This window comes from Phoenix dactylifera, chromosome 4 (assembly GCF_051530095.1).
Source record: "Phoenix dactylifera cultivar Ajwa chromosome 4, Ajwa_hap1_PhDact_Kaust_v1.1, whole genome shotgun sequence".
Taxonomy (NCBI): domain Eukaryota; kingdom Viridiplantae; phylum Streptophyta; class Magnoliopsida; order Arecales; family Arecaceae; genus Phoenix; species Phoenix dactylifera.
Window position 1 is genome coordinate 52,008,565 of NC_143193.1, and position 130,452 is coordinate 52,139,016.

The window sequence follows — 130,452 nt, forward strand, 5'->3', positions numbered from 1 at the left end:
CATGTGAAATTTTTAATAATGAGGTTAAAGAGTGCAGAGATAGGGTTCGAACTCAGAGCCTATGCTCTGATACCATATTGAAATTACCACTTTTCCTAAAAGCTCAAGCTTTTGGAAGAAGTTAAGCTTTTAGGAAAAGTAATGATTTCGATAGATCAAGACTTTAAACTTAAATATGACCTATTAAAATTTCAGGTTTTATTTGGATCAACAAGTTTATCATCGTAACTTTTCATGTCAATTTCTAACCTATTTGATCCTAAATTGTCATCATTATCTAGACAAAATGGCCTTGTAATGGCATGTTCCATGCCAAAATCTATATAAATCATCTCAAACACCTAAAATTTCTACCGAAAAGATGGTTTAGTCTGCAGTCATGTTGGCTTCTGCATCAAATCACTGCAAATGAAATAATCTCCTAAACCTTCTAAACAAAAGAAAAACACCTCCTTCTACAGCTGAATCAATCGAATGGTTATTTTATAACCTCAATGAAACGGTGGTGATGGTCTCCATCGATGTTTCTCATAATTAAAAGAAGGTTGAGGGAGCAGGGAAGAGTTTGATATTCGCTATTGGCTTGGTACGGCCTATAAAACATTGGGCCATGATGATTTTGGCAAGGTCTTGAATGGATGGTACCTATAATCAGACTGTTATTCCCCCTTTTTTTGAAATGCATAGCTTGACTTACTTTTGTAAGTACTCAGATATTTACACTATATTTTAATTCTAATGGGTTAATGCTTGCATTTATGTTATACCCAATTCTACTTTTATTTCTTTGAATGATAAGATTTCTTCATAATTTTTACTTCTTCGAAGATTTGTTTTCCATTCTTTAGCAATATGTTTCATGGAGCATAGAAGTACATTCCTCTGTATCATACTATTATGCCTTTGAAATTGTAGACCAACAGCAAACAAAACGCATCCACATTCTTGGTGCAATGAATTTTACACTCCCAAAAAATTTATGGATACATACTCTAAGCACTTGGTTGGTTCGCGAAAAAAGAAGAGGAAAAATTGTGGTCAACGGAAAAGTAAAGAGATGCCTGGTTGGAGTTTTCAAAGGAAAGAAACGAAAAAGTTGTATTCACAGAAGAATCATATTTCCACGTTTCATGAAAAAGTCTTTTCTATGAAAAACATGAAAATGTTACTTTTTTATGAGCCGAAAATCGAAACATGTTTTATTTTTTCCAAAAAAGCTTTCCAGCTATCATTATTTGATCCAAAACATTGAACACCTAATTTTTATTAAGGATATAATAGGAATTACAAATAACTTTTCAAGAAAAATAGATGGTCAACCAAATATGAGCACTCTCGAAATTCGTCACTTTCCTATGGTCAATCAAACATACCAAAAGTACTTTTCTAAATATCCTCTTTCTAGAAATATGCTTTTCAGAAATTATATTCTTATAAGAAAAAATGTTTCTCGCAAGCCAAATGACCTTAAAGAATTAATCTCTCAATGACAAGGTTGGTGACTCTCCACAAAACCAGTAGTCCCAAGCTCTTCTTCATATCAGTTTATATCCTCTCCATTAGTGGAGAGATCCATCACAATCACTTTTCCTTTCCATATTACTTATATATATATATATATATATATATATATATATATATATATATATATGCATTTTTCTTCCACTTAAAACATGTTCTAACTAGTTATATATAATGAAAAGAATCTCTTCTATCATAAAGCTAATAGGGTAGCTATCTCGATTGCTTTATATGTAACCCAGCACTCTGGAAGCTTCTTGTGGATAGCTACGTGACTTCTCTTCCTCCTCCTCTTTCGTTATTTTTTTTCTGTTTTTTTAAATATATTCACACTAGAATGATATTGTTGTAGGAATAAAAGATCTGAACTCAGCCCCACATCGACTAGATAGCGGAGAGATCTGTTCCTTAAATGAAGGAGGACTATCTCTTTCTCTTCAGAGATACCTTTTGTGGAGCAAAACCGTACGTGGGAAAGAGACTATGAAACCTCCCTAAAGCAGACAATTAATATCTCTGAGGAGAAGCAATCGCTTCTGCTGTCTGACCTCGGTGGAGACTGAGCTCTGGGGTTCGGAGGATACCCTCGGCCTCATCAGATATGATTTATCTAGTTTGTCAAAAATATATATATATATATCTTTAGAATATCTTCTAGGTATTCAAAGCAACCCTATCATTGCAGAATCCTAGCTTTTACATGTATGGTTCCTATCAAACTGGTACCACAAGCCAACATCCCACTAAAAAGAGTAGCTTTTTTCCACCATTGCTTGTGCAAAGCATCTAATTCGACATGACGAACATACTTCTGCGCAAGGCTCGGGATGGAAAGGAATATCTTTTCGACGTCAAACAAAGCACACCACCTTTTACTCTCCTCCAGTATGCGCATTTAAAGAAGAGCAGCCATAGATTGCGGGTCGCCTCATATATGCTTCCCATTACATCAAAAACAGAAACAAAGAATACCCATGCGTGCATGTTTTCACACGAGCCCAACAGCTTGCAAGCTGCCTGAGTCTTATAACCTTAGTTGAATATATATATATATATATATATATTATTGTATTTTATTTATAATATATAGATTATTAATTTAATATTATATTATATTATATTATAATTATATTTTTTAATTACGATCGAGATTTGAATTGGCCCGGTTGATATTCGTGCCGAGTCAAATCAATTCCGAATATTATTATTTTTTTTATCAAGTTGAGTTCAAGTTTATATATTAAGGCTCGATCGAACTCGAGTTAAATTTTAAGCTTGAGTATTTCTCTAATCGACTCAACTAGACTGCCCCTCCAATTTCTCTATTTAATTCTTTCAAAAAAAAATATTACAGCTTTTTCGATGGGTATCAGGTTATCAGGTTAATTAACATTTGTCTAAATGCAGCACAATGCTCATGCTGCCTTTATTGCATGGATCTGATGTTCAGGGACCTTCTCTCTCTCTCTCTCTCTCTCTCTCTCTCTCTCCCCGTCTCCTTAATGTTCTTCTGCTGCAATATGTCCGTTATTTGGAGTGCCTTGACGGCATAATTTCTTACAACGTTAATAGCTCGAGCATTTCAAAACAGGATGCTATTAGACATGGTTAAGGATCTAAGTTTCTTATCCCATCAAAGTAACAGTTACAGGGAAAGTTTTCCACGATACTGATATACTTGATTTACGGCTTTGGTGATATCAAGGGTTGATGTTGTCTGGGATACCTATAGTTGAGCAGATAGAAGAAATTTTTTATCCTTTTCACAGTCTTAGAATCACCTTCTCATTCTTTCTAAACATATGAAATAAACCATAGCGGAGATATTGTATCTTCAAAGAACAAAAAGAAAAAAAAGAGAAAAACGAGCCAAGTATTCCTTTTAACCTCGCACAGAGCAAGATCCGGTGCCATTTTTTTTCATCCTCTTCTCGCATCTATGGTTTCCTTAAGGGACAGTAAGCAGGACATAGCCTTCAAAAAGGTCAGGCTCCATTTAGGACTCGTTTGATTCGTTTGTTTTCCACATTTCATCGAAAAGTCTTTCCCATTAAAAACATGGAAAAGTTACTTTTCCATAAGCCGAAAATCACTTCATTTTTATTTTCTCTTAAAAAATGTCCTTCAACATTAAAAAAGGTATTAAATGCTTAATTTTTATTAAGGATATAATAGGAATTACACATCAGAAAAGTGAATGGTCAACCAAACATAAACACTCTGAAAATCTGTCACTTTTCCATGATCAACCAAATATACCAAAATTACTTTGTCAGACATGCTCTTTTTAGAAATTTGCTTTTCAGAAATCATATTTTTAGGAAGAAAATGCTTCCCACGAACCAAACGAGCCCTTAGAGTAGAGTGATGAAGGGGTGTGTGTGGGATGAGGTTGTTGGGTTGGATTGTGATTCTAATCTTATGTCGCTGGTTTGACCATCATAAAGTATCTAAGAATGTCATATTCCAATAGAAAGGTTGGGTTTGTCTTGATGAACGAATATTTCTTTTTTACTTTTTTTGATATAACATGAAACAATATTTCTAATCAGAAAAACATTTTGACCTAATAGGATCCGATATCTAATTTAAACTTCTTGTGATACGTCACAGAATCTAAGATAATTATGCAAGAGGACCGCCAATTGCGTCCGAGCCAACCATTGCAGCCTCTCACAGCTGCGACACGTGGCTGTTCCATGAGTGCGGACGCAGCGGAACGGCTGTCGCTTTTTTAATTTTTTTGCCCTTTCGGCCGAGTTAGAGGATAAGCCGCTCAAATTGCGGGCGCTTTTCAAAAGTCGTTGCGTGGCCATCTTGGTATCTATTTTTTTTTAAAAAAATAAAATAAAATAAATTATAATTTTTTTTGGCATTAAGAATAAATTATGTTTATTATCTGAGATTTATTTTTATCCAATACTTCAATTCATAACTTAACAATGTTAGTCGAACTGTTAATTTTTAATGGTATCCAAATGACATGTGAGAAAAAGTTAAAAAAATGACCAAAATAAATTTACAAAAATTTTTCTGAGATTTATGTTTATTATATATTGAGACAATATTTCGAAAAAACGTACATTTACACCCATTTAAATTGGCATCATTAGTAAAATTATTTATTTATTATAAAAGGTCAAAATTACCTCTATAAAAAAATAAGTCTCTTCTTTCACTTTTTCGAAGCATTACATTTTCAAGAATCTTCTTCTTTTCGAGATTAAGCGGAGGTACTTTCTTACTTTGCCACCCCACCACGAATGTTCCTCTTCGACGAGTGACCAACAATAAGCTTCCTTCCCAACCAACATCCGACGACCATTCTTCCCAACCAACATCTGTCCTTTCTGATCAGATTTTGTTCTCGCTTTCTTGCCCACCACATAATTAAAATTAGGGATGCCGATGTATTATTAGCTGATTTTTAGTTTTACTTGTCTATTACTGTAAACATGATTTTTTAACATTATTGTTATGAATTAAGATTCCTATATCTATATATGAAGCTGTAATAACTCTGGCAGCCTATCATCTAAAGGATCCAAATTCGTCTGTGCATGAGAACTCTGTGAGAAAACTTTTGATGTTAATTCCTGCAGCAAAAAATTTTAGAGGCATCCTCTTGCTTGAGAGATATAGATTATTTTTCTCTTGACATATTGCACTTTTCTGATAATTCATCAAGATCAAGCTCAGACTCATGGCACCTCACGGCTGTTCTCCTCCTTGAATGGATGTTAGTTATATCACCTAAAGCTAGTTTGATTATTTTTTAAATATTTTCTGATATGGTATTTAGGTCCATTAAAATTAATGGTTTGACTAACATTCTGTTAAGTTTTGGGATAAAGTATTAGATAAAAACAAACCTCAAGAAAATAAGTGTAGAATTTTCAAACTATTGGAAGTAAGTATAATTTATCCCTAATCTTAGGAGATCTTTTATAATTTACTAATCATTTAGAGGCAATTTTGACCTTAATATGAGAAAATAGATTCAGCAATGCTATTAATTTAACTGAATTTAAATGTAGGTTTTATAAATCAATGAATATAAATGTGTAAACCTCAAGAAGATTTTTATAATTTACTCTAAATTATATATAACGGTAAGTAAAAAAATTCACTGCATCATGCAAATCTCCTATGGTTAATCTCCTTTCTCTTGATGGAAACGCCCAGATACTGACCCAATCCATCAACATGTCTTAACTCCCAAACAATTAGGATACTCTGCCACCAATTGAACCATGGATTTGTCAAGGTTAATTGGCTGGCCAGATTGAGCATAATAGGACGCAATCGCTCTCTTGAAAGTTCTACATTAATCCCTGAGTCTTGCCTTGAAAATCATTTAATAGTAAACCCTGTCTTAGGGCCGAATCTGATCCATAGGCTGGAGTAAATTATCTCCTACTTGGATAGTCTCTTTTTTTTCTCCTAAAAAAATACATTTAATATGTTATGTTTTTTAATTAATAATTAAATTTTAAATTTTTAGAAGCAAGATTCGATGAGATCGCATATAGTACCGTATAGAACTTTTTTCCCGCCATCCACGTATCGTACCAGTTTGGTACGGCAATTGATGTGATGCGATGCCATAACGGTCGTTATTTTTGACCGTTAGATTACAGGTGGGCCCACGACGTTGGCAGCCTTAGAACTTGGAAGGCCGGACCGCATCAGATAGCCGCGGGCCAGATAAACCCGCAAGCAGCGTGCATTTGACCTTTGACTTCAAATAAAGGAAAAGCGCGAAGTCCCGCCCGCGGTCCGAACCCACGCGGCATCACGGCAAGGCTCGAGGGGGCGGCTGGCTTGGTGGGCACGTAGGCCACTGCTTCGTACCCGAATCCGATTCCCTTCCGCAGAATTTCGGGATCAGGATTACGGATGCTCGTATAGGCTAAATATTTAAATTTATTCAAATTTAATCACAAATACCGCGATAGACTCATAATTAGCCTCTATGAACCTGGTTGCAGTGTCTCTTAGTCCACATAGATTATAGGCCAAGTTTACTCTGATACTGATAGGAAAAAAAATGGACCGTCCAGCCCACAACTAAAAGACCGTCCAGTTTCGGCCTAGTAAACATCAATGATAATCGGCTGAATCTTCACTTCGGCCCAGGGCCAGCTCGTCCTCGGGACTCCGTCGAAGACTCCACCAACTCCAGATATTCGCCGACTCCCCCGACCAAGCTCGGAGTACCTCCAGACAATCGCCGACCCGCCTCACCAAGCTCGGGGCACCAACCCCAGCAATATGCTCCGACCATCTCGGAATCCGAGAAACCGAGCTACTCTCAGCGCCTGCCAAGCCGACCTCGTCAAACGCGTGACGCAACTACTTAACGAGCTCAACCTTGCCAACGATCGCACCCATGTGCGGGCCTACACCCACTTACGTGGCTGTACTTCACCACACTACTATATCGTGTCTCCATAATCGGCCAATAGCAGTCAGACGGTACCTTGACCACTCCGGCCATACCCTGCCGTGACTGTCAACACCTTAACGTTCTCAAAAACTGGCTGTATCGCACGTCACCAACCAGCCTGAGCTGCGTGCCATCCGGCTCAGAGCCATGCCCCCTCATGATGAGGGCCGACAGTACCTCTGCCACCTACGCCACTCCACCGAGGCTTTAAATAGCTCGGTCATGTAATTTCTAAGGGTCTTTTGGTTGGACCAACCTTACCCCACTCTAACTTGATCATCGGAGGATCCTTACCGGAAACACCGATGAGGCTTTGTGCAAGTTCGCGGCCGCCACGCAGGAGGTGGCTTCCGTCTTCTCCTTCCAACCATCGACGACTCCTTCGACTCCACCAGCGTGGTCACCCTCGGGCCAAATTTGAATCACAACGGATACCATTTGTAACAATCCAGGACTTCATCCAAAATGACTAGTCGGAAGATATTATTTGAATTTTTGATCCTGTATAAATATCCAATATTTCTTCGGTAAATAACCGATGTGGGGCTAAATACATGTCTGCATGGATCCTCGCATCCCATGTATAAAGTTGCATGTAATCAAATTGTCAATGAATAGTGATTTCAGAAACAAAAACTGGGGTCGAGACCTTGGCCTTCCACACCTCACACGGCTCTAGCGCACCTAAGGAAGCTTTGTCTTCTCTCTGCTTGCTACTTTTTATTTATTCACCTTCATGGGATGTGATGACGTGGTGGTGGCATGAAGAGAGATGAAGCTATTGTAAGTGTATGATTTTCTTTTATTTTGTTCTTCATCATCGTCGTATTTTTTTCTTCTTTTGGTGGTAGGGTATTGCGAAAATCTGAAATTTTGGTTAGAGTTGATACTATATTTTACATTATTGTGGAAAAATGGATAAAAAAAAGAAGAATGAAAGGAAACGAGGAGATGGGGAGAATTTTATTGTTATATTACTAGAAAATAATTTTTATAAAATTTTTGCTCAGCTTAGCTTGATATATTACAATTATTTCTAAAAGATTTTAAATTTTCTATTAAAAAATAGGTTTTCACGCATTCTACCTGTGTTACTTAATCAAGTGTGCACTGAAGTGAAAAAAAAAACACACGTGTTTATTGTTCCAAATTTTGAACAATTTGAGTAATTTGGTTTTGTATTCTCGTCCCAATAGTGATTTATTTTCAACTTAGATTGTCATTTGATGAAAACTCAAATTAAGAATCAGGATCCCAATCTATCATTTTTTTATTGTTAATTTATGCAATTATAAATATTAAATATTGCTGAATTTGTTAGAAAAGTTCTAAAACACAAGATTTTTAATTAATTATTATATTTAAAATAATAATTATTATATCTAATTAAGCTCCACAGTTGAGTCAGTGTGACTTACTATCCCATCACTTATATAGTTTGATGAACCATTATATATGAATAAATATATAATTATAAACTATAATTATAAAAAATATAATTATTTTTTATTATAAAAAATTTTATTTTTTTAAAGTAAAACAGTTACATCAATAATTATAGCGTATAGCGAGCTGGTCGGTTCTAAGAAAAGATAAGATAAGGATAAAGATACAATCGAATGAGACATTCTTCCGGTTTCATTGGGGAAAGAAAGGGATAGGACGGAAAAAAAAAAGAAAAAGAAAGAGTAAATACCAATTGTTCCAGTATTCCAATTCGCACAGTAGTTTTTCTAAAATATTGAACAGTTATATTTTTGAATGGAAGAGTAGATTTGTTTCAATTTTTTATTTTGTAAGAAACAAATAACGGCCGTTATATTCGCCTAACGGTGCGGCGTTATTGTTATAAAACCTTGGTCATTACGTTCTGGAAGCCAGCGAAAGAGCGTTGCATGTGAGAGACCAGGAATTGAGGAGGAGAGAAACCAAACCCCCTCTCCATATCTCTGGCGCCGACGACTCTCTTGCCGATCCTTCTCCCTTGTCTTCGTCCGACCATTCCCGCCGGACGGGGGTTCCGGTCGCCGGTGGTTCCCCGGGGGGCGGCGGTGACGGCGAAGACCATCCCTACGGAAACCCGGTCCACCGTCTCTTTTCCTTCTTCCTCCCGGTGCGTCTCGCCGCTGTTTTTTTCCCCTATTTATATTTATTATAGAAAGCTGTGAACGGAGACATGATCTTTCCCCTGTTTTCCTTTTTTTTTTTTGCTTTCTTAAAAAAAGACTCTGCTTTCATTTGCTTTTGTCTATCTTTTGAATCTCTTGCATCTCCTCGTTGCTGCCGTGTATTTTTCTTTTTGTCAAGAAGATGAATATTTAGAATCTTTAGATACATCTCGATTCTTGAATTGCTCATCGTCGTTTCTTGTTCCCGTCTGACCCTTCGAATTTTAAATTTTGGAATTTGATTCGATCAGAAAATAAATCTCTTGCAGTCCAATGCGAAAATTTGCTGTCTGTCTCTCTTTTTTTTCAAGAAAATGAATATTTATAATCTTTCGATACATCTCGATTCTTGATTTGCTCATGGTCGTTTCTTGTTTGCATCCGACCCTTCAAATTTTAAATTTTTGGAATTTGGTTCAATCAGAGCTCTACCTTGAGAAGCTAGTATCGTCTCTTGCTTGTCGATCTCAAATATAGACGAACTACTTGTGTTGGATTGCAATATGGACGAACTACTTGTGTTAGATTGCGTTAACTTAGATGTTTCTTTGAAACAAGATACTACAGAACTAATTTTACTCACAAGATTATGAATTTCTCTGTATTTTTATGAGATATGAGATTTATCTGCATGTCTAGAGGAACCCCGACCCCCTACCAATCTCTCCCTTTATCAAATGGTGATATTCGACGAACAATCCTTAAGTTCTTATAAAAATATTCTGATCGATCTTATTTTGATAGTTTTCTTTCTCTCTCCTGGAGTTTAAAATTAAAGTCTCCGGTAGCTCCTCGCAAAACACAACCTGCAACTGGTTTATCATATAATAGTTTCTTGAGCTGCAGCTCTACAATTGTTAAATAGGTTACGCGAATAGAGAATGCTGCGGATGCTTATGGCGATATGGTCTTTTCTTTGTTCTTCTTTATTTTTATTTTAATTTTTCGTGAGGATTGTTAAACCCATGCCTTCTTTCCTATCTCTTTATTTCTACTAGTTTAGAAACTATTTCTGTATCTTTATTTTTTTAATCTTTCCGTCCATGTTTCTTGTCTCATTCTTTGGAGGTATTTGGTGTCTAAAATTTTCTAGGAGAATCAATGCACAATATTTGCGTACCCCCGACCTTTAGAATCTTTATATGTCTCATAAGTCCTCCCCCTCTACTTTTGAATATGTATATCTGGCACTTATAAATTGTCATAGTGTGATTTCTTGCTTCTTGGCCTTGAATTAGCTGTGTGACAGCTCCTTATTAGATTTTAACAAGATTCTTCTGGTAGTTTCTTCTATTATTTTTTAACAATAACCTCTTATGTTAAATTAAATATTCTTCTGAGTGAAAATTAAGTGTTACAGAATTAATGTTGTTTAAAGAATGTGGGAATTTTTCAGGCACTCTGTTTGAATTGTAAACTTTGTCAGAGGGTGATATTCAATGAAAGCTCTTTTTTTTTTTAAATAAAGAAATTCTGACTGATCTTATTTGATACCTTTCCTTGTCTTTCCTGTAATTTAGAATTAAAATCCGCAGGGGGTCCTGAAAAAGAACAAGTTACAGCTGGTTTCTTTACAATTAGTATTATAATCTCTTAGTCCGTCACTCCCCCATTATTATATAAGCTATGCTGATGGAAGAATCCAACCTCTGCTGCAAGATTAGTATAATGATCTTTTAGCTATCACTCTGGCATTATTATATAAGTCACACAATTAAGAATGCTGGCTCCGATTTAAAATTTGCTATTATTTCTCTCCACATGCACCAATCTGTTCCGTAAAACACAGGGCAAATGGTTTTGGACCTCAATATTTGTATACCTCCATTTTACTTGACTCCTTTAAATAAAATCCAAAAAAAAGAGAATTCCTTTCCTTGAATTCTTTCCACTAAAAATCCATTTTGGTTGCACTTGTTTCAGGATTTGTCTCTATACTGAAAATATGGTTTGGTCTGTAACTACTGGACACTCCTTATCAAATTGCTAGAATCACCTTCTACACCTAACCTTCTTGACTCATACACCATGCAGCCTCCTCAGTATCTCTTTTCGATTCTATTGAATAGTTGAATTATTTGACCTAGTTCATTTGTTATTCACACAAGTCACTGTTGGCTTGAATCACTGGATTAGCTCATCCTCTTCACTGAACAACTATTCTACCTTGCAATCTTGTCTCTTTTTATTGCTGAATACGTAGAATAGTTGATCTGGTTCATTCGTTAGGCGTCCATGCTACTGTCAGATTGCATCACCATATTAGATTGTTGTCTTCACAGAATAGCTTTCACACCATGCAATCTTGTCTCTTTCTATAGCTAAATCTATTGAAAAACAAATCTGCCAGGTTTAGTCCATTTGTCAGTCATACATGTCACTATGGGATTACATTACCATGTGAGCTTGCAAAATGGCTCAGCTCATTCTCTTCCACTTTTTCAACATACTTGTACAGATAAAATCTCTGATTGGTTATCTGAATTCCACCTTGCTTTCTTCTTGCAGCTGAATTTACTTAAAGAATCATGGAACGAAACCCTAGCAGATTACATGAGTCCTCCAGAAGAAATCAGGACAGTGATATTGATGCCCCATCTAACTCAGTATCACGTAGTATTCACCTGAGCTTGGATTCATCTAGTCAAAGGAATTTCATGAGGAGCGCTTCATTTGGTACAACTAGTAATGCAAGTTCTTGGAGACGGAGTTCTATTAGCATTAGCCCGAAAGTTGAGGACGTTCCAAATGAGACTGCTGCACGGGTGGGAGTTAGTGGGGATCGAGCAGTAAGTGATGAGACGGTCATTAGGGGAGCAAGACAGGACTCATTAAGTGGAACGAGTAGCAGGGGTTCTCGGCAGAGGGGTTCAATTAGTCTTTCTCGGGATGTGGGTGACCGGATACTTGATTCAATCAGACTATCACATGAATTAGCAGATCATATACTTGGGGATGTTGATAGCGCGATGGCCCAAGTGGGTGATAAAGGGGATACTGCAGTATTTGATGACAGGGTAGATGATGCCAGAAATGATGATAATGGACCTACAACTTTCTCTGATGATGCATTAATAATATCAATTGGCATTCAGTCCCATGATACAAGCTTGTCTTCACCTGTGTCACCATTGATGGAGGAGATCATTTCTCCTCTTGCAACTGATGCCATTCTTAATTCAACCGTGAAGAATCAAATACAAAAGAGTACATCACTCAAAGTAAGTCCCCTTCATGTTTTTCTATTATCAACATTTGTTCGAAGTTTCAAATTAGTCATCATATGAAACATCTAGACTTAAGTATCGTGCTAGTCATATATAAACGAACAGCAATAGTGATGCTACTAGAAATGATCATAAAACTTAAGCCTCATTTCTTGAGCAAATATATTGCATCTTAGCATCAGACTTATACCATGTTTATTAAACTTGAGTAAGTTCACCATTTTACACACATGAAAGAGAGGGAGACACACATGACTTGCACTGAATTTGCATTTCCTTACTACTATTAAGGTAAAATAAAGTGAAAAATTAGCTGATGGCATGCTCACTTGCAGGACGAGCTGTACAGGCTCCCTCGAAGACTGGACTACATTTTCTATTTGATTTTCTTAGCTGTTTTTGGAATTTTGGGGGTAAGACATGATGCTTTTGTTTAGATCTTTTGCATGCAGCACATATGATATCTATTAGCTTGATGATATCTTTGAAATTTAATCAAATGTTGTTACATAATAAATATGCTTGTGTAACAGCAGCACCTCAAATGCTCCTCCCCTTGTTCTTGAAAACTCGCCTGGATTCTCTATTCATTTGTATCGCTGTTCATATATGATTCCACTGGATCTGTTTACGAAGTTGCTCTGACTGACAACTTGATTCCTTGTTTAAAGAACTAAGCTGCCAAGAGAGCATTAATATGATCATTAAAGAGATGCTGCAGTATGCAAATTAATTCTCTTAGGTGATGGTCATAAAAATACACAAATGGGATCATGTAACTTTCTTTCCCTCCTTTTTATGTAACTTCTCATAGTGATTTTTTCAGTAAGTACATAAGATCAATTAGAAGGGAAATTTGTGACAAAGCTATTGGAAAATGAACAACGAGATGTAAAATGCATTTGGATGAGAGTATTGATTCATATGACATACCCTTCACTTACACTGAGGTATTGCTTCTATGATTAGTAAACATATACATTTTCAAGACTTTTTTGTGTTCTGAGCATAAAGACACAATTATCTTTCTTAGACCCCATTTTTTAAAGTGGCATGAATATTTACAATTGTAGTGTAACTAATTTGTGAACGAAGTGATTGTTTGCTGTTATATTTTTATTGGACATGTTCAGAAAGCTGTCAAATCATTTTGGCTCATTTATGTTTGAAATTTTTCTGGATATACCAAGCCTGATTTTCCCCAAGAACTGTATTAGATTCACCTCGTATCATACTATCAGGTGAGAGTAGGATATTTCATTTCTAGTTTGTGCCTTCTGTGTTTTAGTTTGGATACTCAAACTTTGTGAGTTGGAAAGATGAAGTTCAAAGACACCTAGAGGGTAGAAGTTCTAACTTGTAACACAAATTTTGCAGCGGTGCATGTTTTCTTAATTAATAACTGACTGCATAGCCAATTTACGTCACATTGAGGTTAAGCTGTCCGGATACATGGAAAGGGAATATTGGAGTTATGAGCTTGTGGGAAGAAGTTGATAGCAGTCCTAATTGGAATTTATGACCAAGCTAATCTCACCATAGCCATTAATGTTATACTGTGGTGTAATATTCACTTAGGATGACTTGGATTTCAAGGTCTCATTTAGGATGAGAGACCCTAACAATACAGAAACTTAAACAGGGATTATCCAAAGATGCAACTTCAGATACGAGTTTGACTCCCAATGTATACTAAATTGGGTTTTGTAGAAAGTAGAAGGCATCTACCACCTTTTGCATGCGATTGATATTTTTGAGGTACTAAATGATTTCACATACTTTTTAGCATCTGAAGAATTTCTTGCCTAACGCTTTGGATTCAAACAGTTGCCAGAAATAACATAAAATCTTTATGTGTGCCGTATTAATGTTTTTATTTCTGTATGTTAACTCCGTGTATTGCTGGTGTGCTGAACCACAAAGTTAGGTGAGAATTGAAAAAAGAATGCTGCCTCCATAATTTCTCAGCATTGCGAACATTATTGAGCATCTGAGTTGGCCATTTTATTTCATTTAATCTTATTTTTATACCTGGAAGGGTGTATCTTAAACATATTTGTGATACTTTCAGCATACAACTCTATCATATCCATTTGTGTGCGACATTTGTTGATGGTATTCTTCCAGTTGCTGAGGCAAGGAAACAACTTTGTTTCTTTTATTATAGGTTTGATCTTAAAAGAAACCACAGAAGAAGCATTTTGTGGACAGGGAGGATTTCTGCTGCTTAAATATCCTCACTGGTCTACGTATTAGAAATTTGGAAAATAGCATGTTCCTGAAATAGCACATTCCATTTTTTAACTAGTCAATGTCATCCAGTATGACGAAGATGGAGAGAACAGGTTTCACAATTTCTGGTGATTGTAGACCACTCTTTGTGCCTGATCTTTTAGAATCTCTATGCTAGACATCTTTTCTTTGACATATCTATGTGCCAATAAATTTTTCCTCTTAAAAATGTGTCAAGAAATATATGAATTTTCAAGTTCCATGTTTCTGCACTATTAGAGCTGGAAAAACTCCTATTGAAGTATATTTCTATCACAGTCATGATATCTCCATTATTTCACATCAACCTGGTTGGTTTGATTGAGTTAAGGTTCTTTTCGAGAAATGTCTTAAATGAATGAACATTTATGATTTAAGGGCCGATCTTATGGAATTATGAATCAAACAATGCCAAATTAGTCAAGCACAACTTCGTACCTGTCTCATCAGAGCTGTATTGGACTCATGGATCGTATGGTCCCTCTGCCATGTGAATCACTTCTGGTCAGGAGCAGTCGATAACAAATTCTGCTTCTCCTTTTATGATATATATTACCTATTTAACTTTATAGAATATTCATAAAAAATTATTTTCCATGCTTTTTTCCCTTCTCTAGCTTAAATATCCTTGATATATATGCTATCTGGTTATATTTAGATTCCTGCAGCTCCTGCGGTTGATGTTTCTTGCATATGGAATTCTTGAACCCATTCAGCTCTAGTTATCTACCATGAGATGGAGTTGTCGACTTTCAATAATATATTTATTATAAGCATCTATTGGAAACTCACAATGTAAAACTAGACCTAGCAAGTCTGATGAAATTTTGAAAATTATCATTAACTTATCTTTACTCAAATAATAATTTGAACTTCAACAACTTGAATGTTGTCCGTGCAATAGCGAGCATACAGTTTGGCAAATTATCTCTGCCCGCCCATCTCTGCACCTAATGTAACAGCCATAATAATGAAACAGGTGATGCTTAGTAGCTTACCTTTTCATTTTTCTCATTCTTGGATATCTGAAGTATATGTTAACATGTTTATATTTATAAAGCATGCTTCCCTATGTAAGCAAACCATTTTACTGGCAATGACACTCTGTGCAGCTTATGTAAATATCGTGAGATATGAATAAACCATAAACTTATTGTCAGGAATTTACGAGGTACTTACTACAAAAGCTCTTTGGCCCTGGTGGTCCTCTAGCCTTCGCAGGGGATGGTGCACTTTACCTTGATCTTCCCTCTAATATGGTATCTCTCACATCTGCTCTCTGCGTTCATAATATTCTCATAATATTATCAACATTGCAATTGAACAATGTGTATTCTTCCTACCAGTTAGGTTCCTTTCTCATGGGGTGGTTTGGCTTTGTGTTCAAAGCACAGCTACGTGACGTGTCTGAGCATTTGGTTGTTGGACTGACTACAGGGTACCTGGGAAGTCTCACCACCTTCAGTGGCTGGAATCAGAAAATGCTTGAATTGTCTTCCAAGGGTCATTGGGTGCAAGCTGTGGTTGGCTTCATAATAGGCAAGCTAACATATAAATCACATCTAGATTGCAGTGAAGTTCAATGCATGCAAAATTTTGCTTTTCTTGATCATGCTTGTATGATTTTGGAGGGTCTGACTGCTGTTTTTCTAAAATAAATCTATAGGGATGTCCATGGTTGGTATAAGCATCCTTGTCGGGGTTTCATCTGCTGAGGGACTACAAAGAAGCTTTTCAGGCTGGTTTGACAGGAGGTCAAGGAGAGCTGGATGCAGCCTGAAAAACTTGAGAGTGCATAGCTTCATTCAGCATGTAATGGTCATCACAGTTATGTTATTGCTATGGGGCTTGTTGTGGGCTTTGAGTGGGGTGTTTGCTAGGACCAAGTTGGATAGTCTCACCAATGGTGCTGTTCTTTGGTTGGGGTGCTTCGTGGGACCTCCAGGTGTGTGGCTCCGCTGGTACTTGGCTAGGTACAATGGCCGAGGGCTGGGATGGAAAGAAAGGCTCAGATGGCTCCCCATTGGGACCTTGTCGGCAAACATTCTTGCGGCATGTCTTATGGCTGCACTTGCAACAATAAGCAAAGCGGTATGAGAAGCATTCTTCTATCAAATTAATTTTGTGAATAGGCAGTTATCTTGATAATGCCTGAATTATATTTATAAATCACTAGATAATTGGATTGAATTAAATTATAACTCAAAATTTATTGAAGTCACTAAAAACTTAGATATAAGCAGGTTGTTTTTTTCGGTTTAGCCTTCTAAGTGAACTTCTGGTGTAGCTGTAACATATTGTATTTCGTTTACCTGTTAAAGAGCATGTGTTTAGTACTAGATGATGTCAAAGAAGTAAATCTTCATAATGATACACCATCCATTCTGCCTCATTACAAACTTGTATGAAGACATAATGATAAATTATGTCTGTATTGCTTCATTACTTGAAACAGTTTGGTTTGGTGTGTTCAGGTAAACACAAAGAGATGTTCGATCGTTGTGAGTGGAATCCAATTTGGCTTCCTTGGCTGCTTGAGCACTGTTTCGACCTTTATCGCCGAGGTGTTTGCCATGTGGCAGAGTGGGCACAGAGGGAGGGCATATGCTTACACTGCCATCACCATCCTTCCGTCGTTTGTATTGGGAACTCTTATTTACTCCGTTCCTGTATGGACAAAGCATTACAATTAGTAAGAGTCACCTGAAATATTCTGCAGACGCAGTGAGGTTTGGTTATAGGTATGATTTCTTAGGAATCATCTTGGTGTAAATGGAGGGTGAGCCTCAGCGCAACGATGAGGATGCTCCAATCCTACTAAGATCCTACAATCGCAGGAGCCTCATGCACCGAGCCTTCCTAATTTTTGTTTCTTTTTGCTAGAGTGTAAATGGTTATGAATTGCGTATAAGCCCCAGCCCAACTTGTAGAATACTTGGGGATTTGCTTCTGCATCTGATGTTCCAATTTTAGTATTGTTCTCCCACAAGATGCAGGAGTATTATTAGCCTGTAGATTATCATATGAGAGGTGTGCTTTAGTAGCTCCTTACTGTTTTGATGCAGAGACATGCAAGTATGATTCTCTTTTCTTCATTTTATGTATTGCCTCGCTCTAAGGAGTGAATTGAGTTAAAAATCTCCCATTAGATCGATGCAGAAAGGCTTCATTATCATTTACTGTTTACAATTCAGCAAAGATGAGAGGCATGGTATAGCAATTTTTATGCAGGCTTAATTTAGCTGAAACTGAACACTTGTCCATCAAATTTGGGTTGTCCTGCAACTGGTTTCTATAAAGAACCCATCATCATGATGGGGTGGTGCCGTGTTCAAAATGCATTTCCTTGACAATTAGATCATGGAAAAGTCTCTAATTCTTTTATTTTTGCCATCGATGTTTTCTTTCCATTATTTCCTTCGAATTTAAAAGTAAATCCTCTCCAGTGTGCTGAAGCCTAAAGCTAAAGCGATCAAGTCCAACTTTCCTTCCAAATCCACTGGCTCCGTGACCATTCTTCTAAGAAAAATATTCCGCGAAATCTCATCCTTTAGATGGAGATAATCAAAAGTTTTGTCCCCTCCCATCGTCCCGACCAACCCCCAACCTTGCAGCCCGCCCTCCAATTTTCCACGCGCATCCGCACCCGAATAATCCCAAAATCTTCTTTAACTAACCAGCCCAGGATACAAGAACCCAATAGGAATGCACATCAAATTATTAATTCAATCGACCCTTTTTGGTCATATGGATAGGAATACTTTAGTAAACTTAACACTGCAGGAACATATACATTAAGCCGGCGAGTAGGTGCCGCGACGCCCGCCATCCCGTCATTCCCCTCCCTCCCTCCCTCCCTCTACCAAAATGGGTGCCGTTTATCTTGCGCCGCTCTGCTTATCGTGCGCGTCTCCCATGGCGAAGGACTCCATAGCTCCCGTCTCGCCCTATAGGAAAGAGGGCCTTCTCCTGAACCCTTTTCTTTCGTGCTTCGGTGGGTCGGAGGGATGGAGGGTTCGAACCCCTTGGGCGCTCTCCGCGACCTCCGTGACCAGACGGAGACGGAGACGGAGGCCGAGCGCGAGCAGCGGGGAGGTCTTCTGCCTCTTCTACGACGCTCGTATGTTCTCTCAAAATCGTTTTTTTTTTTCCTGCTTTTGCTACCAAAGTCGTCATAAAAATAGCTTTTTGATGATACGAAATCGAGATGCTTCGATGCTATTTTTATCTTATCCTTCTTGATGTTGTAATGAGGACCGTCGTGTATAGGTTTTGATTCATCTTTCATGTTCTTTTTTCTTTAGTGGTTGATCAATTTCTTTCCTATATTTGGGCTCGATTTGGGTATTGTTGCTTTTATCCTGCATTTGGAGTGATGCTGTGAGATTAGTTTACCAATTTTTTTCAAAAAAAAAAATCTTTATAACTTTCAGATAAATTTTAAATTGACTGATGTTTACATCCATTAGAAGTTTCTGAAGTGAATGGTCGGAAATTCAAAAAATTCATTGGTTTTGTAAATTCACTCATCTAGTTTGTGATATCAAAGTTGCTTTCGTTGTCCGCATTCTTGAGTGACCGCTTTGCCACTTAATGAGAGCTAACTAACTAACTCATGCTTCGAATCTCCAATTTTCTTGGTTTAAGAGGCCATGTTGGTTATTTTGCAATATTAGATTTGAGGGCATAGTTGTGCCTGTAATGGGTTTTGAGATGTTCGGGTTATGCGCTGAAATTTCAAGGAAATTGATACTTGTAACTTAGTTTCTCTTGCTTTGTTCTGTCTTAGCTGGTTATATAGGCTTGTATATATGATGATTTGATTTATAATCCAGATTTAGGCTTCATAGTATGCTGCTGACAGCAACATGATGTACAAACCTCCAATAAGGCAAAGTTAACTGATAAAACAGAAGCATTTAAACAAGTTTTCGTCATATTGAATATGAATCAGATATTAAAGATTTTAAAAGTAGCAGGATATTGAATTCAAATTCTTAGCTCTTATGTGAGTTCCACTATAAGGGCTGATTAGTTGGCTGAAATGCTAGATCGAGGCCATGTTTTCTGATTATATGGGTTATATGTGATCAAGAAGTACTAGTATCAACGGCTGCAGACCGACCATGCAACTATGATCGTCCTTTTTCCCTGCAAAATAACAGCAGCATTCCTTTCACTGATATTTTTGGCTGGTTATTTTTTCAGTCTTATGTGGTGGGTCATCACACATATCATGTCACAGATATAGCTGAACTAGGTTGAGTACTTATGAAATGATAATTCTGTGATTTTTGGTTTTCTATTTACTCTGAAGTTGGAAGCCCCAATTTTGAACTCGTGCCCCTATAATGTGTATTTACATATTAAAATTTTGTTGTTCCAGGCTCTTATTCGGTAAAGTAATTATCTGAACACTTGAGCCATAATTTTGTGATTTTGAATTAATGGAGGTGAATTCTCTACAACTATTAAATATGAATGCTTCCTGATGATATGTGAAAACTTCATTGTTTGGAATTTGATGTTGGAGCGGTGTTTGGTGGAACTAAATACCAGACAGAGATGTGGAGCAGCATAAAATCTTCTTCCAGAAGCATGAGTTAAAGGAAAATAGAAAAGTGGAGCAGTGTAAATATTTCTGGTTCAAGGTCCCATGAGTTAGGTTCTATAACTTGGTCCAACTATCATCTTTTTGTACGTTAATCGATTTCTTCTCTTCCTTGCTGAAGTGTATGTTAATTGATTTCTTTTTTCCTTTCTGAAATGTCATTCTTCGTAGTTATGTTGTTTGACATTCATTTCAACCTTGAAGTATTGGACTCAAATGGGGACTGCCTAGGACTGTAATGTTATTCCTTAACGTGTCTACAAATAACTTCAGCTTTATAAACTAAGTTTACTAAAATATCATAATAAACATCGCCTTTCATCCGATATTCACTGTAAGTAATGTCCTATTCATTTTTTCACAGCTGAGGCCATCACTGCATATGCTTGGAATGATTCTGTTCTGGCCAGTGATATACCTGTTCTTGTGGAGTTTTGGGCATCATGGTGTGGGCCTTGCAGGATGGTTCACCGTGTGATTGACGAAATAGCACGAGAATATGCTGGAAAAATCAAATTTTATAAGCTAAATACAGATGACTACCCGCAAGTTGCAACTTCTCACAACATTGATCGAATTCCAACGGTTTTGCTGTTCAAGGATGGGAAGATGATCGACAGCATGACCGGTACCCTTCCTAAGTCTGTTTATGTGACAGCCATTGAAAAATCTTTGTCTCACTAAGGAAGCAACTGTTCTGGTAGTGGAGCTCTGCGTTTGCACGGAGCTCCATCATTGGGTTCGATATGGATTGGAAAATTTTACTAGATGGTTGCTTGGTATATACTTCTCCTGTATTACTTTAATTGACATCATTGTAAAGTTTTCTATTGGACTAAAAGTTTGTTGATGTATTCACTTGTGCTTTACAAATTAATGCAACTCAGGGCTATTTTTTGAATCCTCTGAGAAACATTGTATACGGTCATTTTGCAATTCATATCCAAGTTGATCTTTTCTCATGCTTGCATTCAGGAATCTGTAATCTAAGAACCCAATTGGCCAACAGTGGTGTTGCTTAAACTCTTTCATTCACCAACAGTTATTATCCAAGTCTAAATTTATTGGTCCAAAGACATCATGAGATGCTTTGTTGAAAAAGAAAAGATGGATATTATTTGTCTGGGGTAACAGATTGAATGAAAACTGTATAAACAGAGAAGATTTGCTTATAGATTTAATTTTTGAATTTTTTGTAAAATTTCAGAGATAATGTAGGACTGAGGCAATTAGGATTGTATATAGAGTCCTTGAAAACTTTTTTAGGCTTGTGGTTAGCTGTTATTATTTTGTTGTCTTTGGGGTCTTAACCTTGTATACATGTTGTATAATTGAATATTGTAAGACAGAAAAACACCTTGAAGCATGAAAAAAAAAAGGATTTCCAGTTAGGAATGGAAAGGTTAGTGATGATTGAGGAGAGAACATAGAAGGAAAAGAATCTTAGATGTGCGCGTATGTCTGTGCATATGCTGTAGAACATATAGTTCGGAGCATATTAAAATTCCTATGTATAAATGAGGAAATACATAACCACAAAAAAAAAGAAGTTTACAATCCATGCCTACATATCTTTATGCATGTATAGATGCGTTACACCTTACACTGGAGTGGAGGAGCTGTGCTTTATCTCACAAAAATGGGCTTCTGGCTATTTTATTAGCCTCTTCCAATTCAAGGTGATTAAAGGCTGCCTTTCCAAACTATGAGGAAACGTGCCTACCCTTTCTCTGTCACTTGGAAAGGCCAGAGACGTGCATCATTATGAGCATAATTTTAGCTGTCCATGCAAGTACACAATCTTAGCCACCAGTAAGGATGCCCTGAATTCTATGGATATCATCGAGATTGATTGGATGGAGCCAAACGTCTATCTTAAACGTGTTGATTGGCCCACCATTTTGCTGATGAATCACTCCAACTGTGCATGCCAGAGTCACAGAAAGATAAAAATAAAACAAAGGAGCTGAGGTGCTTTTTTTTATGTTCATTTGTGGTTGAATTCATTCTTCAACTCAGCGGTAGACCTGATTTAACTAAATAGATTTGTCAGAAGGCGGCGAGATACCGACAGATGGAGAGAGAGTGTCGCCATAAAAAATTTAAGGGTAATAATTATCATTTAAAATTTTAATTTTATTTTATAAAAAATATTATTTTATAAATGAAATAATTTTTTTTTGATACAACGATAGCTCACAGCTCACGTCAGTCTGCATGAGCGCTGCTCTCAGCATCAAGAAGAATAAGATGACATGAAAATAAGAGACAGAATCAATCTCAGTCCATAAAATTTTTTTCTATTGTTGAGTAATAAAAAAGATAATTTAGTCTACAATCCTGCCCGTCTTTTGAAGCATGTGGCAAGCTGAAACGGGTAGAAACTTGACACCAACCTCTGGATGCTCTAAATATTGGGTGGCCATCGTTCTGGCGGCCGACCAAAAAAAGTATTTTAATATTATTTTAGGGAGAATGACCAATACGGTATTAATAGAAGATATCTTTAATATTTATATCACTTTGTGTGGCGGCGCTGACGGCTAAGACCATCCCCGCGGAGACCCGGGTCCCCCCTTCTCTTTTCCTTCTTCCTCCCGGTGCGTCTCGCCGCTGTTTGATCGATTTCTATTTATTATAAAAGGGTGCGAACGGAGACATGGGAAAGACCCCTGCTTTCATTGGTTTACGCCTATCGTTTGAATCTTTTGCATTTCCTCGTTGTTGCCGAGTAATTTCTTTTCTCTCAAGATAACGAATATTTATAATCTTTGGATACATCTCGATTCTTGAATTGCTCATCGTTGTTTCTTGTTTGGATCTGACCCTTCAAATTTTGAATTTATGGAATTTGGTTCGATCCGAAAATAATTTTAACTTCGATATTTCTTTTAAATAGATACGACAGAATTAATTTTATTCACAAGACTGTGAGTTTATCTGTATTTTTATGGGATATGAGATTTATCTGCATTTCTAGAGGAACGATCCCCTTCAGAATCTTTATATGGATCATGAGTCTTCTCCCACTACTTTTCAATATGTATATCTGGCACTTATAAATGGTCATATTGTGATTTCTTTCTTCTTGGCCTTGAGTTAGCTGTGTGATAGCTCCTTATTAGATTTTAACAAGATCCTTCTTGTGGTTTCTTCAATTATTTTTTAACAAAAACTTCTTATGTTAAATTAAATATTCTTTTGAGTGAAAATCAAGTGTTACAGAATTAATGTAACACTTAATTTAGAATGCTACGTCTGCTGCAAGATTAGTATAATGATCTTTTGGCTATCACTCTGGCATCATTATATAAGTCACACAATTAAGAATGCTGGCTCCAATTTAAAATTTGCTTTTATTTCTCTCCACATGCGCCAATCTGTTCCGTAAAACACAGGGCAAATGGTCTTGGAACTCAATATTTATATATCTCCATTTTACTTGATTCTTTTAAAGAAAAGCCAAAAAAACAAAAAATGCCTTTCCTTGAATTCTTTCCACTAAAAATCCATTTTGGTTGCACTTATTTCAGGATTTGTCTCTCTACTGAAAAGATGGTTTTGTCTGTAACTACTGGACACTCCTTATCAAATTCTAGATTCACCTTCTACACCAAACCTTCCTCACTCATACACCATGCAGCCTACTCAGTATCTCTTATCAATTCTATTGAATAGTTAAGCTATTTGACATAGTTCCTTTGTTAAGAATACAAGTTACTGTTGGATTGAATCACTGTATTAGCTCATTCTCTTCACTGAACAACTTTTTTACCTTGCAATCCTATCTCTTTTTATTGCTGAATATGTAGAATAGTTGATCTGGTTCATTCATTAGGCGTCCATGCTACTGTTGGATTGCATCACCATTGTCACGCCCCCGCCTCTGCGAGGCACGTGAGGCACCTAGTGCCCATGTGGGGGCTACATGAGGGGGGACACGGGGCTCCCCTGCCAGATATTGTCCGGTTCTGGGGCTTCACGCTAGCGTCCTTCACCCCTCCCCGGTTTTGTTTTCCTCCCAAAACGCGTCTGCAGGATTAGGAGACACCCGCCTCATATGCCCAGGCTCTGGAACGAGTCTTTCCGATGTGGGACTATTGGGCCTCACACCCTTCCCACCATCGGACAAGAGCCGTCCTCGGCTCTGATACCAAATGTCACGCCCCCGCCTCTGCGAGGCACGTGAGGCACCTAGTGCCCACGTGAGGGCCACATGAGGGGGAAACACGGGGCTCCCCTGCCAGATATTGTCCGGTTCTGGGGCTTCACGCAAGCGTCCTTCACCTCTCCCCGGTTTTGTTTTCCACCCAAAACGCGTCTGCAGGATTAGGAGACACCCGCCTCATATGCCCAGGCTCTAGAACGAGTCTTTCCGATGTGGGACTATTGGGCCTCATACCCTTCCCACCATCGGATAAGAGCCGTCCTCGGCTCTGATACCAAATGTCACGCCCCCGCCTCTGCGAGGCACGTGAGACACCTAGTGCCCACGTGGGGACCACATGAGGGGGGAACACGGGGCTCCCCTGCCAGATATTGTCCGGTTCTGGGGCTTCACGCAAGCGTCCTTCACCCCTCCCCGGTTTTGTTTTCCTCCCAAAACGCGTCTGCAGGATTAGGAGACACCCGCCTCATATGCCCAGGCTCTGGAACGAGTCTTTCCGATGTGGGACTATTGGGCCTCACACCCTTCCCACCATCGGACAAGAGCCGTCCTCGGCTCTGATACCAAATGTCACGCCCCCGCCTCTGCGAGGCACGTGAGGCACCTAGTGCCCACGTGAGGGCCACATGAGGGGGAAACACGGGGCTCTCCTGCCAGATATTGTCCGGTTCTGGGGCTTCACGCAAGCGTCCTTCACCTCTCCCCGGTTTTGTTTTCCACCCAAAACGCGTCTGCAGGATTAGGAGACACCCGCCTCATATGCCCAGGCTCTAGAACGAGTCTTTCCGATGTGGGACTATTAGGCCTCATACCCTTCCCACCATCGGATAAGAGCCGTCCTCGGCTCTGATACCAAATGTCACGCCCCCGCCTCTACGAGGCACGTGAGGCACCTAGTGCCCACGTGGGGGCCACATGAGGGGGGAACACGGGGCTCCCCTGCCAGATATTGTCCGGTTCTGGGGCTTCACGCAAGCGTCCTTCACCCCTCCCCGGTTTTCTCCGAGCGCCGTCGGCCGTTGTCGTTTCTCCCGAGCTCGCCCTTCTCCCTCCATGGGAGAAGAAATGAGAAGAAAGGGGGAAGGAGAAATCGGGAGAAGAGAAGAGGAGGAGAAGAAAAAGAAAGAAAAAAAAAAATGGGAGAAGAAGGTTCGGGAAGGAAGAAGGAAGAAGGAAGAAGGAAGAAAAGGAAAAAAAAAAAAAAAGAAGAAAAGAAGAAAAAGAAAAGAAAAAGAAAAGAAAAGGAAAGGAAAAAAAAAAAGTGAGAGACCCTTAACGGGTCCGACCTAACGGGTCTGATCCGGGTACGGATCCGAACCTGTTAGGCCCAAATAGAATAAAAAAAAAAAAATGGGTTTAGCCAAATTTGATTAAAACCGAGCCCAGTCAGATTAGGCTAAGTCCGGACGAACCCAAACTATAAATTGGGTTAAATCCGAACCAAATTAAGCCCAATTGAGTTGGATCTGAACCTAATTAAGCTGAGTTAGTCTCAGCAGACCCAAATTGAATATGAATCAAGCCCACTTCAAAACCAGTTTAACTAAAATTGAGACCGAATTGACTTTGGGCTGACCCTGACTCAAGCCTAGATGAGCCACATTGATCCTGGACCAAAATTAAACTTAATTGGACTTGAAATTGAGCCCAATAACATAATCAGAAAACCAAATTGACCCGATAGGGCTAGACCCAATCAGGAACCGAGCCCAATTCTTTAATTAAAGACCCAATTGACCTACGTGAACCCAATCTGGTTCTAAATCGAGGCCATAGGGCTCTAAATTAGGTAAATTGGACTTGAGATCCAAGCAAGTAAATTCATGTTATGATAAATTAGAAAATTATGAAATAAATAGAGAATAATGTGACCCCTATGTGATTTATTTAGGTGATCAAGGATTTGTCACCCGGACGTAAGAAATTGGAAAGCATATTGCAGTAAGTAACCTTGGCACTGATCTTAAAGTTTTTAAATTACTATTTATTCATCATTATGAAAATGTATTGCTTTACGATATATTTTTCTCAAAATTAGGATCAAGTATATGATTGCATGTGATACATGAATTTGATTAAAGAGCATCCTTCATGAATATTTGATGATGTATGAGTTATGAAATTATGATTATGTTAGACTGCATGAAAAATGATATTTGAAGCATGTTTATGCATTTTAAATTATATAATGCCATTTATCATTTTCAAACCTATTTATGATGATTATGAATTATGAAAGAAAAAGAATATGATTTATGAACTCTCAGATAGCTATGACCACCTCTAGAAATAGAGGCCAGTCGACACCCTGGAGCTAGCATCCAAAGAATAACAGGCCCTCTGCCAACGGGTTAAAGTTGGTAATGAATAACAGAATTAGTCGACTAAGATTAACAGGCCCTGTCACGGGATTATAGTGACCATAGCAGCACATCCATCTGAGAGTATGTTTTCTAAAGTATGGATAAATGGCAATATTTTTATATGACTTGCATTATCATGATTATGAACTTTTATGGATAGAACATGCATTGCTTTATGACCTGATTTGTGTATATCATCTATAAAATGTTTTATTTTACATCAACTGTTGGCTTTTTAATCACTGCATTGGCATAATTGTACTTGATCCAATAAGATAGTACCTGGTTACTTACTGAGCTATGTAGCTCATACCTTTTTATCTATTTTTTTTCCTACAGATGATTAAGACCACTAGGAGCAGGGAGCTTGATGTTATTCAGGGTTGGGGTAATTGAAAATGTTATGTAATAATCAGATTTTAGAAGCTCTATACTGTTTCAACTTCATGAACAATGTTATGATATTAGTAAATGAAACTATTTATTTTTATTATGAAATTTTATGTGGCTTCGTGTTATTGTGTGCATAAGATAGCAATAGCACGGCCGTGTCATGATCCGGATTTGGGGCGTGACATTTATTTGGTATCAGAGCCGAGGACGGCTCTTGTCCGATGGTGGGAAGGGTGTGAGGCCCAATAGTCCCACATCGGAAAGACTCGTTTCAGAGCCTGGGCATATGAGGCGGGTGTCTCCTAATCCTGCAGACGCGTTTTGGGAGAAAAACAAAACCGGGGAGGGGTGAAGGACGCTTGCGTGAAGCCCCAGAACCGGACAATATCTGGCAGGGGAGCCCCGTGTTCCCCCCTCATATGGCCCCCACGTGGGCACTAGGTGCCTCACGTGCCTCGTAGAGGCGGGGGCGTGACAACCATAATAGATTCTCTTCATAGAATAGCTTTCACACCATGCAATCTTGTCTCTTTCTATAGCTAAATCTATTGAGAAATAAATCTGCCAGGTTTAGCCCATTTGTCAGTCGTACATGTCACTATGGGATACCATGTGAGCTTGCAAAATGGCTCGGCTCATTCTCTTCCACTTTTTTAACATACTTGTACAGCTAAAATCTCTGATTTGTTATCTGAATTCCACCTTGCGTTCTTCTTGCAGCTGAATTTCTTAAAGACCCATGGAAAGAAACCCCAGCAGAATACATGAGTCCTCCAGAAGAAATTGGGACAGTGATAGTGATGCTCCATCTTCCCCTGCATCACCTAGTATTTGCCTGAGCTTGGATTCATCTAGTCAAAGGAATTTCATGAGGAGCACTTCATTTGGTACGACTGGTAATTCAAGTTCTTGGCGAAGGAGTTCTATTAGCATTTCTCATGATGAGTCTAGCCTGTTGCTTCAGGGTGTTCCAAATGAGACTGCTGGATGGGTGGGAGTTAGTGGGGATCAAACAGTTAGTGATGAGATGGTCATTAGGGGAGCAAGACAGGACTCATTAAGCAGAATGAGTAGCAGGGGTTCTTGGAAGGGGGGTTTAATTAGTCCTTCTCGGGACGTGGGTGACAGGATACTTGATTCAATCAGACTCACACATGAATTAGTAGATCATTTACTTGGGGATGTTGATAGCACGATGGCGCAAGTGGGTGATAGAGGGAATAAAGAAGTGGTTGATGACAAGGTTGATGATGCCAGAAATGTTGAGAATGGACCTACATCTCTCCCTGATGATGAATTAATAATATCAATTGGCTTTCCATCCCATGATTCAAGCTTGTCTTCACTTCTGTCACCATTGATGGAGGAGACCATTTCTCCACTTCCAACTGATGCCATGCTTAGTTCAACCGAGAAGAATCAAATGCAAAAGAGTACATCACTCAATGTGAGTCCCCTACATGTTTTTCTCATCATCAACAACAGCTGGAAGTTTCAAATTCGTCATCATATGAAACATCTAGACTTAAGTATTGTGCTGGTGATATTTAAATGAACAGCAATAGTGATGCTGCTAGAAATGATCATAAAACTTATGCCTCATTTCTTAAACAGATATATTGCATCTTAGTATCAAACTGATACTATGTTTATTAAACTTAAGTGAGCTCACCATTTTACACAAATGAAAGAGAAGGAGAGACACGTGACTTGCACTGAATTTGCAATTCCTTCCTACTATTAAGGTAAAATAAACAGAAAAATTAGCTGATGGCATGCCCACTTGCAGGACAAGCAGTACAGGCTCCCTCAAAGACTGGACTACATTTTCTATTTGATTGTCTTTGCTGTTTTTGGAATTTTTGGGGTAAGACATGATGCTTTTGTATAGATCTTTTACCTTTAGCAGCTGTGATATCTCTTAGCTTGGTGATACCTTTGTAATTTAATGAAATGTTTTTACATAATAAATTTGCTTGTGTAACAGCAGCACCTCAAATGCTCCTTCATGAAATGTTGCCTGGATTCTCTGATCATTTGTATCCCTGTTCATATATGATTCCACTGGATCTGTTTCACTAAGTTGCTCTGACTGACAACTTGATTACTTGTTTAAAGAACTAAACTGCCAAGAGAACACTAATATGATCATTAAAGAGATGCTGCAGTATGAAAATTTATTCTCTTAGGTGATGATCATAAAAATACACAAATGGGAGCATGTGATTTTCTTTACCTCCTTTTTATGTCACTTCTCATACTGATTTTTTTAGTAACTACATAAGATCAATTAGAAGGGACATCTATGACAAAGCCATTGGAAAATGAACAATGAAATGTAAAATGCATTTGGATGAGAGTACTGATTCATATGGCATACCCTTCACTGACACCTAGGTATTTCTTCTATGATGGTAAAAATATGATTTGTCAAGAATTTTTTGTGTTCCGAGCATAGAGGACACAATTATCTTTCTTAGACCCCAGTTTTCAAAGAGGCATGAATACTTACAATTGTACTTCAACTACTTTGTGAACCAAGTGATTGTTTACTGTTATATTTTTACTGAACATGGTCAGAGAGCTGTCAAATCAATTTGGTTCATTTCCATGGAGAAAATCCTTAAGACACCCATTTTTTATGTATAGAATTTTTCTGGATACATCAAACCTGATTCGCTGCAAGAACTGTATTATTTTCACCTCATATCATACTATCAGGTGAGAGTAGGATATTTCATTTCTAATTTGTACCTTTTGTGTTTTAGTTTGGAAACTCAAACTTTGTAAGTTGGAAAGAGGAAATTTGAAGACATCTAGAGGGTAGATGTTCTCCCTTGTAACATAAATTTTGCAGCAGTGTCTATGCTTTCTTATTTAATAACTGTCTACAGAGCCAATTTATGTCGCATTCAGGTTAAGCTGTATGAATGCATGGAAAGGGAGTATTGGAGTCATGGGCTTGTGGGAAGAAATTGATAGCAGTCCTAATTGGAATTTATGACCAAGCTAATCTCACCACAGCCATTAATGTTATTACTGTGGAGTAATATTTCCTTAGATTGATTTGGATTTCAAAGTCTCATTTAGGATAAGAGAGCCATTACATTACAGAAACTTAAACAGGGATTAATTAAAGATGCATCTTCAGATACTAGTTTGACTCCCAATGGCATACTAAATTGGGTTTTGCAAAAAGTGTAAGGCACTGCATGATGTGATCTACTGCCTTTTGCATGTGATAGATGTTTTTGAGGTACTGAATGATTTCACATACTTTTTACCATCTGAAGAATTTCTTGCCTAGCGCTTTAGATTCAGACAGCTGCCAGAAACAGCATAAATCCTTATGTGACTGTATGAATGTTTTTATTTCTGGATGTTAATTCCCTGTATTGCTGGTCTGCTGAACCACAAAGTTCGTGAGAATGCAAAAATGAATGCTGCCTCCATCATTTCTAAGCACTGTCAACATTATAAGCATCTGAGTTGGCCTTTTTTTATTTCATTTAATCTTATTTGTATACCTGGAATATTGCATCTTGAACATATTTGTGATACTTTCAGCATACCACTCTATCATATCCATTTGTCTGCGACGTTTGTTGATGGTATTCTTCCAGTTGCTGAGGCACCTAAAAGGAGGCAATTTTGTTTCTTTTATTATAGGTTTAATCTTAAAAGAATTCACAGAAGAAGAAGAATTTTGTGGCCAGGGAGGATTTCTGTTGCTTAAGTATCCTCACTGGGCTAGGTATTAGAAATTTGGACAATAGCATGTCCCTGAACTAGCACATTCCATTTTTTAACTAGTCAACATCATCCACTATGATGAAGATGAAGAGAACAAGGTTCTTGACGTCTGGTGATTGTAAACCACTCTTTGTGACTGATCTTTCAGAATCTCTATGCTAGACATCTTTACTTTGACATATCTATGTGCCAAGAAATATTTCCTCTAAAAAATGTGTGTCAAGAAATATATGAATTTTCAAGTTCCATGTTTCTGCACTATTAGAGCTGGAAAAACTCCTATTGCAGTATATTTCTATCACAGTCATGCCATTTTAAATACTTGCTGCATGATATCTCCATTATTTCCTTGATCACATCAACCTGGTTGGTTAATTGAGTTAAGGTTATTTTCAAGAAATGTCTTAAATGAATGAACTTTTATGATTTAAGGGCCGATCTTATGGAATTATGAATCAAACAGTGCCAAATTAGTCAAGCACAACTTCGTACCTGTCTAATCAGAGCTGTATTGGACTCATGGATCACATGGTCCCTCTGCCATGTGAATCACTTTTGATCTGAAGCAGTTGATAAAGAATTCTGCTTCCCCTTTTAAGATCTATATTACCTATTTAACTTTATAAAATATTCATCAAAGTTTATTTGACATGCTTTTTTCCCCTCTCTAGCTTAAATATCCTTGAAATATATGCTATCTGGTTATATTTAGATTCCTGCAGCTCCTGCAGCTGACGTTACTTGCATATGGAATTCTTAAACCCATTCATCTCTAGTTATCTGCCATGAGATGGAGCCGCCGACTTTCAAGAAGATATTAATTATAAGAATCTATTGGAAACTCAACATGCAAAGCTAGACCTAGCAACTCTCATGAAATTTTGTTTCACTAACTTATCTTTACTAAAATAATAATACAAACTTTAACAACTTGGATGTTTTCCATGCAAGAGTGAGCATACAATTTGGAAGATTATCTCTGTCCACCATCTCTGCACCTAATTTAACAGCCATAATAATGAAACAGGTGACATTTGGTTGCTTACCATTTTACTTTTCTCATTCTTTGATATCTGCAGTATATGTTAACATGTAAGCATCTTCCCAATGTAAGCAAACCATTTTTCTGGCAATGACACTCCGTGCAGCTTATGTAAATATCATGAGGAATGAATAAACCCCAAACTTATTGTTGGGAATTTACAAGGTATTTACTACAAAAGCTCTTTGGCCCTGGCGGTCCTCTAGACTTCACAGGGGATAGTGCACTTTACCTTGATCTTCCCTCTAATATGGTATCTCTCACATCTGCTCTTTGCATTCATAATATTCTTATAATATTATCAACATTACAATTGAACCATGTATATTCTTTCTACCAGTTAGGTTCCTTTCTTATGGGGTGGTTTGGCTTTGTGTTCAAAGCACGGATACGTGATGTATCTGAGCATTTAGTTGTTGGACTGACAACAGGGTACCTGGGAAGTCTCACCACCTTCAGTGGCTGGAATCAGAAAATGCTTGAATTGTCTTCCAAGGGTCATTGGGTGCAAGCTGTGGTTGGTTTCATAATAGGCAAGCTAACATATATATCACATCTAAAATAGAGTGCAGTGAAGTTCAATGCATGCAAAATTTTGCTTTTCTCGATCATGCTTGTATGATTTTGGAGGGTCTGACCGTTGTTTTTTTAAAATAAATCTATAGGGATGTCCATGGTTGGTATAAGCATCCTTGTCGGGGTTTCAGCTGCTGAAGGACTCCAAAGAAGCTGTTCAGGCTGGTTTGACAAGTCAGGAAGAGCTGGATGCCGGCTGAAAAAGTTGAGTGTGCAAAGCTTCGGTGGGCAAATAATGGTCATGACATTTATGTTACTGCTATGGGGCTTGTTGTGGGCTTTGAGTGGGGTGCTGGCTAGGACCGAGTTGGATAGTCTCACCGATGGTGCTGTCCTTTGGTTAGGGTTTTTAATGGGACCTCCAGGTGTGTGGATCCGCTGGTACTTGGCTAGGCTCAATGGCCAAGGGCTGGGAAGGAAAGGAAGGCTCAAATGGCTCCCCATTGGGACATTGTCGGCAAACATTCTTGCAGCATGTCTTATGGATGCACTTGCAACAATAAGCAAAGTGGTATGAGAAGCATTCTGCTATAAAATTAATTTTATGATAGGCAATTGTCTTGCTAATGCCTTACAAATTAAATTTTTTATAAATCACTAGATGATTGGATTGAATTAAATTATCACTCAAAATTTGTTGAAGTCTCTATAAACTTAGATAAGTAAGTTATTTTTTTCGGTTTAGCCTTCCAAGTGAACTTCTGGTATAGCTGTAACTTATTATATTTCGTTTACCTTTTAAAGAGCATATGTTTAGTATGCGACAATGTCAAAGAAGGAAATCTTCATGATGATACACAATCCATTCTGCCTATAAATTAAGTTTGCATTGCTTCAGATCCATAGCTTCAAACATGCATACGTAAATAAATAATATATTGAACTTAAGTCTGTATTGCTTGATCGCCTGAGACCCATATCTACTAACTTACATACATAAATAAAAAATAGTTTAGCTAAGATTCAGTTTAAAATGTGAATTGTTCAATCAATATTGACTTTTTTTTAATTTGAAATATAAACCATCATATTAGTAACAATACAGTTTGCTCAGCGTATGAATATCTACATGCATAAGTCCAAATGATTGATATAGCCCAGCTAAGAGTTAACAATCTAGCCAAATCATAAAATTTGAAATGTTGATGCATAACACTCCAATAGCATTGCATCTTTCTCTGGGAAGTTCATTTCACACTAGGTTTTGACCAGGGGAAGTTTAGTTTCTTCAGTTCCATTTACTGAAACAGATTGGTTTGGTGTGTGTTCAGGTAGGCACAAAGAGATGTTCAATCATTGTGAATGGAGTCCAGTTCGGTTTCCTTGGTTGCTTGAGCACTGTTTCGACCTTTATTGCCGAAGTGTTCGCCATATGGCAGAGTGGGCACAGAAGGAGGGCATATGCTTACACTGCCATCACCATCATTCCATCATTTGCACTGGGAACTCTTATTTACTCTGTTCCTGTGTGGACAAAGCATTACGATCAGTAAGAGTTACCTGAAATATTCAGCAAACACAATGCAGTTCGGTTAACAGTAACAGCTATTATCAAATTCTAAATTTATTGTTACCAAAGCCATCATTAGATGCTTCATGGAAAAAGAAAAGATGGATATTATTTGTCTGGGGTAACAGATTGGATGAAAATTATATAAACAGCCAAGATTCTCTTCTAGACTTAATTCTTGTAAAATGTTTTGTTTAATGGATAAAATTTCAGAGATAATGTAGGACTGAGGCAATGAGGAGTCTATGCAGAATCCTTGAAATCTTTAAGATTTGTGGTTAACTGTTTTTATTTTGTTGTCCTTGGTGTCCTACCCTTGTATGCATGTTGTATAATTGAATATTGTAGGACAGAAAAAGCACCTTCAAGCATGCAAAAAAAAAAATTAAAAAAAAAATCAGGAATTCCAGTTAGATATGGAAAGGTTAGTGATGACTCGGGAGAAAACATTGAAGGAAAAGAATCTTAGACGTGGGCATATGCTGTAGAACACATACACAGCCACAGAAAAAAGTAATCATGCATGCTTACTGTTGGGGGAATAAGATTTTTCCCCCCAAGTGACACGAATGCCCCCAAGAAGCCGCACAATCGCCGACCTTGAACAGCCAAAGTCGGCGTCCGACCTCGGAACGCCCGACCTCAAGACATCCGACCTCGAGACCTCCGACTTAGGAAAATCCTGACGCTCAAGGTCTACCCTTGTCAGCCACCTACTACGGCCGTACTCCTCCGAGGTCCAACCGAGGACCATATCCTGCCGCTGCTTCAGCATTTATTGCGCATGGCTACTGTAAACCTCCAGTTCACTCAACAATCAATGCGGATCTCCGGCTTACTCCACAATTAATGCGGATCTCCGGCCTACTCTGCAATTAATGCGGATCTCCGGCTTACTCCACATTTAATGCGTATGGCTCCTGTCATCTACGGACTCTCAGCTCTCCATGGCAAGTTAGCCCAGCAGAGTCTGGTCAACCATGATAAGTCTCTGATCTCGGCCATACCTCCGACATCAATGCAATGATTCGCCTGGTAGCGTACTGGTTCGGGTCGTACGACGCCCTCACCGCCGACATCAGCACAATGATTCGCCTGACCGTGCGCCGACCTGAGCCGCATGCCGAGCCGTACTATGGCCCTGCCCTGTTACATCACAGGTAAACCGACCCCCACCTATAAAAGGGAGCCTTGGCTTCTCAGGAGGGGTTGGGAAATTCCGCGCCCTACAAACACTGTTTATCTCCTCTCTACACACTTTGCCCCCTCCCTGACTTGAGCGTCGGAGGGCCGGCGCCGGAAAACCCGGCCACCGGCTTGCCTGCAGGCACCCCAGACGGTGGACGCCACACGCTGACGGATCGCCGCCCCGCCGTGAGGACCCCCTGCTCCCTCTCTCCGGCCACCCCAAACGGAGGACGCCGCCCGCCGACTGGTCGCCGCCCCACCGTGGTGACCCGCAGCTCCCTCTCCCTCGACCGAAGATTGCCCCCGGGTCCAATTTCCAGCAACACTTACATTATCTATATGCTTACGAATTAAAGTGGATATTGTCGAGATTGGTTCTGAAACTGAAAGTTTAGTTTGGATTGATGACAGTATAAAGGTTGAGATCACACAAAAAGAGAGACACGGCTATTGTAATTGTGGTGCACCCTTCACTCATTTATTTCGTAGGTTGGGCGGCAGCTGGGCCCGTCCATATAGTACATACACTCCACTGCTACATCACGAGCAGCCTGTACCACTCGATTCCATCATGATCATGTGAGAACGGGCGGTCAGAAATCTCCCAGGTGTCCGACCATCAAACGAGATCTAACTTCAGATCCACGGTTCTTGGCGCACCGAGGTAACGTAAAACCGAGTCCGTCAGAACCTCCGCGTCCCGATCTAGGGCGCACCTCGCCCCGTGAGGCCGTAACCTTACCTCCTTCGTTTCCCGCGTTTCCACTTCCCTTGCATCGAAAAATGATAAAAACGACAAAAAAAGGCGGTGCCTAGATCCATGTAAGCAAGCTCGTACTGTCCGGAATCAGGGGGGCACGTTGTCCGATGCCGCGTTCCCATCCAGTTCCAACTGCTGCATCGTCTCAAACAGCAAACTTTGTTCATCTCATTCTTACACCTCCACGTACACCATGTTCACAAGATTCATCACGGACCTCCGACAGGGCCGCTTCTTATCTACATTTGGATTCACTGCTGACCAATAGAAAATAAGCCACGTCACCCAACAGCATCAGAAGTTTCAGCACGACAGACAGCTGATTCAGACCTCGCTGTTCTCCCAGCTGTAATCTGGCTCTCCCTCTAAAACTCCACAAACCCACACCCATCCACCTCTGTCTCTCTCTATCTCTCCCCCCCTTCCTTTTTCCTTCATCTACACTGACCAGCTCCCACGCTCTCCTCCAATGGCTCTCCCAAACCTCTTCTCCCCTTCTCTCCTCCTCCTTCTCGTCCTCGTCTTCTCTCCTGTCCACATGGTGGCTGTTGTGGAAGCCCAGATGGATGACACTAGCTTGCAGCTGATGACGGATGCCATGGAGTGGCCGACCACCCCCTCCCTCTACTCTTCTTCCTCCTACCCTTTCGGCTATGAGGGAGACGAAGAAGAGCTAGGGGAGGCGGCCAAGGATAACAGGAGGGCTCTGTTCTGGCGTCGGATCCGGTACTACATCTCCTACGGGGCGCTGTCGGCCAACCGGGTGCCGTGTCCTCCTCGCTCCGGCCGCTCCTACTACACTCACAACTGCTACCGCGCCCGTGGCCCCGTCCGCCCCTACCATCGTGGCTGCTCTGCCATCACCCGCTGCCGGAGATGAGCTCCAAAAACAAGGAAAAAAGGTCTTTTATATATATATATATATATATATCCCATTCTATGCCTATGACTACTACTCCTGTTTCTACTGCCTTGTTATTGTTGTTGTTGTTGTTGTTGTTGTTAGTGGCGATACTAATGGATGCATTCAAGTGTTATGCGGCTCTGGTTAATTCGGGCCTCGGCAGGGCAGGATTTTGTTGGACTACGGATCTCATATAGTTGGTTTGTTGTAATATGTATTTGCTTCCTAAGTATTTGGAACGAGACTGGTTTTTTGTTGTGTGGTCCTTTTTGATTTAATGTTGTTGTTTGATTGCTATGTGTTGTATAATTGTATTGGGACAAGATCTTTTTAGAATGCTGATTTCAATTTTTTTTTTTTAAAGAGAAGAGGTGAAAGCTCAAAGGCTGTGTTTTTAATGGATGCAGAATATTTGGTTGTAGTTGGATTTAGAATGTGGTTCCCCGTCAAGGTCATATCTTGTGCCTTGTTACTGAGTTGCTTATATTATTCGTAGAGATTGAAGTGTGGAAGTGCAATTAGTGGTACTTTGCTGCATCATCAAGGATATGTTAAGGTGATGGTAGTGGTGGCTCAGAGGAGGCATGAGTTTGGAAGCATAAGTGGTGGGGGGATTGAACGGCTCTATATTTGAAAGCTAGTAGCTAGCAAGTGATTTGGATGGATTATAAGAGGAGTCAAAAAGAAAAAGTTGATGGCGGAAGATATCTAATGAGAGCTTATGGTGCTTTGTGGCCAAAACACCTGGCTTGTGATCTATCTGTCCCTTTTACCTTTAATTGGCTGGCAAGTTCGTGATCGAACTCTTTGGTTTTAATTAATTGTACAAAGTCAACTGGCTGTTGGTTGGTTTACTTGGCAGATCTTAGGAGTTCGATTTTCTGAATTTTGTTAATGGGGCAGAGGATACAATTCATTCCAATCTTAAGTCATGAGTAGTTGAGAGCATAATGGAAATCGATATAGTCTTGCAAGCCTGTAACATACATCAGCCCTGGGTCCATGACCATGACGTTGTTGGGGTTTATATGGAATCCTTGCCAGAGTCAAGTGAAAGAAAGCTGCAGGATTCCTTACCAGAGTCACCATGGCCATGCTGAAGGACCGAGCTCCACGGAGCTTTTTGTTACACATTGGGGAACTGAACTTGGTAGCTATCTCGCATTTCTCAAACCCTGAATAGGAGAATAGGTGGGGATGCTTCAATGCTGGTGCACCAACGGAGGACCAAAGAGTTTTTACTTGATTGATTGATACATTGATATATGGAAAAAATAAGAATTGATTGCTGTTTATTCATAAAAGAAGTCCTGTAACAAATTTATGAACCATTAAAAGTTTATTATAGAGAAAACTTCCAGCAACTAATAAAGTTGCTTGTGCACAAAGCTCTTCAAAGGAAATTAATTATATAAATAATTGCTTAAGAAATATATTTTATAAAATGTACGAGTTCCTCTGTTATAAGAAGACCAAGAAGACTTCTTTTGGAACTGTTTGCACTTCATCAACACAGATGTAATTAGATTCTCTTAGCTTTTTATCTTACAAGTAAAACGTAAGTTGGTTTTTCTTTCAAATTGGAGGTTCCACGTGATCTAAGTTAAACCATGCCAAAGAAGTACAAATTCATATTCAAAAAACAATTATTCCATCTACTTTCTTGGATCTAACCTTTCTGTTATATATATAATTATTTCCCTTTTATTTTAAACATTTGATATACCGTTGAGGTCCTTATTGAGGCATAAGAGAAAGAAGCAGCATGACTACCATCATGATCCATTTAAGAATTCTTTATATGAAAATTATGTTGTAACATCTCTCAGTTAATATCTCGAGTTAGTGGCTGTAAGCAGAAAATTCGTTGTTGTTCAAGCAACTCTAGAAATTCATCACCTTGAGTTGCTAGCAACCAAAAAGTTATATCAACTCTTTTCCCCAACATTAATACAATAAAAGAACATCTTGAATTAGTAGCAATCAAGTAACTGTAGGAACCTTTTACCAACATTATTAATAGAATAAGAGGAGCCCAAGCCAAATTTTAGCCATAATGGTCTCCAACCTGTTACTATGGAATCTGTCTTCCTCTCATTCTTTGGGTTCTTGTTCAAGATCAACCACTTCAAATGTAATGGATGCACCAAAATTAATCAATAACTTAATAAAGCCACTCAATTCTTCCTGAAAATGGGTGATCAGAGAGTTGTGGCTGCAATTTCTAAGAATTTGTACAGCATTTGAGGGAAAAAAATAATCCCAAGGCGGCAAAAACTATGGTAAACAAAGCTCTTCCACAAATGGTAGGCCAACCTTAAGTTGACCAGCTCTACTACATTACAACCCTCTGAAACTTGCAATTTCTTTGCAGAGTTTGAGATGGGAGGGACAAAAACAAAAAATTTCAGATAGCCAGAACAATCTCAAACAGAAAAACTACCAGGTGGGGACTGTGGTGAACCGCCCTCCAACAAAAAACTTCGGCTGCAGTAGGATCTTGAAGTGCTTGACGAAGATTGAAGACATCTGGCATCGCCACTATAAGCGACCATCTCAGTCTGATGAGCCTTCAATTTTCTAGTCCTTCCCCCATTATGATAGTATTTTTCGTCTTCCACGGCTTGTGCAAAGCCAATGTGCACTGGATCCAATCTCTCATAGAACATCCTGAGTACTTGTTTGATTGATGGCCTCGCTCTCCCCTCCCTCTGGGTACACCACTGTATGACAGCTACCACCACCTGAAGTTGTTCCAAGTCAAATTGATCTGCAATTGCTGGGTCAACCAACTCAGGTAGCCTACAGTCAGCTGCCATGAATTCCTGAGACCATTCGACCAGATTTCTGTTATCATGTATCGCTAGCTTCCCAGTCACAAGCTCTAAGAGTAATACACCATAGCTGTACACATCACTCTTCTCAGTCAGCTCTTGAGTCACCAAGTATTCAGGATCCATGTAACCTGCATCCATTGACATTAAAATCCTATAGCTTTCCATTCCAGATTCAACTTACTCTATTGAGGAATCAATTCCAAGTCATAGATTTGCAGGGATCACTCTATGAAGTAATTCATCATTCTTGGACATCAAGTAGAAGTACATAAACATGAAGCTCTATTCCATCTATTTGGTTTGAATTGGCAAGTCCTACTTTATGCCAGAAGTCTGAAACCCCACAAAATGAAGCACTTGGAGGTCTCTACCATAGTGCTTCTATTCGAGGATTCTTTGGTCTCTCGTCCTATATTTTTGACATTTCAACTAAATCCCATCTGCATTGGGCAATTCTTTGTTACAACAATACCGTAGCATATTTCTATCCTTCTATTATTTCCTGACACTAGGATGCCTGTAATATTCTCCCCTAACCTTCTTATATTTGTGTTATTCCATAGTCTTTCGTTAAGTATACTTCTCGCTTCATATCTGTCTCTCTGCTATGCACATGTTATGATTACCAGACATAAAGATTGATGTATGCATAGCCAATCTTACTATTCTAAACCTTTGCTCTAAATCTCAAAGCACTATCAACAATTGAAGTCATGTTCAATTCTTCATTTATCTAACCATTCAAAATAGAACCAATAACTGCACCAGGAAAGTCCACCTCCACTTCATTCACCTTATGTGTCCTGTATAAGTCATCCACATTCATTTAAACATGCTTTTATGAAAGGCAACGGAGGTAAATGATCCAATGAGCTACCCAAATGCTCATGTCACATTATTCAAATTGGATCCTCAATGCAACATATCCCACAAAAGGCACCCTACAGGTGCTAAGGTAAACAACTAATTTCCTATGCCTTCCATGCTCTAGAACTTCCTTCAAACTCACCAAGACACACACCTTTAGTTAAGCAGTTCTATATATCATTTACTAGTAATGTCATGACACCGAATGCATTAATAACTGAAAAATGGAAGAAAGGGAGGATGTTATAGAACACAAGCAACACATGCAACTAAAGGTTACATCAAGCATAAAAAACAAGGGGATATTAATGCAGGTTGTACAGGTTCATGTCATATAAGAATAGATGGCTAAAATTCCTGAACATTTTACATCAATAAAAAAAGCAAGAGTTTTAGCATTCATGAATATAAATGTGGGCATATGTATTTCAGAGTTCAATGCTTAAAGCCTAAAACATTTTTTCTAGTCCCTAAACATTTTTTAAAAAATGCTTGAGGTATAAAATAAGAACCTTCCATCTTAGGACTCTTAGTTAAAGTTTACCAATATTGTAAGAGTATCGGCAAATTCTTCTTTTGGGTTAGGATTACCAATCTGGCAAGTGATATGTCCAAATTTATTTCATATTTATAATTTCTGTATCCTCAAATCACGTGACTTGCATGCAGGGAAAATAGTCAGAACTAGCCGATCTCCTTGGCTGTAACTCCTTGTAGATCCTTACACGCAAGCTATGTTAACTCATTGTCATTAAATTCGCTATATCTGCCGCGCTGTTAAGTATAAGGTATACATGAGCAGCATCTGTCTCAACTTATAATCAATGATGTTGCCTAATATAATTTACTAACACACTGGAATGACCTAAATGTTGATTACAATGATGTCAGAAGAATTATGCAGCAGATATTTACGAAATAATTTAGCAAGTATTCTTCATGCTCAAATCAGATGTTACTTATAAGTTTTAATGATTTAGCTAAACTATTTAGGCAGAAGATATAGAAAATTCAGTAAAATGCTAGCTTTGGCTTAACAACAAAGGCAGCGCAGTGTAACAATTCTTTTCTAGAATTATCCTACCAGTAAAATACTATATGAAATATCCTACCAGGAGATCCCCGGGTATTTGTGTTTACTGGTACAACGCCAATTGCACCACTTCTAGAAGAATGCATAAGACCAAAATCAGCAACCTATATGCAGATAATGACTGTCATCGTTTGTAACCGACCGAAAAATCTAAGTATTATGTTCTCAACCGTTCACATCAAGTACCTTTGCTAGGAAATTCTTGTCTAAAAGAACATTGCTAGACTTTATGTCTCCATGGCAAAGAGGGGGATCACAATAAAAATGGAGGTACTCCTGCATGTGCAAATGATTAAAAGAGGATTAAAAATATAACAATTAACAAATCCTTTGCCAAAAAGGGAATCCAATAAAAAGATTAGCAGTTGACCCTAGCATTCAGTCATCGTCAGTTTTAACCCAACAACCAGTACTCAAATTGAAGCATTTAAGTAAATAACAAGCCTTTCTTCATGGCATGATTACTAGATTTGTGGGAAGTCGATACCAGGTTAAAAATCAGCAAGAACAAATAATGAGACGATATCAATTAACATACATCCTTCAGATCTTGAAGACTAAGAGCAGGCCTAACGTGTGGAGGATAAGCATACTAATGTCAGCATATACATATGCATACTGAGTTGCACTGAACATCATGGAATCAAACTTGCAAAGAACGCTGTCAAGTTATCAGACAGTAATTGGACAGTGATTTCCAACATTTACCCAAAAAAAGAGAGAGAGAATTCCAACCAATAAATATGATATCAGACAACAGTAGCATTTAGGCTAGAAGGACAGACAAGTTATGTTTTTATTGATTGGGTAAAGAAAAGGAGGATCAACTATTAACCCATTTATTTGCAGAAAGGAGTGAAGGAGCAAATGGCATGGCCATGGTTCAAGAATATGTAAGAGGGAGTGACAGTTATCAAATAAACCTCTCAAATTGTGCATGGATAGTTCTAGACAGAAAAAGAACTTCAAAAGCCCCCCTAACTCTTCATAATTTCAGTAGTTGCATTAAATATTTAGTCAAAAGTGTACAGAGAGTGCACAATAGATTATAATATTAGAAATTAAAGTTCAATTTTTGGTCAAGAAAGTACATAGGATAAGAATTTTCCATTTTGTTATGGTCCATATTAAGCGTTACCATAGAGCTTACCAAAGCATTGGCCACATCCACAGCAACCTGGATTCTAGTTTGCCACGCCAACGTTCTCTCTGATGCTGCAAAGGTAGAAGACAGATTTTCTCCTAATGTCTCAACATGTAACATGAAACATAGACAAGAAGAAAGAGAAGAAGGGAAGGATTACAATGAAGATGATCCCTTAGGCTACCATTTTCCATGAATTCATACATCAAAAACCTGAAAATAATGAGATATATGAAGAAAATCATTATATTGCAAAAATATTAGAAATTTTGTATTGGCAAAATATGTAAGACAACGAGTACCTCTCACATCTCGCAAAACAGAAGCCTTTCAGAGCAACAAGGTGGCGATGATGCAACCTGCCAAGAAGCTCCATTTCTCGGCAAAACTCAACCTCACCTTGTTCAGAAATATTATTTATCCGTTTCACAGCAAAAATAGAACCATCATCATACTGAGCTTTGTAAATGATTCCAAATACACCTCTTCCTATAATGGTGCTAAAATTGCCTGTTGCCTTTCTTGTTTCCTTGTAACTGAACCTATGGAACATAGTAGATGCACCTGCAGAAGATCTTGGTAAGACATACTTCGAATGGAATTTCAAATTGTGTACAGAGAGCTCTGACAACCATTTGATTTAAATCTTCACAAGCCTAAGACTCTGAGTCAAATAAAGAACATAACCTTCCCAGACCAATTATTAAGGAGCCATTCACCTGCGTGACTGGCAAAAAAAGTTAGCATCTAGTGTAGTCTGCCACCTTTGCATGTGGACAACCTGATATACCAATACTGGTCCCCATAAAGTACCCTTAGCTATCATCTATCCAGATAACAATAGCAGTCAGTAGGTCAAGCTAAAATCCTGAGACAATCTTTATAGCGGACCAATATTTCAAAACAAATCAAACTGAAACTCATGATCTTCAACTACTTGCCCAATGATAATCCATGTTCTCTTTATTGTTTGCTTTACCCTTAGGAATTTTTTGCATTTCAATTCTTATAAGGGGATGTACCTTTTTTAAAAATATATATAATTCTATTGTTTTATATGAATGCGATCTTTACTTTGATCAAACATTCTAGGCTTCTAATGATGGACCATACAATAAATTAATATGTGATGATAAAAGTTTTAAAAATCAACATGTGAGAACAGAATGTGGTAAAATAAATTTACCTTCCTGAAACTTCCAGAAATGTGATGATGATGATGCATTCCATAAATTCTCAGTGTGAGTTTCCATTCTCTTCAATTGTCTACTTTTCTTACAAATAAGCAGTATCAAGATTATTAGTAGTAAACTTGCCAATCCAGTAATCATAATGCCAATTCCTGGAATCAATCCAAGCTGGTATGTATGGTGATGTTTCTTAAGAGGCATGCCAATTAATTGCGGAGCAGGAGCTTGAGCAGAAGATGGACTTGGAGAAGTTGCAGGGGCAGGTGATTGGAGAGATGACTCTGAAGAATTCTCTGAAATGTTAATTTAATTAGCAGTGACAGTAAAAATAAGTGAATGTGTGCGAGAAAAAATAAAGATATACGAGCTCTAGTTAGTCTGGTATTCATCTATTAGACTCACAAAAACACTTCAAGGGATATATAAATATATAATATATCATATTATATCATGCTCAAAAGATGGATAATTGAAATCCATATTGTGCTACACCTTTGCACAGGAATCCGACATTTGATAAAGAGAGATCCATGCAGCATGAAAACACTTGGTTGTCTAGGTTATTAGTTTCCATGGGTTGAGATGATTCATCTATGAACTGAAGTCAACAGAACTCAACAAACAATTTATGAGAACCAAAAGACACCAGCAGTATATTCATCTGTTTCACACAAAGACAGCTGATCATGACTTACATGATAACAAGTAGACATCTAACTATTGCTTGATCACATATACCTACTGGCACACCCTCAAGTCCTTCTCAAATAATTAGCTTCAAACTCTAACCATGTTGTTCAACTACCATTTCAACAGAACAATATCACCTAATTCATCAAGAACTCAACAATCTCTTCACAGGGATAAAAAATCTCTCATCATGTTTATCAAGCAAACAGAATATGTATGTGGAGGCATATTAGATTGGCATGCATTTTCTTAGATCAAAATTGTGCTGCCACCACGTGCTTTCCTCCTGTAAGTCTTTTTTGCTAAACAAAGCAAATGGAACTATGTAACACCTTTAGCATGAGCTATTGAAAAGGTGAAAGACATCACCAGCAAAAACATCTGTTTATTTTGTCATATCATAGAGATGATAAAAGAGGGTAAGTCTTGGCACAATGGTAAGGTTGCTTTATTGTGACCTGGAGCCTCGTGCACTGGCCCACCCTCTTTGTTTCACAGAGATGATAAAAGCAATCAATTGAGAAATTGGTCAAACCTCGAAGAATGCTAAGCCCTTGGACACTAAAGAAGCAACTTGCAACATCAGCAGCCAAAAAGTTGTCCCCCTGGTTAGCAAGTGCAACAAAAGTTGCATCACGACATATATTTAATGTGACATTATCTTGTGCTCCTATAAGATGGCGAAGGTATGATATACCAGAGTTTAAACACTTTTTGCAACGACTTTCCAGTGAAAGAGGCATCTTGCAGTTTCTGACAACATCATCAAAATTAGGAGACTGGAGCATTTCCAGCACTGTTCCTCTCTCCTCACACCGAAAAGAAACTGGAATTTTAGGCCCCAGTCCACAAAACATAGTCGCATTACGAGGTATCCCATTTGAATTTAATGTCTCAAAGGCTGAGTTAATGCAAATATCAGAGAGTGCTGATGGAACACCCAGATCTCCTGTTGTATTTGCATACTGAGCAACGGAAACTGCAACAAGGGCATTAATATAGCGGCAACACTTTGATCGCTCATTCTGACTTGAACATGTAGAAGCTATTGAGGTGAAATTTGACCAACTCAAATCCAGGGGACAATCTGCATGAGTGAAAGAATAATCATTAAAATAGCAGTTTCGATATAAGAAATAATCATAACAATTTCTTTCTTTTGAAATAGTCATATAATTGTTATGGGCACATGACAAGAAGACAGATCAGATCATAACAACACATAAATTACTCATCAAAAACAGAAACATTACGTTTTCTGATATCAAACTAAAAGTTTCTAGGACCACCAACAACAATAAAGATCTTATCAGCCCCTCTCGTGGAATTGCTAAAGAAAAAGGTGGAGTACAAATGGGAAGAGGTCCATCGACAAGCCTTTGTGAAAATCAAGGAGACCTTAGCGAAGACCCCAGTGATGATGGCTCCAATAGCAGGTAAGGAACTTAAGCTATATCTTAAGAAAAGCTAATCTACTATGCTAGTAGAATTCTCAAAGAAGTTGAAGCTAGATACACTACAGCAAGAGGATCTGATAGAAGCACGGAATTCCTCTTGTTCTGAGAATCAGATCAGTTACATTAAGGATAAGTCGCCGTATTGAAAGATGACCAAGAAAACCCTAGAGAAGAAGCAAAAAAGGAAGAGGACCAATTAACTGAAAAATAGGAAAAATTTTACAATGCAGCACTTCCAAGAAACAAGAGCGAGAAATGTTGGGAAAGTCGAAACAATCTATAAATGCATTGCTACATCATAATTGGCATGCAACATTTAGTTAGAAAATTCTGGTTTCAAGTATCGGGTGTTCCCAATACTTTTTGGTGAAGTTAAAAAAGACAACCGCCAGAAAGTTCCGACAATTAATGACTTGGCTATCTCAAGGTCAAAAGGGATACAAAAAACCACTTGGTGATGATGGTGAAATAGCATTTTGAGCTCAGAAAAGGGTCCAGGTGCTGGGTAGAGAAAGCAGTCGTGGTGGTAGATCATGTATTAACTAAGGCTGGGTTTCTATGCTTCATGATTAGTAGATTCCTATATTATATGCCGCAGGTGCAGGATGGCTTTGGTCTTTTTCTAGTTGAAAAGTTTTAGGCAATCTGATTGTGGTGGTGAGATAATTCAAAAGGAAAGGTGCTACTTTGCCTACTTGTTCTTCATCATACCTTTGGATACTGAAGATAAGTAGTCGTTTTGCATTATTTCAACCCCAAGAGGAAAATAACAGAATGTCATATTAAGATCTGGCGGCCAAGCTCAACATGAAGATACAAGTGCATTCTTCAGCGAGATAGATCTTATGCTTCAGAAAGAAATGAATTTTAGATATTTCACCAATGCTTTGTTCATTTTTTATGGGGATAGAAAAACTTTGTTATGATACTTTGTGACATCTCCTCCATGACACGGAAACTGAGGGCAAAATGTCAAAAATTCAGCTAGAACCAATCCAAAACCTATGATGTTTTCGAATTTCCAGTTAAAACAAACTAATGGGACTGACTTTATTGTTTGTGGGTTATTTCATTTGTCATTTTTTTTCTCATTTCTTCATTCATCCAAAATAAAGGTAACATTTTTCTAGATTAAACTTGTCTTCTGCAAATTTTGAAAAGATTGGTAAGCATTTTGATATTTAATTACAACAAGAGTTTCTTTTCTTTTTTGGGGGGGCGGGGGAAGGGGGGGGGGGGGGGGGGGGGGGCTTGTCAAATTGCCATCAAATGATAAAATGGTTAGAATCTGAACATGATTTTTCAAACATTCTGTTTTCAAAAATTATAAAGTTTAATTCTTTAAGCATGATGCCATCAAATACATCAAAATAGTTGAAACTGGATCTGAAACCATCAAATCCTAGAGAACTTGAAACTTATTTGAATACAGGAGGAAATTGAGAAGCTATCTCCAAAGGAAAGATATACAGGAAAATATTGGGTGAATTCAAACAGTCTTATGTTTAGTGGATGAGAGTAATTTTTGCCCCATGAGAGACAATAAATCTCTAAACTCCAATAAAAGAAAACAGAAAAAGCGTGTTCAACTTCTGCTTGTTGAGAAAGCCAGAGAAAGGAACTTGCGAATTGAGCTCTGCCTCTAATGCTAAGAGCACCAACACAAGGACAATGCAAGATATAAAAAATAAACTGAAAGAATCATCCTATCCAACATTCACTCAGAAAAGATAAGGAAGGCTGCTTGTAGATCAAATCAATAAGTACATTAGAAGCAAGGAAGCACCAATTTCAAGCAAGGCTGGACAAATGTTTCAGTGAGTTCCTATGACGGAGGAGGAAGCAATATGATTTCAAGATCGACAGGAACTTCCAAAAGGTTATGAACAAAGGGCAAAGAAGACCTATAAGCTAGACCCTTCGCAATAGCTAGGCTACAAGAACAAGCAGAAAGAGATTAAGGGGAGGAGTTTCTACAATACCAATTAATTTAAGGAAACATGACATGTTCGCAATGTGTAAGTTCTCTCAAATAAAACAAACTACAAGCCGGGTTCAATTCAGTGTAAAAACTCCAACACTCTTCTTTACAATTCAGATCTTCAAGTAGAACTTGCTAAGAAGACATGAGTGCTAGCAGAATTAATGCCACCCAAATGAATGCAGAATATTAGTGCGCTTATCAACTTCACGGTGCATGACCAAACTACTGCTGTAAATTGACCAGATTGACCTCAACCAATAGACATCTGATGCCAGGACAAACAAACTACGGAATTAAAGAAACCTAGCATAATATAACTGAATGGTGGGGGAAAACACTGAAAAACCGAAACTTTATATCCTTTCGTGACATATCGATATCATCCATTAAAGTATACCTTAATCGATAGCTGTCCTAAGAACACCCCAACCCATAAATCGTTGCAAGCATTGACTATAGAATTTGATGACAGAAATAAGAAATAATCATTTAATAAAATATAGAACACCTGTATTGGGAAAAAAGCCCAAAAAAACCGTTTTTAATCAATAATTTCCAAAAAGAAAACAAAGATATACAGATTTCTATAATCTCGCGTCTTTAAACAATTACAGCTGCAGCAAAAAAAGGATCAAGTAACAAAAACGATTGCCAGATTCGCCCTTTTTCTGCGAAGACCTCAGAACCACCAAAATTCAAAAGGCAGCCAAAGAAAAATGTCTCCTTTGTGAGGCGAGAGAAGAGAACCGACCTCCGGCGGTCACAAGAAGAAAGCGAGAATGGAGAAGCGCCACCGCCGCCACCAAGAAGCCGAGAACGAAAGCCGGCATGAGAGAGGAAGGAGAATCCAAGAAGCCAACAAGGGAACTAGGGAGAGGACAAGCGAGAGCTCGAGAGTGAGACGAGGCGGTGATCTCACCGACTTATGAGTCGCCGCTTCTTCGCCAGGACTCGGACGGTTCTGGTCACGCGCGGCGTTGACAGCCCACGAGCGAGATTCTCCGCGCCAGCCTTACAGCCTGCGAGGAGAAGGGGTCTCGCGGCTCTTAAGCTGATCCGGCGGTGAGCAGAACTTGTTCCCCACCGTGGGGATATGTCCGCGTGGGCCCCGAGATATCGTGGGTCGGAGGGAGAGGAATCGAACGAAATTCGAGGTTACTATAAGGTCACCCAGATAGGCAACAAAAAATGCACGTGGAGAGCGGTGGAAAAGCATTGGATCCATGGCTCTATTAGAGGGTGTAGATGTGGGTGCAAATTGGTTGGGTCTCTTCAGTATTCATCATGGGTACATTGTGATATTTAAAAGAGGGACCACAACCCAACTACCCAAATCCCAAGTAAATCTCATACGTTGCGATGAGCTTTTAACTGGAAAGGTCTCACGGGCGAGCGTTGGTTAATGTTGTTTTATTAGCTGAAAAGATGCCTTCCCCCAACTTCAAACCAAACCTCTCCCCCAAGAATGGAGGGCATAATACAAGGTTGGCGAGAGACTTTAATTGCATCTGTTCCTAGCTCGAAGATAGCACATATGAACGTGATGCCACAAAATTCTCCATTTTATAGAGGAGATATATAAGGAATTTCTTCTAATTTATTTAGACACTGCTACACTAGTAATAATTATATAACAATCAAACCGAGCCAAGTTGAGTAACCAGAAGCTCATAATGGTTTCAATTCAAAGTACTTGTGCTCGAAACTTAACTCGAGACCGATCGAACCTTAATATACAAGTTTGAACTTGACTCTATAAAGAAATTGGGTCGACACAACTCAGATATCAATAGAGCCAAACTCAAGCTCGAGTTTGAGCTTGAATTCAAATCTTAGTCATAATTAAAAAAACATGATTAAAAAAGAATATAACATAATATTATATTTTAAAATATTAAATTAATAATATATATTATACAATAAAAATATAATATTATTAAAAATATATATACTCGATTAGGCTTGCGAGCTTTCAAACTGAGCATTTTACTACTCAAATTTAGTAATAGTCGAGTTGAGTCGAACTTGAGCAACACATGAACTGCGAAGCTCATTTGCACCCCTATGTATACATATGCTGGGAACGGGCACAAATTGATTCTAAGCAGTATTTTTTCCCCGAGAACCGAGCACTTAAAGTGATCCGGTTACCAAATTGCTTCACTTTCCCAATATGAGCTTCATGTGTTTGGATTGGATCTCTTATTAAATATTAACAGCATCAGTCCCACAAAGCTTAAACAAGTAATGCCCAAGGATGGTCCAAGAAGAAACGGAACCTAAATGACTTGGGGTCCATCAGGTACAAAGATGGAGGCTTACCTGGGTCAGTCTCGCGTAAACGCTTGGATGCGAGACTCTTCTCACCTTGGCATCACATAAAGATACCCCAATCTGTCTCCCTATCGGACTTCACCACGACAAAGACATCATTCTCATCAGCTGCATACTATTAAACCCAAATGACCAGCAACCAAACCAACCTACAGTTACTCGCTTCATAAATCTCTCCCTCCTGTTGTCTGCCGCAAACTCTAACCTCCTGCCCCACATCTATATAGAGGCATAGCTCCTCGAGCTCTTCATTTCTTTCTTCTTTCTTTTTAAGGTGGCAACAGTAGCAGTAAATTATGAACAAAGAGGAGGGTTCTGAGGCATAGAAATTTACAAGAACATAAATTTCTTACTTGGCTCTAAAACTGCAATCTACATTGATCGAGCTTGTCATCGGAGAAAATTGATGATCGAGAACAACAGCTATACATGGCTTGAAGGGCAATTCAGATGGTTAATCTACCACCAAACATAAATTTATATGCAAGCATCTGAAAAATAGCTGTATCTAATAGAAAAGCCTGGGACCCTTAAGTTTGCCCTACTTTGAGCTGACTAATAGTTACATGTACATGTGCAGGCAAATACTCAGGGTTACGTGGTAAAGTAGCTCCAATATCACCCACAAGTTCAAAAATACATGAGAATCTCTAGATGCCACACTAAGCATAGAGAACAATAATGGCGCTGTCGCTGACCCAAAATGCCACCAGAAAAATGTCTGCAGATTAAGCAGCAGAACTGCATGTATCCTCTAAATTGATCTCCCGTAGTAAAAAGACTTTGATAATACGGCATTGTAAGTGAAAAAAAATTGGTATATGAATACACATAAGACCTGGTGTTCATGCACATTTGAACCAACAACTTCACGAACAGCTTTACATAACAATAGTTATACCCAGCATTTGACTGCAAAATTAGCAGAGGGTAATTTCAAGCATTCCTGTTTACAGTGCACTCAATTGACCCCAGCAATCAAGTACAAAAAATGAATAGAATCATTTAGACTGACCTGGACACAATTGTAGATAACCAGCACCTAGAAGGCTGCCATTTTTCCACCATCTACAGCACAAAAATCCATGTCGAAGGTAAAATGGATAATAGTTAACCTCAGCAGCATCCACGTTCATGAGAAGCACAAGACTGAAACCTTCCCTCTCCTATTCCGTAAAGCATTATCCGCATAATATTTCAAAAGAAGTTTCCAAAAAGGTGGCCAACGCACCTGCTGCTTCATGAAGGATTTTTTTTTTTTTTGCACGTATTTGATCTAGTAAATAAAATCTTTTTTAAAAGTACCAAAATGCTTCCATTAGCTTACTTGATATTTGAATATCAATCAAGCTCCCTCCAAAGAGTGGTCATAGAAATCAGTTCCTCTGAACCACCACATTTTGTAGTGCATTGAACATTTATAATCTGTTTCTCCTTCTGGACTATAACCGCAACTTGAGGCTCGTCAGAATGTAAAATTCTCTATATCATACAATCATTTTTTGAAACTCTGGAACAGGCATCCTGTACTGCAAGGTGCTTAGTGCAAATTTGCATATGACACTTGAATTGATAATCCACTAATTGTCTCCTGCAAAAATGCACATGAAATTCATTTGAAGTGATGATGGGCTCAGTCATCACCTGAAACATATTCACATGAGATACGTATGATCTCACACAACAGCAGATAGATTGCACTTCTAATTCTCTTTTCCAACGATGTGCAGCAGAATCAAATGTAGCTAGAAGAGCCCAACAGCAAGTCAAACATGTCATCTGGGGTTAGAAGGGTTGTGCCACCAAGAATCAACTCTATCTCTGGTCTACTATTTTCTGAAACTGCCTCCATAGCTTCCCGAACCTAGCAGTACAATGATATAAGTATCAGTACGGTAATTCAAAATCTATTATATTTAACATACAAGGAAATGATTAAAACCTATTTACAGAATTTAGCACTCTCATTTTATTGCTCCAATCCACTACTGCATGCTCAGTTATAAAAAATCACATTTTAATTAAAGTGGATATGCTTGACATTTTATTTCAAAGATTCAAATGGAGCAGTTTTTTAGAAGAACAAAAAGCATGAGAGTATAATGCGTAGGTTTTCAGTGATGTCCCACAAAATTAAGCAATCTATTTTCTGGCAAGCACCTAATCATGGCTATACAGCCTGCAACTCTGGTCAAGGTATATGAACAGATCTACAAAATCCAATGAGAGCTTTCCTTCTTCATGAAAGTCTTTACCAGATTAGGAAAAAGGTATACCCCTCAACAATAAAATATCATATATGAGAGGTTAGTAGTAGAGAAATCCAAACCTCAAGACTGTTGATGCCCCCCACAACAAAAATGAGAAGAACATTTTGGTCTCCAAAACTTGGTTTTGCCTGAAAGAGAGTTTTGATGTCGCATTACTGCAAGTACGTTAATTATCAAATAATACAAGAGGCCCAGATGCACAAAACATACCTGGCCAAGGCCAAATCTACCGAACCCACTCTTGAAGAACCGTCCAACTGCCGAGGAGTGATATTCCAGTCCAGGTACATCATACTTTGCCAATATAGTGACCAAAAGCTTATAGAGCAAACTTTTCCTAGTATAAGGATCACCTCCATATCTATTTGATGCTACCAGCCCTTCTTTGAGAGTTGGGTTTCTCCACTTCAAACTGGCCAGCTTGTGGAAGAACTTGAAAAGTTGATCAACCCTGTCTCGCAACTCCAATTTAAGCTGCATGTCCCCATATGCTTGTTCATGTTGATTGTCCGTATCTTCATCATCCCAGCTACCCCATTGATCATCAAAATCATCAATTTTTGGTGACTCTACAAGAGTATCCTCCTGCATCACAGGTTCCCCCTTCTTAGAAGTAGCCTCAAGTTCATTCTCTAGACCATGGAGGAACCGAAATTTTGCTGATGATGGCTTTTCAAGGATAGCATCCACTATAGCTTCTTTCAGGGAATGCTCCTCTTCCCAAGAAAAGGGGCTGCTAGACACAGATGTTGGAAAATGTTCACCAGCCAAAATATATCCAATCATTGATAGAAGTAAAGCATCATGAAAAGAGAGAACACCCTGGGATGCTTCCATTGATCTTGATAAAATGCTTGTATTGATCAAATCATGGATTTGACTCGAAAGACTCTGAGTAGTATCTACAGAACTTACGGTCAATATTCTCTCAGCACTCACAAATGCATCCCAACGGGAGCTATGAGGCTCGCTTAATGCAATTTCAGCAGCTAATGCCAGCTGGATGATGCCTCTGTTTTGTATAAGAGACATCTGATTTGGAGCCAACTTTTTAACCAAAGCATGAAGCTCTGAAATCAAATTCAGGCGACCTTTTAAGTTTAGAGGTATTTTGTCATGCTGCAGAGCTTCCAAAAGCCACTTCTTTATCAGGATGGCCCCATCTTTCGCTCCTCTATCAAGTAATGCTTCTAAGTAATTCACTCCTGTATAAGTGGACAAAAAGGACCCGCACAGCGAACTAAATTCATGGTCCACATTGTTAGCGTGAACCTTGTCCGCAACATCAACTAGATCAGCTTCGAAGCCAACTTCACCAGAGTTCCAGCCTGCGGCAAATGCTCCAAAGCTTTCGGATAGCTGAGTGCTGCTCATTGCAGGTTCATCCTTGCTGAAAATTGTTCCAAAGGGTATTTTTATATCAAGTGGAACACGTTGTACATAAGTAGGTGCAAGCCTGTTGGAACTTTGAGAGCTTTTTGCAGGGAAAGAGGCTGAAGTCCTTCCCCTGCGTGGCAACGAGGCAAACATCCGATCAAAAAATGAATCGCCATGACAGCAAGGTGTAAGAAGATCAAGCGTGCGGTCAATAAGCAATAAGCCAGCTGATCTTTTGGTACGACCAACGTCATATAGGCTCGACATATCTGTCAAAATTTTGCCAATCATTTTTGATGTATCACCCAAAGAAAAGATTTCCAACTTCAGATCCATCTACACAGTCAAACAATATGAAGAAAGAAAAAAGTGGTCAGAAAGGAACAATAAACGAAAAAATAGCTTGACAAATAGAAGAATACAATTGACATTAGTGCCATAGTTTACCCTGGCACAGAACTACCTTAGCAGCCAAATGGTAAAGAAAATGAGCACTCAGTGTTGCTCCAGGAGGAAAATCTTCACCATCAGAAGGAAGTCCTGTACAAATGGACGGCAATCCAGGACTAAGAGAATCTTCATGGTCATTTGACAGGCATGCTTCTGCAACTGTTCCTTCTGAAGGCAGAACAAAAACTCTTGGTGAAATAGGACACAGGACCATAGGGAAGTGATCCACAGTAACACGCAGTCTAGTAGAACCATCTTCTGCTTCTGTACAATTAATGGAGTCATCATCACATATATGCCTTCTAGCAGTGCTAGCTTCAAATTTAGTATCATATTCTTCACTGGATGCTAGCTGTGAAAAGCTGTCATCATCAGAAACCAATTTCTCCTGGTGGTCACTTTTTGTAGACTGTCTGATTTCATTTTGCTGATGAGAGTGAAGTCCCTTTTTTCCAGTCTTTTTCACGAGCTCTTCATAGTCTTGGAGAAGCAAGGACTCATATTCACGAAAAGCGTCAGGTCCCAGGGGTGAATCAACATATGCTGAGTGAGAAATCTGAAAAAAAAGGGAATATAGTAACGAACACAAAGAAAGATTGACGATGTACGAGATGTTGAGAGACCTGCTTATATTGTGTAATTGTTTAGAAAGTCAAGACAAAGTGTTATACTGGGAATTATACTCAAATGCAGAAGGATGTATTAGTTGTCCATCATTGTCTAATAGAAGATGCATCATACAAAGAGCAGCAGGCATGCAGACATTTTCTAAAGTTTTTCATAAACAAGAGAAATCCAAATATTCTACAGTATGCATTAACAATCTACAGACAGGAGTCACAATTTCGCTTGCATTAATAATCATATAATCCATGCAGTAGATGGTGTTACAGGCGAAAGCTATAACTTAAGAATAAGAAAAGATAGAGGATGAACCTTAGACATACTTGGATGTCATTAACAACTGAACTCTATAAATGTAACAGCAGCAAGAATGGAGATAAGGTGGAGAGAGGGAGAGAGAGAGAGAGAGAGAGAGAGAGAGAGAGAGAGAGGAAGGAGGGAGGGGGGGGGGGGGGGCGCAAAGAGATCCTTTTGTAGCATATCTTGGAATCAAGGCATGTGTCACTTAAATGGCCACATATATAATGGGGCGAATTGGATTCATCAGTATTTCTTCTGATGTAATGCCAAACTATCCTTGAAGGGGGCACTGGATGTAAACTACAATATCATAAACTTCCATGATTTTACATGTCAATGGAAATTTAGAATCACAAATTATATATTCATAAATTTTTTACTTTTGAGTAGAAATTAGAAAATCCTGAGAAAACCTTAGTCTTTTCTTATCATCTTATGTTTTTCCATTTTTTTTCACTTAACAATCAAAAACCTCCTAAAAATCTCTCAACTCTCAAAACTTACCATTTTAAAATCTCTGAAAAGGATAAATCATGATTTTGAAATTAAGACCTCCAAATAATGCCTAATTTTGTCAAAAACAATGTCATGTTGAAGGAATATAATCATTCAATTCTGACTGGAGACACAAAAAGGAGCATTACTTCGATACTATTCCAGCAAAGAATCTCCTGGTTGTCAAATATAAAATATTGGCAAGAAACTCATCGATTAATAAAGAAACTGAAACATTTACCAATACTGAAGGAAACAGATCTGGGACCGGAGAAGCACCTCTGAGATAGATGTAAAAATAGTGCACTGAAGAACCATCCTGTGAGTAGCCAGGCAACGCAATATATACCGATGTGCATCGCTGAGGAGATGTGAGGTGATAATTACAATCTTCCTAGCAGGATCCATGGAAGTTGAGTTCCAATCCACTATCTGAAATTTAGGGGGGAAAAGATTCAGGCTTATTTTAAACTTCCAATCATTTTGGGTGCATGCCATATATATATTGGGAGCATAGCATTTATCTTGAAGCTTATGTTGATAGATGGATGAAGATAATACCAGAACAATAGGCAAGATGATTTAAATAATTGACAGTAACTGATATAGGTTCATGAAATATCATTCAATTACGAAAATTCTGAATCATCACTTTGATTAATTTTCATGCTCTTGAATAAGTGATGCAATACAACAAACGCTTACCAGAATCTTGATTTATCAAGCATTTGTTCAGGAACATAGATTTATTCAGACGATGAGTGGGCAAAAATCAATTCATGTCATTTTCAAAAATAATTACAAAAGAAATAAGACCAAGGCATTTTTATCTTAGAAAATGGAAGGTACCTGAAAAATAAAATAAATATAAAGAAATACACAGGGAACAAATGCAATGAAGGAGGACAGTGCAAAGATGGTTTGCACAATATAACTCGCTTTTTTCTCTGGGTGCTGTCAATAGAGATGCAAGGGACCTGTTTAAGAGGTTCTATTGCAATACTTTCTTTAAGGAACCTCAACTAATTCACATGACCAAAATCAACTGTAATACAAAAAACTTCCACACAATGCAAATACTCAAAGGAATATACATGATCAGTTTGGAGTTACACACAAAAGATGGTTGAATGATCTCTTCAAATTAAAGTTTTTAAGTTATTTCTCAAAAAAAATAAAAAAATAAACTGTTTATGATTGTGAAAGAACAATTTCCACTAGGCCATGTACTGATGCTCAACATAAATGGGCCAGTTGGCCCTTGTGTTGTGATATCCGTGTTTTACCGCACCCATTGGTACATGTTTGTGCATGAGTTCATGAATGTCTAAAGTATGTAAGATATCAAAGAAAAAATATTCATAAGGATGTTCTGGTAGTAATTAATATTCATGACTATGTTCAACAGAAACCTTTGAACAACCAACAATTTTTAACTGCAGAATCGAGTTCCCATATCTTATGCCCAGCAGCATAAAGGCCTCTAAACAACCAGCATACTCAAGTGATACAACTGTCAAAAAGTATACTTACAATTTCTGGAGGAGACATGTTTTCCAAGCTGCAAACAGCACGCACTCCAAGCTCCAATAACAGAGGGAATGCTCCAACAAACTGAAAGGCCTCTAAACAGCCAGCATCTAGATAAAGAATCGCCTCTGCAACCTGATCCGAAATCTAGAAGAGAAAGAAAAAAGAATCAAAACAAGGTTCGATGTCTCTACAAAATACTATGACATACCTATCACAATTCACAAGAAGCATATTAGTCTCACCAATGATGGTCTTAGTCTAATGCTCATGCCAAATGAGTTTCCATAGGAATGCAAGATTGCACAAGGACACATTTAACGGATATCTACCTCTAGCTTTATAAATCCTTTTCATCTACTATTATCACAGGAACTAGACCCCTCTTTTTTGGGCAAAGGAACTAGCTTTATTACATAAAGAACCCTAACAAGTTCCGTCTTAGTGTACAATTGGACTAAATCTAATCATAAACCTCGTCGAAACTATCAAGATTATTAGTGGAAATATCTTTAGCAGAAATCAAGCAAGCAACCAATAAATCCCAGATAGTCTGCGAAACAAGCAAGCTACCGACACATCTGATCTAATTCCCCACGAGACCAATTTAAAGATTAGGATATCATTAAGGCATCCGCTTAAGCAACCAAAAAGCAGCAAACTGATACAGGACGCAAGGCTTTCCTCGAACAAGCGAGCCACTGATATTCCAAGTCCAAATCGAAGATATGAAACCAACCGGCGATGGATTGATTGAATTCGATGAAAGAAAAGAGAAAGAAAAGAGAATGGAAAAAATCCAAACACGAAACCAAAAAAAAAAAAAACGCTGGAATACCTGGCGAATGGAGTCGAGGCAAGATCTGATTAGATCGACGGAAGCCATGCCTTCTTCGTTCCACCAAGTTCGAGACTTCTACGAGAAGAAAAGAACGCTCCGAGAAAGAGACGGGGGTATTACGAGAAATTGAGAGGACGACGACGATAGATCGATGGACGAACCCTTCCCAGGCCAGGTTGATCCCGTTAGCCCTTCTTCGTTCGGCCGGTCGCAAAGACACGGGTTCGGATTCGAGACTTATTTGCTCTAGACCCGACCCTGAAACGGATTGCCTTTCACGTGTTCCGGATACCGGTAATGGAGAGCCGGCCAGGTTCAGATCGAACAGATTATATGGATCTAATTTTTTTTTACAAATTAAATAAATAGATAATAAATTTTAGTACTTTACGTAATATTAAGTAAAATAGATATAGAAGATATAAAATATAACAAACCAAATTTTCAACCAGACGAACAAACAAAAATATTATTCTTTATAAACCCAATTATTTTCTAAATTGAGAACACTGTCACACCCTGAACCCAGCATTCGGTTTCTGTAGACGACATGGCTGCATGAGCCCTAAAGCAGTGCCCTATAAATTATGCAAGACTTAATAAGAACAAAAATCTAATAACCCCACAATAAATTAATTAAAAAATAAACAATTAGGCACCCTAATATATAAACTTTTATATGTTGAATCTTTCTCACAAGTGGAATAGCTATAGAAAAGAATGGAGAAGGGATTTGTGAAAAGTTATATATATCCAGATTGTGTTTAAGGTGGATCTTACCATTATACGTGCTCCTCTCAAATCTGTAACAAATCAGATAAAACCCACTCCATTAGGATCGGGTACCTAACAGGGCAGAATAAATTGCCTCCTTCTTGGCTTATAGTCGAACCCAGCTTGAACCAAACAAGAGCTTAGATGCTCAAATATTTGTACTCTGTTAAATGCCAACGTTCCACCTCAAAGTCAAGCTGGGGTCATAAGCAGCCTAATTGAAGAACCACGCCAACGTTCCCCATTTCACATGTAATTCAGCCTTCATAAGCTTTAATGTTCTTCCTTCAGACTAATTTTCACCATCAGATCCCTAGCCTAACAACTAAAATGCATTGTCTTATCAAGTGGACTTTTCATCAGTATATAAACATCATGTTGGATTTTTACATTGCATAACTGTACATATAATTCATGCTAACCGTGCCAAACATGAGCGAGCAAGGCAAATCTTTGGAGCAACGATGACAAGAGGATCATCAATTGAGTCAAAATACCAACCTACTTTATATATCTGCACAAGCAGCGCCCAAATCAGATCAAATGGTCAGTTCGCTGCAAGTAGTAATTAACTACAGAGATCTGGCGGGTCTCCTGCTGTGATTCACTTGTTTGACACTCGGTGCAGATCAATACCGATAATTTTTTGATCTACATGACAGTAGGACGAATGCTTACCAGGTACAAGAAAGCAACATCCAACAAGATGGCATAGCTAATGCCAACATGCAACTGGTAATTAACACTGCACGAGCCATGACACTCATCTCTGAATATCTCCAAGATGTGCTTCTCTTTTTTGGTTATGAATCTTGGAAACGTCTTACTTTAGCTCGGCATTCAAACAGATTGAGCTTCGGCCACATTAAGCATGTAGTATTTGTGCCATGCCAATACATTCAATTTGTCAGAGGAACATGCATCTATTGTGACCAGAGTTACAATAATACACCCCATTCAGATCTCCACACTTTGGTTCCAAGACCACTTGACAAGAATTTCATTGCTCTGAAATTATAGTACACAGCCATCGAAAGTAAATCCAGATCCAGCATCGCATGCAAGTAGCCTGCAAGCAAGCTTACCATCTAGATAGATGACTCCATACCGATGCCACACTAGCACAGTATTGCTATGGTATGGTACGAAATTTTTTTAGCATACCGAATATCCGTATGGCACCCGCACCCGTATCAGATATAATACCTATAGTACCGATCCCATACCAGTCCGAACCGGACGGTACGGCGTATCTTGATTGAAAGGTACAAAACCCCTGTCTCATACAAGCATTCAAGAGTTACAATTAATTTTAACAATCTACCTTAGCCAATCCTGAAAGAAAAACAATCTCACTATGCCCAAATTCAACAGTTCTGCATTCAAAGGACTAAATTTTTCTCAGTGGTAGAAGCCGGTTCAACATGATCCCAAAAGAAACCAACAAGATTCACTAGTCTACACAAAAAAAAAAAAAAAAACCATTCTTATCAAGAAATTTCATCCAAAGAAAGAACTTTCACCACTACAAAATTTCTCAAAAGAGCTACAAGCATGTAGTGAGGCAGTGACAGCACAAAAGGCAGAAACTTAGCACTACTCCATTGAGGATGCAGGACCAGCCCCAAATCCACCACCACCACGGCCAAAGCCAGGCCTACCACCAGTACCCTGTAGAATCTCAAGGATGGAAGTCCATTAGAAAAATTACCTACTTGCCTCAAAGAAGGTACAATCAGTTTTCAAAAATTTGAATGATTAGATATTAATCATTAAATAACAATATGAAATAACACAGACACCGCAAATACACATGATATTGCACAAGATCAAACTTGTATTAAAGTGAGCTAGCTGCATTCCCATGGGACATTAAGAAATAAAACTCCATATTGCAGGATCATTGAACACATTAGATCTCTAGCATGTCTTTAATATCAATTAAGAATTAAAAGAATGAACAAAAAAATGGTTTCTTATTAATAGAGAAATTATCAGCTCCAAGACAAGTAGTAGTAAGAGGGCATCAAATAGTAAAAATGGTTGGTGGCTAAGTGGTAGTTGCAATATTTGGCTAAAGAGAAACCTACCCAAGAGTGGCAAACAATTCCATGTGGGAGACCAAGGGTGCAGTTTTAGTCAAATGGACATGGCCAATCTTCAGAGAGCAGGCAAATCATCCATCCGGATGTAACTGCTTTGCATACTTCAGAGAGCAGGCAAATCATACACATCCATTATAGAAATCACAAGCAGATTTATTAAAAATGAAGAGACCCAGTTGAATTTACATATAAAGAATCCAAAGGGCATAAAATTTACTTTTTATTACACAAAATACTTCAAAGAAATGGTTTATATGAAAACCAAAAAATGAAATATTATTAACTGCATCCACTGACTCTCTTTTTTATCCTTTGGGGGCGTTTGATATGGAGTGATCAACCAAGGGTGATGTGGGTGGAGATGATGAGAACTCTCTATTTGGTTGCACCATGGTGATCCTACGTGGCATTGATCGCAAATTACCCTTATTCCTCAAATCACTGCCCGACCCAGTAATAGGATACCCATCCTTGAGGCCAGAAATTAAAGATTACCCCAGAGTAGTGATATTGGGCTGAAAGATGAGGACAAAAGTGCCCCTCAATCCAGCAAAAGTACCCCTTAGTCCAGCAAAAAAATTATATATATCAATATACATTTAATATATTATATCAATATTATATATGATACTTTATTATATTGATGTCACATATATTATATTTATGATATATGTTATATTATAATATATTGTTAATCATATTATTGTCGTATAATTATTTAATGACAATTGTAAATTATAGTAGAAATATATTATTGTAGTTTATGTTTATATAATCAAAGTATTTAATATATTACTTCTATTTGACTTATTTTCCTACTCAAAATAATTATTAGTGTTAAAAATAATATATTATAAGTATAAATAAAAATATTAATTCTATAAGAACAGTTAATATATCTTTATAGGATTAATAATTGTAGGACTAATAAATATATTTTTATAGAATATATTAATAATTAATATATTAATATTTTATATAATTAATAAATATATTTTATGGCATATATCAAGAATAGCTTTGGAATTATATAGTGAGTGATCTTGGATTCCCATGAAATACCAAATAGGTTACTCATGGATACCTAAAAATGTTTAATCACTGGAATATAGCATACCGAACGCAAATCATCGAAGATCAGATTACGCAGGAATAAGGATCACCAGTCATCTAAGATCACCTTGGTGATATCATTTGGATCACCAAATGCCACTTTTATGCCTAGTTTCAAGCTATAACAGGTTGAAAATTTTAAAACTAGCACCACAGTCTTAGCCACAAACCAAATTGTTAAGCTCCAATAGTGATCCTAAAATATTACCACATAATTTGTCAAGGATTGACTTCAAGCTAATAACTTAATATGAATATTAGTGCAGACTATACAGAAGAAACGAACTAACTTGGAGGTGTGCACCCGCACTATGCATAGCTTCCAAAACAAGCAACTTTTATGTAAACACAATCTTCTCTATTTAGTGTTCATTAAAGTACGGATATGCATGGTGTAAGGTAAAATCTGAAGATCAACAAGAGCCATCAGAGAACAGATTTGCATCAATCTAGGCACCAAGAATGCCTCAGATGACCATCGTGAGATATTTATAAACCATGCTCATCATCTAGCTCCAGATATTTGCAATACAAAACATTAAAGAGCATCATTACTAAGGAAAAGAAAGAAAATTCAAAGACCAAGATATAGATGATAAATCTATGGCAACGTGAAAACCATTCACACGGTCTAGGTCCATGCATTTTGCCGTGCAAAACATTAAAAGAAAATCTAACATCATGGTGTAGAAAAGCTCATAAATCAATGGCAAGGTAAAAGTGAAGTTGGAAGTTAGGACAAAACTATGCAAATTAAAACATAATCTTTACAATCTTTTGATCTGGCTTTTGGCCTTTGAACCAATATAATTTAGGTTCACCGAGCAAGTCAATAAGTAAAAGTATTGTGCAGAGCTGGAGATAAATGAGACCACTTTTATTCCAGATGAGTAACCAGAAGTGGTAAAGGCACATCATTTTAAAATTTATGGCAGTGATAATGGACTTCAGCTAGTAAGTACAAAGTTGATTATAGAATTAAGAAAACTATTAATGAGAACCTTAACAGTAATGGCAACGATTCTGTTAGTTCGTCATGTAACGAAGAGTACATAAAAATATATTAGATACCATACCTTTTAACCAAAAGTATTTGCAACAATGCGATACAATTAAGAAATTCTGCAAATAGATGACAGGTGGAAGGCACTTACCCTGAACGATGGCTGGAATTCAGGAGGCGCACCACTCTTATCCCCGCCAAAATCACCGGGAGCACCACGAGGGCCTCCACGGTAGCCGTCCCTATCTCCAAACCTCGGCCTATCACCCTCGAAGCGAGGCGGCCCCCTGTCCCAAGACACACATTATAACACAATCATCAAGAAGTCACAAACTATAAAAGCAAAAGAGGCAGCACAAGATGGACCAAGAACGTTTCTTGATAAGAGAGAGGGTAAGCACCTGGGGCGGTCGCCGGGCGGGCCGGCGCCAAAGGGGCGGGATGGGGGCTTAGCGGACTTCTTAAGAGTGGCGGGGACGATCTCGGAGGGGAGGTTGAGGAATGTGCGGAGGTACTCGATGCCGTCGTTGGTGAGGTACCAGTAGTAGTGCTGCCAGGCGAACGTCTCCCTCACGTACTCCCTCGACTTGAAGCTCTGCATCAGCTTTATCACCTGGAGGTTCGGCACATCGATGTCCGGGTGCTTCGCGAGGTTGTAATCCTTCTTCGCGTACAAAACTCCCTCTGATCTCCCCCAACCAAAAAAATGCCATTAGAAGGAATCAAAAACGATTCTTTACGATCCAAAATCCGTAACCTTAACCTAAAAAGCGCACCTTGGAAGAGGTACTTGCAGATCTCATGGCGATTCTTCTTGGAGATGATCTGATAGGGGTAATGAGATTGGGGAAAGGGGATTAGACGACGAAGGTAGAAGAAATTGATTGAAATCGAGAGAAAAAGAAAGCCTCATTTGCTTACCATGGTGACGGATTTGGAGGAAGGGTGATCCGCCGCAGAGGAGAGCTCGAGCGCGGGGGAGGTGAAAGGTGGGGCTGGAGAAAACCCTAGCGCTCGAGTGGCAGGGGTTATATAAGCTGGGATTGGGAAGTACACTGGAGAGTTGATCACGGTCAATCGGACGGTTAGGAGTTTATGATGGATGTTCTCAATTTAAGAGGACCCCACTGATCGCACGGCTTCGTCTATTAGGCTTATTTGTCACTTTTATGTGCTGGGCTTCAACAGGTTTGGGCCTAAGTCCAGATACATGGCCCGTTGGTATATCTAATTTTGGGCTCGGACATCAATAAACATAGTTACATAATACTCGTGCGATACACTAGAAATAATTATTGGATTAAAAAGACGAAGACAATATGGTGATGCTGCTGCTGCTTGCAAAATTAATAATGCTTGTAATATTGTCAAGCTAGAGTGGTATAGATCATGTCCTAGGCCAACTTAGCAGCATATGGCTCTCTACTTCTTTTCCACTTGAATTGCAATAAATATGAGAAAAACAAGACGAGTTGCTAAGTTGATTGGAGTGGGGGCTTGAATCTTTCTTTCCTTCTTTTTTTGGTGCGTGGGAGAAATAGAGATAGAGAGCAGGGGAGGGAGCTAGGGAGATCCACTTGCATACAATTACACATTTCGATTTTAAGAAGTGCACTATCCAAAAATCGAACCTAGAAATTATGGTTGTCAAGTAAAGAAGTGTGTAAGCCATAGTTCATAGGGTTGGTCATTATGTTTTTTTTGGGACCAAACACGGCTCATTGATACGCATTATTGGGACCGAACCAACTTCAAAAGTAAGTTTAGATAACATCTACTTTCAATAAAATTTGTTTGTTCTTATCAGAGTTTACACAACGACAGTTGGATTTACTATTTTTGTCACTAAAATCCGATCGGATGATCTAGAGACAAGGAGGGCGCTAATTGAACTATTGTGGTAGAAGATGAAGCGTTGATCTGCCATGAAAATATACTGATCTATACATAGAAAGAAGAGAAAAGCTCATCGGATTTGGCTTCAACCAGATTCTCCGATGCTTAAGTCGGACTGAGTATGGGTAATAACAACTACGATGAAACATTTCAATGAGAAGATGGGAGTAGAGCCTGAAGCAATTAAAAATATAAATAATAAAAAGAAACTAGGAGGAATTATAACTACAATCAGTTGTCACCAACTCATTGCTCGTAGATCTTGCTATCATGGTGGTGAGAGAAGAGGCAATCCTACCCAATCAGTTCGGTATTTCTACTCATGAACCTAGAATTTGTACTTAGAGAATCTCTAACTGGGTTGAAATTTTAAGCGATAACACTACTCAAGTCTGGAAGCTTGATGGTTTGTTTGGAAGCCGGCAAATTATGCCCTAAACTATGTGCCCCAACGTGGCCGTGCACCATGTCAATCAGCTTGTCTTCTTTTTGTGAGCCAATCGCCAAGACAAGCGTATGATGAACGAGGTCCATAGAAAAAAAGCAAGAATATTGGGATGGTGCACATAGTGCAGGGTGTAAATTCTCTTGGAAGTGAAAGAGGCGTTAAGACCGGCCAATGCCAAGGTCACGACAGAGAATAGTTTGAAAGCAATAAGCAGGAGGTTCTTTTGGACCTATTTTGTGAATAGGGTGGGCCAGACCTTGGTCGAGGTTTTCCAAATTTTACAGTAAGACCGGCCCAACAACCTCGTTGAAGCCCATCTACAACCCTACGAAATTACTTTGACTAGCTTCGAATTTGTACGGCATGCTGAGATTTCTCCATGGAACTTGGTACAGTAAGAAATGAGCATCCAGATTTCACAGCTCAAGCACACAACACAACCTCCCTGGCTCAATGCCAATGCGACATTTTGAGGTTGCTGCCATGCGAGTTCCTTTTAGGAGGATCTCAGCCGGAGTATCTCCAGTCCTTCGTCCAGCAGTGAAGTTCTGCAACCAAAGGTATGCTCAACAAAATGCCATGACTCTGTAATGAATGCACAGAAGAATCCATACGTGATTCACAAACAAATCTCTTAAAATCTCCCAGCATAATTCGCAGGGGTTGGGGGAGAGAGAGGTGGCCCATCTGCATCCACTACCTCCACTCATCGAAGACAGGCTTCCAAAAAAGAAAAGCTGATCATGTTTCTCTCTGTGCTGCCGTGCTATTGTTTGCAGGCTGCAGCCTCCTGTGTCTGAACCAGAAAAAAAAAAGTAAACAAGAAAAGAAAGAGAACAGCGCTCTCCACTTGCTTTCCTTACTATCCTTCATCAGCAATGGATTGGCCCAGGTCCCTCCATATAATAATGCAGTGTTCTCAGCTGGCAGCAATCCCTCCAGTAGCTACCAGCTCTGACTCCTACTCCAGTGACAAGGCTCAGTGGCTGCCCACCTCACCATGCTAAAGTATAGATAGGAAGCGGTTCTGTAGCATCCAAAGTTTAAACTCCTTCCTCTTGGTGATTTGAAAGTTCCAGTGTTTGCAATGCATTCTAGTGGTTGTCATGCTTCATTCCTTGGATTGTCGCTTGGTTTTTAGCAACCTAGTTTCTAAATCTCAACCACGCATGGTCAGCGCAATTAACTCATGCATGTCTTCGAAAACAACCTAAAAATTTCTTGCAAGGTGATGATGGGCAAGCTAGGTTAGATTTCACAACCTCAGAGCTTCATGAATGATTGCCAAGTCATTGTGGTATAGCTAACCCTTTTGTTCTTTCTTTCTTTCAGCAGTGAAATTTTTTTTTGATAGTTTTCCAAGGTTTCGGAATTGAAATAACAAGGAGCAGGAGATAATTTTACTGAGCCTCCTCATATGGCTGTATTCTATAATCATCAGATCAAGGTCTGGAACCATAGTCATATTGGAGAGCGCAAGCATCTTTACTTTTCCGGATCGAATATTCCCAGAGTTGGACCTCCAGAACTAAAGATGCCTTAATAAAACATCAGATTTAGCATTACTTTCTCGGTGTAATTTAACAAAACTGATGGTCAAACATAGAACAAACATTACATATATAAAATTTACCCTTTAAAAAAAGCCCATAGGAAATAGGCCACACAATAAGTAAACAGTCCTCCCTTGGCATCCCTGTACCACCTACCCAACTTTAGTTGAGACATATAAATCAAATTATAAAAGACAGCAGAATGAATAGTGCACAAAACTTTATAGGACTTCAAGCATGTACACTAAGCTGGAACTGCATTTACAGACAACAGGACGAGGTTTAATAATTTAATTGCATGATTAATCTGAGTCAATGGAGCATACTAGACCTTGGATAGATAATCCAACTGAATGTTGATGCTTAGTTATTCCTCTTGCTCTCTCCACCTAGCAGGCTGCTCGACATGTTGCTATTCTCGCTGCAACTGCCATCGCTTCTTTCCATCTCTGGCTTTTCTAATATTCTTGCTTTTGCCTGTGGAGAGTCATGGCAAGTTTGCCCCGGATCTCGTCCAGCTCGATGGTCCTGGAATAGACCATACGACAAATCGGACACCAATCAGTTAAGATCTTACAAGAAATGGAGCCAACGCAGTTCAGTTATAGCCAGTCGACTATGTCAATCTGGGCACAAGGTATGGAGGCCAGAAGAAAGACTTCAGCAACATGCTGTTATTCTAATTCTACAATAACCAAGGGCAAAAGCCAACAGAATATGAAGTAGTTAATATTGAAATTTCGGAATGAAAGTCTTTATGGATGTAATTTCATAATAGATGTATCTGAAACCGGGCGTCGCTAAGAGAGAAAAATAGAAACTAGAGGCTGAAGGCAGAAATTGATGACAACATATACAAATGGTGTCATGTAAACAGATAGGAGAGGGGAAAAAAACTCGCGCATGATCAGACCTTTTTTCATTGTGAAGACAACACCGACAGAATTCAGTTCGTTCTTTTTTGAGGATGCAGGTATTGCAGATTTAAAAACTGATATTTCACCAGTACAACATCGGAGAAAAATGAAACCAGAAATGCCTTCCTAACTGATGTGCAGTTTCAAATTTTCCACTTACAACGAAGGCATAAGAGGCATCACGATCAATATGCAATAAGTACTTTAGTGCTCTTATTTCAAACATCTATGAAACTAGTAGTATAAAGATGGATATTAAGATGTATTTAGGTGCTCCAAATTCAGATTTAAGATCCAGAAATGTTGATGCAGACCACTTATAATGCGGATAATGTTCATAGTAGAGTCCATATAAAATAGGAAAGCTAATGTAGCGTGAGTAAATGATAGAGAGATATAGATTTGTAGAATTCAATTCTGAGCAGGTAAAGAGCGGCATGCAGAAATTGTGGACAGCTTGACCAAAAAAGTACTTGATATCATCGAAAAAGACCAAGAGATTAGCTCCATTGGTTTAATAGAGATGCGATCTTGACTTACATCTCGATATGGGAAATCATCAGCTTCAAGCATATGTATCACCTGGCCCATCCTCGGCCTCTTTTGTGAATCAGGATCCACGCAGCGCAGTGCTACCAAGAGTGCCCGTTTCAATGCCCTTGAAGAAGGTTTCTCGAGCATCTTCGGATCCAAAAGTCCCTCAGAATTGCGGTTGCTGACCAGTGCCTTTAGCCACTCTACCAGATTAACCTGAAAAACTCCATTGTCAACTTGATGAGCATCAAATCAAGATCTTTCGCAATTAGCAGAAACATTCAATACTAACCTCTCCTGGAGGCCTACTGTAGTCAACCGGCTTCCGACCAGATATTATTTCCATAATAAGAATCCCAAAACTATAAATATCACTCGTCTCGTTCAACATACCAGTGCCGGCATATTCAGGAGCCACATAACTATCACCAGGCAGGAACAGGAAATCATTAATTTTCTCTTACGACCTAGTTTAATTATAACGAAAGTGCACTAAAAAATAGTAATTAGATTCAAACCAACCCGAATGTTCCCATCACGCGAGTTGTGACATAGCTACTCTCCGAGCCCAGGAGCTTAGCGAGGCCAAAATCTGAAAGTTTCGAATTCCACTGCCTATCAAGCAATATATTGCTTGATTTAATATCACGGTGAACTACCTTTGGTTCGAGACCCTCATGTAAGTAAAGTAACCTACATTTCCATAAGCCAGCTTTCAAGAAATGGAGAAAGAATGGAATACACTGAAACTGAGTAAGTGTTGGCAATAATAACATTCAGCCATACCCTTTTGCTGTTCCAAGTATTATGTTCAGCCGAATCTTCCATGTCAAAGGGCTAACGGGTCCAACATCCCCATGAAGCCACTGCTCCAAGTTGCCATTATCCACATACTCATATACGAGCATCCTGAAACCCCCCAAAATTGGATTATTAGAAGATACAGCATTCCTAACAACACTGCCACATATCCTGATCCACCATAATTACAGCACTGGCTGTGCTCATATGAGATGATAAGAAGAAAAAGACAGTAAAATTTAGTACCTATGAGCACCTTCTGCACAATATCCAAGTAATCTCACTAGATTCTTGTGCCGAACGCGTCCAATTGCTTCCACTTCTACCTTAAATTCCTTCTCAGCTTGACCTCTGAAAACCCAACACCATTAATCAAATGGCAATCGTATAAAAATTGGATAGTCGTATTCAAATCCATTATACACCTACAACAACCTGTCTGCAATTCTAAAACTCCGAGACCAGGTTATACTCTCATACAATTCAAACATCGCATTCTCATGCAAGTACCATAATTTCAAACCAAAATGATAACTTTGCTGCAAAAATGGTAAAAAGCTGCCAACTTGGGCAGATGCTACCTGTTGTTGAGCAAGTTCTTGACAGCAATGTGAGTGTTGTCTTCCAAAACGCCATGATACACAATCCCGTACCCGCCTTCTCCGATGACATTCTCATCAGCAAACATATTGGTCGCCACCTCGAGCTCCCTGAGAGTGTACCAGTGCCCCCACCCCAAGTGAGAGACCTCGGGGACGGCCGGCGAGGCCTGCTCCACCGCCCGGCTCTCGCCGCTCCCATGCGACGACCCGCCACCGCTCCCCCGCTCCGGGAAGGTGATCCGGTGGTCCTTGCCGGTTTCCACACGGATCTTCTGGAGCCCGATTGGCGTCTCCTCCTCCGGCTGCCGCTTGACAGGGAGGCGAACAGGGGGCTGGGAATCGGAGGGGGGGTTTCGAAGGAATTGAGCGAAGGACTTGGGGTCGGAGTGGCGGGAAGGGCGGTCGGCGCGGACTTCTTGGATTTCTTTGGAGAAGTTTGGGATAGTCGGGGTCGTCCTGCGCTTGGAGGCGTACCAGAGGGAGAGGAAGAAGAGGAACAAGACGAAGGCGGCGCCGACGCAGATGCCCACCACCACCCACAGGCGGAGGCCAAAGATGGCCGTGGGCTTGGAGAGATCAGAGTCCAACATCCCCTCCTCCTCCTCCTCCTCCTTCTTAATGCAATAGTGGAGAAGGAGGGATGAAAACTGGGCCCTGTGATAAAGGTCGGAGGTTGGAAAGAATGCGATGAAAGATTGGATCTTGGAGAGCAATGCAGGGGTGGAAACAGGATTTGTTTGCTTAAAAATTGGATTTTGGAGAGGAACGCAGGGGCGGAAGGGGATTTGATTGCGTAAAAACAGGATTTTTGAGAGTGAGGAGATGGTGGTAATGAGATTTGACGTGATCGAGTGAGAGAGGGGTGATTCGTTTGGTAAAGAGCGATGCTAAGCCGACAGTGCTAAACAGACCTAAAAATGGAACAGCTTACAAAGCACCGTCACCTGGATGTCCGCAAAAAGTAGTCGAAATAAAAATTAAGGCTATTTTCGAAATAATAATAATAATAAAAATCAGTCTCATTTATCTTCTTCGGAACGTTTCGGACCCATAAACGAGTGTCTGCGAAGCTGATGAAGCGGAGTGAGATGGGGAGTGAGATGCATGGAGAAAGAGAAACAGGTGGCAGGATGGCAGAGCTTTAAGCATCCAACTAGAGAAACAGGTGGCCCACAGAAGAAGCTAACGGAGGCTAGAGAGTTGTACAAAAGAGAAGAGGAGGGGAGGCTGGAGAAAGGTTTAGGCCCAGTGGACCGAAGACTGGGGAGGGAAACGGAGAATACGAGAGATGGAATAATTAGAGGTGGTTGCAGCTGTCATGATGGGACTGCGGGAATAATTGCAAGTATTCACTCCACAATATTAATTTAGTCACATAATCAGCAAGCTAGTTTTAGATTGTAACGCGGTGCAGCAGTTTTGGATCTTTTGGAGCCTTGGAGTCATGGAAAGTCTTTAATGCTTTTGGGTAGCCCACAGGTACTCACATCCTCAAAATAAAATATAGAATTAGAATGTGGACGTACATAAAAAGCACGTATATCTATAAAAAAGAAAAAGGGAGGAAAATATGTTAGCTATATCTGTCAAGTTGATAGCCCCTGCTTTTTAAATAATAGCATGCCATGCCATTCTTTATGGCAATATAAAATAGTCAAATTAAATATTTTATATCTAAAATATTTCTCTGTACATCCTGTCCGGATAGATATCCTGTAACCTCCACATCTAAGCCGCTAACTCGATCACAAATTGCTGTTATTTTTCTTGTGCCACCAAACTAGTGATAGAGACTTTCTCCTTCAAAGGGAGAAGGGCGGAAAAAAACAGAAAATGTAAACAATTAATACTAGAAACGTTGGATCCAACCTGCCTATATTAGAGAACAGAGCGGGAGTTGCGTAATTTTGTAGCAAGCGGTAGAAAACCCCCTAATGGCATTTCAAACAATGAGGTCATTATTCATTATAAATATCCTGGAAGGATCCAATGTGAACCCCTCACCATCTCTTTTGTCTCTCAATACTCAGAATTTAGAAGTCTAAAGAATCAAAAGAGTGCGACAGGCAAAGGAAATTAAGTATTTGATAAGGATGTGCCTTCATTATTACCCCAAAAACAAAAAATGTACATAGATTTCGTACAATGTGCCCTCATCACCCTGGTGGCTTCTAGACCAATAAAGAGGCCTGACAATGTGAAAGATAAGAATTTTTTGGCCCAAATCAAACAAGATATTATAGGTGCGAGCTCATTACCTACCTGATCTCAACCATCCAATCCATGGACCAAACACTCTAGATATTAAATTGCTGCTGTAATTTAAACAGAAGGAATCTGTTGGAACGTACCTATCTGTGCCTCTCCTCTCCATTGCTTGCACAGATTATATGGTGTGGAGTCCTCTACCAGAGTAATTGTAACTCTGGAAGCAATTTCTTCTAATCTCTCCGTTCCCAAGAAAGTCAAGAAGGCTCGCCAGCTTCTGACCTTCTTAATGGTGAAAGGCGACCCACCATTAAAGATCCGGACTAGCAAATAGTCCAAATAGAATTAGTATTTTATGCACAAAATGGTGGGACCGAGACATATACGATCTTATATTTAGTGCCTATTTTAAGTGGATTTCTTTCCGGGTCCTTATCGAGGAATATGTGAAGACCTCTTCCACTCTGGGTTGGTGATTGCTTGATTAAAGGGCTGACACTGAACAAAAAAAAAAATGTCTTCAGGCACAGCCATAGCTCAGCATAAGTTCCATTGCTATAATAATTTTCTGTAAACAGGAATTAAAAGTTGGTCAGTCTTTAGCTTTAATATCCAGATCAAAATTCAATGATATAAAGCTCCGAATGACAAGAGGCTTGGTATCTAATAGGGCTCCGCAAAGAAGCTGTGATTGATCAAGCTTCTGCGACTGAATCAATCTGATGTTAACAATGGAGACGATCGTAGACATAAAACCGTGCAGGACGACAAATGGGCAAATTAAAGAATAATCAAGTTGGAAGAGATTTTGAATGCTTGACCTGTAATTCTGATACTACTAAATTACAAAAACTTGAGCTACTAGAGGATTGGTCAATAATGTATTTGGGCTTTAACCTCACATGTCAATACTGTATATCAGGCTTTAACATTACATAGCAATATTCTAATCATGTAGCTTTAGATTTCTTACAATTGAAATTAACAAGCATGGAAACAGAAAGGTCCCGGTTATTCACCATATTTTCCTTCCAACATGAATGCAGGGGTTCACAAGAATTTGGAGATTTTCTGGGCTAGGCAACAAAATGGTTCATCTTTAGGCAGTAATAAGATATTGAAAGAAATGTTTTGCATCCAATTATAGAGTAGTTAAACTACATGGCAAATAATATCCCATCACTTGGTAGTTTCAACCAAAATGAAGGCAGTTACTGAAAAAATAGTAGTCCTATTGATGAGGCGCACATAAACAATTATTTGATTAGTGTACAAGCATAATATTAATTTCGCTTCTCGCCAACATCCAGCCAACAGTTCCAAGATTTTCTACAAAGCAGGAATCAAAATTCTACAAAGCAGATTTAAAAATGCACCTCCTCATAAATTGGATATAATAATACATCTGACTGTGCTAGCATTCTTCCATTATTATGGTTTCTTTAAATCAAGCTCTCAAAGAGGTCCATACAAGAGAATTCCAAAACTTAATGAGAATGAACCATGTATAGGAAAAAATTTATCATACAGGCACCTTAAATACACAAAAAATATTATTATCAACTAAATATGGGCCCATAACATTTTGAGATCCTATTTCTTCTGAGATAATTGTTGTCTTATCACCTGAATAAATACATACATTTGCATGTATGTATGTATATGTGTATATCACTGCAATTCACCAACTGGTGCCTCGCTGAGCCATAGAAAATGAATGAAGTCGTACAACTTCCCACTCACGCTTACCTGGACAGTGGTACGGTAAATGTGAGAGTTATATTCAATACAATGTGCCAATCTAGATGCTGTGAAGGAAAAAAAAAAAGCTTTACATTCAGTTGAATATAAAGTTTAGTCAACCAACCGAATGTTAATACTTAAAATTCAGTATGAATAAAGTTGTGTAATGTTACATTTAATTGAATGCAAAACATTGCAAATTCAACAGCTAACCTTGTATGGCGTTGGGTTTAACCTCCTCATGTGATCAGGCCGCATTTGTTCAAGCTGTTGCATACAACGAGCTCTGATCTTCTCAAGTGAAGGTAGTTCTTCTCTTCGTTTACCTACAATAACAGACGTACAGTTTCTGTGTCAATTCAACTTATAGGTAAAATCCAAAAGACAGCATTCATAAAATTTCATATCTATGATTACCAAATTAAGAATTTAGTTTCAGAAGAATTGAAACTCTACAAGTGACAACGGTAGCTGCAATGTATCTTTATATTTGCTAAATAAAAGTAAACTGATGCTATTCTAAGTGTGAGTATTACATCTTTATATTTGCTAAATAAAAGTAAACTGAAGCTATTCTAAGAGTGAGTATTACATCAAAGAAATTCTTGGTTTCTTGGTTTTAGTTTCAATTGTGCAGTACACCCAGTGTTATAAGGAAAAGAGGAGGAAGGGAGGGTCGTTCCATTGGAAGCATTCATAAACAAAGGAATGTCTTTATATAATCAGGCTTTATTCTCTTACCATTCAGTTACCCCAAGCAAAATGTTTCTATAACCATACTACTTCCCTTAATGGACCAATGGACAACAATTGTTGTATGCAAAAGAACATTTGGTAGCTTTCTAGACTGATTGATGGATTTGTTCCCATAATAATCAGTATATACTGGAGTTTCCAACCTACAAACTAGACAGTTAACTGAATCTGTATATTATTCCTCAGTAGTGGGACCTGAGAGTAAGTCATATTGAATGAGTATAAGCTTCAATCCATCCTATATTAACAGTGACAATCTCTTACCATTGATCTTCACACTATGCATTTAGAATGAAAAAATAATAAACAACCCGCAAGCTAAAGAAAGCAGGTCATGCTCAGAAACAAGCTAGTCCAGAACAAACTAGAACTTCAGGATTCATACTTGAATTTCCCAGCCAGTAACACTTCAGAAGCTCTTCTACATGTTGTGGCACAACATACGCTCTCTTAGATTCACTGAATGGATGGCGACACAGAATACGCTCTCCTACCTACAAATGTGGAAAGAAGAAAAAAAGGTGAGTAGTTGATTTACATCCTTCAGTTTTACTCAACACAGTGTACTCAAACTTGCTGTATAACTCAATGGAAAAACTAATCCTAAAATATAACAGCATTGAAACATCAGGGATCCAATAACTAAAGAGTGCTAAATCATCATATAAAAACTTGAATAGGTTCTATCCAATTATTCAATAATAGATTGTTCTTCCTACTTAATTAACTTCATCTGAATGATGATAAGACAGACATTCCCAATTGGCAAATAATCAGCCCCAAGGCTCAACTTCAAACAAAAGATAATCACATACCGTAGGAGGTGGTTCATTTTCTCCAGTCATAATATCTACCAATGCATAACCTTCCCTTCCATACAATCTGAAAATTCGTTTTTTACATGGTATGGAGACCTAGAGAATAAGAAAAACAATAATAACTCCGTCAAAGCAAGTAATAATAGGAAGTTTTCCTTTTTATGTAAAGTAATCATAGCAAGTTTTCCTTTTGATGTACGATCTTACCTTTGTAACATCCTCAGATAGTTTAATGCGAGGCTGATTATTTATCTCAACTAGTTTGAACACACAACCAAGAGCTGGTTGAGCATAGCATGTCACCAGATTAGTTCCAATACCAAAGGCATCTACCTCATGTCCCTGCATAAAAAAATCAAAACATCATATAGCAGCATTATGGATTGAAAGTATAGTGCTTGCAGAATTTGCGAATTTAGGACCTTCGAAACCAGTAACATTATGGATAGCACATTACAACATGGATAGGAAACATAACATGAAAGAACTAAATATCCTATTCAGGTCATAGTCTAATGAAGTTGATAATCTTGGCAATTGCCACCTGCTTTATAGGTGCAGATAAACAGCTCAACAGATCATCACAATGAAATCTTGCTTTTGAAATATCACTTTTATGAACCTAGATATGCAAGAAAACAAAAGTAATACAGGTGGTAGGTTTCAACTTTACCATTGAGGTAATGAAATGGGATTTTTTTCAGTCACAAGCATGCTTCCAAGAGCAACATATAATGATCAGGGTAACTAAATCTGTCGAACATGGATAAATTTTCCACTGCTTACTTTCTTATGTGGTTAGATCATTGGAAAGATCATCTAGTTCACTATCCAATCATCTGCTTCTTGTAAACTGACAAATATCAAGTTGATTGATGACAACAACATTACCAGTAGTTCGTGAACTACTACAGTTCCAACCAGCCTTAGGCCCTTAACTCAGTTCGTATCCTTTCCACTTGGGAGAGATCCAGGGTTGGAGCCCTCGTATGGCTGAAATCTCAATACCACTATTTCTTGATAGATATGCAATCTGGTGTGAAATGATTGTCGTATACTTATCATTGTAGTTCTAGTCTTACATATTAGGCTATGATTTGAAAACTCCTATTTTAGCAATTAATCTTAAAAAATCCAACTTCCCCGCAAGTAATTTTGGAGATGAGATCTTCAATGCATAACATCAAAAGTGGATCGGTGGAAATCCCAATACAAAAAATCAGCTTGTCACAAATTGATATCCATAAGCGACCTAAGTAGTAGTTATCCTCTAGCTATGAACTTTGAAAGGGCAGCCTCATAGAAAGTTCAAGAAGACATAAAATGGGGGCATAAATGACATTCTTATGAACAATGCTAAATGTTGGAATTCGAGTAAATACAAGAGATTTTAATTTGATCTGACTGGACTGTTTATGACACCTGATAAGGCTAGAAGGTCCATTAAATATCAGTAGCATTAGAAGATGGTGATCTAGGCCATACACTTGCCTCATACAACGGAAACGAAAGAGGTTCTTGAACAAATGAACAAAAAACTTATCACATTAAACAGTAAGCTATGATAAAGCCATCTTGCTAAGTCATTGACCTACTGGAACCTCACTCTTGCAACTTTTGTCAAGAATTTCTCCCTCTAAAGAACTTCTAATGCATTTGTCATTTTTTTCCAACAGAGCATGCAATTCAAAACTGAAAATATCGCCAACAGCGTAACTTCATTTGAACTGTTTACCTGCTTGTTCAAGGCATCAAGTGTTTCCTCATTAAGGTCATTGCTAGCTGTAACTGTCATTTTTCCAAAACCGGCTACATTAAATTCCTTTTCTATTGCATGAAAAATATTTCGAGCTTCAAATGACAAATATGCTAGATCACCAGAGTCCAACCTAATTCCACGTGCTTTATACCTGCATCAGAAATATTTACTTTGCCACTTAATAAAATTAAATTGGATCATGCAAGTTATAAATAAAAGTTAAACCATAAAACTTTGATTTAGTTAATAATTCAGAATCTCCCCTAAAGAAAATTGACACTAGATCATCAAGAACATAAATCTATAGTTTGGCACTATGCATGAGAGAAACTGATCAAAAAGATATGCATCATGTTAGCTAGGCTAACTGACCTCCAGAGCTTGTAGTTATCTGTAGGAATCGAGTGTATTTGCACACAATACATATAAATTCTATTATTAATGCACCAAATGAATATATTGAAAACTTAGATAGAAGCGCATGTGTGTATTCAGACATGCCACAAGTTAATTCATCATTTGAGAGGCATGCCAGACATTTTGATGTCATAGCATGGACAATTTACTATGCATTAAGACTGTGTGTTTGCATGTGTGTGAGTTTGCCTCACTCTAATCATACTGTCTCTCTTATGCTACTTCAAGTTACTGGAGAAATATTTATCTTAAGTCAACATTGATCTGTGTATGAGGACTTATCTTTTGACAATTTGATGTTATTTAAAAATTTTCCAAGGACATAATTCAGCCTAAGTTTGGTTCTATTTGCTTCTCTTTTTGCATCTTTATCTCAACCCTTCCACCAAAATTATATTGGAAAAGTCCAGAAAAAATTCAAGACCCGTACCTTTCATAAATATTACAGAGTGAACTATAAGATAGAAGCAAACATATTTATGTTCATGCCAAAAGCCAACAAAATTATGGCTGAACTAGATGCAACTCTAAACTATAACTCTTTCAGATGTTGTACATGTGAAACGAAAATTTAACAAAGGTAACTCCAAAATAATTCAAAGGTACAGAACTTACCCCAAATCATTAAGTGCTAGAGCTACTGCACAAAAGTTGGGAATTCCACTCTTCATAACCTAATGAATAGAATGTTTAACACAAGCTGATAAGCCAACAGGATATGACAATAATGATAATTCAATTATAGTATAACAAAACTCATGCTGTCCAAAGTTCAGTATATATATTAACGTGTTATAATTAAAATATATAAAATGAAACATGTTGTGAGATATTAAGTTGACAAATATACATAGAAAAATAGGTAAACATAAAGAATAACTGAGTGTACCATCAGTTTTATGACATACTAGAGAATCAATATATGAACAAGCACATGATCATAACATGTAACCTTGACATATAAGCATAAAAAATGGAAGTGCATGGAATGATCAGAAGTAATTCTATGTAACCATAAGGACATGACTACAATATCTTGGAATAATAAGAAAGCAGGAAAACAAATTTGAGTAAAGAATAAAACATTAAAAAAATGTTAACTGCTGGTTGCTATTGTTGTAGATGTCTACAACCTCTTGGCTCTATTCTCCATATTTTTCTATAGTTTATGTGTCATGTAACTGTAAATCCAATGGTCATATGTCGTACAGCTAGGATAAGGCTGTGGTAGCAATTTGATCAATACTCTTTCCAAATATTATATGCTTGGGTGGTTGCCTAGTAAGAAGACAAGCTGCATGCACCTTGTTTGTTTTGGAAACCATCATATAATCTCAAACATTTACCATCATGGCAGACTTCAAAAGATAGTTGCATGTGTGCATTATATACTAGCCAGGGCAAAGATGCTTGAAAAGACAATAACTGCAATACAAAACCCTTTTTTAATATGTCTCACAATTGCAGATAAAAGTGACTGTGAATGAAATCTAAAAACATAGAATTAATTGAGCATAATTTGATCGAACAATAGGAACACCCAAAAAAATAGTAAAACAACAAGTGCAATAGGAGAAACATATAATCAAGGTGAAATAAAGAAACTGCAAGATCATTCCACAATCCACATACATCGTAAGTGTCTACAAGGGCTAGGAAGTCATTCGGAAATGCCAATGCATATGACGTGAATGCTGCCAGCTCACTCTGATTTGTCTCACCAAAAACACCACGCAACAAACCTGTCCGCTAAAGGCCGAAAAGGGAAAGTGTAAATTCGACCATATTCATTCTTTACTTAATTCATAAATGAAAACAGAGGAACATAAAATGTTAATTTGAACCAAAAATAAATTGATACACCAGTGAGGGACAACTCTTAGAACATACAGTCAAAATACTATGAACGCACAAACATAATAGTCAAGCACGATACATGAAAATTCAGCATATGTACATCCATTAGATAACTATTAGAAACAAACAATCTTAACAGTCCATAATCTGATGCCCAAAGATCTAGAGATTATATGAGACAGAGAAGGGGGGGGGGAGGGGGAGAGAGAGAAACACAACCAACTTAAGAACTAAGGCTACATTATGTAGGAAGTAAACAAAGACCGCACTTCATGGAAAGGGGATTTTGGTGCATCTTGCTTGTCTGTGCACGTCTAAAGAAGAAGGGGAAGGGGGGACCATGGGTACAGCCTATCCATGATATGCTTTTTTTTCTTTTTCTTTTTCTTTGACGTGGGAGGGTCCAGGGTCCAAATCTAAGTGACTGGATGACACATAAGAAGGATATACATGGCACATTTCTAAAATTTGTTCATAAAATGTGATTCTTTAGAACATTAAACTTCTAACGCTTTGCTCCTAGTACTCTTTAGTGGTGTCATGGCCTATCGAACAAAAGGACTCCATTAAGAAACATTGATGGTGATGGACAAGGATTGCAAAGGAGTACGTGTTGGCTAATTCCCTATAACAGTACCTAATAGAACTGATTAGTAAGATATTCTACATTTTTTTTAGATGCAATAATTTTATTTAGAATCTGCAAACCAGCCATTTCATGATTCCTGCCATTTAATGAACCCTTGTTCAATTCCCCCATATACAGTTCTCAATTATCCTTGTTCTACATACTTCTTATTTTATCTGCTATCATTTTAGACCAGCAAAAAGAAAATTGGCTGATATCATTCCCATTACTTAATCCTAAATCTTTACCCCCAGCCTTTTATGTAATTTTCTTTTCTTCCAATTTCTACCCATTACTGTTTCTATCTGATATCACAAAACCATGGAATTGGATTTTAGATAGATCTTTCTTCAGTATTCTTAAGCCAAGCCTGCAAATTCAGTCCAATATTATAAACTCTGATCAAAAGTTACAGATTAGCCAAATTTTCTTTTAGAAAGAAAAAAAATCCACAAACTTCTGAATTCCGACATCTCGATGTTCCCACAGGTATCACAAAAAACAAGATGCAGAAAATATAAATGATGCTGAACATCAAAGAAGAAATTTATCAGACAAGTTGGAACTTGGAACCATATAAGGCCCTATTCGGCAGCAAAATGTAGATAGACAATGAGAAAAGGGAATGACAATGAAAGAAAGGAAGGAAAATAGCAGGAAAAGACAATGTAGAGTCACCACTAGAATTTGCAGGAAAATAGCAGCTATTGTCGTACATAAACAGTTCATCACATTTCAGATGATTAAACGAAAATTAAAAATGTAAACTAAGAGGAGATTATACAAAACATTCAGAGAAAGAACCTAATTTGGTCTATTAACCTGCACAAGCATGGAAAGCAGACTATCCAATTATTTTCTTAAAATGCAAAAAAGCTGAACCTAAGGATAAAGTTTGAAATAGTGTATGGATGATAGAATCAAAAAGTAATACGAAAAAGAAGTCCAATCATAAAGACAGATATATTTGCACTGCCATATAACAAATAACCACCTGAAGTTTGCTAAGCCAGCTCTGCACCAGCCTAACAAAATCCTTACAAGTACTAGAGCCATCATGACTCAGAAGTGCTCTGTCCAAGATCTCATCAGGGCTCTGCAAAACCACTAAATAAGTTAGCTTACCAATAAATAAGTTAGCTTAGTCCGTGCTTTGATTTGTAATAATGAAAATGTAGAACAAGCAACTAGTGATAAAAAATGTAGAAATAAACAACTAGTTATGGTAATAACTTAACAATGGAAATCCTCCACTGTAAAAAGCCTTCACAACCTTTCTGCATGTAAAATATTATAACAATTCCATACATCACACTCATGTATCTACTTGTGCATGTTTGATGGCACAACCAAGAGCAGTGTGCGAGCGCGCGCGTAAGGTTCACAAAACAAAATTAAAGAAGATACGAAAGAATGCCAACTAATTTTGCTTCAGAATAATGGAGGCTTAATTCTTCTCTTGCCATACATAATCCTTGAACTATGCACAATAACTTGGAAATTCGTTAATCATTGTCTTAAAAATCGGCTGCCACAACCATTTCAGCCCATAACTACTATGCTATCATAGTGGCGCTACATCACACTTGGATATGAAGTGCTCAATACATCTAGGGAAAACCTGCTTCGGTGACCACTATGCCATGGGTATAAAATGAGTGATTTATTCCATAGTGGGCTTGATCAGTTTCCAACTCAATGACTCAGACAACTCTAGTTCTGATGCTCAAGGAGTAAACCTCCTAGAACTAGCAGATGATCATTGATTATTGAGATAGTAAATCATCAAATTACCATTTGATATTTTTTCTCTATATTTTGGTGGAGTCTATTATCTTTGAAGATAATGTTTTGTTTAGTGAATAATGTTATATAATTGTGGACATATTTATTTTAAATTTGATATTATGTTACTATGGATATTTTTATCTTACGAGTGATGCTATTGGAGGATGGTGGTATTAGATTGTGGACTTTTACATTATGTGGATGTTAGCGTGATATTAGGATGTTTGGTGGATGATGATAGAATAGGAGAAAAAAAATATGTTTTCATTTGTGGACGTTTACTGATGCTCAAGGACTTTTACAACTTTGCTTTTGAATTTTTTGATTATGTTTTCAAGAAGTTGACGCATGAAATTGATGTGGAATATTAATTTTTGATGGTAAGAAAAAAATATTGGTATATTCTAGCAACATGCTTTGAGTTCCACTTTAGACCTGCTATTTGCTAGAAAATCTACTCTCTGCTACATGCCGTCTATCAGCTCGTTAATACATTGTTGTTAATAATGGTCAGTATATGCAAGAAATAACCTATATGAATTAGTATGACCCTGTAATGGTTAAAAACAAATGATGTTACACATGTATTGGAAAAGGAATGGAGACAACACTCCAGATTTGCCTATAACATTCATAGGCATAATATACTAGTAGGTGAAACTACTGACCATGAATGAGCTAACAAAGGCATGTGAATGGGTTCCGCGGAGTGGTATGCCAAACAATTTTCCAGCTGCAACATTGCTGTAAGCAAAGGATGTAAGGAAAGATATTAACAACACAGTGAAACCAAAAACAAAATTAGTAATTCTTTCATGAAAAAGGTGGAGGAACTGTGTCTTGATGATTGTTATGTAAGAAAAATTCAAGCAATCATAGTAATACCAATATATTTCCTACTAATCTTATATGCAAATAATAGGGATGTCCATCTAGTTCTAAGCTTGAGGGTGAGCCTTGGTGCAATGACAAGGTTACTCCACTGTGACTTGGAGGTCACAGGTTCGGAATACGGAAATAGCCTCTCTGCATGTGGAGGTACGGCTGTGTACATGTAACCATCCACAAACCCTGTAATGGTAGGATCCTCATGCACTAGGCCACCTATTTTATCTAGTTCTAGGATTAGTAACTTTGAAGAGATGATATCATTAATTAGAACTAAAACAAATTACAAGAATAGGACCTGATGCTTGGATTAATTCCACATAGTCACTCCTAATCTTTCAGATAATGATGATGATGATGAGCCAAACAATAGAAGCATATAAGTTTTAAATAAGGTTTTACACAGCTCATGTCTGCTAGTTAACTGTTCCATACTTCCATCAGTAAAGTTAACATTCTAAATTCTAAAGCACAATCTCCACCAAAAAGGAGTGGCTTCAAACTCGTGCCACTTTGAGGACTTTATAGCTACATTATAGATATACAGATAATGGAGTAAACATGACTATAACAAAATATGATGAAAATAATAATCAAGTTTAATATGCGTAACTCTTGTAAATTCTGCCACAAGTTGCACAGCAGATCATATTTAGCAGTATCCAGAGAAAATCAATGCATCATAAGTTTTCAAACAGATAAAATCATCCAATCAGCAGAAAAGTCAGAAAGCAGAACCACTAAAGATATGGTACATTGTTTCAACATAGTAGACCTTGTTGCATCAAATCCACCAATATAGCAGTACTTTGAGGCACTCATTCCACCATCAGGCCCCTAAACATCAGAAGAAGTATAGGTTTTTCAGATCAAGAAACACATAAAAAGCACTTAGCATGCTATGAGAAAAAATATGGAGGGGTGTCCTGGGAGGGGAAGAGGGACCTGTGCACGTCGAAGTCCAAATTCAAGGAGAGTTTTTGACTTTCCTGCAACAAGTCGGTGTCTTGCAGCATTTGTAGTAACTAATGACGCATAATTCACAAGATTTACAAATGGAGTTTCAAGCAGTTGAACAATCTAGCAAACACATAACAAAATAATATATGTGAAATGGAAAGCTTAACAAGAATCATCAATAGTACAAAAGAATAAAACAAAGATTAGAATTAAATAAGTAAAGGCAGAAGATTTCAAATCTAGCAACTGTTTAATTACTCACAGAAACGGGTCCTTCAACTCTCATTAAGGGCACCTTTGGGAAAACAACAGAACCCTCAGGAACAGCATACACCTCAACATTGGAGCAGTCAACTTCCCTGAGATAATCAAAGAACCCATCCTAGAGAGAGAGGGAAAGGAAACATTTAAAATCCTATAAGGCTAGGCAGGACTAGCAAGATGAGGCACTATGCATTTCTTAACAAAGAACATAAAAAGTTAAAGTTAACCATTTGTGCAAAAATCTTGTATTCTATATGAACACAAGCTAGAAAAAGAGGATAACAAGTATAAATTTTCCCTAAATAGAATCTGTAAGATATTGGAATGTTTTGATTGTAACAAGGCTAGGTGTATGGCATGTCTATTCTACTCTATATAATATTAAAGCATGTCACATAAAGGTTTTTCAATGAGACGAAACACATCAAAGATCTTCTTCACTATACCCAGGCAAGTAGAGTGTATGTAGAGTTCATGTAAGCTCACACCCATTGTTTTCTACCGATGAGTATGATCCGATGCTAGTCAAGATTTGTGATAATATTGAATGTTCAATCACAGTTGACATAGCCTCATGTAATTCATGAAGTAATAAAATGAGCTTAAATCTAAAATGTCTTATACAAGAATGTGGCAGAAATAGGTTTGTGCATTTATATCTTCATGAAGTGACGGAAGAAGAAATTAGGAAGCAGGACTTCCATACCTTTTGGTACAATTTTTTGCTTATTCAAAGAAAGAGTGGGAACAAGCCGATGTGATGGGGGAATCCATATGCATGCAGAATATTTTTTTGGAATTTTCTTACATCTTGGGTTGTTTATATTGTTCATTTAAGACACAAACACACATAGAGAGACAGAGAGAGACTCGAGGAGGTGGAGGATTGATAAATGGCTACCCCCATTTTGAGTGCAACATTCTTTGCTCTCTGATCCCCATTCATTATCTCTTGAACCAATTTCTCTCCTTTCTTACATAATTGGTCTCTGCTCCTATCCTTTCCCATGGTTTCCTTTCATCTTTTCTGCCATCATGTTCTACTCCTTCCTCTGATTTTATATAATCCTGTTCAAGTCACTGGTTTTCCTGTTCAGGTTCAAGCGAGCAGCTACATCAAATAGTTGCCCATAATTAATCCATCATTTAGAATCACTTATTATAATGCCCTGAAACCTTTTGGCAATATTACTTCTTTTCCAGCAAGGACGCATGTTGTAGAATAGTCAATTTGGCATTTAAATATTGCCACATAATCTCAATTAAATCATGAAGTACCTACCAAAACTGTTAACCGAAAGCAAAATCCATATTGCCACTGACTTACAGATGTGGATAGATTATAGAGTTATCAGCCTCCATTTAAAAGATGATAAAATAAATTCATTGGCTAGTCACAGATGTTAGCTATAACCCCGTCCAACATTTATTCCATAGATTTTGCCACAGTACTCCCAAATCTCAATGCAACTTTATTTTTCTATTAACTCTTACATTATTGTTCATTCAATTTCTAACAAGCTGAGATGACTCCTCTTTTAGCCAGTAATCACTGGTTTTAAACCCAAGTACAAAGGGCAAGTACCGCAACTAAGTTGATTTTGTTGGGCTATAGTATATAAAACATGGTCGGCAGAACCGTCCCGACCCACCCAGTTGCAGACCGGGACAATTCCGGCAATGAAACCAAGACCCGTCGCCGGAGAGAGAAAAAAAAAAGAAAAAAAGAAAAAGAGAGAGAGTGGGGGAGAGAGAGAGAGAGGAATGAGGAGAGAGGCCAGTCGGGGCCGGCCGGCGAAGACCGAGGAGCCTCCATGCAGAGGAGGTGGGGCTCCATCTTCGGTCCCCTGTTTTGTTCAAAACAAGAGCCCGATGGGGGGCCCTTTTATTTTTGAAAATTGTAAGTGAAAGTCGGCAAACCCATTGAAAAAAATAAGTGAAGTCAGCAATGGATTTGTCAACTTTCATTTAAAATTCTCAAAAATAAAAAGAGCCCCCTCTGGCCCCTGTTTCGAACGAACCAAGGAATCGAAGGTGGAGCCCCACCTCTACGGCTCCCTGGTCTCTGTCCGGCCCCGACCGGTCTCTCTCCTCATTCCTCTCCCTCTCCCTCCCTCTCCCACTCTCTCTCTCTCTTTTCCTCTCTCCCGTTCTCCCACTCTCCCGCCTCTACTATATCAATACAAGGCCAGCACGGCACGACGTGGGATCGTACTGACCCATTTTGCCAGGCAACCGGTACTGACACAGCAGATGTTGACATAAAAGAAAAAGAGAGGTAGCTCTCCATGTTTCAATCTCCGCATGGCGACAACTGCCACCTCCTCTCCTGACCCCCATCTCTTCACTCCCTCTCTACTGCTACCTTGTGGCTTCGTTGTCATAGGTTCCCTGCAAGCCACAAACGGCACAACTTCATGGCCATCGAGAACCTCAGCAAGGCAGACTATGGAGGTTGAAATCATTGCCAAAATAGTGGCATGTACTGGCATTCCATTTACATGTTATGTCTATTTGCAGCTTTATTCAACCATGTCAGTAGGCATGTTGAAGAGGAGGTGAGGAAACAAAGTAGCGATGGAGAACAAGGAAGAGGTGTTGAGCTGGGCTAATGAAGGGTAACAAGGTGGAGGGGGAGGAGGGGAGGTGGCAGATTGGAACCAAGGCAGGAGAATGAGATGGAGGTAGAGGAGACAAGGCGGCTGGTGGTGGGCGAAGATGGGATAAAAGGCAGTCTTTGTCAAATATAGAAGTAATGTGCCAAAAACCCTGTTTCTCTATTGGTTAATCATAAATGAAGAATAATGAAGGAGTTCTTCGCAAAATGTCTTTATTGCTGCCCCCTGATTTGAATAGTTCACAATCAAAAGAAACTAGCAAATTTGACCAAACAAAAATTCTAAACCATTTTCCAAGATTGGTTGCACCAAGAAAAATGATCAATGCATGACAAATGAATAAAAATAATATAATACTTTGCACATGGCAATAATATAGACAATAAAAACACATATCAAATCAGAACATCAGCAGCATGAATAGCATATCATACCTCACACATAGGCATGATTGAGCGCAGGAAAGAGATTTCCTCTTCCTCAAGTTTGAAATTGGCAACAAACCGAATGCATTCTTCCAAACCAGCAAATACAGCATATTCACCGCCAAAGGGGTTCTTTCGGAAGTACAGATCAAACCTGTAACATCTTAAAGTTAAGGACATTAGGGTATACACTATATAATATCTTAAGAAACTGCTGAATCAATTTCATATCCTACTTATGTCACAGTAGCCATAACTTACATATCCATCATACACATGAAAATTCTTAGAAGCTAAAAAGAACACAACCTTAAGTGTTGACTTCTATTGAGTTAAAAAAAGAATTGACATTCAATAACCAGAAAAGAAAAAATTGTTTCATAATTAACAATGATTGAGAGAAAGAGAGGGGGGAGAAGAGAGAGAGTTCAGATGGCGTATTCGACAATTCATCACCGTGCATTTTGACTTGATGCTCTTTTTTGATTGAAAGATTTGGACAGGAGGAATAGATAATAAAAGACAGTCAGAATCCCTTGTTTGGTTAGGAGAGAAAGAAAAAGAAAGTCAGAATTTCACATTTGGATAATACAAACAAGGTTTCTCTCCTAACTTACTTTATTGATCTCTGAAAGTAAGGAGATTTGGAAAGAAGAGGAATTCCCTTACTCTTCTCTGTTTTTCTCACATGTAGGAAATCGTCTTCAGTTCCTTTCTATTATCTGCACTCGTTTCCTTTCTTTTATTTTCCTGCCTCACCTACTTATCCAAACAGAGTGACAAAGTGAAACTCTGATACTAATTCCCTTTGCTGTGCTGCTTTCATAACGAAGTATTCAGCTTCATCTTAAGAAGTCCATTCTCATAAGTCAACCCCGTATGTCTATGCAATAAATCAAATAAAAAATTAGAACAATAGAGATGTTCCCACTACAAGACTATCAAGTCTCATCCTACCTTGATTTAACCCATAGCCGTTCTCATTTTTGCTATATCCAAGACAACGCAAAACAATCCATCTAACACGTAACATTACAATAACAATCAAATGCCTAAACTAGTTTTAAAATTTAACTACACCAATAAACATAGCCAAGAAGACTTTGTCCCATCTATTTGTTTGCTGTAATCTTATGCTTAAAGAAATAAACAATATCCAAGCTGAAAGAAACAAGCAAACATAAGTCACATAATAAATGTCTCAAAAATATAGTACAAGGTAATTACTTTATGCTATCCAGCTATACACATGGATAATAAAACTATCAAGAAATTCCAAAGCAAAAATGTGTTATTTTTGCATCTTTCTCACAAGAAAAGGAAGCCCCAATTATCTGCTTCTGCTACTAAAGACTCCAAACTGCTCCATCATACATCCACGAAAGAGAACCCAGATCAATCAATTTCTCCATCAAATTCCTACTTGACCATTCAATCTATGGTCGAATCATAGCAAGAAAGAGGAATAACAAATATTTCATCCCAAGAAACAAGGAAAGTACGAGCGGCCAGACATGTGCGTCCCAGTGAAGATGTTTCCTGACGTTCCGGTGGGCATACAACATGGTGACAGGGAGACCCCAAGAAGGGAAAACATCAATCAAGAACATTACAGTCTACATGTTTTCCCCTATAGATCAGAACTATAAGATTTTTTTTTTTGATGGAAAGAGAGGGAGAAATCCCACTTGAAAACTATAAGAAATTTTAATGTAATAAACATGTTATTTTTTTCCATCTTCCTGGCAAAAAACGAAGGGAGAAAAACTAATAAACCGAATTAGCAAACAAAGAACTCAAATCATTCAAATAGCCAACTCAAATAGAACGCCGTATCATCCCAGCCACATTCAAGAAACAGAGCTACTATCGATACGTATCTCAGAACACCGCATCCCTACTCTGTTATCCATTCCAGCACCAAATCATAACAAGAAACAGAAGAAAGCGGGCATAGAGAGACCGAGAGGAAGGGATCATACGCACACAGCCCGGTCTTGATGCTTCCCAGCCTTCCAGTAGGCGTAGGCCATGGTAAACTGGTAGAGGTCCGTGAGGAGCGGGGTCACCATCGGATTCGTCGCCCCGCCGATCTCCGCCAGCACCTCCTTCTCCGCCACCGATCCATTCACCATAACCGCCGCCGCTACCGCCTTCCCCGCCATGGATCCGCTTTCCTTTTTCCCTCTATCCGCTAGGGTTTCTATCGCCGGAGCCACCGCAAAGAACGGAAGGGAAGGCGGCAGGGCGGAAGGTTTTCCGAGATAGATGGGACGGCGAGGGGGGAAGCCCTTAAATAGGACGGCCGTTGCGGAGGTGACCAGAACAGGAAGCCGTTCATTTCCGTTCTCATCCCTCACATAGTCTCCGATCGAATCGCGAATATTTTGGAGAGAACGGACACGTGTCGTGCATCGGATTGGCTTGGATCTCTGGGGCCGGCGCTGCGTTAGTACTAGAAAAAAGAAGAAAAGATTAAAAAATAGCGCTTTGGCGAGGATGGGCTCGTCGTACTGGCGGCGCCGGCGGATTCCTTGCTTAATGGCTATTCAAAAAAACATGGGAGTAACACTGTTGACAGGTGGGACTCGAGTTGACTTGAATTGATGATCTTGAAAGATGATTAACGATCCATGATGCATAGGACCATTCATCAAATGAACAGTGGGGCCCATTGGCTTCTTTCTAGGATGGTGTAAATAGTTCTTTTATGTATTATGAATTTTGTCATGGGTACATAGGCGAAAATTTAGGCAGAGTTGGACTTTCGTTCCATTATAGTTTGTCTTGCATTGATCTTTCTAGCTGCATAATACTGATATGTGGCTCACAAACCTTGATGTGTGACGAAATATATTGTGTATTGCATAATTGAGTCCGTAAACATGAAGCTTCTAAGCACGGTGGCCCACAAATAGATTTGTGTCCAATGAAAACCAATCGGCTAAGGATCGGATATTGTTTATCCAGATTTTAAATCATATTATTCAATAAACATAAATATATATATGGATATTAAATAGATACTAAAATTAATATTTATATTTGTTCTAAATTGGTAAGATATAAATTAGAAATTAAGTATATCCTTATTTGTCCTGAATGAATAAATATAAATTGGATATCAGGTATATCCATATTTTTCTACCAAAATTTGAATATCAATCAAATATTATTTGGATACAAATCGATTTTTTAACAAAAATCAATGTTTAAAACTAATATTAATATTATAATCATAAAAGACCATAACATAATTCTCTATGAAGATTGCATGTGATATAAGATAATTAAAGATTTAGCCTTCGGAGGGTCGAGTGCTCGTCAGCAGAACAGGGTGTGCATGCTCGATTGAAGGGATGGTAGTACAAAGCCCTATCGATGATGGATAAAATGATCTTGGTTAGATCAGTTCTGAGCTCGATGTCGGTTTACTTTGTAACCAATACCATTCTTTCAAGATTTGTTTCTTGAAAGGTGATATTATCAGGATACTTAATTGATTGCATTTTTATCAATGTATTGATATGTATTGACATATACGTCATAATATAACACTATAGCTATTATAATAGCTCTCTTATATAATAATCATAATACTCCTTTTAAAATATTGAATGAATTACAGAAACTACCTACTATATTTACACTCAATAGTATGAAAAATCTACACTTACCCTACTGATGTTTATTTTTATCAAATACTTTAACTTATAACTTAATAGAACGTTAATCAAGCCATTAACTTTTAATGGAACCTAAATTTTACATCAGAAAAATTTTAAAAAATGACCAAGATAACCCTACATGATTTAACTGAGTGTAAATGTAGGTTTTACATATTATTGGATGCAAGTATAATAAACATAAACTTCAAAATATTTCTTCTCCTTTTGAGATTTATAATATTGAACTCTTACATTGTTATTATAGGCGCTTGCCGGCATCTGGCACATCGAATGGATATTGTTCATTAATCCATGAGAGGGGAACACTTGATGGATGATCATGGTCGCATCAATCAAGATAAATTGGAGTAGCTTTGATGATTATACTGTATTTTTATTCCTATAGTTAATTAAATCGAGTATTTTTACAGTTAAATATGATAAAAAAAACTGCTAGTCTTTGTGTGGAAACCAAATATGCAAACCCACCGTCTTAGGAGTTTGCCTTTCATCTTAGAAACAGCATACTCTATTTCTAGATGCAGGGGACTTTGAAGATGATATCTAGAAGCAAGGCGGGCGGGAGACCGGCCTCCCGTGACACCCCTCCCAGGTTGACCGGGAACAGAACACAGGTGGATCCCACCTCACCCGTGTGGGTCCACCCGTTCACCGTCATCGTATCCGAGGCCGCCGGCGGCGAGCCCGGACGCCGCCACGCTCCGGCGCCTCCGTGTTTCTTCCACTCCTTTTGGTTCGCAGAGTGTTGGTGTTCGGTTTGTACTCTTCCCGAGTGGCCGGGTGGAGCTTGCGATCTGCATGCTCTGCGGCACTATTTTGAAAAGGATGGGAGCGAGGAATCATGCGTGTGGGCGGGCTGGGATCGCATGCGTCCCTGGAAAAGAGGAAGAGGTAGAGAAGAAGAAGGAAAAAGGATTGATTGGTCGTCGATCATGACGCATGAGTCATGGTTGCGGTGGTCGCCATCACATCTGTTGTGGTTGAAATCTGGCATGAGGGCGACCACGCAGGAAGGGAGCCAGAGGGGACGCCGGCCGAGGAGGGAGAAAAAGGACTGCCTCCGGTGGTCCGGGGTGCCTCTGAGAAGATGCCGGCCGGGACGGAGAAAGGGTGCCACCTCCGACGGGAGTTCCGACGAAGGCCCTTCCATGACTAAGTTAGCCGGACCTCTTTTTTTTTTTAATGAAGGGAAGCTTTATGAGTGCCTTTTTTTGGCCTCTTATGGCTCAAAATATTTTGTAGTAGCTTGTAGAAGCTTGTCCAGCTTACCGAGAGCCTTTCCCCCCTTCCTCTTTTTTATAGGGTGAGAGTGACGGTTGTTATCTGAAATCTCAGACTGAGATGTGATCAGTGGACCAATAGCTAGAGACGGCACGAATCACAGAGACTGATCCCGCCGGTGGAGGATCTGGGAAACATCATTCCAGATTTGCTCCGAGGATCCGTGAGGCCTTCGATGGGAATTTAGGAGATATTTCTTCAGTCTTGTCCTGAGGATCCGCCAGATCTTTGACAAAGATTTGGAGATGGCGAGACCAAGATTGACATGGCTGAGGTTGGCTCGACCTCGAGTCGAGGTCGGACAGGCTTGGAGACTGTGGCATATGCTTGGCGAGGTCGGCTCCAACCACTTGTGGAGATCGACTCGACCTTTGGCGGGCTGAGGCTAGTTCTGACCTCTGGTGGAGGTTGGCTCGGCTTTTAGTGGGCTGAGGTCGGCTCAAGCCTCTTGGCGGGCTGAGGTCGGCTCTGGCCTCTTGGCAAGGCCGGGGTCTGCCTGGCACTTGGTGGGGTTGAGGTCAGCCTGGCTCTTAGCCATGGTCGGCTCGCTCGATGGAGTTTGGGTGGTTCCATGTTGAAGTAGGACGATCCATTTTACCTTCCATCAACATTAAAGTGGATTGAACCATGGGATCACAATGCTTGGCCTTCTTCTTTTATTATTATTATTATTATTATTATTATTATTATTATTATTTAACAACGACGTTTCATATGGCTCTAATATGAGTACAACCTGCCAAATCAAGAAAAAAATGATGCAAGGGAGAGAGTATATCTGCTACACTTGTCCAGATGAACTCTTCGGAGTGCCGAACAACAAATGAGGCAATTCAGCCTGCTGCTCTATTTGCCTCTCGAAATACTTGTGCTGCCTAAAAAAAGCCTAACTTCCGAACCAACCTACAAGTCTCACAAAGCAACGGATGATCATTTTCATATTGATCCATTCGTATCCAATCAATCACCACATAAGAGTTTTACTCTAGGCATATACTATCTATATCAAGTACACTTCTCGTAAGAGATATTTTTTCAGACTACCGGAAGCTCCATCCCAATTTTTAAGTTCAGCTCACCTGGCCGACGAAATGAGAGCTACCTTTGTCCATTTCCATCTCTTGTCTGTATGGGTGTCGTGTAAGGAGAAAGTACATGGAGGTCAGCTTGCCTTCCGAAAAAAAAATGGCCCCCAAGCTAATTTTTTAACCACTGATGCATGCTTCTTCATCCGCATCAACCAATCTTAGGGATCTCTTTGGAGCAGTATACCGTTGGGGTAGCGCAGTGGTACCACTTTGTCGCTGTGGGAAAGAAACAAAAGGAGCCACCTTCATTTGAACAGAAAAGATTGAAAGAAAGGTAAAGAAACAAAGCAAGTAGTAAAATTACTTTGTTTTAACCAGAGTGGAGTGACCATAAAGAGAGATCTGGAACATATCGAATAGAATAGAAGAGGTTGTCATCTCTGTCGCTGCAAATTAGGAGCTTGAAAAGGGAGCCAGCATTTTTATTTTTGAGAAAGTTTTTTTTACTGCAATGAAGTCATGGTAAACTACAGAAACGCTGGCCTGATGAAGCCATAATGCTATGCCGGAACCAGGCTCAGTTCATTTTATACGCAAACTTTCGCCCCTCAAAGCAGCTGCTTGGCTCTCCAGGCAAGTTCTCAATTTCTCCAGCTGGTTCATGGATTTGTTTCTGAATTGCAATTTTCCACAACCTACATGCAAGCCTGTATATTATGAGTTCGATCAACAAAATTACTTAGGCATAGAGGCGGCAATGTTTGACGATTTAATCTATTTAGCTTGTTTCAATTTTTCGTAGATTGAAATAGTTTGTTTAATAAAATAGTCAGATTCAAAAATATATTTTTGATCCATTTAATAAATACGTCAGATTTGAGTTGATATATCTTTTATCTATTATGTATTCGATTCGATTGCCGCCCTAATTAAACTTTGCTATCTAAGCAAAAATAAAATAAAGAAGGCGGCAATCCTCGAATTTTATTCAGCCCTTAATTACTTGTTAAAATTTAACTGAATTAGTGAGCTAGGTTTTTCTATTTCCTTTTTCTTGAGATGGTGAGGCGTAGGCACATAGATCTCGAGAATATGAACACAAATGCCGAGGCACATGCTTCAGTGTGAGAGCTACACCTACGGTCCATGATGCTCTTTTATTGATTTTGATGATTGGATCTCCCAATGAATGGAAAAGGGGTATCCCACTGCTCAATCCGTTCACAAATTTGGCCTAGCCCTATCCAAAGTCCAGTACTTGTTTGGACGCCACCCTACCCTTCATGTGATGTTGGGTACTGCTTAGTAGGAGGAAAAAGAGATAGAAATGAGAAGAGATGTCTGAGGCCATCGCTTTCCCAATCTCCATGATATTAGCATTTGTTAAATCGGTCAAGTACTTAGTATCTTAAGAAATGGTTAATAGTGGATCAAAGCTCGTCCCAATGGCCTCCAAAAAATTTAAAAGTCTTATAGACATAGGTCTTGATGTTACGTCGATAGGGTACATCGATCTAGATAATTATAGTGTTGGTAGGTCTTCCTTCTTCCCTCGTTCACTCCACATGTGAGAGATTTTGCTCGGCCAAACCTATACTTGATAATAATATCGCTTAGCCAAATCGCCGCCCCAATCTTTTTCAAAACATGTTTCTTAACTTCCACATACTTGTCTTCTCTGCCAATCTTATTAGTTTTACTTCTAATTGCAAGTATAGATCACCATTAGAAGTCAGACTAAAATATACAGCTAAGAAGGATAGCATTATCAGTCCTGCTAAATAATGGAGGGGGCTATCAACAGTGCTGCTAAATAATAATTAGTCTTTTACCTGCCCTCTTCGAATCAGCAAAAGAAATGTCTCATATCTTTGTCCCATATTTGTATCTACAAGGCAACATTGTAGTCAAGATTGTTCAAAGGTCATTATCAAAATTGTTCAATGACTTACCACCAAGAAAAAGAAAAAAAGAAAGAAAAAAAAAGTGGAGGCCGGTCATTGATGATGCCAGAGCAGAGACCAGATGGCTAAAAGTATAGGCAAGTAATTTGCCTTGCCGATCTTCTGCGAAAAAAACATATTATCTTGCTCCTATTAATTAATTAATTTATTTTTGGTGAAAGTAAACCAATTTTATTGATACAGGACATATAAAAAAAAGAAATCAGAGGGTACAAATTTAAGGTTTCTCAATAAAAACAAACAGGTTTAAAAATTATGTGACCCCAATCTAAAAATCCCTAATGAATAATATTTCTGCCAATCCCTGGACGTGAAGATGGATAAAGAATGAAGGCTTGTCAGATTGGTTTTGACCGAGCTCTTCGATGCTTAAATCAGTAAATATTTTATGAATAGAAAATCAAAAAGACAGAGCCTATCCTAGCCAAGTTAATTTCTGATTATCTCTTTCACAGAACCATTCAGATCTGTTTATCATTAGAGTTCGAATCTTCCGAGATCGCATTCTAACAAATTCAGAATCGTACCACTATAGATTGCCGATATGGTATAATAATTTTAGAGATATATCACAATAATCTGGCATGTGGCGAGACCAGACATATCCTTGAGAGAGTATAAGTCGAGCTGCTCTTCTATGGGGGAGTTTTACTCGGTATAGATAAAAAATCGAGACTGCAAGGTTGCGATGAAAAAAGATCGATTCTAGGATTGAATGCTTCTGCTTTGCTCAGGTCGCGAGCGGAGACAACCTACAGCATGGAGATATTTTGGACGGATTCTTCAATGGCACATCATATCAATTGTTAAATACTATAAAAAATGGTATAGGTCTCACATGTTTAAATGCTTGAATGTAGATGGATGGCTGCCCATTTGCCGTCCAGTGGTCAAGCCGTACCATGCAAGAGAAACAAAACGATAAGGCGCAGGAGATTTTTTCCTTCTAAATATTACTGTTGCGGGGACGGCATTTTGCCGGAGCCTCACACAATAGCCTAGCCCACATTAAGCTAGCAGAAAAAGAGGACTGCGTTCCTTCCGAGGTATTGTCCGCTTTGGGCGCTCCGGCCCGCGCGTCCAGCGCAGACGGGGAGAGACCACTGTCCTTTGGGCGCTCCGGCCCGCGCGTCCAGCGCAGACGGGAGGAGACCACTGCCCTCACGGTTTTGCCCTTCAAAAGGCGCCTCGAGAGGAAAGGTTTTCCAACCCCCATTTAAGGCACAGAACCTTCCCGCTACTAGCCGATGTGGGACTAAATTCAAGGCCCTTCCCCCTCCCTCAACATAGCCCCCCCAGCGGGAAGGTTATTGAGCCTCCACAGTCCTGAGGGGTAGTCAACGGTCGGAGGAGGCGCCCCTACCTGGCGCGCCATCTGTTGCGGGGACGGCATTCTGCCGGAGCCTCACACAACAGCCTAGCCCACATTAAGCTAGCAGAGAAAGAGGACTGCGTTCCTCCCGAGGTATTGTCCGCTTTGGGCGCTCCGGCCCGCGCGTCCAGCGCAGACGGGGGGAGACCACTGCCCTCACGATTTTGCCCTTCAAAAGGCGCCTCGAGAGGAAATGTTTTCCAACCCCCATTTAAGGCACAGAATCTTCCCGCTACTAGCCGATGTGGGATTAAATTCAAGGCCCCTCCCCTTCCCTCAACATAGCCCCCCCAGCGGGAAGGTTATTGAGCCTCCACAGTCCTGAGGGGTAGTCAACGGTCGGAGGAGGCGCCCCTACCTGGCGCGCCATCTGTTGCGGGGACGGCATTCTGCCGAAGCCTCACACAACAGCCTAGCCCACATTAAGCTAGCAGAGAAAGAGGACTGCGTTCCTCCCGAGGTATTGTCCACTTTGGGCGCTCCGGCCCGCACGTCCAGCGCAGACGGGGGAGACCACTGCCCTCACGGTTTTGCTCTTCAAAAGGTGCCTCGAGAGGAAAGGTTTTCCAACCCCCATTTAAGGCACAGAACCTTCCCGCTACTAGCCGATGTGAGACTAAATTCAAGGCCCTTCCCCCTCCCTCAACATAGCCCCCCCAGCGGGAAGGTTATTGAGCCTCTACAGTCCTGAGGGGTAGTCAACGGTCGGAGGAGGCGCCCCTACCTGGCGCACCATCTGTTGCGGGGACGGCATTCTGCCGGAGCCTCACACAACAGCCTAGCCCACATTAAGCTAGCAGAGAAAGAGGACTGCGTTCCTCACTGCCCTTTGGGCGCTCCGGCCCGCGCGTCCAGCGCAGACGGGGGGAGACCACTGCCCTCACGGTTTTGCCCTTCAAAAGGCGCCTCGAGAGGAAAGGTTTTCCAACCCCCATTTAAGGCACAGAACCTTTCCGCTACTAGCCGATGTGGGACTAAATTCAAGGCCCCTCTCCCTCCCTCAACAATTACCAAGCAAGCCGGTTTTAATTTTCGTGACCGCAGAAGGAAAGTTTTTTTTTCCCTCTCTCTCTCTCTCTTACTAAAAAAGCATGGGAAGAAAGCGCAATTGGTTGGCTTGCGGTTCCGAAATCAAAGTTATTTGAATTAGATTTGGATCAAAGAACTTGACCTTTTCCGAATATAAATTGGATCTGGTTCATTAGATTTCCTGTGGAAACTCGAACTAATCCAAACCATTAGGATTGGATTGGAATATAAATTGGGTCCTACTTCCACAAGCTGAGGGGTTTAATAGCACTACCATTAGGATCCAAAAGTACGCAACATTGATGGACAGGTCCAGCCTGACGTATACGGCAGCTCCTGTGGCTCAACATTATTGAAGCCGGCGACGTCATATCTTCCGTCATTTTGCTTAATTATTGAAGCAGGATAAATCCGCCCTTGACCGGCTCAAGCACTCCTCCGCCAACCTTTTACCCAAGTGATCGTCTCAAAAGCAACATTGACGAAACACTAAATAGAAATTAAGGCTCTGTTTGGGAAAACTGTTGGCAGTAGAGCTGTTGAAAGTAGAGCTGTCTGAAGTAGAGCTGTTATAAAAAGCTGTTTGTTGTTTAGTAACTATATTTTTAAAGTGCCGTGGAACTTTAACATATGTTTGGTAAACAAACTGAGAAAGTACTTTTATATGACAAAATTACCATAAAGGACATTGCATAGTATTATACAATAGAGCATGATAAAACATAACATATATTAATACATAATATACGATATAGTATAATATTATTGTAATATAAAATATTATTATTATAATATAGTAATATGATATTGCATAACATAGCATAATGGTAATATAATTATTAGAGTAAATTAATTTTCTATTATATAACATAATATTAAATTATTTAACATAACATATTAATGTATTATGATATAATGTAATATATATTATATTTATAGTATAATACAATAATAAAGATATAAAATATTATAATTATTAGTATTAATTAATTTTTCATAATATAACATAATATTAAATTATTTAAAATAACATATTAATGTATTATGATATAAGGTAATATAATATAATATGTATAGTATAATACAATAATAAAGGTATAAAATAATATATTATTAGTATAAATTAATTTCTCATAATATAACATAATATTAAATTATGTAACATTACATATTAATGTATTATGATATAATGTAATATAATAATATATTTATAGTATAATACAACAATAAATAATCATTTATCTGTTTAATAGATTATTTCTTTATTTAACAATTTGCAATGGCGACAAATTCACTATACTTATCAATATCATAAGGATCAGATTATTTGCCACTCACTCATTATTTTTCTTTTTATTTATTTATTTATACGTTCATTCGTATATATATTTTTATTTATGTATTTATTTATTTATTATTTTATCCATTGAAATGTATTTATTTATTATCTTATTTATTTATTCATTCATTCATTCATTTATATAAATATTTATTTATTTATTTATTTATTTATTCTTTTCTTTTCTTTTCTTTTCTTTTCTTTTATTTTATTTTCTTCTTTTTTTTCTTTTCTTTTTTTCTTCTCTTCTTCTCCTTCCTTCCTCTGCCCCCTTCTCCGTTCTTCTCCTCCCGCGCGGCCGGCAGCACCGGAAGGGGGCCAGGCCGCGGCGGCCGCGGGAGGGGGCCGGGCCGTGGCTGGCGGCAGTCTCGGTGGCCGACGGCGCCGGAGGGGGTGCGGCACTACGGCGGCGGGAGAGAGGGAGGGGGTGCGACACTACAGCGGCGGGGGAGAGGGAGGGGATGCGGCGGCGGGGGAGAGGGAGGCACTGCAGCGGCGGCGGGGGAGAGGGAGAGGGAGAGGGTGCGGCGGCGTGGGAGAGGGAGGGGGTGCGGCGGCGGGGGGGGAGAGGGAGGGGGTGCGGCGGCGGGGGAGAGGGAGGCACAGCAGCGGCGGTGGTGCGGGGGGGAGGGGGGGTGCGGGTGGGTTGGGAGGTGGGTTGGGAGAGGAACAGGCGGGCGGCGGGGGGAGGGTGCGAGTGGGTTGGGAGGTGGGTTGGGAGAGGAACAGGAGGGGAGAGGAACAGGCGGTGAGACGGTTTTGGGGGAGGAATTTTTTTTTTAAATGGGGGTATTTTGGTCAAAAATATAGCTTTCCGAAAAAGCTGAAACAGCTTCCTCCCAAAAGCTCCAAATTGGAGCTTCCTCCCAAAAGCTGTTTTCAGCTTCCCGCAAAAGCTGAAACAGCTTTTTGAAAAATTTACCAAACACCGTTTTTCATCTAAAAGTACTTTTGGAGGGCCAGAAAGTGCTTTCTGGCCCTCCAAAAGCTCCCCCAAACAGGGCCTAAGCCATTAACCATTTTATTATATATAAAAATAAGTTTTTTTAATAAGTGAGAGATATTTGGTATATTTTTATTAAAAAATGACTTTTTTTAATCTATTTAGCACCAATTATTATATGGAAGTTTGCTTATTTAAAATTGAATTGGAAAAACTTTGGCCATTAAAGAAGAATGATTTTAGTTAATGTTTTTAAAAATCTCATACACAAATTTGAACTTTGGTCATTAAAAAAAAAAGTGAGGATCCATACGAGCGTATGTTTAGTTCCACATCGATTATTCGCTAAGTAGATCTTCGGTACTTATATAGGATCAAGAAACCTAAATAATATCTTTCAACTAGTCTTTTTGGGTGAGGTCCAGGATTATTACAAATAGCGTCAAGCGGGCCTAACTCAAAACCCACGTGGATTAGGGGACGCTGCAGTACGGATTCATTGGAGCTGACTACGGGCCGATTATAGTATTTGTGATTAGATTTGAATGGATTCAAATACTTAGCCATTAAAGAAGAATAATTGTAGTTTAAAAATCTCATTAATTGACTGATTACAAATTTGACGAAAGAAAACCTTTACCTATTAAAGCTTCAATTTTATACCCAATGCTCAACTTTTAGTTAGCCGGCTACATGCATGTTAGTTTGGCCCATGAATAGCAAATTTTATAATTATGAATTTAAAATGATTAAATTAGCACATTAAAACTTGTTTAATTGAGATGTTCCTCATCGACTTATAAATAGAGCAAGGCCAAAACAATAAGAGTACTAAAATTCTAACTTTAGTTCTTCTTGCTCATTATTCTCCCTCAAATTGTCAATACTTTTGACTATTTTTTTATCAATAATGGAGCACATCTATAACAACCCAGAACCTCCCCCAAAAAAGTTAATCGAAAGGTATTTTTTGGTCCCTTGCATGCCCTACACTTACTAAGGATACAAATCCTTGCAAATCCATCCATGAGTTCTATAAATCCAATTATAAATACCACGATCGACATGTGATCAATTCTAATAGGCCTGTGCTGCAATGTTCCTTAGTCCACATAGACTATAGGCTGAATTCACTACGATACTATTTATAACAATTTAAAATCTTATTTAAAAAAAGTTAACTAGAAAGTATTATTTGAATTTTTTGGCCCTGTACAAGTATCCAAGATTCATCTAATACATAGTCGATGTAGGACTAAACATATGCTCACTACAGTGCTGACAATACAATATTTTCTCTTGCATATATTATACTAACCGGGTAAAAAATGTACCATTTGAGGGGTATCTCATCTTACAGGCATAGACTTGCAAGGTCTACGGATGGGTGGCTGGGCTTGTTGCATCCTGAGGACGACATGCAAAAATTATTAATTTGCTGCATCAAATAATTCGGTAGATGATGTGTATCATCTCAAGAGAGCAACACACCACCTCTTGATGGTTACTCTGTCAATTTTTTATTGTTCTTCTATTTTAGTTTTGTTTTCTTGCTTGTTTGGGCAAAAGATAATCAAATAAATTTGTTTTACTGTTCTAACCATGACTTTTGTAAAATTTAGAACCATTTGTACAATGTCATCTATTTTCCCCCCTTTTTTTTTCTACTGGTCAAGATTTACTTGGAATGAACAAGTCCATTTAGTATCAATATTAATTAATATGGAAAGAAATAATTCAAGGAGACTAATATGATCATTGCATAGATTTTTGTAAATATTGCGATATCGGCATGATGGTTGAATGAATGAGTAAATCTTGTAAAATATCAAAAACGCCAAGAATCAAGAAGTTAACTGAAGTAATAGAGAAAAGAGAGAGAGAGAGAAGAAACATCTGCCGATAAAGCTAAGAATCAAGAAGATATCTGGTTTTTTTTTCTTTTTTTTGCTAAACCGAAAAAAGCATACTACACGAATACGAATACAGCTAAGAAAATCAAAAAGCAGTACATCTCGAAGAGCACTAGGCAACTCCGCCTCACCCACCCATAGGTGTCCTCCAGAATGATTGGCAACAAACAAAGCCATCCAATCGGCCGCCCCATTCGCCTCACGGAAAGTATACTTCGCCTGAATGGCCATCCCATCTCAGACCATGACCATGACCCAGATATCTCTCAACGATGGGTAGTAATCGCCAATCCCCCCTTGAAGATCAAGATATCTGATTTTGAGCATGTCTTTATTCCATAGTGACTTCCAACAGAATGTCTCTACCTTCATTAATTGGAACACTTAGATGCCACATAGCGTTGAAGTTTAAAGGTGCACTTTGTAATATGGATGGGGTTGCCGGCTTATAAAAATCTATGACTGTGACCTGTGCAAATCGAGTGGCTCCCCACCATAAACTGATCAGCCTTCTGCCTTGTGATATGAAGTTAGATACCTATGCATCCAATAAATTTGAGTCCATGTTTAGGTAATAAGTAGGCCATGCGTCAAAAGAAACTGAAGGAAACCGGGGATCATGCATTAATTTCACCTGAGTTCCATTGCCAATGGCCCATATGAAACCACATTGCAGTTGTGAGGGACAAGAAGATATATGGCGCCAATGGTAGAACTTCTTAGAGGTATGATCACACTACAAAAGAAAGGATATCTTCCGGCGCTTTTTTTGGTCTTTACCGACGCTTTTAAGCGTCGGTAGATTTTCTGCCCATGCCTCCCAAAGCGTGGGTAAGTCGTCGGGCAGGTGGGTATGGGTTCGGTTTAGGCCGACGCGTCAAGAAAGCGTCGTCCATCTATGCCGACGCTTAAAAGCGTCGTTCATCATCAACGTAACCGACGCTTAAAAGCGTCGGCGAACGTGGACCATGCGGCAATAATATCTAAGATTATGGTCTGTCGACCATGTGACTGATCACTTGGGTGAGCAAGTTGGTGGTCCAAATAAGACCACCTCACCATATAACGCCAATAGAGTGGGTCAGCCTGCATAGGGCTAAGAACTGATACTCAGAAAATTAAAAAAAAAAAAATCAGAAACACATGCAGATGTTTTATACATCTTGGGGTTATAACTTTTTGGAGTTAGTTTCGGGATAATATTTTTTTATATCAAATCTTTTATATTTCTGCTGATATAAAATGGCCACCTATATATTAGTCTTTATTGTAATTGTAATGGTTTATCTATGTAACAAAAAATATTTTTGTTATTTACAAAAAAAATATTTTTATTACATATAATAAATCTATATTTTTTATGATTTTATTGTTGAATGTTGTTTCTTATATGGTTTAATTTTTGTTCATGATAGAGATATGTCAAGGGGAGACAAATCAGACAATGCTATGGAGGGAGAGGATCATTCTTCGCAACATGGAGAGGAACGTTGAGAGAGATAAGGATCATTGAAGAAGACACAATAACTATTGAACATTGTTTCTTATATATTTTTTGAACTTTGATTGTTGAATGTCGATGGTATATGAAGTTGTATATTGCATTTTGTAAAAAAGAAAAATTGCTGCCAAAACCTCAAAAAAAATCCAATGCCTATGCAAAATGTGAGGACCCGTGCGGGCGTGTGTTTAGTCCCATATCGGTTATTCGCTGGGTAGATCTTGGGTACTTATACAGAATCAAGGAACCCAAATAATAACTTCCGGCTAGCCATTTTGGGTGAGGTCTTGGGTTGTTACAAATGGTATCAGAACGGACCCGGCCTATAACTTATGTGGACTAGGGGACACTGCAGCACGGATCTATTGAGGTTGACCACGGACCGATCGTGGTGTTTGTGATTAGATTTGAATGGATTTGAACCCTTAGCCTGACGAGGACGTCAGGGCTTGAACAGGGAAAGTATGTGAGGACCCGTGCGGGCGTGTGTTTAGTCCCACATAGGTTATTCGCTAGGTAGATTTTGGGTACTTATACAAAATCAAGAAACCCAAATAATACCTTCCGGCTAGCCATTTTGGGTGAGGTCCTGGGTTGTTACAAACATGTCTATTCAACACATGAGGGGGAACACGGGGCTCCCCTGCTAGATATTGTCCGGTTCTGGGACTTCACGCAAGCGTCCTTCACCCCTCCCCGGTTTTGTTTTCCTCCCAAAATGCGTCTGCAGGATTTGGAGACACCCGCCTCATATGCCCAGGCTCTGGAACGAGTCTTTCCTATGTGGGACTATTAGGCCTCACACCCTTCCCACCATCGGACAAGAACCGTCCTCGGCTCTGATACCAAATGTCACGCCCCCGCCTCTGCGAGGCACGTGAGGCACCTAGTGCCCACGTGGGGGCCACATGAGGGGGAACACGAGGCTCCCCTGCCAGATATTGTCCGGTTCTGGGGCTTCACGCAAGCGTCCTTCACCCCTCTCCGGTTTTGTTTTTTCCCCAAAATGCGTCTGCAGGATTTGGAGACACCCGCCTCACATGCCCAGGCTCTGGAACGAGTCTTTCCGATGTGGGACTATTGGGCCTCACACCCTTCCCACCATCGGACAAGAGCCGTCCTCGGCTCTGATACCATTTGTAACAACCCAGGACCTCACCCAAAATGGCTAGCCAGAAGGTATTGTTTGAGTTCCTTGATCATGTATAAGTACCCAAGATCTACCCGGCGAATAACCGATGTGGGACTAAACACACGCCCGCACGGGTCCTCACACAAAAAAAATGCTTTTTTTTCTTTGTCACAGCCTTTACTTCTACTTCGCAAAAATTAGTGTATAAAATTCTGTTAGGCAACGATTATTTAGCTATTGGCTTAAAATCAAAAAATTATTGCTTTTGACTTCTTCAGATAGCGGCCGCATCAGCAGTGGCCGGCAAAATCACTGCCAAAACCTTTAGACAACGGTCTTACACCTAACGGGCAACATTTTTTTTTTTTTTTTTTTTGCTGTTGACTAAGATTAATTTTTCTTGGAGGTTTTTCTGGAAAGATCATTTTGTCGCATTTTTTACGCAATTTTAACTAATATATATTAGTCATTTCTAGATTACCGTGAGTGATGGTGCTGCATGTGAATTCTACAGTTTGGCATTTTGAATTTGTGGCTATGATAGGGTAAGAATCTTAGGTAGGAATCGGCACATTCGGACCATCTATAAATTAAGACAGCAAAACAGAAGAGCCTCATTGCTTATCCTATCCTCTCTTCATGGCGACCCACCACAACCTCCCTCTCCAAGAGAGAATCACCCTAAAGAACACTTTCCAAAGAGTCTCAAGCCTTCTCATCCTCGCCCTCCTCCTCTCCCTCCTCCTCTATCGCCTCACCTCACTCCATAGCCATGGCTCCATTTGGCTCATCGCCTTCCTTTGCGAGTCTTGGTTCACCTTCATCTGGGTCCTCTTCATGAATGCCAAATGGAACCCGGTCAAGTACAAAACCTACCCCGAACGCCTCCTGAAGAGGTATGTGTTCTTACTTCAAGTCGATAAAAATGCTGGATGACGGTCTTAACGTTCATGATTCACAAGTTAGGTTTTTAAGTTTTTTTTCCTTCTTTTTCTGTGCCTGTTTGCGTAGATCCGATGATCTCCCAGCTGTGGACATGTTCGTCACCACGGCGGACCCCAAGCTCGAGCCTCCGATTATCACGGCGAACACCGTGCTCTCTTTGCTGGCTGTGGAATACCCAGCTCACAAGCTCGCTTGCTATGTTTCGGACGATGGAGGCTCGCCCATGACCTTCTATTCTCTCGTGGAAGCTTCAAAATTTGCGAAGCTATGGGTTCCTTTCTGCAAGAAGTACAACGTTAGAGTGAGAGCTCCCTTTGTGTACTTCTCTTCTGAGCCGCAAGCTTCACAAACTCTCTCACAAGAATTCATGGACACCTGGAGATACATGAAGGTAAATATTAAATAACCATATCATGATTTCATATATAAACAGCATATGCTAGCTTTTTAATATAACATATTGGGAAGTTGGATATTTTACACGAATTTTGAACCTACCCGTAAGGAAGAGGTGCCAACCAGCTGAGCTAACACTTAACGCCACAAATTATGCTCTATGATTACCGGGTGATGATTAGTGAAAGCCATTCTAAGTTTAAGTCTTGCTGTGTAGAATAAGTATGAGGAGTTAAGTCAAAGAATTGACGATGCTGCTAAAGATTACATTTCGCATCGCATGGATGATGAGCTTGCTAATTTCTCAAATATTGAACGAGGAAACCATCCGAGCCTAATTAAGGTAATATGCCTAATTTAATTAACCTTATAATTTTGATCATATTTTTTCTTACAAGTTCTCTCTTTTTACTGTTTTTCTTACCAAGAGTCTCAATTTTCACATGTTTATTTTGTCTATTTATTTATATTGCAAGGTTATATGGGAGAACAAGGAGGGCTTAGAAGGTGGCATCCCCCATCTAGTATATGTGGCTAGAGAGAAGAGGCCAAAACTTCCACATCATTACAAAGCTGGAGCTATGAACGTTCTGGTAACGTGCGCAACTCCTTTCTTGCCGGAAATTTCAAAAGTTAAAGCTAATTTATAGGACAATTGTAATTATATATATAGATCGGCCGACATTAATTTATAGTTCATATATTTTACTTGAAACTTAAATAAGATTATAGTCATCAACTCCATCACTGTATGATGGTGATATGATGATAACATCGAAAGGATACAAAGTGGTAGAGAGCACACATATATATTTTTCGTTCCGATTCAAAAATATTTTTTTTCCTTATATAATTTTATACAATAAAATATAATAAAATATAACATATATTAATACATAAAAATATGATATAGTATTATATTACTGTAATGTAATATAATATTATTATAATATAGTAATATAAAGTTATATATTATAGCATAATAGTTTAATATAATATTAAATAATTTAACATAACATATCAATGTATTATGATATGATATAATATAATATAATATCTATAGTATAATACAATAATAAAAATATAAAATATTATAATTATTAACGTAAATTAATTTTTTTTCTTTTTGATAACCATTTATTTTCTAATAAATTTTCCAGCTAGATAATAAAATTGATTAAATAATTACTAATATTTTATTTATTTATTTATTTATTTTTATTTTTTTGTTTTTTTTTCTTTTATTTTTCTACTCTTTTTCTTTTCTTTTCCTTCTCTTCTTTCATCTTCTTTCTTCCCGAAGCTTCTCCCCAAACCTGCCACCAACCACCTCGCCGAATTCCGCCGCCTCCCTGCCAGACTCCCCCAGCCCAGCTCCCTTCCCCTCCCTCCCTCCGCCACCAACGCCGCCTCCCTCTCCTGCTCCCTGCTCTCCCCCCGATCCTCCAACCCTACTTTTCCCTGCTCTCGTTCCCCCTCCGCGGCCGCCGACAGCAAGGCCTCGTAGGCGAAGGGACGTCCGGAGGAGGCCACGACGACGAGTCCGGCGAGGCCGAACCCGACAGCGGAGAACAAGGGATCGTCGACCGCGACAGAGGAGGGGTGGAGGCGTAGGAGGCCGAGGGAGCGGAGGAGGCAGAGGAGGAGGGAGCGGAGGTAGGAGACCCACCCGGCGGCCGCCACGACGAGGAGGATCGGGATGGAGTCGCTAGAGGCGTCGTGGAGTCGGTTCAGGAGCCCCATTTCTTTCCCCCTTCTCCCTTCCTTCTTTTAATTTAATTTCTTTCTTAATTTTACAGAGTGAAGAATCGGGAGAAAGAAAGAGGGAGAAGAGGCAGAGGGCATCGAGGGCGGCGGCGGGGGAGAGGAAGAGGGCCTTGAGGGTGGTATTGAAGAAGAGGGAGGGGGATGGGTGGGAGAGGAGGAGGCAGCGGGATGGCTGGTTTTGGGAGAAAAAAATATTTTTTAAATAAGGATATTTTGGTGAAAAAAATAGTTGTTCTAAAGCTCAAAACAGTTTTTTTTGGAAAACTCTAAAAATAAAACTTCTCCAAAAAAAAAAATTTATTTTTAACTTTTTGGAAAAAACTAAAATAGTTTTTCAAAATTTTTTATAAAACATTCTTTTCCATCCAAAAGTATTTTTAAGGAGCAGAAAGTACTTTTTAACCCTCCAAAAACTAGCTTAGTCTTGACATAATTTCCAGGATCAAGAAGTACGTTGCATGATTTGTTTTTGTTTTTGTTTTTTTTTTTTTCCCCAAAGGACAAGGTTAAGTTCTAGTCTACGTGCAGGCAAGGGTCTCAGGAGTGATGACAAATGCTCCATTCATGCTCAATGTGGACTGTGACATGTTTGCTAATAACCCTGAGGTCATTCTTCATGGCATGTGTCTGCTACTCGGGTTTGACAACGAGGTGTCAAGTGGATTTGTTCAAGCACCACAGCAGTTCTATGGGGCTCTCAAGGATGATCCCTTTGGGAATCAATTAGTGGTCTTGCAAGAGGTAGGTATTGGATTTCCGCTCTTCGTTTCGTTATGCGATGCCAATTAGATTTCGATTAACTTTTTTTTTCTCTGAAGATGATGAATTGATGATTACCTTCGTTTGGCTTCAGATTACTGTGGGAGGAACTGGAGGACTTCAAGGTCCATTTTATGGAGGGACAGGATGCTTTCACCGAAGAAAAATTATATGTTCTACACCTAGGCCTGCTGGAGTTAGCAAACATGGTAGATCATTTCTAAAATGATGACCAAAACAATTGATTATTCGATGGTCCATCGAAATTTTAGGACTTATCTCCATCTTTAAATATATCTTCAGTTCAGTCTTCAATATGGAGGAAAAATTCCAGTTTTCTCTATTTGGTGCTAAATGGCATGTTTGCTTCTGCGACAGATGAGTTATCTTACAATGAACTACAAAGGATTTATGGGGATTCTAGAGAATTAATAGAGTCAGCTTCTCAAATAACTTCAGGAAAATTTAGAGAAATTTCATGCGTCGACGATCTTTCAAGCAGCGTAGAAGCTGCTAAAAGAGTTGCCTCCTGTACCTACGAGTTCAATACATGTTGGGGAAACAAGGTCAGCGATTATATTTAAATAAACTTACCTGAATAAAGGTTAATTTTCTTCAAAACAATGTAATGCGCCCAACTTTTTAAGGGCTAGCCGCCTACATGATGAAGTATTAGGTATATTATTGGGCTAGACCTGGCCTGAAATCTTTGACATCCACTTTCATGTCTACTTTTCCAATGGCCTGAGATTTGTCTAAGCTTTGCAAGCCCAATCTCTCTATGTATAACAATAGCTTGACCCAACTCCACTACGTTCAGATTGAGCCAATCTTTAGGAGTGAAAGGTCTTCCAACATAATATAACTATTGGCAAGCTTGCTTTAGATCGGGAAACTGGCATGACCTAGCCTAATACCACCATGACCACCAATTCAGTCATCGGCAGTGATCGGAAACTAATTCAAAAGCATTTCTTTTTTCCAGATTGGATGGGCCTATGGCTCGATGGCAGAAGACGTCCTCACCGGGCTAAGAATTCACTCGATGGGTTGGAAATCAGTGTGCCTGAAACTAGATCCACCTGCATTCCTCGGGAGTGCCGCGACCGGAGGTCCGGCGAGCTTGACACAAAACAAGAGGTGGTCCACAGGCCTTCTTGAGATCTTATTGACTAGGAGGAGCCCCATACTTGCCACCTTCACCAAGCAGCTCGAGTTTCGGATGTGCTTGGCCTATTTGCTTGTAATTGTTTGGGCCTTACGCTCCATCGGAGAGCTCTGCTATGCTTTGCTACCTGCTTACTGTCTCATTGCCAATACCTCCTTCATGCCCAAGGTAATTAAGCTTTTCCTTCATTAATACTCGTGGCATTAGATTGAATGACACTTCAATGAGACAGTACCCTTTAAACAGTACAAGCAAGGTTAAGGTTACCTCAAATGATTTCTAGTCCATCTTAGGCTATTCACAAATTAACAGCTCGGCTATATTCAGTAAGCCAATCTTCATTGTCAGATCTCGATCTCATGGTAAAAATATATTTTAGTAAGCAAACATCTCAGCTGCTAGATTAAGATGTACCAACTATATATAGTGCATTGTAGTTAGAACTGCATTATTTTCTAGTTTATTGGTATAGAGTTTCAATTGGATAGAGTCGAACGAGGTATACGTACCAATTGAGCAAGCCCTTATCAAGTGAAATGCATTATTTTCCGACAAGTTTGCATGCCCATCACATTGTTTAATTATTCATGCAGGCCTCAGAACCTGTTTTCGTGATTCCTTTGGCGCTCTTCCTCATCTGCAACATGCACTCGTTAATGGAGTACGTCCAATGCGGACTCTCAGTCCGGGCTTATTGGAACAACCAGAGGATGAATAGGATCTTCGCAATGACTGCATGGCTCTTAGGTTTGCTTGCCGTCCTCCTCAAGACCCTTGGCCTCTCCGAGACAGTATTCGAAGTCACCCGAAAGGACCAACAATCCGATACCAATGATACGGACAAAGACCCCGGGAGGTTTACCTTCGACAACTCGCCATTGTTTGTCTCTGGCACTGCAGTGCTGCTCGCGAACCTGGCGGCGCTCACCGTCGGCCTGCTACGGCTTCGCCGGCCGGTCGTTGGACCGGGGCTTGGAGAGTTTGTTTGCAGTGTTTGGGTGGTGCTCAGCCTCTGGCCATTCGCGAGGGGTCTTGTAGGGAGGGGGAGTTATGGAATCCCTTGGCCTGTCATTTGGAAAGCTGCTGTCTTGGCGTCTCTCTTCGTGCAGTTTTCTGTATTGGAACGGGTGCACTAGTCTAAAGTGGGTGGTTTGGGCTTCAACTTTCAACTTCAGAAATAACAAAAATTGGGTCCTACTTCCACACGCTGAGGGGTTTAATAGCACTACCATTAGGATCCAAAAGTACGCAACATTGATGGACAAGTCCAACCTTCCAACAACATTAAAGTGGATTGAACCATGGGATCACAATGCTTGGCCTTCTTCTTTTATTATTATTATTATTATTATTATTATTATTATTATTATTTAACAACGGCATTTCATAAGGTTCTAATATGAGTACAATCTGCCAAATCAAGAAAAAAATGATGCAAGGAAGAGTATATAAGTGCTACATTTGTCCCGATGAACTCTCCGGAGTGCCGCACAACAAATGAGGCAATTCAACCTGCTGTTTTATTCGCCTCTCGAAATACATATGCTGCTTAGAAAGAGCCCAACTTTCGAACCAGCCTACAAGTCTCACGAAGCAACGGATGACCATCTTCATATTAATCCACTCTTCGTATCCAATCAATCGCCGCATAAGAGTTTTACTCAAAGCATATACTATCTATATCAAGTACACTTCTCACATAAGAGATATTCTTTCAAGCTATCCGAAGCTCCATCCCAATTTTTAAGTTCAGCTCACCTGGCCGACGAAATGAGAGCCACCTTTGTCCATTTCCATCTCTTGTCTATATGGGTGTCGTGTAAGGAGAAAGTACATGGAGGTCAGCTTGCCTTCCAAAAAAATGGCCCCCAAGCTAATTTTTTAACTACTGATACATGCTACTTCATCCACATCAACCAATCTTAGGGATCTCTTTGGAGTAGCGCAGTGATACCACTTTGTCGCTGTGGGAAAGAAACAAAAATTGCAATTTTACAGAAAAAAGGAGCCACCTTGATTTGAACAGAAAAGATTGAAAGAAAGGTAAAGAAACAGAGCAAGTAGTAAAATTACTTTGTTTTAACCAGAGTGGAGTGACCATATATAAAGAGAGATCTGGAACATATCGAATCGAATAGAAGAGGTCGTCATCTCTGTCGCTGCAAATTAGGAGCTTGAAAAGCGAGCCGGCATTTTTATTTTTGAGAAAGTTTTTTACTGTAATGAAGTCATGGTAAACTAAAGAAACGCTGGCCTGATGAAGCCATAAAGCTACGCCGGAACCAGGCTCAGTTCATTTTATACGCAAACTTTCTCCTGCTGGTTCATGGATTTATTTCTGGATTGCAATTTTCCACAACCTACGTGCAAGCCTGTGTATTATGAGTTCGGTCAACAAAATTACTTAGGCTTAGAGGCGGCAATGTTTAATCTATTTAACTTGTTTCAATTTTTTTTAGATCGAAACAGATTATTTATTTAATAAAATAATCAAATTTGAAAATATATTTTTGATCTATTTAATAAACATGGCAGATTTGGATTGATATATCTTTTATCTATTATGTATTCGATTCGATTGCCGCCCTAATTAAACTTTGCTATCTAAGCAAAAATAAAATAAAGAAGGCGGCAATCCTCGAATTTTATTCAGCCCTTAATTACTTGTTAAAATTTAACTGAATTAGTGAGCTAGGTTTTTCTATTTCCTTTTTCTTGAGATGGTGAGGCGTAGGCACATAGATCTCGAGAATATGAACACAAATGCCGAGGCACATGTGTGAGAGCTACACCTACGGTCCATGATGCCCTTTTATTGATTTTGATGATTGGATCTCCCAATAAATGGAAAAGGGGTATCCCACTGCTCAATCCGTTCACAAATTTGGCCTAGCCCTATCCAAAGTCCAGTACTTGTTTGGACGCCACCCTACCCTTCATGTGATGTTGGGTACTGCTTAGTAGGAGGAAAAAGAGATAGAAATGAGAAGAGATGTCTGAGGCCATCGCTTTCCCAATCTCCATGATATTAGCATTTGTTAAATCGGTCAAGTACTTAGTATCTTAAGAAATGGTTAATAATGGATCAAAGCTCGTCCCAATGGCCTCCAAAAAATTTAAAAGTCTTATAGACATAGGTCTTGATGTTACGTCGATAGGGTACATCGATCTAGATAATTATAGTGTTGGTAGGTCTTCCTTCTTCCCTCGTTCACTCCACATGTGAGAGATTTTGCTCGGCCAAACCTATACTTGATAATAATATCGCTTAGCCAAATCGCCGCCCCAATCTTTTTCAAAACATGTTTCTTAACTTCCACATACTTGTCTTCTCTGCCAATCCTATTAGTTTTACTTCTAATTGCAAGTATAGATCACCATTAGAAGTCAGACTAAAATATACAGCTAAGAAGGATAGCATTATCAGTCCTGCTAAATAATGGAGGGGGCTATCAACAGTGCTGCTAAATAATAATTAGTCTTTTACCTGCCCTCTTCGAATCAGCAAAAGAAATGTCTCATATCTTTGTCCCATATTTGTATCTACAAGGCAACATTGTAGTCAAGATTGTTCAAAGGTCATTATCAAAATTGTTCAATGACTTACCACCAAGAAAAAGAAAAAAAGAAAGAAAAAAAAGTGGAGGCCGGTCATTGATGATGCCAGAGCATAGACCAGATGGCTAAAAGTATAGGCAAGTAATTTGCCTTGCCGATCTTCTGCCAAAAAAACATGTTATCTTGCTCCTATTAATTAATTAATTAATTTTTGGTGAAAGTAAACCAATTTTATTGATACAGGACATATTAAAAAAAAAAATCAGAGGGTACAAATTTAAGGTTTCTCAATAAAAACAAGCAGGTTTAAAAATTATGCGACCCCGATCTAAAAATCCCTAGATGAATAATATTTCTACCAATCCCTGGACATGAACATGGATAAAGGATGAAGGCTTGTTAGATTGGCTTTGACCTAGCTCTTCGATGCTTAAATTAGTAAATATTTTATGAATAGAAAATCAAAAAGACAGAGCCTATCCTAGCCAAATTAATTTCTGATTATTTTTTCCGCATGACCATTCATATCTGTTCATCATTAGAGTTCAAATCTTCCGAGATCGCATTCTAACAAATTCAGAATCGTACCACTATAGATTGCCCATATAGTATAACAATTTTAGAGATATATCACAATAATCTGGCATGTGGCGAGACGAGACATATCCTTGAGAGAGTATAAGTCGAGCTGCTTTTCTACAGGGGAGTTTTACTCGATATAGATAAAAAATCGAGCTTGCAAAGTTGAGATGAAAAAAGATCGGTCCTAGGGTTGAATGCTTATGCTTTGCTCAGGTATTTTGGACGGATTCTTCAATGGCACGTCATATCAATTGTTAATTACTATAAAAAAATGGTGTAGGTCTCACATGTTTAAATGCTTGAATGTAGATAGATGGCTGCCCATTTGCCGTCCAGTGGTCAAGCCGTACCATGCGAGAGAAACCTAACGATAAGGCGCAGGAGATTTTTTTCCTTCTAAATATACCAAGCAAGCCGGTTTTAATTTGCGTGACCGCAGAAGGAAAGTTTTTTTTTTCCCCCTCTCTCTCTGTCTTACTAAAAAAACATGAGAAGAAAGCGCAATTGGTTGGCTTGGGGTTCCGAAATCAAAGTTATTTGAATTAGATTTGGATCAAAGAACTTGACCTTTTCCGAATATAAATTGGATCTGGTTCATTAGATTTCCTATGGAAACTCGAACTAATCCAAACCATTAGGATTGGATTGGAATATAAATTGGGTCCTACTTCCACAAGCTTGAGGGGTTTAATAGCACTACCATTAGGATCCAAAAGTACGCAACATTGATGGACAGGTCCAGCCTGACGTATACGGCAGCTCCTGTGGCTCAACAGTATTGAAGCCGGCGACGTCATATCTTCCGTCAGTCTGCTGAATTATTGAAGCCGGATAAATCCGCCCTTGACCAGCTCAAGCACTCCACCGCGAACTTTTTACCCAAGCGGTCGTCTCGAGAGCAACATTGCCGAAACACTAGGTAGAAATTAAGCCATTAACCATTTTATTATATATAATATTTTATTGTCATCTATATATATACTCTATATTTTTATAAAAATAAGTGAGAGATATTTGGTATATTTTTATTAAAAAATGAGTTTTTTAATCTATTTAGCATCAATTATTATATGGAAGTTTGCTGATTTAAAATTGAATTGGAAAGACTTTGGCCATTAGAGGAGAATGATTTTAGTTTTATGTTTTTAAAAATCTCATACACAAATTTGACCTTTGGTTATTAAAAAAAAAATGTGAGGATCTGTACGAATATATATTTAGTCCCACATCGATTATTCACTAGATAGACCTTCGATATTTATATAGGATCAAGAAACCCAAATAATATCTTCCGACTAGTTTTTTGGGTGAGGTTCTGGACTATTACCAATAGTATCAGAGTGGACCTAACCCAAAACCCATGTGGACTAGGGGACACTGTAGTACGGGTTCATTGGAGCTGACTACGGGCCGATCGTGGTGCTTGCGATTAGATTTGAATAGATTCGAATACTTAGCCATTAAAGAAGAATAATTGACTAGTTACAAATTTGATTTTTGGAAGAGTAATTGTAGTTTAAAAATCTCATTAATTGACTGATTACAAATTTGACAAAAGAAAACCTTTACCTATTAAAGCTTCAATTTTATACCCAATGCTCAACTTTTAGTTAGCCGGCTACATGCATATTAGTTCGGCCCATGAATAGCAAAATTTTACAATTATGAATTTAAAATGATTAAATTAGCACATTAAAACTTGTTTAATTGAGGTGTTCCTCACCGACTTATAAATGGAGCAAGGCCAAAAAAATAAGAGTACTAAAATTCTAACTTTAGTTCTTCTTGCTCATTATTCTCCCTCGACTTGTCTATACTTTTGACTATTTTTTCATCAATAGTGAAGCACATCTATAATAATCCAGAACGTCCCTCAAAAATGTTAATTGAAATGTATTTTTTGGTTCCTTGTCCTATACTTACTAAGGATACAAATTCATGCAAATTCATCCACAAGTACTATAAATCCAATCATAAATACCACGATCGACCCGTGATGAGTTCTAATAGGCCTGTGCTGTAACGTCCCTTAGTCTACATATACCATAGGCCGAATTCACTACGATACTATTTGTAACAATCTAAAATCTTATCTAAAAAAAGTTAATTAGAAAGTATTATTTGGATTCTTTGGCCCTATACAAGTATTCAAGATTTATTTAGTATATAGTCGATGTGACACTAAACATATGCTCACTACAGTGCTGACAATACAATATTTTCTCATGCATATATTATACTAAAAATGTACTATGTGAAGGGTATCTCATCTTATAGGCGTAGACTGGGCTTGTTGTATCCTGAGGACGACATGCAAAAATTATTGATTTGCTGCATCAAATAATTCGGTAGATGATGTGCATCATCTCAAGAGAGCAACACACCACCTCTAGATGGTTACTCTGTCAATTTTTGATTGTTCTTCTGTTTTAGTTTTGTTTTCTTGCTTGTTTGGGCAAAAGATAATCAAATAAATTTGTTTTACTGTTCTAACCATGACTTTTGTAAAATTTATAACCATTTGTACATTGTCATCTATTTTTCCCTTTTTTTTCTTCTACTGCTCAAGACTTACCCGGGATGAACAAGTCCATTTAGTATCAATATTAATTAATATGGAAAGAAATAATTCAAGGAGACTTATATGATCATTGCATAGATTTTGTAAATATTGCGATATCGGCATGATGGTTGAATGAATGAGTAAATCTTGTAAAATATCAAAAAAGCCAAGAATCAAGAAGTTAACTGAAGTAATAGAAAAAAAAAAACAGAGAGAGAAGAAACATCCGCCGGTAAAGCTAAGAATCAAGAAGATATCTGATTTTGAGCATGTCTTTATTCCATGGTAACTTCCAACAGAATGTCTTTACCTTTATTGGAACATTTAGATGCCACATAGCTTTGATGTTTAAAGGTGCACTTGATAGTATGGATGGGGTTTCAGGCTTATAAAAATCTATGACTGTGACCTGTGCAAATCGAGTGGCTCCCCACCATAACTGATCAGCCCATCTGCCTTGTGATATGAGAGAATCCCAAGCTCTGATTGTTAGCATCCCTTATATGCCATGAAAATTTCGAAATAATTTTCAGATTGCAGCGGAAAAACATATGCGGGATCCGTTCGTCGCATGAACGTATTTTAAAACCTTTCGTTTGCAGATAGATTAGAATTAAATTATTTTAAGCCATTTTAAAATCATTAAGAAGATCAGATCTTCACCTTGTGCGGGTAGATGGTCTCCGCAAATCTGATTTACGTGGATTTGTAGAAGATTCGATGGAAGCCGCACACGCGTCCGGCCTCTACGGGTATCCACACGAGGTAGTCAGTCGATCGAAACCTTTGGATCTCTCCGGGGTGCTAGCTCCCTTGCAGAGATGGCTTTAAATGGCTGATGTCCTCTCCTTTGAATCAACCTTTGATTGGCTTGAGAGGAGGAAGAAGAAGGAAATGCCAAGGAAGAAGAAACAAAGGCTCTTCGCAGCCTTTTACTTTCCCTTGCGCTAGAACCAAAAGGAGAAGAAGAAAGAGATCACGTCGCCCTTGGTTTCTTCCCTTGTTCTTGTGGTTGAAGAGAGGAATGAGAGAAGGTTCCTTGCTGCCAAAAATCCCAAGGAAAAACCATAAAAAATTCGTAGCTCCTTTGAACCCCTCTTTTATGGTGTGTGGATAGAGATGAGCTCCTAAATTTTAGGAGCTCATCTCTATCCCTTTGTGAATTCAAAATAGGAGGGGCATGGCCCCTCCTTTTTCCTTCACGCCACCAGCCAAGGGAGAGGCGTGGGCCCCTCCCTCTTCTCCCATATGGTCAGCCCCTAGTTGATCAAATCAAGTAGGGAGGGTTGGGTCCAAAGGATGGGTCTAATCCTATTCAAAATAGGATTATGTACACCCATTTTAATTTCTCCAAATTCTAATCCAATTAGAATTTAATTGAACCATGACTCAATTGAACTCTTCAATCCTAATGCAATTAGGAGTTATTTAATTAATTAGATTAAAGTTAAAATTAATTAGGACTTGAGAAAATCCTAATCTAATCAGGACTTGTTCAAATTTCAGCCCTAAGACAATTAAGACTTTAGAAATCCTATTCCAAGTAGGACTCTAATTTAATTTGAAATCCTAATCCAATTAGGACTTCATGAATCCCACTCCAAGTAGGACTCATGATCAAGTCCAATTAATTAAATCCAATTAATTAAATTAAATTGCAATTCGATTGCAATTATTCCTTCTTCTAACCACTAACTCTTAGCGGGTTTTCAATTTATCAATCTAATTGATCATTTGTGATTCCTAATCACATTCAACCATCGGATCGGTCAATACCTCTAATGTGTGTGACCCCATAGATTCTATTCTGACTGGTAGTGAGATATATTGCGATCTCTATCACAATATCATTGAAAACTCCTTTCAATGGGTTGAAACAATTTCAACTCAACTCACCAGGAATTATCGATCATCAAGATGATCCCTGTGAGTCTTACCATCCACCAGTGATACCTAGCAGTATGTAGTGGCCACCTAGCAGAATAGAACGATGAACCTCTAGGTGCAGTTATCGTATGATACAGTCCTTCTATCATGGATCCCTACAGACCGGAGGTCATGGATAACTCGTCAAACCCCATCGTCTGTCATATGCCTAGATTTATTCGACTTGAGTTCGAGAGTAGAAAACTCTTTTCCACTATATATTCTGCCATGGCCAAGGTCTTAGAACTCAGTCTAATAAATCACATAGGATCACTCCTCATCTATCAAGATCGATAGATTCCATATAAGTGCATACCCTACTCTTACAGTGAACCTACTGCAGCCAATCTACACAACAAGGACCCATATGACTAGAGACCATGTATATGTGCAGTCAAACTACAATAACCTCACTGTAAATAGCCGAAGCACCGCAGGTCAAAGGACCAGTCACACTACTGCAACATTAAGCAAGTAACTGACGAGTGGATAGACATCCAAGTGACTTCTTATCTTGGTCACGCTCAGTACCCTTATTATCTAACAAGCACCTGCACTCTCACTTTAGTGTCCCTACACTGTGGACTCGAGTCTCGTCCATCCATAAGGAAAGCAATCTGTGCATTGATCGGATCGATTACCGTCCTCATGATGATCCATTGATCAGGAGCATTTAGAAATTAATCACCAATGATACATGGCTCAAATTCTCAACTCTTGAGAATATGTATCATCATCTTATTAATTTTTTGGACGATTCATAGACACATAAACAATATGAATAAAAAGAATGCCCATTTATTATTCAATAATAATAAAGTCAAGTACAAATTTATGTCCCAGAATTAATAATATGTCCGCCAGATTGGCTTTTAGAGCATACATCTAACACTGATACCATGTTGAAATCATCACTTGTTCTAAAAGCTTAAGTTGATAGAATGAGGTAGGTTTATTTATATATTTTATATTTTCTTACAGAAGTATGAAGTTAGATACCTATGCATCCAATAAATTTGAGTCCATGTTTAGGTAATAAGTAGGCCATGCATCAAAAGAAATTGAAGGAAACCAGGGATCATGCATTAATTTCACCCAAGTTCCATTTGTGAGGCACAAGAAGATGGATATATGGCGCCAATGGTGGAACTTCTTGGAGGCCAAGAATATGGTCAAACGCCCATGACTTCATGTGCCAATAATTTAAGATTATAGTCTGTCGACCATGTGAGTGATCACTTAGGTGAGCAAGTTGGTGGTCCAAATAAGAAGACCTCACCATATAACGCCAATAGAGTGGGTCAGCCTGCATAGGGCTAAGAATTGATACTCAGAAAATTAAAAAAAATAAATCAGAAACACATGCAGATGTCTTATACATCTTGGGGTTATAACTTTTTGGAGTTAGTTTCGGGATAATATTTTTTTATATCAAATATTTTTATATCTTTGCTGATATAAAATGGCCACCTATTAGTCTTTATTGTAATTGTAATGGTTTATCTATGTAACGAAAAATATTTTTGTTATTTACAAAAAAAATATTTTTATTACATATAATAAATCTATATTTTTATGATTTTATTGTTGAATGTTGTTTCTTATATGGTTTAATTTTTATTCATGATAGAGATATGCTTCAAGGGGAGACAATGCTATGGAGGGAGAGGATCATTCCTCACAACATGGAGAGGATCATTGAGAGAGATGAGGATCATTGAAGAAGACACAATAACTATTGAACATTGTTTCTTATATATTTTTTGAACTTTGATTGTTGAATGTAGATGGTATATGAAGTTGTGTATTGCATTTTGTGTATGTGTATCGTTAAAATTTTATTGTGATAAATGGATTTTGTAACTATAATTTCAATCGTTATGTATTATTATGATTTAATAATATTTGGGAAATGCAGGTTGTTGAACGAAACATTAAAATGGGATATACAACAATTATATTTGTGAAATACATACCATAAATATAAAAATAAAATATGCAATAGTTACGAACTATTGTTTAAAATGGTATCAGAGCGGACCTGGCCCATAACCTATGTGGACTAGGGGATACTGCAGCACGGATCTATTAAGGCTGACCACGGGTCAATCGTGGTGTTTGTGATTAGATTTGAATAGATATGAACCCTTAGCCTTACAAGGGCATCAGGGCTTGAACAGAGGGAGTATGTGAGGATCCGTGCGGGCGTGTGTTCAGTCCCACATCGGTTATTCGTTGGGTAGATCTTGGGTACTCATACAGGATCAAGAAATCCAAATAATACCTTCCGGCTAGCCATTTTGGATGAGGTCCTGGGTTGTTACAAATGGTATCAGAGCGGACCCGGCCTATAACTTATGTGGACTAGGGGACACTGCAGCACGGATCCATTGGGGTTGACCACGGACTGATCGTGGTGTTTGTGATTAGATTTGAATAGATTTGAACCCTTAGCCTGATGAGAACGTCAGGGCTTGAACGGAGGGAGTATGTGAGGACCCGTGCGGGCGTGTGTTTATTCTCACATCGGTTATTCGCTGGGTAGATCTTGAGTATTTATACAAGATCAAGGAACCCAAATAGTAACTTCTGGCTAGTCATTTTGGGTGAGGTTCTGGATTGTTACAAAAACCTTTAGACAATGGTCTTACACCTAACGGGCAGCATTTTTTTTTTTTTTTGCTGTTGACTAAGATTAATTTTTGTTGTAGGTTTTTCTGGAAAGATTATTTTGTCCCATTTTTTACGCAATTTTAACTAATATATATTAGTCATTTCTAGATTACCGTGAGTGATGGTGCTGCATGTGAATTCTACAGTTTGGCATTTTGAATTTGTGGCTATGATAGGGTAAGAATCTTAGGTAGGAATCGGCACCTTCGGACCATCTATAAATTAAGACAGCAAAACAGAAGAGCCTCATTGCTTATCCTATCCTCTCTTCATGGCGACCCACCACAACCTCCCTCTCCAAGAGAGAATCTCCCTAAAGAACACTTTCCAAAGAGTCTCAAGCCTTCTCATCCTCGCCCTCCTCCTCTCCCTCCTCCTCTATCGCCTCACCTCACTCCATAGCCATGGCTCCATTTGGCTCATCGCCTTCCTCTGCGAGTCTTGGTTCACCTTCATCTGGGTCCTCTTCATGAATGCCAAATGGAACCCGGTCAAGTACAAAACCTACCCCGAACGCCTCCTGAAGAGGTATGTGTTCTTACTTCAAGTCGATAAAAATGCTGGATGACGGTCTTAACGTTCATGATTCACAAGTTAGGTTTTTAAGTTTTTTTTTTCTTCTTTTTCTGTGCCTGTTTGCGTAGATCCGATGATCTCCCAGCTGTGGACATGTTCGTCACCACGGCGGACCCCAAGCTCGAGCCTCCGATCATCACGGCGAACACCGTGCTCTCTTTGCTGGCTGTGGAATACCCAGCTCACAAGCTCGCTTGCTATGTTTCGGACGATGGAGGCTCGCCCATCACCTTCTATTCTCTCGTGGAAGCTTCAAAATTTGCGAAGCTATGGGTTCCTTTCTGCAAGAAGTACAACGTTAGAGTGAGAGCTCCCTTTGTGTACTTCTCTTCTGAGCCGCAAGCTTCACAAACTCTCTCACAAGAATTCATGGACACTTGGAGATACATGAAGGTAAATAACCATATCATGATTTCATATATAAACAGTATATGCTAGCTTTTAATATAGCATATTGGGAGTTGGATATTTTACACGAATTTTGAACCTACCCGTAAGGAAGAGGTGCCAATTAGCTGATCTAACACTTAACGCCACAAATTATGCTATATGATTACCGGGTGATGATTAGTGAAAGCCATTCTAAGTTTAAGTCTTGCTGTGTAGAATAAGTATGAGGAGTTAAGTCGAAAAATTGATGATGCTGCTAAAGATTACATTTCGCATCACATGGATGATGAGCTTGCTGATTTCTCAAATATTGAACGAGAAAACCATCCAAGCCTAATTAAGGTAATATGCCTAATTTAATTAACCTTATAATTTTGATCATATTTTTTCTTACAAATTCTCTCTTTTTACTGTTTTTCTTACCAAGAGTCTCAATTTTCACATGTTTATTTTGTCTATTTATTTATTTATTCATATTGCAAGGTTATATGGGAGAACAAGGAGGGCTTAGAAGGTGGCATCCCCCATCTAGTATATGTGGCTAGAGAGAAGAGGCCAAAACATCCACATCATTACAAAGCTGGAGCTATGAACGTTCTGGTAACGTGCACAACTCCTTTCTTGCCGGAAACTTCAAAAGTAAAATCTAATTTGGATTAGGACAATTGTAATTATATATATAGAACCGCCGTCATAAATCTATAGTTCATATATTTTACTTGGAACTTAAGTAAGATTATAGTCATCAACTCCATCACTGTATGATGGTGATATGATGATAACATTGAAAGGATACAAAGTAGCAGGACACACACATATATATTTTTCGTTCCTATCCAAAAATATATTTTTTTCTTGTCTTTTCTGTCCATGATCTAATGTAACCGATCTGAGTCCACTATTCCATTCTTATCCCAAAAATGAAAGGCTACGAATAAGCTCTTGGCGGATGCTAAAACCTTTTCATCATCATCATCATCATCAATTTTTTTTCATTTTCTTCTTTTGAAAATATGGAAACCTTTCATTTGTAAAGAAAGGTGCCAACCAGCTGAGCTAATATTAGTAGCTACTGGTAGCGTCCATTCTCATCTTTTCTCTAATTAAAATAGGATAGATGTTGTGAAGTTGCAAATGAAGTTAAGACAATATGAAAGACAAATTAAGAAGATTTGGTTTCTTTTTTTTTTTTAATGAAACAGGAGGATTTCCACCTTTTTTTATTATAAATTTAGTAATGTGTACAGAGTTTGTATATTAGCTAGCCAATCATATTCCACATACGCGGGCTTACACATGTGAGTGAACAGAGTTTGACATAATTTCTGGGGTCAGGATGCACTTTGCATGATTTTTTTTTTTTTTTTAGTTACACAAAGGACAAGGTTAAGTTCTAGTCTATGTGCAGGCAAGGGTCTCAGGAGTGATGACAAATGCTCCATTCATGCTCAATGTGGACTGTGACATGTTTGCTAATAATCCTGAGGTCATTCTTCATGGCATGTGCCTGCTACTCGGGTTTGACAACGAGGTGTCAAGTGGATTTGTTCAAGCACCACAGCAGTTCTATGGGGCTCTCAAGGATGATCCCTTTGGGAATCAATTAGTGGTCTTGCAAGAGGTAGGTATTGGATTTCCGCTCTTCGTTTCGTTATACGATGCCAATTAGATTTCGATTAACTTTTTTTTTTCTCTGAAGAGGATGAATCGATGATTACCTTCGTTTGGTTTCAGCTTATTGGGGGAGGAATTGGAGGACTTCAAGGTCCATTTTATGGAGGGACTGGATGCTTTCACCGAAGAAAAATTATATGTTCTCCACCTAGGCCTGCTGGAGTTAGCAAACATGGTAGATCATTTCTAAAATGATGACCAAATCAATTGATTATTCGATGGTTCCATCTAAATTTTAGGATTCTTCATCTCCATCTTTAAATATATCTTCAGTTCAGCCTTCAATATGGAGGAAAAATTCCAGTTTTCTCTATTTGGTGCTAAATGGCATGTTTGCTTCTGCGACAGATGAGTTATCTTACAAAGAACTACAAAGGATTTATGGGGATTCCAGAGAATTAATAGAGTCAGCTTCTCAAATAACTTCAGGAAAAATTAGAGAAAGTTCAAGCGTCGACGATCTTTCAAGCAGCGTAGAAGCTGCTAAAAGAGTTGCCTCCTGTACCTACGAGTTCAATACATGTTGGGGAAACAAGGTCAGTGATTATATTTAAATAAACTTACCTGAATAAAGGTTAATTTTCTTCAAAACAATGTAATGCGCCCAACTTTCTAAGAGCTAGCTGCCTACATGATGAAGTATTAGGTATATTATTGGGCAAGACGTGGCCTGAAATCTTTGACATCCACTTTCATGTCTACTTTTCCAATGGCCTGAGATTTGTCTAAGCTTTGCAAGCCCAATCTCCCTTTGTATGGCAATAGCTTGACCCAACTCCACTACGTTCAGATTGAGCCAATCTTTAGGAGTGAAAGGTCTTCCAACATAATATATAACTATTGGCCAACTTGCTTTAGATCGGGAAACTGGCATGACCTAGACTAATACCACCATGTGATGGATTATACCTTAAAAAATAAAAATTATAGATCATACCTTGAGTCACAGAGTCCATAATAGCTTGCTGTACTTCAAAATTCGTGCAAGAAGAGAATCCGTAAGAGGGAGTTCTATATGCGTGTGTTTTGAGAAGGAGTCCCACAGGCTATTTATAAACTTTCTCCAAACACCAACCACCATGGGTGGTTACACCAGTGAAGAGTCACCCCCCATCAAGATGACTCTTCACCATTGCGAAATATCCTTAATGCTCTCAAGATAATCAGAATTTTCAAAATTCAAGAGACTTGTTAATGTGAGTTTTAAGTAAATGGGATCCAACATTCTCCCACTTGGACCATATTGATGCCATTTGTCAATGTGAGCCACAACTTGACAGGATCTCGACACCATGACCACCAATTAAATCATCGGCAGCGATCGGCAACTAATTCGAAGGCATTTCTTTTTTTTCAGATTGGATGGGCCTATGGCTCGATGACAGAAGACGTCCTTACCGGGCTTAGAATTCATTCGATGGGTTGGAAATCAGTGTACCTGATACTAGATCCACCTGCATTCCTCGGAAGTGCCCCGACCGGAGGTCCGGCGAGCTTGACTCAATACAAGAGGTGGTCCACAGGCCTTCTTGAGATCTTATTGTCTAGGAGGAGCCCCATACTTGCCACCTTCGCCAAGCGGCTCGAGTTTCGGATGAACTTGGCCTATTTGCTTATAACTGTTTGGGCCTTACGCTCCATCGGAGAGCTCTGCTATGCTTTGCTCCCTGCTTACTGTCTCATTACCAATACCTCCTTCATGCCCAAGGTAAGCTTTTCCTTCATTAATACTTGTGGCATTAGATTGAATGACACTTCAATGAGACTTGGCCCAAGACTCTCTAGCGAGGTGGAAATCCTAAAATATGGTCATACCCTTTAAACAGTACAAGCAAGGTTAAGGTTACCTCAATTGATTTCAAGTCCATCTTAGGCTATTCACAAACAGCTCTGTTATATTCAGCAAGCCATTCTTCATTGTCAGATCTCGATCTCATGGTTAAAATATATTTTAGTAAGCAAACATCTCAGCTGCTAGATTAAGATGTACCAACTATATATATATAGTGCATTGTAGTTAGAACTGCATTATGTTCTAATTTATTGGTATAGAGTTTCAATTGGATAGAGTCGAACGAGGTATACATACCAGTTGAGCAAGCCCTTATCAAGTGGAATGCATTATTTTCCGACAAGTGTGCATGCCCATCACATTGTTTTAATTATTCATGCAGGCCTCAGAACCTGTTTTCGTGATTCCTTTGGCTCTCTTCCTCATCTGCAACATGCACTCGTTAATGGAGTACGTCCAATGCGGACTCTCAGTCCGCGCTTATTGGAACAACCAGAGGATGAATAGGATCTTCGCAATGACTGCATGGCTCTTAGGTTTGCTTGCCGTCCTCCTCAAGACCCTTGGCCTCTCCGAGACAGTATTCGAAGTCACCCGAAAGGACCAACAATCCGATACCAATGATACGGACAAAGACCCCGGGAGGTTTACCTTCGACAACTCGCCATTGTTTGTCTCTGGCACTGCAGTGCTGCTCGCGAACCTGGCGGCGCTCGCCGTCGGCCTGCTACGGCTTCGCCGGCCGGTCGTTGGACCGGGGCTTGGAGAGTTTGTTTGCAGTGTTTGGGTGGTGCTCAGCTTCTGGCCATTCGCGAGGGGTCTTGTAGGGAGGGGGAGTTATGGAATCCCTTGGCCTGTCATTTGGAAAGCTGCTGTCTTGGCGTCTCTCTTCGTGCAGTTTTGTGCATTGGAATGGGTGCATTAGTCTAAAGTGGGTGGTTTGGGCTTCAACTTTCAACTTCAGAAATAACAAAAAAAAAGAGGATATTAGAGCTCAGGTTTGCTGCATTAATTAGGTTTGAAAATGGTTGGTTAATAATGTAATGTCAAGTTATTTTTGTTCCAGACTGGTTGGACCTACTGAATCTCTCATGCCCCACCTAAGTGAACTAATGCAGCAGCAAAATACATGCCAAGTTATAACATGTTGCACAAGTAGAGTAGATCGATGATGCAATGTATATTTTAGATTGCAAGTACTACGACTGGCTAGACCACGCGTGACCTTGTTTCAGCGGGCTCTTCTTTCGTATATATCCCGCAGTGATACATGTATGTGGAGGCATTATATTGACTGAAATGAGTCAAGAAGCAAGCAAACTCATGCTCCATCCACGTAAACTAATGCCACAAAGGAACATATGCCACGTATTTAGATAGGGATGTATGAAATGGAATTCATAGAAGATTGGTACATTTTCATAAGCTCATGTTTTCATATATAAAAAAATGTGCATCTAGTTTTATATACTAAGAAGGTGCATGGTACTCGAACATATTGTAGTATGCAAATTATTGGGTGATGATTAGTGAAAATTCCATTCTAAACGTAACTCTCAATATCTAGAACGAATATGAGGAGCTGAGTCCAAGAATTTTGCAGTTGCTGCTAAATATTTAGATTCTAGATCACATAAATGACAAGGTTGCTGATTTCTCAAAGATTGAACGAGCAAATCATCCAAGCATAATTATGGTACTATGGCACTTATATTAATCTCTTCTAATTTCCAATTTTCCATCAGTTTTTTTTATCCTCATCTCCTATAAAGGGAGGGAGGAAGATACACACACACGCACACACACTTTATTACTTAACCTTTGCAAGATTATATGGGGAACAACAGGCCGGGCTTAGAAGATGGCATCCCACATCTAATTTATGTGGCCTTAGAGAAGAAGCCATAACATCCACATCATCACAAATCTGCAGCTACGAACGTTATTTTTCCGGTAATATGCCCAACTCCTTGCTTGGCTGACACATTAAGGTATCGTTTGAATTAGGTGATTTATAAACCTAAATTAACATCACTTTACGATTAATATAGTTTCAGTAAAAATTCTAGTATGATTTGATTTGATGGTAAGGCATCTGAAGGGATACTGAGGAGCTGCTTGCTTTTAGCCATTAACACGCATTATTTTTTGTCATTTTCCAAAGAAGTCTAAGGTTTTCGGTAAGGACTGTGCTTTTGTGACACCAAAATCATCATTGTCTGATATTACAATTGTAATGCCAGTTATTTGCCTCGAATATTCAATTTGTTAATATTAAAACATTCACTATTATAATGATAGTTATAACAGAAAATAATGATGGATATGGAAAAATAATGGATCAGTTCACTATTCACTCGATGAAAATTAAAAATATTATTTTCCTCACGCATCCATCTCTTTTTTTTTTTTTTGCAGAAAAATTTGAACAATTTTTTTTTTAGAAAAATTGCACTGTTATAATAACGGAGATTATCTTATGCAATGATAGACCATTATGACGTTAAATGACATATTATTATAATTGATTGTTATCCTAATTTTTTTAAATTATTACATATATGGAATAAGGAAGGAGGTTTGAGACCATTAGAATGGCCCTTACAATGTTAATGTTAGAACAACCATGAATCTAAATCGTATGGATAACAGGATAAGTCTGTTTGATATAGTGTCTGGTGGTCGGTTACTATGATGTCATGACTTTGTGTATCATTCGGCAAAAAATTGGCAGCTGGGAAGTTGAGCTTGGCCGATGATCATCTCCAACAGACCATAGAATTATGAACCTTCCTGGATGTAATGATGTTGGGAGCTAAGATTATGAAATCCCCTGGTAGCATGTTATTGCTACACCAATGCAAACCGGCACCAATTTCGACGTACTGCTGTTTTGCAGCAAGTTGGCTGTCAGCTAAATCCATGGAGGATAGGGTAGATATGAAGGGCAGGAAAGGTCTCAAATGCGATCATTTCACAGAGTAAGTTGGTGTTATTTTGGGGCACAAAATATAGGGGTCTGGGCAAGGTTCGCTCTCCACCGAATTTTATACCGATACCACACTAGCACAATGTCGTTACAGTATAGTATGAATTTTTTTTGACATACCGAATATCGGTACGCCATCCATACTGGATATCAGTACCGAACTGGTATAGTACAGTACGCCTCGTACAACTCGATTTGGGCCGGTACGTACGGCATCTTCTGGGTCTGAGGATGAAGATAAAAGCAATTCTAGCCCATGTTGTTGTATGCCAAGTTGTAGAGATACTCAAGATTGTTATCATTTTTTGTTAGAAAAAGATAAATCATTACCAATGATAAACATGATATCTTTTCGATCAACAAGCAGACAAGGGTCTCAACGTGGATTGCAACTTGTTTGCCGATAACCCTGATGGCATTCTTCATGGGATGTGCCTGCAACTCGGGTTCGACAATGAGGTATTGAGTGGATTTGTTCAAGCACTGCAATGATTCTGCCAACACCATCAAGGATGACCCCTTTGGAAATCAGTAGGTGGTGGTCGCAGAGGTGGAAAGCATCGGTTTGCCACTCTCTAATATTAGCAATGTAATGCCAGTTAGATTTGGCGCTTTCTTTTTTTCTTTAAAGCTGCTGATTACTTTCATTTTCTTTCAGCTAATTGGGTCAGGATCTGATGGAAATTAAGGTTTACCTCATGAAGGAACGGGATGTTTTCATCTGAAGAAATATTGCATATGGTTCACCACCTGAGCATGGAAGAGCTAGGACATGAGGTAGGCCATCACTAGAAGGATGAGTAGATCAAACAACCATTTGAGTGTTTGATGTAAACTTCAGAAATGTGTTTTCCCTTTTAAAAATATCTGCATGAGTAATAAGTCCAAGAAAAAATACCCTCATTTGATTGAAAAATCAAAAATTTACTCTAATTTCCATTAAAATTATCTTAATTTCATGTTGATTGATAGTGAGAACACTTCGATCTATTTCGGTATTTAGAAAATATTCTTTTCTTAATTTCATACGATTTGACAAGAAACCGTTCATAATTTTGGTATTAATAACATTTTTAAAAAGTATTTATCCGTCATTTTTCTCATTATCGATTTATCATGTGAATATCTTCCAAAATTTTGGTGATATACAGTTTTTACCCTCTATTCTTTTTTTCTTCCCCTTTGCAAAGAAAATTCCAACTTTCTCATCCTGATTCTAAATGACATATTTGGCTCTTTGAGGGGTAATTAAGTTACATTACAAAGAACTACAAAGCATATATGGGAATTAATGATATAGAATTAATTGAATCAACTTCTCAAATAACTTCAGAAAAAATTAAACTAAGGAACTTCATGTAACAATGATCTTTCAAGCAGCATGTAAGTAGACAAAAGAGTTGCTGCTTGTAACATTTAGTTCAATACATTCTAGGGAAACACGGTCCGTAGATATAATTAGTTATACAGTATCTAAATAAAGATTTTTTCCTCCTTTTTCTGATTATTCAAAGAGTTTTCTATGATGTAAATTTCTTTACTCATTGCACAAAATATAAAAGAATTAATTATAACATACATATAAACAGAAAATGTACTATCTAGTTGCCACCCACCTCCAAAACCTACCTTGTTTCTGAGGTAAAAGAGTCTTGTACGCATGGACAACATAATGAGTGGTAGCTCTTCTCTAAGTACCTTAACCTTTATACAGTAGACTAGTTAGTAGTTGCACCTTTTGTTTTTTTGGAAGAAGAGACCTGTTGGTAATGGAGTATACTATAGCAAGTAACCCTACCTGAAATACCTCTGGCCCCTAAAACTTAGTGACTGTGAGTTTTGAACCTGGTCTCTTGTTAGAACTTGACAAGTTGATAGCATTTTTGCTTGAAACAAGGCTGTATATTTGAATATTGAGAAGTATGTTTAAAGATTGTATATTCGAATCTTGAGCAGTATTTTCAAAGATTTTAACTCAAATTTTGTGAGTCCAAGCTCGTACAATGTAATAATTACTCAATCAGACCAGCCTAACATATTTGGTTGAGTTGACCTAGCCCAATACGACCATGACTAGCTACCATGACCATCGCCATTAATTAGATTTTTCAGAAATCCATAACAACTAATTAAAGGGCATTTTATTTTCAGATCGGCCTAATTTAGAACTCGATGACAGAAATATCCTCACTAGGCCTAGGATCCACTCAATATGCTGGAGCAGTGTGCTTGACTGTTTGC

At 38.7% G+C, this 130,452-nt stretch overlaps 9 protein-coding genes, 1 non-coding gene and 2 pseudogenes across 18 annotated transcripts; 6 read left to right on the forward strand and 6 right to left on the reverse strand.

Annotated features, from left to right (window-relative positions):
- Nucleotides 1–8,849: 8,849 nt before the first annotated feature.
- On the forward strand, nucleotides 8,850–34,331 carry LOC103701252 (camphor resistance CrcB family protein). Of its 3 annotated transcripts, none has more exons than XM_088720503.1 (7): nucleotides 8,850–9,083; nucleotides 11,647–12,359; nucleotides 12,701–12,778; nucleotides 15,797–15,895; nucleotides 15,983–16,175; nucleotides 32,632–33,053; nucleotides 33,814–34,331. In XM_088720503.1, the coding sequence occupies exons 2-7, from the start codon at nucleotides 11,667–11,669 to the stop codon at nucleotides 34,033–34,035; spliced, it is 1,707 nt and encodes a 568-aa protein (XP_088576629.1). In that variant the 5' UTR covers nucleotides 8,850–9,083; nucleotides 11,647–11,666; the 3' UTR covers nucleotides 34,036–34,331. The 3 variants fall into 3 exon arrangements, with proteins under 3 accessions (XP_088576629.1, XP_008781470.1, XP_088576630.1); XM_008783248.5 differs by lacking the exons at nucleotides 32,632–33,053; nucleotides 33,814–34,331 and adding exons at nucleotides 16,303–16,727; nucleotides 17,111–17,790; XM_088720504.1 differs by lacking the exons at nucleotides 12,701–12,778; nucleotides 32,632–33,053; nucleotides 33,814–34,331 and adding exons at nucleotides 16,303–16,727; nucleotides 17,111–17,790 and having other exon boundaries at nucleotides 8,851–9,083.
- LOC103701253 (uncharacterized) lies at nucleotides 18,462–21,148 on the forward strand. The gene is made up of 2 exons (XM_008783249.5): nucleotides 18,462–18,756; nucleotides 20,612–21,148. The coding sequence occupies exons 1-2, from the start codon at nucleotides 18,504–18,506 to the stop codon at nucleotides 20,929–20,931; spliced, it is 573 nt and encodes a 190-aa protein (XP_008781471.3). The 5' UTR covers nucleotides 18,462–18,503; the 3' UTR covers nucleotides 20,932–21,148.
- Nucleotides 22,793–29,201, forward strand: LOC120112980 (uncharacterized). 2 transcript variants are annotated; one of them, XM_039133225.3, is made up of 3 exons: nucleotides 22,793–22,978; nucleotides 27,892–28,618; nucleotides 28,961–29,201. In XM_039133225.3, the coding sequence occupies exons 2-3, from the start codon at nucleotides 27,911–27,913 to the stop codon at nucleotides 29,060–29,062; spliced, it is 810 nt and encodes a 269-aa protein (XP_038989153.2). In that variant the 5' UTR covers nucleotides 22,793–22,978; nucleotides 27,892–27,910; the 3' UTR covers nucleotides 29,063–29,201. The 2 variants fall into 2 exon arrangements, with proteins under 2 accessions (XP_038989153.2, XP_088576631.1); XM_088720505.1 differs by lacking the exon at nucleotides 28,961–29,201 and having other exon boundaries at nucleotides 27,892–28,875.
- A 2,138-nt stretch (nucleotides 34,332–36,469) lies between the features above and the next one.
- On the forward strand, nucleotides 36,470–36,880 carry LOC103701254 (protein RALF-like 34 pseudogene; annotated as a pseudogene).
- Nucleotides 36,881–37,722: 842 nt separating this feature from the next.
- LOC103701255 (putative receptor-like protein kinase At1g49730) lies at nucleotides 37,723–49,180 on the reverse strand. 2 transcript variants are annotated; one of them, XM_088720502.2, is made up of 9 exons: nucleotides 48,918–49,132; nucleotides 45,261–45,812; nucleotides 44,032–44,328; nucleotides 43,148–43,409; nucleotides 43,006–43,058; nucleotides 42,852–42,916; nucleotides 41,888–41,977; nucleotides 41,721–41,805; nucleotides 37,723–38,079 (listed from the first exon to the last, which is right to left on the reverse strand). In XM_088720502.2, the coding sequence occupies exons 1-9, from the start codon at nucleotides 48,994–48,996 to the stop codon at nucleotides 37,829–37,831; spliced, it is 1,734 nt and encodes a 577-aa protein (XP_088576628.1). In that variant the 5' UTR covers nucleotides 48,997–49,132; the 3' UTR covers nucleotides 37,723–37,828. The 2 variants fall into 2 exon arrangements, with proteins under 2 accessions (XP_088576628.1, XP_008781474.3); XM_008783252.5 differs by lacking the exon at nucleotides 37,723–38,079 and adding an exon at nucleotides 39,047–39,869 and having other exon boundaries at nucleotides 48,918–49,180.
- Nucleotides 49,181–51,302: 2,122 nt separating this feature from the next.
- On the reverse strand, nucleotides 51,303–58,599 carry LOC103701250 (vesicle docking protein). Of its 2 annotated transcripts, XR_015977393.2 has the most exons (8): nucleotides 58,385–58,566; nucleotides 57,550–57,693; nucleotides 56,296–56,448; nucleotides 54,611–55,153; nucleotides 52,981–54,483; nucleotides 52,830–52,898; nucleotides 52,181–52,364; nucleotides 51,303–52,091 (listed from the first exon to the last, which is right to left on the reverse strand). XR_015977393.2 is itself a non-coding variant. In XM_008783247.6 (7 exons), the coding sequence occupies exons 1-7, from the start codon at nucleotides 58,430–58,432 to the stop codon at nucleotides 52,236–52,238; spliced, it is 2,589 nt and encodes an 862-aa protein (XP_008781469.4). In that variant the 5' UTR covers nucleotides 58,433–58,599; the 3' UTR covers nucleotides 51,303–52,235. The 2 variants fall into 2 exon arrangements, 1 of the variants encoding a protein (XP_008781469.4); XM_008783247.6 differs by having other exon boundaries at nucleotides 51,303–52,364; nucleotides 58,385–58,599.
- A 1,898-nt stretch (nucleotides 58,600–60,497) lies between these two features.
- On the reverse strand, nucleotides 60,498–65,776 carry LOC103701249 (small ribosomal subunit protein eS10z-like). Its single transcript, XM_089930280.1, has 5 exons — nucleotides 64,304–65,776; nucleotides 64,159–64,207; nucleotides 63,784–64,066; nucleotides 63,534–63,669; nucleotides 60,498–60,832 (listed from the first exon to the last, which is right to left on the reverse strand). Exons 1-5 carry the CDS (start codon nucleotides 64,304–64,306, stop codon nucleotides 60,758–60,760), a joined length of 546 nt encoding a protein of 181 aa, XP_089786406.1. The 5' UTR covers nucleotides 64,307–65,776; the 3' UTR covers nucleotides 60,498–60,757.
- Nucleotides 62,801–62,894, reverse strand: LOC113462356 (small nucleolar RNA Z161/Z228). Its single transcript, XR_003384556.1, has one exon. It is a non-coding gene; the product is annotated as a small nucleolar RNA Z161/Z228 (small nucleolar RNA).
- Nucleotides 65,777–67,482: 1,706 nt separating the features above from the next.
- Nucleotides 67,483–71,124, reverse strand: LOC103701248 (putative serine/threonine-protein kinase At1g01540; annotated as a pseudogene). Its single transcript, XR_015977394.2, has 7 exons — nucleotides 70,113–71,124; nucleotides 69,778–69,882; nucleotides 69,517–69,639; nucleotides 69,253–69,423; nucleotides 69,023–69,152; nucleotides 68,737–68,946; nucleotides 67,483–67,807 (listed from the first exon to the last, which is right to left on the reverse strand). The product of XR_015977394.2 is annotated as a putative serine/threonine-protein kinase At1g01540 (transcript).
- Nucleotides 71,125–73,704: 2,580 nt separating this feature from the next.
- On the reverse strand, nucleotides 73,705–92,121 carry LOC103701247 (nicotinate phosphoribosyltransferase 2-like). Of its 2 annotated transcripts, XM_088720506.2 has the most exons (16): nucleotides 91,420–92,121; nucleotides 89,249–89,717; nucleotides 87,272–87,416; nucleotides 84,218–84,337; nucleotides 83,941–84,075; nucleotides 83,771–83,832; nucleotides 82,776–82,851; nucleotides 81,314–81,415; nucleotides 79,467–79,583; nucleotides 78,450–78,508; nucleotides 77,394–77,568; nucleotides 75,866–76,000; nucleotides 75,656–75,754; nucleotides 75,226–75,334; nucleotides 74,298–74,410; nucleotides 73,705–74,090 (listed from the first exon to the last, which is right to left on the reverse strand). In XM_088720506.2, exons 2-16 carry the CDS (start codon nucleotides 89,425–89,427, stop codon nucleotides 74,013–74,015), a joined length of 1,704 nt encoding a protein of 567 aa, XP_088576632.1. In that variant the 5' UTR covers nucleotides 89,428–89,717; nucleotides 91,420–92,121; the 3' UTR covers nucleotides 73,705–74,012. The 2 variants fall into 2 exon arrangements, with proteins under 2 accessions (XP_088576632.1, XP_026658093.1); XM_026802292.3 differs by lacking the exons at nucleotides 79,467–79,583; nucleotides 91,420–92,121 and having other exon boundaries at nucleotides 89,249–89,886.
- Nucleotides 92,122–104,748: 12,627 nt separating this feature from the next.
- Nucleotides 104,749–110,801, forward strand: LOC113462348 (cellulose synthase-like protein H1). Of its 2 annotated transcripts, none has more exons than XM_039133232.3 (9): nucleotides 104,749–105,349; nucleotides 105,465–105,789; nucleotides 106,012–106,137; nucleotides 106,271–106,387; nucleotides 108,090–108,302; nucleotides 108,415–108,529; nucleotides 108,699–108,886; nucleotides 109,306–109,656; nucleotides 110,082–110,801. In XM_039133232.3, the coding sequence occupies exons 1-9, from the start codon at nucleotides 105,093–105,095 to the stop codon at nucleotides 110,622–110,624; spliced, it is 2,235 nt and encodes a 744-aa protein (XP_038989160.3). In that variant the 5' UTR covers nucleotides 104,749–105,092; the 3' UTR covers nucleotides 110,625–110,801. The 2 variants fall into 2 exon arrangements, with proteins under 2 accessions (XP_038989160.3, XP_038989159.3); XM_039133231.3 differs by having other exon boundaries at nucleotides 105,053–105,349; nucleotides 108,624–108,886.
- Nucleotides 110,802–120,941: 10,140 nt separating this feature from the next.
- LOC103701246 (cellulose synthase-like protein H1) lies at nucleotides 120,942–126,367 on the forward strand. Its single transcript, XM_008783242.6, has 9 exons — nucleotides 120,942–121,318; nucleotides 121,435–121,759; nucleotides 121,973–122,098; nucleotides 122,240–122,356; nucleotides 123,165–123,377; nucleotides 123,491–123,605; nucleotides 123,779–123,966; nucleotides 124,788–125,138; nucleotides 125,605–126,367. The coding sequence occupies exons 1-9, from the start codon at nucleotides 121,062–121,064 to the stop codon at nucleotides 126,145–126,147; spliced, it is 2,235 nt and encodes a 744-aa protein (XP_008781464.3). The 5' UTR covers nucleotides 120,942–121,061; the 3' UTR covers nucleotides 126,148–126,367.
- Nucleotides 126,368–130,452: the final 4,085 nt, after the last annotated feature.

Bases quoted from the DNA above. Each gene is read 5' to 3' on its own strand.
- LOC113462348 (XM_039133231.3), top strand. From the start codon at position 105,093: ATGGCGACCCACCACAACCTCCCTCTCCAAGAGAGAATCACCCTAAAG. The intron at 108,530-108,623 runs GTAGATCATTTC...ATATATCTTCAG, and splicing joins TGCTGGAGTTAGCAAACATG to TTCAGTCTTCAATATGGAGG. The intron at 108,887-109,305 runs GTCAGCGATTAT...TCTTTTTTCCAG, and splicing joins ATACATGTTGGGGAAACAAG to ATTGGATGGGCCTATGGCTC.
- LOC103701250 (XM_008783247.6), bottom strand. From the start codon at position 58,432: ATGGCTTCCGTCGATCTAATCAGATCTTGCCTCGACTCCATTCGCCAG. The intron at 55,154-56,295 runs GTGCTTCTCCGG...CTTTTTTTTCAG, and splicing joins TTTTTACATCTATCTCAGAG to ATTTCTCACTCAGCATATGT. The intron at 54,484-54,610 runs GTAGTTCTGTGC...TTGACTGTGTAG, and splicing joins TTTACCATTTGGCTGCTAAG to ATGGATCTGAAGTTGGAAAT.
- LOC103701247 (XM_088720506.2), bottom strand. From the start codon at position 89,427: ATGGCGGGGAAGGCGGTAGCGGCGGCGGTTATGGTGAATGGATCGGTG. The intron at 87,417-89,248 runs GTGCGTATGATC...AAGATGTTACAG, and splicing joins AAGCATCAAGACCGGGCTGT to GTTTGATCTGTACTTCCGAA. The intron at 81,416-82,775 runs GTCAGTAGTTTC...GTGGTTTTGCAG, and splicing joins CCTTTGTTAGCTCATTCATG to AGCCCTGATGAGATCTTGGA.
- LOC103701249 (XM_089930280.1), bottom strand. The intron at 64,067-64,158 runs GTGCGCTTTTTA...GGGGGAGATCAG, and splicing joins CTGCAAGTACCTCTTCCAAG to AGGGAGTTTTGTACGCGAAG. The intron at 60,833-63,533 runs GTAAGTGCCTTC...GAGATTCTACAG, and splicing joins AATTCCAGCCATCGTTCAGG to GGTACTGGTGGTAGGCCTGG.
- LOC120112980 (XM_088720505.1), top strand. From the start codon at position 27,911: ATGGAAAGAAACCCCAGCAGAATACATGAGTCCTCCAGAAGAAATTGG.
- LOC103701253 (XM_008783249.5), top strand. From the start codon at position 18,504: ATGGGTGCCGTTTATCTTGCGCCGCTCTGCTTATCGTGCGCGTCTCCC. The intron at 18,757-20,611 runs GTATGTTCTCTC...ATTTTTTCACAG, and splicing joins CTGCCTCTTCTACGACGCTC to CTGAGGCCATCACTGCATAT.
- LOC103701252 (XM_088720503.1), top strand. From the start codon at position 11,667: ATGGAACGAAACCCTAGCAGATTACATGAGTCCTCCAGAAGAAATCAG. The intron at 12,779-15,796 runs GTAAGACATGAT...ACTTATTGTCAG, and splicing joins CTGTTTTTGGAATTTTGGGG to GAATTTACGAGGTACTTACT. The intron at 16,176-32,631 runs GCAAGCTAACAT...ATAAATCTATAG, and splicing joins TGTGGTTGGCTTCATAATAG to GGATGTCCATGGTTGGTATA.
- LOC103701246 (XM_008783242.6), top strand. From the start codon at position 121,062: ATGGCGACCCACCACAACCTCCCTCTCCAAGAGAGAATCTCCCTAAAG. The intron at 123,378-123,490 runs GTAGGTATTGGA...GTTTGGTTTCAG, and splicing joins AATTAGTGGTCTTGCAAGAG to CTTATTGGGGGAGGAATTGG. The intron at 125,139-125,604 runs GTAAGCTTTTCC...TTATTCATGCAG, and splicing joins ATACCTCCTTCATGCCCAAG to GCCTCAGAACCTGTTTTCGT.
- LOC103701255 (XM_008783252.5), bottom strand. From the start codon at position 48,996: ATGCCGGCTTTCGTTCTCGGCTTCTTGGTGGCGGCGGTGGCGCTTCTC. The intron at 45,813-48,917 runs GTCGGTTCTCTT...TCACTCATGCAG, and splicing joins TCTTCTTGTGACCGCCGGAG to ATTGTCCCCTGGATTTGAGT. The intron at 39,870-41,720 runs GTAGGATATTTC...CAATGGATGCAG, and splicing joins AAATACCCGGGGATCTCCTG to GTTACATGGATCCTGAATAC.